The sequence below is a fragment of the Phaseolus vulgaris genome, chromosome 8 (assembly GCF_051622355.1).
Source record: "Phaseolus vulgaris cultivar YP4 chromosome 8, ASM5162235v1, whole genome shotgun sequence".
Lineage (NCBI taxonomy): Eukaryota > Viridiplantae > Streptophyta > Magnoliopsida > Fabales > Fabaceae > Phaseolus > Phaseolus vulgaris.
Genome location: NC_143505.1, coordinates 62422150 through 62562605, shown reverse-complemented (window position 1 = coordinate 62562605; position 140456 = coordinate 62422150). Strand labels below are relative to the sequence as shown.

At 36.2% G+C, this 140456-nt stretch overlaps 15 protein-coding genes across 23 annotated transcripts; 8 read left to right on the top strand and 7 right to left on the bottom strand.

The window, feature by feature from the left end:
* Nucleotides 1-21663: 21663 nt before the first annotated feature.
* LOC137825507 (calcium-dependent protein kinase 26) lies at nucleotides 21664-30252 on the bottom strand. 2 transcript variants are annotated; one of them, XM_068631189.2, is made up of 9 exons: nucleotides 30204-30252; nucleotides 29236-30085; nucleotides 28830-28973; nucleotides 28597-28749; nucleotides 28062-28177; nucleotides 27634-27801; nucleotides 26153-26377; nucleotides 24277-24424; nucleotides 21664-22075 (listed from the first exon to the last, which is right to left on the bottom strand). In XM_068631189.2, exons 2-8 carry the CDS (start codon nucleotides 29993-29995, stop codon nucleotides 24302-24304), a joined length of 1689 nt encoding a protein of 562 aa, XP_068487290.1. In that variant the 5' UTR covers nucleotides 29996-30085; nucleotides 30204-30252; the 3' UTR covers nucleotides 21664-22075; nucleotides 24277-24301. The 2 variants fall into 2 exon arrangements, with proteins under 2 accessions (XP_068487290.1, XP_068487291.1); XM_068631190.2 differs by having other exon boundaries at nucleotides 29236-30080.
* A 1012-nt stretch (nucleotides 30253-31264) lies between these two features.
* Nucleotides 31265-35554, top strand: LOC137825506 (monosaccharide-sensing protein 2). Its single transcript, XM_068631186.2, has 6 exons — nucleotides 31265-31634; nucleotides 31745-31883; nucleotides 31973-32539; nucleotides 32956-33869; nucleotides 34239-34426; nucleotides 35035-35554. The coding sequence occupies exons 2-6, from the start codon at nucleotides 31805-31807 to the stop codon at nucleotides 35483-35485; spliced, it is 2199 nt and encodes a 732-aa protein (XP_068487287.1). The 5' UTR covers nucleotides 31265-31634; nucleotides 31745-31804; the 3' UTR covers nucleotides 35486-35554.
* A 1408-nt stretch (nucleotides 35555-36962) lies between these two features.
* LOC137824188 (homoserine kinase) lies at nucleotides 36963-39495 on the bottom strand. Its single transcript, XM_068629673.1, has 2 exons — nucleotides 38094-39495; nucleotides 36963-37363 (listed from the first exon to the last, which is right to left on the bottom strand). The coding sequence occupies exon 1, from the start codon at nucleotides 39215-39217 to the stop codon at nucleotides 38123-38125; it is 1095 nt and encodes a 364-aa protein (XP_068485774.1). The 5' UTR covers nucleotides 39218-39495; the 3' UTR covers nucleotides 36963-37363; nucleotides 38094-38122.
* Nucleotides 39496-40709: 1214 nt separating this feature from the next.
* LOC137825738 (glutamate receptor 3.2-like) lies at nucleotides 40710-44834 on the bottom strand. 2 transcript variants are annotated; one of them, XM_090294516.1, is made up of 6 exons: nucleotides 44427-44834; nucleotides 42998-44343; nucleotides 42637-42914; nucleotides 42525-42556; nucleotides 42013-42426; nucleotides 40710-41210 (listed from the first exon to the last, which is right to left on the bottom strand). In XM_090294516.1, exons 2-6 carry the CDS (start codon nucleotides 44327-44329, stop codon nucleotides 41179-41181), a joined length of 2088 nt encoding a protein of 695 aa, XP_090150642.1. In that variant the 5' UTR covers nucleotides 44330-44343; nucleotides 44427-44834; the 3' UTR covers nucleotides 40710-41178. The 2 variants fall into 2 exon arrangements, with proteins under 2 accessions (XP_090150642.1, XP_068487595.2); XM_068631494.2 differs by having other exon boundaries at nucleotides 42032-42426.
* A 1748-nt stretch (nucleotides 44835-46582) lies between these two features.
* LOC137826988 (uncharacterized) lies at nucleotides 46583-56283 on the bottom strand. Its single transcript, XM_068633158.2, has 13 exons — nucleotides 55915-56283; nucleotides 54586-55735; nucleotides 54090-54299; nucleotides 53724-53950; nucleotides 52998-53072; nucleotides 51317-51388; nucleotides 51136-51234; nucleotides 50948-51019; nucleotides 50746-50860; nucleotides 49724-49792; nucleotides 48630-49032; nucleotides 47933-48062; nucleotides 46583-47366 (listed from the first exon to the last, which is right to left on the bottom strand). The coding sequence occupies exons 1-13, from the start codon at nucleotides 56053-56055 to the stop codon at nucleotides 46938-46940; spliced, it is 3192 nt and encodes a 1063-aa protein (XP_068489259.2). The 5' UTR covers nucleotides 56056-56283; the 3' UTR covers nucleotides 46583-46937.
* Nucleotides 56284-58539: 2256 nt separating this feature from the next.
* Nucleotides 58540-61747, top strand: LOC137823368 (putative serine/threonine-protein kinase PIX13). 2 transcript variants are annotated; one of them, XM_068628472.2, is made up of 6 exons: nucleotides 58540-59129; nucleotides 59212-59570; nucleotides 60043-60208; nucleotides 60299-60438; nucleotides 60811-60934; nucleotides 61102-61747. In XM_068628472.2, the coding sequence occupies exons 1-6, from the start codon at nucleotides 59060-59062 to the stop codon at nucleotides 61521-61523; spliced, it is 1281 nt and encodes a 426-aa protein (XP_068484573.2). In that variant the 5' UTR covers nucleotides 58540-59059; the 3' UTR covers nucleotides 61524-61747. The 2 variants fall into 2 exon arrangements, with proteins under 2 accessions (XP_068484573.2, XP_068484574.2); XM_068628473.2 differs by having other exon boundaries at nucleotides 58543-59129; nucleotides 60043-60178.
* A 3155-nt stretch (nucleotides 61748-64902) lies between these two features.
* On the top strand, nucleotides 64903-86223 carry LOC137823310 (Patched family protein). Its single transcript, XM_068628392.2, has 39 exons — nucleotides 64903-65217; nucleotides 65306-65361; nucleotides 65443-65542; nucleotides 65628-65739; nucleotides 66305-66417; nucleotides 67722-67872; nucleotides 68336-68580; nucleotides 68771-68962; nucleotides 69360-69436; nucleotides 69503-69620; nucleotides 70983-71066; nucleotides 72387-72482; nucleotides 72589-72690; nucleotides 72885-72953; nucleotides 73267-73362; nucleotides 73435-73542; nucleotides 74972-75085; nucleotides 75229-75315; nucleotides 75810-75938; nucleotides 77217-77415; nucleotides 77563-77700; nucleotides 79059-79102; nucleotides 79273-79356; nucleotides 79455-79523; nucleotides 79602-79678; nucleotides 79953-80022; nucleotides 81163-81312; nucleotides 81558-81623; nucleotides 81746-81890; nucleotides 81994-82058; nucleotides 82151-82216; nucleotides 83336-83429; nucleotides 83978-84014; nucleotides 84113-84170; nucleotides 84287-84397; nucleotides 84658-84725; nucleotides 85076-85142; nucleotides 85222-85290; nucleotides 85882-86223. The coding sequence occupies exons 1-39, from the start codon at nucleotides 65182-65184 to the stop codon at nucleotides 85984-85986; spliced, it is 3867 nt and encodes a 1288-aa protein (XP_068484493.2). The 5' UTR covers nucleotides 64903-65181; the 3' UTR covers nucleotides 85987-86223.
* A 1217-nt stretch (nucleotides 86224-87440) lies between these two features.
* On the bottom strand, nucleotides 87441-90260 carry LOC137826636 (protein NLP2). 2 transcript variants are annotated; one of them, XM_068632691.2, is made up of 4 exons: nucleotides 90040-90260; nucleotides 89328-89954; nucleotides 88274-89249; nucleotides 87441-88145 (listed from the first exon to the last, which is right to left on the bottom strand). In XM_068632691.2, exons 2-4 carry the CDS (start codon nucleotides 89946-89948, stop codon nucleotides 87568-87570), a joined length of 2175 nt encoding a protein of 724 aa, XP_068488792.2. In that variant the 5' UTR covers nucleotides 89949-89954; nucleotides 90040-90260; the 3' UTR covers nucleotides 87441-87567. The 2 variants fall into 2 exon arrangements, with proteins under 2 accessions (XP_068488792.2, XP_068488793.2); XM_068632692.2 differs by having other exon boundaries at nucleotides 89328-89951.
* A 5321-nt stretch (nucleotides 90261-95581) lies between these two features.
* LOC137825461 (zinc finger protein ZAT2) lies at nucleotides 95582-96178 on the top strand. Its single transcript, XM_068631125.2, has one exon. It carries the CDS (start codon nucleotides 95582-95584, stop codon nucleotides 96113-96115), a length of 534 nt encoding a protein of 177 aa, XP_068487226.2. The 3' UTR covers nucleotides 96116-96178.
* A 962-nt stretch (nucleotides 96179-97140) lies between these two features.
* Nucleotides 97141-99126, bottom strand: LOC137824451 (Phosphoglycerate mutase family protein). 3 transcript variants are annotated; one of them, XR_016514653.1, is made up of 6 exons: nucleotides 98994-99126; nucleotides 98841-98921; nucleotides 98597-98725; nucleotides 98325-98387; nucleotides 97629-98055; nucleotides 97141-97494 (listed from the first exon to the last, which is right to left on the bottom strand). XR_016514653.1 is itself a non-coding variant. In XM_068630100.2 (6 exons), exons 1-6 carry the CDS (start codon nucleotides 99075-99077, stop codon nucleotides 97302-97304), a joined length of 675 nt encoding a protein of 224 aa, XP_068486201.1. In that variant the 5' UTR covers nucleotides 99078-99126; the 3' UTR covers nucleotides 97141-97301. The 3 variants fall into 3 exon arrangements, 2 of the variants coding, with proteins under 2 accessions (XP_068486201.1, XP_090149740.1); XM_068630100.2 differs by having other exon boundaries at nucleotides 97931-98055; XM_090293614.1 differs by lacking the exon at nucleotides 97629-98055.
* A 112-nt stretch (nucleotides 99127-99238) lies between these two features.
* Nucleotides 99239-100796, top strand: LOC137824450 (isocitrate dehydrogenase [NAD] regulatory subunit 1, mitochondrial). The gene is made up of 4 exons (XM_068630099.2): nucleotides 99239-99745; nucleotides 99827-100066; nucleotides 100153-100231; nucleotides 100316-100796. The coding sequence occupies exons 1-4, from the start codon at nucleotides 99239-99241 to the stop codon at nucleotides 100588-100590; spliced, it is 1101 nt and encodes a 366-aa protein (XP_068486200.2). The 3' UTR covers nucleotides 100591-100796.
* Nucleotides 100797-101282: 486 nt separating this feature from the next.
* On the bottom strand, nucleotides 101283-107524 carry LOC137824449 (MATE efflux family protein). The gene is given in 16 exon segments (XM_090293613.1): nucleotides 101283-101544; nucleotides 102569-102584; nucleotides 102587-102626; nucleotides 103170-103291; nucleotides 103372-103467; nucleotides 103561-103677; nucleotides 103831-103902; nucleotides 104461-104624; nucleotides 104856-104956; nucleotides 105042-105138; nucleotides 106006-106141; nucleotides 106303-106478; nucleotides 106560-106706; nucleotides 106793-106932; nucleotides 107016-107304; nucleotides 107396-107524. Coding segments are annotated over 15 exon segments (1731 nt in total). The 5' UTR covers nucleotides 107264-107304; nucleotides 107396-107524; the 3' UTR covers nucleotides 101283-101485.
* Nucleotides 107525-111095: 3571 nt separating this feature from the next.
* Nucleotides 111096-116286, top strand: LOC137824448 (O-fucosyltransferase 6). 2 transcript variants are annotated; one of them, XM_068630096.2, is made up of 10 exons: nucleotides 111096-111806; nucleotides 111908-111985; nucleotides 112075-112165; nucleotides 112299-112375; nucleotides 112649-112737; nucleotides 112858-113041; nucleotides 114422-114603; nucleotides 114828-114930; nucleotides 115014-115345; nucleotides 115589-116286. In XM_068630096.2, the coding sequence occupies exons 1-10, from the start codon at nucleotides 111639-111641 to the stop codon at nucleotides 116037-116039; spliced, it is 1755 nt and encodes a 584-aa protein (XP_068486197.1). In that variant the 5' UTR covers nucleotides 111096-111638; the 3' UTR covers nucleotides 116040-116286. The 2 variants fall into 2 exon arrangements, with proteins under 2 accessions (XP_068486197.1, XP_090149738.1); XM_090293612.1 differs by lacking the exon at nucleotides 111096-111806 and having other exon boundaries at nucleotides 112884-113041.
* Nucleotides 116287-121684: 5398 nt separating this feature from the next.
* LOC137824447 (uncharacterized) lies at nucleotides 121685-127130 on the top strand. Of its 2 annotated transcripts, XM_068630095.2 has the most exons (4): nucleotides 121685-123052; nucleotides 123134-123324; nucleotides 123604-123827; nucleotides 125726-127130. In XM_068630095.2, the coding sequence occupies exons 1-4, from the start codon at nucleotides 121903-121905 to the stop codon at nucleotides 126465-126467; spliced, it is 2307 nt and encodes a 768-aa protein (XP_068486196.2). In that variant the 5' UTR covers nucleotides 121685-121902; the 3' UTR covers nucleotides 126468-127130. The 2 variants fall into 2 exon arrangements, with proteins under 2 accessions (XP_068486196.2, XP_090149737.1); XM_090293611.1 differs by lacking the exon at nucleotides 123604-123827 and having other exon boundaries at nucleotides 121704-123052.
* A 3203-nt stretch (nucleotides 127131-130333) lies between these two features.
* BSK1 (BR-signaling kinase 1) lies at nucleotides 130334-137525 on the top strand. The gene is made up of 8 exons (XM_068629546.2): nucleotides 130334-130554; nucleotides 130687-131789; nucleotides 131878-132117; nucleotides 132211-132296; nucleotides 132951-133139; nucleotides 136511-136729; nucleotides 136812-136925; nucleotides 137023-137525. The coding sequence occupies exons 2-8, from the start codon at nucleotides 131273-131275 to the stop codon at nucleotides 137272-137274; spliced, it is 1617 nt and encodes a 538-aa protein (XP_068485647.1). The 5' UTR covers nucleotides 130334-130554; nucleotides 130687-131272; the 3' UTR covers nucleotides 137275-137525.
* Nucleotides 137526-140456: the final 2931 nt, after the last annotated feature.

Here is a 140456-nt window from a genome sequence, read left to right as displayed (position 1 = left end):
GGTTTTCACAAAATTTCTGAAAAATTCTCCCGAAATGGTTTTCTCCTGAAATTCCGCGTAAGAATCTCCACTGAATTTGGGACAAAACGCGACAGATTTCAGGTCAAACGGATGGGTATTCACCCAGGAAAAAAATCAAACAGTTTCACACACGAACGAACCTTCCTTTAAGCCCGGGCAGTGACGAATAAAAAATTTATTGCGAATCTTGTGGGACGAGTCTGGGGCTCAAATCTCAGCCAAAACTCAACAGACACAGCGACGGATGTCTGGTAAAAATTTCAGACCAAAATACCCAAGGAGTAAGGCGCAGTAAGTCCCAGACCGAGAGTGAACAAAACCGGTTTTCCGAAAACAAAACGTCCTGGCTTTTCTTCCCCGTATCTCCTTTCTGTGATCCGTTTACGGACGTGCCTCCTTACCTGGGTGCAAACAACACACGAAAGCACTTGCGTGGATTTTTTCAGCGCAATACGGACCCGGAAAAAAATTGCAGAAAGCAGGGCGAAATTTCACAAGTTTTGCTAGAGGATAGCCTTCGTTTTCACAAAATTTCTGAAAAATTCTCCCGAAATGGTTTTCTCCTGAAATTCCGCGTAAGAATCTCCACTGAATTTGGGACAAAACGCGACAGATTTCAGGTCAAACGGATGGGTATTCACCCAGGAAAAAAATCAAACAGTTTCACACACGAACGAACCTTCCTTTAAGCCCGGGCAGTGACGAATAAAAAATTTATTGCGAATCTTGTGGGACGAGTCTGGGGCTCAAATCTCAGCCAAAACTCAACAGACACAGCGACGGATGTCTGGTAAAAATTTCAGACCAAAATACCCAAGGAGTAAGGCGCAGTAAGTCCCAGACCGAGAGTGAACAAAACCGGTTTTCCGAAAACAAAACGTCCTGGCTTTTCTTCCCCGTATCTCCTTTCTGTGATCCGTTTACGGACGTGCCTCCTTACCTGGGTGCAAACAACACACGAAAGCACTTGCGTGGATTTTTTCAGCGCAATACGGACCCGGAAAAAAATTGCAGAAAGCAGGGCGAAATTTCACAAGTTTTGCTAGAGGATAGCCTTGGTTTTCACAAAATTTCTGAAAAATTCTCCCGAAATGGTTTTCTCCTGAAATTCCGCGTAAGAATCTCCACTGAATTTGGGACAAAACGCGACAGATTTCAGGTCAAACGGATGGGTATTCACCCAGGAAAAAAATCAAACAGTTTCACACACGAACGAACCATCCTTTAAGCCCGGGCAGTGACGAATAAAAAATTTATTGTGAATCTTGTGGGACGAGTCTGGGGCTCAAATCTCAGCCAAAACTCAACAGACACAGCGACGGATGTCTGGTAAAAATTTCATACCAAAATACCCAAGGAGTAAGGCGCAGTAAGTCCCAGACCGAGAGAGTGAACAAAACCGGTTTTCCGAAAACAAAACGTCCTGGCTTTTCTTCCCCGTATCTCCTTTCTGTGATCCGTTTACGGACGTGCCTCCTTACCTGGGTGCAAACAACACACGAAAGCACTTGCGTGGATTTTTTCAGCGCAATACGGACCCGGAAAAAAATTGCAGAAAGCAGGGCGAAATTTCACAAGTTTTGCTAGAGGATAGCCTTGGTTTTCACAAAATTTCTGAAAAATTCTCCCGAAATGGTTTTCTCCTGAAATTCCGCGTAAGAATCTCCACTGAATTTGGGACAAAACGCGACAGATTTCAGGTCAAACGGATGAGTATTCACCCAGGAAAAAAATCAAACAGTTTCACACACGAACGAACCTTCCTTTAAGCCCGGGCAGTGACGAATAAAAAATTTATTGCGAATCTTGTGGGACGAGTCTGGGGCTCAAATCTCAGCCAAAACTCAACAGACACAGCGACGGATGTCTGGTAAAAATTTCAGACCAAAATACCCAAGGAGTAAGGCGCAGTAAGTCCCAGACCGAGAGTGAACAAAACCGGTTTTCCGAAAACAAAACGTCCTGGCTTTTCTTCCCCGTATCTCCTTTCTGTGATCCGTTTACGGACGTGCCTCCTTACCTGGGTGCAAACAACACACGAAAGCACTTGCGTGGATTTTTTCAGCGCAATACGGACCCGGAAAAAAATTGCAGAAAGCAGGGCGAAATTTAACAAGTTTTGCTAGAGGATAGCCTTGGTTTTCACAAAATTTCTGAAAAATTCTCCCGAAATGGTTTTCTCCTGAAATTCCGCGTAAGAATCTCCACTGAATTTGGGACAAAACGCGACAGATTTCAGGTCAAACGGATGGGTATTCACCCAGGAAAAAAATCAAACAGTTTCACACACGAACGAACCTTCCTTTCAGCCCGGGCAGTGACGAATAAAAAATTTATTGCGAATCTTGTGGGACGAGTCTGGGGCTCAAATCTCAGCCAAAACTCAACAGACACAGCGACGGATGTCTGGTAAAAATTTCAGACCAAAATACCCAAGGAGTAAGGCGCAGTAAGTCCCAGACCGAGAGTGAACAAAACCGGTTTTCCGAAAACAAAACGTCCTGGCTTTTCTTCCCCGTATCTCCTTTCTGTGATCCGTTTACGGACGTGCCTCCTTACCTGGGTCCAAACAACACACGAAAGCACTTGCGTGGATTTTTTCAGCGCAATACGGACCCGGAAAAAAATTGCAGAAAGCAGGGCGAAATTTCACAAGTTTTGCTAGAGGATAGCCTTGGTTTTCACAAAATTTCTGAAAAATTCTCCCGAAATGGTTTTCTCCTGAAATTCCGCGTAAGAATCTCCACTGAATTTGGGACAAAACGCGACAGATTTCAGGTCAAACGGATGGGTATTCACCCAGGAAAAAAATCAAACAGTTTCACACACGAACGAACCTTCCTTTAAGCCCGGGCAGTGACGAATAAAAAATTTATTGCGAATCTTGTGGGACGAGTCTGGGGCTCAAATCTCAGCCAAAACTCAACAGACACAGCGACGGATGTCTGGTAAAAATTTCAGACCAAAATACCCAAGGAGTAAGGCGCAGTAAGTCCCAGACCGAGAGTGAACAAAACCGGTTTTCCGAAAACAAAACGTCCTGGCTTTTCTTCCCCGTATCTCCTTTCTGTGATCCGTTTACGGACGTGCCTCCTTACCTGGGTGCAAACAACACACGAAAGCACTTGCGTGGATTTTTTCAGCGCAATACGGACCCGGAAAAAAATTGCAGAAAGCAGGGCGAAATTTCACAAGTTTTGCTAGAGGATAGCCTTCGTTTTCACAAAATTTCTGAAAAATTCTCCCGAAATGGTTTTCTCCTGAAATTCCGCGTAAGAATCTCCACTGAATTTGGGACAAAACGCGACAGATTTCAGGTCAAACGGATGGGTATTCACCCAGGAAAAAAATCAAACAGTTTCACACACGAACGAACCTTCCTTTCAGCCCGGGCAGTGACGAATAAAAAATTTATTGCGAATCTTGTGGGACGAGTCTGGGGCTCAAATCTCAGCCAAAACTCAACAGACACAGCGACGGATGTCTGGTAAAAATTTCAGACCAAAATACCCAAGGAGTAAGGCGCAGTAAGTCCCAGACCGAGAGTGAACAAAACCGGTTTTCCGAAAACAAAACGTCCTGGCTTTTCTTCCCCGTATCTCCTTTCTGTGATCCGTTTACGGACGTGCCTCCTTACCTGGGTGCAAACAACACACGAAAGCACTTGCGTGGATTTTTTCAGCGCAATACGGACCCGGAAAAAAATTGCAGAAAGCAGGGCGAAATTTCACAAGTTTTGCTAGAGGATAGCCTTGGTTTTCACAAAATTTCTGAAAAATTCTCCCGAAATGGTTTTCTCCTGAAATTCCGCGTAAGAATCTCCACTGAATTTGGGACAAAACGCGACAGATTTCAGGTCAAACGGATGGGTATTCACCCAGGAAAAAAATCAAACAGTTTCACACACGAACGAACCTTCCTTTCAGCCCGGGCAGTGACGAATAAAAAATTTATTGCGAATCTTGTGGGACGAGTCTGGGGCTCAAATCTCAGCCAAAACTCAACAGACACAGCGACGGATGTCTGGTAAAAATTTCAGACCAAAATACCCAAGGAGTAAGGCGCAGTAAGTCCCAGACCGAGAGTGAACAAAACCGGTTTTCCGAAAACAAAACGTCCTGGCTTTTCTTCCCCGTATCTCCTTTCTGTGATCCGTTTACGGACGTGCCTCCTTACCTGGGTGCAAACAACACACGAAAGCACTTGCGTGGATTTTTTCAGCGCAATACGGACCCGGAAAAAAATTGCAGAAAGCAGGGCGAAATTTAACAAGTTTTGCTAGAGGATAGCCTTGGTTTTCACAAAATTTCTGAAAAATTCTCCCGAAATGGTTTTCTCCTGAAATTCCGCGTAAGAATCTCCACTGAATTTGGGACAAAACGCGACAGATTTCAGGTCAAACGGATGGGTATTCACCCAGGAAAAAAATCAAACAGTTTCACACACGAACGAACCTTCCTTTCAGCCCGGGCAGTGACGAATAAAAAATTTATTGCGAATCTTGTGGGACGAGTCTGGGGCTCAAATCTCAGCCAAAACTCAACAGACACAGCGACGGATGTCTGGTAAAAATTTCAGACCAAAATACCCAAGGAGTAAGGCGCAGTAAGTCCCAGACCGAGAGTGAACAAAACCGGTTTTCCGAAAACAAAACGTCCTGGCTTTTCTTCCCCGTATCTCCTTTCTGTGATCCGTTTACGGACGTGCCTCCTTACCTGGGTGCAAACAACACACGAAAGCACTTGCGTGGATTTTTTCAGCGCAATACGGACCCGGAAAAAAATTGCAGAAAGCAGGGCGAAATTTAACAAGTTTTGCTAGAGGATAGCCTTGGTTTTCACAAAATTTCTGAAAAATTCTCCCGAAATGGTTTTCTCCTGAAATTCCGCGTAAGAATCTCCACTGAATTTGGGACAAAACGCGACAGATTTCAGGTCAAACGGATGGGTATTCACCCAGGAAAAAAATCAAACAGTTTCACACACGAACGAACCTTCCTTTCAGCCCGGGCAGTGACGAATAAAAAATTTATTGCGAATCTTGTGGGACGAGTCTGGGGCTCAAATCTCAGCCAAAACTCAACAGACACAGCGACGGATGTCTGGTAAAAATTTCAGACCAAAATACCCAAGGAGTAAGGCGCAGTAAGTCCCAGACCGAGAGTGAACAAAACCGGTTTTCCGAAAACAAAACGTCCTGGCTTTTCTTCCCCGTATCTCCTTTCTGTGATCCGTTTACGGACGTGCCTCCTTACCTGGGTGCAAACAACACACGAAAGCACTTGCGTGGATTTTTTCAGCGCAATACGGACCCGGAAAAAAATTGCAGAAAGCAGGGCGAAATTTAACAAGTTTTGCTAGAGGATAGCCTTGGTTTTCACAAAATTTCTGAAAAATTCTCCCGAAATGGTTTTCTCCTGAAATTCCGCGTAAGAATCTCCACTGAATTTGGGACAAAACGCGACAGATTTCAGGTCAAACGGATGGGTATTCACCCAGGAAAAAAATCAAACAGTTTCACACACGAACGAACCTTCCTTTCAGCCCGGGCAGTGACGAATAAAAAATTTATTGCGAATCTTGTGGGACGAGTCTGGGGCTCAAATCTCAGCCAAAACTCAACAGACACAGCGACGGATGTCTGGTAAAAATTTCAGACCAAAATACCCAAGGAGTAAGGCGCAGTAAGTCCCAGACCGAGAGTGAACAAAACCGGTTTTCCGAAAACAAAACGTCCTGGCTTTTCTTCCCCGTATCTCCTTTCTGTGATCCGTTTACGGACGTGCCTCCTTACCTGGGTGCAAACAACACACGAAAGCACTTGCGTGGATTTTTTCAGCGCAATACGGACCCGGAAAAAAATTGCAGAAAGCAGGGCGAAATTTCACAAGTTTTGCTAGAGGATAGCCTTCGTTTTCACAAAATTTCTGAAAAATTCTCCCGAAATGGTTTTCTCCTGAAATTCCGCGTAAGAATCTCCACTGAATTTGGGACAAAACGCGACAGATTTCAGGTCAAACGGATGGGTATTCACCCAGGAAAAAAATCAAACAGTTTCACACACGAACGAACCTTCCTTTCAGCCCGGGCAGTGACGAATAAAAAATTTATTGCGAATCTTGTGGGACGAGTCTGGGGCTCAAATCTCAGCCAAAACTCAACAGACACAGCGACGGATGTCTGGTAAAAATTTCAGACCAAAATACCCAAGGAGTAAGGCGCAGTAAGTCCCAGACCGAGAGTGAACAAAACCGGTTTTCCGAAAACAAAACGTCCTGGCTTTTCTTCCCCGTATCTCCTTTCTGTGATCCGTTTACGGACGTGCCTCCTTACCTGGGTGCAAACAACACACGAAAGCACTTGCGTGGATTTTTTCAGCGCAATACGGACCCGGAAAAAAATTGCAGAAAGCAGGGCGAAATTTCACAAGTTTTGCTAGAGGATAGCCTTGGTTTTCACAAAATTTCTGAAAAATTCTCCCGAAATGGTTTTCTCCTGAAATTCCGCGTAAGAATCTCCACTGAATTTGGGACAAAACGCGACAGATTTCAGGTCAAACGGATGGGTATTCACCCAGGAAAAAAATCAAACAGTTTCACACACGAACGAACCTTCCTTTCAGCCCGGGCAGTGACGAATAAAAAATTTATTGCGAATCTTGTGGGACGAGTCTGGGGCTCAAATCTCAGCCAAAACTCAACAGACACAGCGACGGATGTCTGGTAAAAATTTCAGACCAAAATACCCAAGGAGTAAGGCGCAGTAAGTCCCAGACCGAGAGTGAACAAAACCGGTTTTCCGAAAACAAAACGTCCTGGCTTTTCTTCCCCGTATCTCCTTTCTGTGATCCGTTTACGGACGTGCCTCCTTACCTGGGTGCAAACAACACACGAAAGCACTTGCGTGGATTTTTTCAGCGCAATACGGACCCGGAAAAAAATTGCAGAAAGCAGGGCGAAATTTAACAAGTTTTGCTAGAGGATAGCCTTGGTTTTCACAAAATTTCTGAAAAATTCTCCCGAAATGGTTTTCTCCTGAAATTCCGCGTAAGAATCTCCACTGAATTTGGGATAAAACGCGACAGATTTCAGGTCAAACGGATGAGTATTCACCCAGGAAAAAAATCAAACAGTTTCACACACGAACGAACCTTCCTTTCAGCCCGGGCAGTGACGAATAAAACATTTATTGCAAATTTTGTGGGACGAGTCTGGGGCTCAAATCTCAACCAAAACTCAATAGACGCAGCGACGGATGTCTGGTAAAAATTTCATACCAAAATACCCAAGGAGTAAGGCGCAGTAAGTCCCAGACCGAGAGTGAACAAAACCGGTTTTCCGAAAACAAAACGTCCTGGCTTTTCTTCCCCGAATCTCCTTTCTGTGATCTTTTTATGGACGTGCCTCCTTACCTGGGTGCAAACAACACACGAAAGCACTTGCGTGGATTTTTTCAGCGCAATACGGAGCCTGAAAAAAATTGCAGAAAGCAGGGCGAAATTTCACAAGTTTTGCTAGAGGATAGCCTTGGTTTTCACAAAATTTCTGAAAAATTCTCCCGAAATGGTTTTCTCCTGAAATTCCGCGTAAGAATCTCCACTGAATTTGGGACAAAACGCGACAGATTTCAGGTCAAACGGATGGGTATTCACCCAGGAAAAAAATCAAACAGTTTCACACACGAACGAACCTTCCTTTCAGCCCGGGCAGTGACGAATAAAAAATTTATTGCGAATCTTGTGGGACGAGTCTGGGGCTCAAATCTCAGCCAAAACTCAACAGACACAGCGACGGATGTCTGGTAAAAATTTCAGACCAAAATACCCAAGGAGTAAGGCGCAGTAAGTCCCAGACCGAGAGTGAACAAAACCGGTTTTCCGAAAACAAAACGTCCTGGCTTTTCTTCCCTGTATCTCCTTTCTGTGATCTGTTTACGGACGTGCCTCCTTACCTGGGTGCAAACAACACAAGAAAGCACTTGCGTGGATTTTTTCAGCGCAATACGGAGCCTGAAAAAAATTGCAGAAAGCAGGGCGAAATTTCACAAGTTTTGCTAGAGGATAGCCTTGGTTTTCACAAAATTTCTGAAAAATTCTCCCGAAATGGTTTTCTCCTGAAATTCCACGTAAGAATCTCCACTGAATTTGGGACAAAACGCGACAGATTTCAGGTCAAACGGATGAGTATTCACCCAGGAAAAAAATCAAACAGTTTCACACACGAACGAACCTTCCTTTCAGCCCGGGCAGTGACGAATAAAAAATTTATTGCGAATCTTGTGGGACGAGTCTGGGGCTCAAATCTCAGCCAAAACTCAACAGACACAGCGACGGATGTCTGGTAAAAATTTCAGACCAAAATACCCAAGAAGTAAGGCGCAGTAAGTCCCAGACCGAGAGTGAACAAAACCTGTTTTCCGAAAACAAAACGTCCTGGCTTTTCTTCCCCGTATCTCCTTTCTGTGATCTGTTTACGAACGTGCCTCCTTACCTGGGTGCAAACAACACACGAAAGCACTTGCGTGGATTTTTTCAGCGCAATACGGACCCGGAAAAAAATTGCAGAAAGCAGGGCGAAATTTCACAAGTTTTGCTAGAGGATAGCCTTCGTTTTCACAAAATTTCTGAAAAATTCTCCCGAAATGGTTTTCTCCTGAAATTCTGCGTAAGAATCTCCACTGAATTTGGGACAAAACGCGACAGATTTCAGGTCAAACGGATGAGTATTCACCCAGGAAAAAAATCAAACAGTTTCACACACGAACGAACCTTCCTTTCAGCCCGGGCAGTGACGAATAAAAAATTTATTGCGAATCTTGTGGGACGAGTCTGGGGCTCAAATCTCAGCCAAAACTCAACAGACACAGCGACGGATGTCTGGTAAAAATTTCAGACCAAAATACCCAAGGAGTAAGGCGCAGTAAGTCCCAGACCGAGAGTGAACAAAACCGGTTTTCCGAAAACAAAACGTCCTGGCTTTTCTTCCCCGAATCTCCTTTCTGTGATCTTTTTATGGACGTGCCTCCTTACCTGGGTGCAAACAACACACGAAAGCACTTGCGTGAATTTTTTCAGCGCAATACGGACCCGGAAAAAAATTGCAGAGAGCAGGGCGAAATTTCACAAGTTTTGCTAGAGGATAGCCTTGGTTTTCACAAAATTTCTGAAAAATTCTCCCGAAATGGTTTTCTCCTGAAATTCCGCGTAAGAATCTCCACTGAATTTGGGACAAAACGCGACAGATTTCAGGTCAAACGGATGAGTATTCACCCAGGAAAAAAATCAAACAGTTTCACACACGAACGAACCTTCCTTTCAGCCCGGGCAGTGACGAATAAAAAATTTATTGCGAATCTTGTGGGACGAATCTGGGGCTCAAATTTCAGCCAAAACTCAATAGACACAGCGACGGATGTCTGGTAAAAATTTCAGCAAAAATACCCAAGGAGTAAGGCGCAGTAAGTCCCAGACCGAGAGTGAACAAACCCGGTTTTCCGAAAACAAAACGTCCTGGCTTTTCTTCCCCGTATCTCCTTTCTGTGATCTGTTTACGGACGTGCCTCCTTACCTGGGTGCAAACAACACACGAAAGCACTTGCGTGGATTTTTTCAGCGCAATACCGACCCGGAAAAAAATTGCAGAAAGCAGGGCGAAATTTCACAAGTTTTGCTAGAGGATAGGCTTGGTTTTCACAAAATTTCTGAAAAATTCTCCCGAAATGGTTTTCTCCTGAAATTCCGCGTAAGAATCTCCACTGAAATTGGGACAAAACGCGACAGATTTCAAGTCAAACGGATGAGTATTCACCCAGGAAAAAAATCAAACAGTTTCACACACGAACGAACCTTCCTTTCAGCCCGGGCAATGACGAATAAAAAATTTATTGCGAATCTTGTGGGACGAGTCTGGGGCTCAAATCTCAGCCAAAACTCAACAGACACAGCGACGGATGTCTGGTAAAAATTTCAGACCAAAATACCCAAGGAGTAAGGCGCAGTAAGTCCCAGACCGAGAGTGAACAAAACCGGTTTTCCGAAAACAAAACGTCCTGGCTTTTCTTCCCCGTATCTCCTTTCTGTGATCTGTTTACGGACGTGCCTCCTTACCTGGGTGCAAACAACACACGAAAGCACTTGCGTGGATTTTTTCAGCGCAATACGGACCCGGAAAAAAATTGCAGAAAGCAGGGCGAAATTTCACAAGTTTTGCTAGAGGATAGCCTTGGTTTTCACAAAATTTCTGAAAAATTCTCCCGAAATGGTTTTCTCCTGAAATTCCGCGTAAGAATCTCCACTGAATTTGGGACAAAACGCGACAGATTTCAGGTCAAACGGATGGGTATTCACCCAGGAAAAAAATCAAACAGTTTCACACACGAACGAACCTTCCTTTCAGCCCGGGCAGTGACTAAAAAAAATTTATTGCGAATCTTGTGGGACGAGTCTGGGGCTCAAATCTCAGCCAAAACTCAACAGACACAGCGACGGATGTCTGGTAAAAATTTCAGACCAAAATACCCAAGGAGTAAGGCGCAGTAAGTCCCAGACCGAGAGTGAACAAAACCGGTTTTCCGAAAACAAAACGTCCTGGCTTTTCTTCCCCGTATCTCCTTTCTGTGATCTGTTTACGGACGTGCCTCCTTACCTGGGTGCAAACAACACACGAAAGCACTTGCGTGGATTTTTTCAGCGCAATACGGACCCGGAAAAAAATTGCAGAAAGCAGGGCGAAATTTCACAAGTTTTGCTAGAGGATAGCCTTGGTTTTCACAAAATTTCTGAAAAATTCTCCCGAAATGGTTTTCTCCTGAAATTCCGCGTAAGAATCTCCACTGAATTTGGGATAAAACGCGACAGATTTCAGGTCAAACGGATGAGTATTCACCCAGGAAAAAAATCAAACAGTTTCACACACGAACGAACCTTCCTTTCAGCCCGGGCAGTGACGAATAAAACATTTATTGCAAATTTTGTGGGACGAGTCTGGGGCTCAAATCTCAACCAAAACTCAATAGACGCAGCGACGGATGTCTGGTAAAAATTTCATACCAAAATACCCAAGGAGTAAGGCGCAGTAAGTCCCAGACCGAGAGTGAACAAAACCGGTTTTCCGAAAACAAAACGTCCTGGCTTTTCTTCCCCGAATCTCCTTTCTGTGATCTTTTTATGGACGTGCCTCCTTACCTGGGTGCAAACAACACACGAAAGCACTTGCGTGAATTTTTTCAGCGCAATACGGACCCGGAAAAAAATTGCAGAGAGCAGGGCGAAATTTCACAAGTTTTGCTAGAGGATAGCCTTGGTTTTCACAAAATTTCTGAAAAATTCTCCCGAAATGGTTTTCTCCTGAAATTCCGCGTAAGAATCTCCACTGAATTTGGGACAAAACGCGACAGATTTCAGGTCAAACGGATGAGTATTCACCCAGGAAAAAAATCAAACAGTTTAACACACGAACGAACCTTTCTTTCAGCCCGGGCAGTGACGAATAAAAAATTTATTGCGAATCTTGTGGGACGAGTCTGGGGCTTAAATCTCAGCCAAAACTCAATAGACGCAGCGACGGATGTCTGGTAGAAATTTCATACCAAAATACCCAAGGAGTAAGGCGCAGTAAGTCCCAGACCGAGAGTGAACAAAACCGGTTTTCCAAAAACAAAACGTCCTGGCTTTTCTTCCCCGTATCTCCTTTCTGTGATCTGTTTATGGACGTGCCTCCTTACCTGGGTGCAAACAACACACGAAAGCACTTGCGTGAACTTTTTCAGCGCAATACGTACCCGGAAAAAAATTGCAGAGAGCGGGGCGAAATTTCACAAGTTTAGCTAGAGGATAGCTTTGGTTTTCACAAAATTTCTGAAAAATTCTCCAAAAATGGTTTTCTCCTGAAATTCCGCGTAAGAATCTCCACTGAATTTGGGACAAAACGCGACAGATTTCAAGTCAAACGGATGAGTATTCACCCAGGAAAAAAATCAAACAGTTTCACACACGAACGAACCTTCCTTTCAGCCCGGGCAGTGATGAATAAAAAATTTATTGCGAATCTTGTGGGACGAGTCTGGGGCTCAAATCTCAGCCAAAACTCAACAGACGCAGCGACGGATGTCTGGTAAAAATTTCAGACCATAATACCCAAGGAGTAAGGCGCAGTAAGTCCCAGACCGAGAGTGAACAAAACCGGTTTTCCGAAAACAAAACGTCCTGGCTTTTCTTCCCCGTATCTCATTTCTGTGATCTGTTTATGGACGTGCCTCCTTATCTGGGTGCAAACAACACACGAATGCACTTGCGTGAACATTTTCAGCGCAATACGGACCCGGAAAAAAATTGCAGAGAGCAGGGCGAAATTTCACAAGTTTTGCTAGAGGATAGCCTTGGTTTTCACAAAATTTCTGAAAAATTCTCCCCAAATGGTTTTCTCCTGAAATTCCGCGTAAGAATCTCCACTGAATTTGGGACAAAACGGGACAGATTTCAGGTCAAACGGATGAGTATTCACCCAGGAAAAAAATCAAACAGTTTCACACACGAACGAACCTTCCTTTCAGCCCGGGCAGTGAAGAATAAAAAATTTATTGCGAATCTTGTGGGACGAGTCTGGGGCTCAAATCTCAGCCAAAACTCAATAGACGCAGCGACGGATGTCTGGTAAAAATTTCATACCAAAATACCCAAGGAGTAAGGCGCAGTAAGTCCCAGACCGAGAGTGAACAAAACCGGTTTTCCGAAAACAAAACGTCCTGGCTTTTCTTCCCCGTATCTCCTTTCTGTGATCTGTTTATGGACGTGCCTCCTTACCTGGGTGCAAACAACACACGAAAGCACTTGCGTGAACTTTTTCAGCGCAATACGGACCCGGAAAAAAATTGCAGAGAGCAGGGCGAAATTTCACAAGTTTTGCTAGAGGATAGCCTTGGTTTTCACAAAATTTCTGAAAAATTCTCCCGAAATGGTTTTCTCCTGAAATTCTGTGTAAGAATCTCCACTGAATTTGGGACAAAACGCGACAGATTTCAGGTCAAACGGATGAGTATTCACCCAGGAAAAAAATCAAACAGTTTCACACACGAACGAACCTTCCTTTCAGCCCGGGCAGTGACGAATAAAACATTTATTGCGAATTTTGTGGGACGAGTCAGGGGCTCAAATCTCAACCAAAACTCAATAGACGCAGCGACGGATGTCTGGTAAAAATTTTATACCAAAATACCCAAGGAGTAAGGCGCAGTAAGTCCCAGACCGAGAGTGAACAAAACAGGTTTTCCGAAAACAAAACGTCCTGGCTTTTCTTCCCCGTATCTCCTTTCTCTGATCTGTTTATGGACGTGCCTCCTTACCTGGGTGCAAACAACACACGAAAGCACTTGCGTGAATTTTTTCAGCGCAATACGGACCCGGAAAAAGATTGCCTAAACCAGGGCGAAATTTCACAAGTTTTGCTAGAGGATAGCCTTGGTTTTTACAACATTTCTGAAAAATTCTCCTGAAATTCCACGTAAGAATATCCACAAAATTTGGGACAAAACGCGACAGATTTCAGGTCAAACAGATGAGTATTCACCCAGGAAAAAAACCAAACAGTTTCACACACGAACAAACCTTCCTTTCAGCCCGGGCAGTAATGAATAAAAAATTTATTGCGAATCTTGTGGGACGAGTCTGGGGCTCAAATCTCAGCCAAAACTCAATAGACACAGCGACGGATGTCTGGTAAAAATTTCAGACTAAAATACCCAAGGAGTAAGGCGCACTAAGTCCCAGACTGAGAGTGAACAAAACCGGTTTTCCGAAAACAAAACGTCCTGGCTTTTCATCCCCGTATCTCCTTTCTGTGATCTGTTTATGGACGTGCCTCCTTACCTGGGTGCAAACAACACACTAAAGCACTTGCGTGAATTTTTTCAGCGCAATACGGACCCGGAAAAAGATTGCCGAAAGCAGGGCGAAATTTCACAAGTTTTGCTAGAGGATAGCCTTGGTTTTCACAAAATTTCTGAAAAATTCTCCCGAAATGGTTTTCTCCTGAAATTCTGCGTAAGAATCTCCACTGAATTTGGGAAAAAACGCGACAGATTTCAGGTCAAACGGATGAGTATTCACCCAGGAAAAAAATCAAACAGTTTCACACACGAACGAACCTTCCTTTCAGCCCGGGCAGTGATGAATAAAAAATTCATTGCGAATCTTGTGGGACGAGTCTGGGGCTCAAATCTCAGCCAAAACTCAATAGACGCAGCGACGGATGTCTGGTAAAAATTTCAGACCAAAATACCCAAGGAGTAAGGCGCAGTAAGTCCCAGACCGAGAGAACAAAACCGGTTTTCCGAAAACAAAAAGTCCTGGCTTTTCTTCCCCGTATCTCCTTTCTGTGATCTGTTTATGGACGTGCCTCCGTACCTGGGTGCAAACAACACACGAAAGCACTTGCGTGAACTTTTTCAGCGCAATACGGACCCGGAAAAAAATTGCAGAAAGCAGGGCGAAATTTCACAAGTTTTGCTAGAGGATAGCCTTGGTTTTCACAAAATTTCTGAAAAATTCTCCCGAAATGGTTTTCTCCTGAAATTCTGCGTAAGAATCTCCACTGAATTTGGGATAAAACGCGACAGATTTCAGGTCAAACGGATGAGTATTCACCCAGGAAAAAAATCAAACAGTTTCACACACGAACGAACCTTCCTTTCAGCCTGGGCAGTGATGAATAAAAAATTCATTGCGAATCTTGTGGGACGAGTCTGGGGCTCAAATCTCAGCCAAAACTCTATAGACACAGCGACGGATGTCTGGAAAAAATTTCAGACCAAAATACCCAAGGAGTAAGGCGCACTAAGTCCCAGACTGAGAGTGAACAAAACCGGTTTTCCGGAAACAAAACGTCCTGGCTTTTCATCCCCGTATCTCCTTTCTGTGATCTGTTTATGGACGTGCCTCCTTACCTGGGTGCAAACAACACACGAAAGCACTTGCGTGAATTTTTTCAGCGGAATACGGACCCGGAAAAAGATTGCCGAAAGTAGGGCGAAATTTCACAAGTTTTGCTAGAGGATAGCCTTGGTTTTCACAAAATTTCTGAAAAATTCTCCCGAAATGGTTTTCTCCTGAAATTCTGCGTAAGAATCTCCACTGAATTTGGGATAAAACGCGACAGATTTCAGGTCAAACGGATGAGTATTCACCCAGGAAAAAAATCAAACAGTTTCACACACGAACGAACCTTCCTTTCAGCCCGGGCAGTGACGAATAAAACATTTATTGCGAATTTTGTGGGACGAGTCTGGGGCTCAAATCTCAGCCAAAACTCAATAGACGCAGCGACGGATGTCTGGTAAAAATTTCATACCAAAATACCCAAGGAGTAAGGCGCAGTAAGTCCCAGACCGAGAGTGAACAAAACCGGTTTTCCGAAAACAAAACGTCCTGGCTTTTCTTCCCCGTATCTCCTTTCTCTGATCTGTTTATGGACGTGCCTCCTTACCTGGGTGCAAACAACACACGAAAGCACTTGCGTGAATTTTTTCAGCGCAATACGGACCCGGTAAAAAATTGCAGAGAGCAGGGCGAAATTTCACAAGTTTTGCTAGAGGATAGGCTTGGTTTTCACAAAATTTCTGAAAAATTCTCCCGAAATGGTTTTCTCCTGAAATTCCGCGTAAGAATCTCCACTGAATTTGGGACAAAACGGGACAGATTTCAGGTCAAACGGATGAGTATTCACCCAGGAAAAAAATCAAACAGTTTAACACACGAACGAACCTTTCTTTCAGCCCGGGCAGTGACGAATAAAAAATTTATTGCGAATCTTGTGGGACGAGTCTGGGGCTTAAATCTCAGCCAAAACTCAATAGACGCAGCGACGGATGTCTGGTAAAAATTTCATACCAAAATACCCAAGGAGTAAGGCGCAGTAAGTCCCAGACCGAGAGTGAACAAAACCGGTTTTCCGAAAACAAAACGTCCTGGCTTTTCTTCCCCGTATCTCCTTTCTGTGATCTGTTTATGGACGTGCCTCCTTACCTGGGTGCAAACAACACACGAAAGCACTTGCGTGAACTTTTTCAGCGCAATACGGACCCGGAAAAAAATTGCAGAAAGCAGGGCGAAATTTCACAAGTTTTGCTAGATGATAGCCTTGGTTTTCACAAAATTTCTGAAAAATTCTCCCGAAATGGTTTTCTCCTGAAATTCTGCGTAAGAATCTCCACTGAATTTGGGATAAAACGCGACAGATTTCAGGTCAAACGGATGAGTATTCACCCAGGAAAAAAATCAAACAGTTTCACACACGAACGAACCTTCCTTTCAGCACGGGCAGTGACGAATAAAACATTTATTGCGAATTTTGTGGGACGAGTCTGGGGCTCAAATCTCAACCAAAACTCAATAGACGCAGCGACGGATGTCTGGTAAAAATTTCATACCAAAATACCCAAGGAGTAAGGCGCAGTAAGTCCCAGACCGAGAGTGAACAAAACCGGTTTTCCGAAAACAAAACGTCCTCGCTTTTCTTCCCCGTATCTCCTTTCTCTGATCTGTTTATGGACGTGCCTCCTTACCTGGGTGCAAACAACACACGAAAGCACTTGCGTGAATTTTTTCAGCGCAATACGGACCCGGTAAAAAATTGCAGAGAGCAGGGCGAAATTTCACAAGTTTTGCTAGAGGATAGCCTTGGTTTTCACAAAATTTCTGAAAAATTCTCCCGAAATGGTTTTCTCCTGAAATTCTGCGTAAGAATCTCCACTGAATTTGGGACAAAACGGGACAGATTTCAGGTCAAACGGATGAGTATTCACCCAGGAAAAAAATCAAACAGTTTCACACACGAACGAACCTTCCTTTCAGCCCGGGCAGTGAGGAAGAAAAAATTTATTGCGAATCTTGTGGGACGAGTCTGGGGCTCAAACCTCAGCCAAAACTCAATAGACGCAGCGACGGATGTCTGGTAAAAATTTCAGACCAAAATACCCAAGGAGTAAGGCGCAGTAAGTCCCAGACCGAGAGTGAACAAAACCGGTTTTCCGAAAACAAAACGTCCTGGCTTTTCTTCCCCGTATCTCCTTTCTCTGATCTGTTTATGGACGTGCCTCCTTACCTGGGTGCAAACAACACACGAAAGCACTTGCGTGAATTTTTTCAGCGCAATACGGACCCGGAAAAAGATTGCAGAAAGCAGGGCGAAATTTCACAAGTTTTGCTAGAGGATAGCCTTGGTTTTCACAAAATTTCTGAAAAATTCTCCCGAAATGGTTTTCTCCTCAAATTCCGCGTAAGACTCTCCACTGAATTTGGGACAAAACGCGAAACATTTCAGGTCAAACGGATGAGTATTCACCCAGGAAAAAAATCAAACAGTTTCACACACGAACGAACCTTCCTTTCAGCCCGGGCACTGATGAATAAAAAATTTATTGCGAATCTTGTGGGACGAGTCTGGGGCTCAAATCTCAGCCAAAACTCAATAGACGCAGCGACGGATGTCTGGTAAAAATTTCAGACCAGAATACCCAAGGAGTAGGGCGCAGTAAGTCCCAGACCGAGAGTGAACAAAACCGGTTTTCCAAAAACAAAACGTTCTGGCTTTTCTTCCCCGTATCTCCTTTCTGTGATCTGTTTATGGACGTGCCTCCTTACCTGGGTGCAAACAACACACGAAAGCACTTGCGTGAATTTTTTCGGCGCAATACGGACCCAGAAAAAATTTGCAGAAGGTAGGGCGAAATTTCATAAGTTTTGCTAGAGGATAGCCTTGGTTTTCACAAAATTTCTGAAAAATTCTCCCGAAATGGTTTTCTCCTGAAATTCCGCGTAAGAATATCCACTGAATTTGGGACAAAACGCGACAGATTTCAGGTCAAACGTATGAGTATTCACCCAGGAAAAAAATCAAACAGTTTCATACACGAACGAACCTTCCTTTCAGCCCGGGCAGTGATGAATAAAAAATTTATTGCGAATCTTGTGGGACGAGTCTGGGGCTCAAATCTCAGCCAAAACTCAATAGACACAGCGACGGATGTCTGGTAAAAATTTCAGACCAAAATACCCAAGGAGTAAGGCGCAGTAAGTCCCAGACCGAGAGTGAACAAAACCGGTTTTCCAAAAACAAAACGTCCTGCTTTTCTTCCCCGTATCTCCTTTCTGTGATCTGTTTATGGACGTGCCTCCTTACCTGGGTGCAAACAACACACGAAAGTACTTGCGTGAATTTTTTTAGCGCAATACGGACCCGGAAAAAGATTGCAGAAAGCAGGGTGAAATTTCACAAGTTTTGCTAGAGGATAGCCTTGGTTTTCACAAAATTTCTGAAAAATTCTCCCGAAATGGTTTTCTCCTGAAATTCCGCGTAAGAATCTCCACTGAATTTGGGACAAAACGCGACAGATTTCAGGTCAAACGGATGAGTATTCACCCAGGAAAAAAATCAAGCAGTTTCACACACGAGCGAACCTTCCTTTCAGCCCGGGCAGTGATGAATAAAAAATTTATTGCGAATCTTGTGGGACGAGTCTGGGGCTCAAATCTCAGTCAAAACTCAATAGACACAGCGACGGATGTCTGGTAAAAATTCCAGACCAAAATACCCAAGGAGTAAGGCGCAGTAAGTCCCAGACCGAGAGTGAACATAACCGGTTTTCCGAAAACAAAACGTCCTGGCTTTTCTTCCCCGTAACTCCTTTCTGTGATCTGTTTATGGACGTGCCTCCTTACCTGGGTGCAAACAGCACACGAAAGTACTTGCGTGAATTTTTTCAGCGCAATACGGACCCGGAAAAAAAATTGCAGAAAGTAGGGCGAAATTTCACAAGTTTTGCTAGAGGATAGCCTTGGTTTTCACAAAATTTCTGAAAAATTCTCCCGAAATGGTTTTCTCCTGAAATTCCGCGTAAGAATCTCCACTGAATTTGGGACAAAACGCGACAGATTTCAGGTCAAACGGATGAGTATTCACCCAGGAAAAAAATCAAACAGTTTCACACACGAGCGAACCTTCCTTTCAGCCCGGGCAGTGATGAATAAAAAATTTATTGCGAATCTTGTTGGACGAGTCTGGGGCTCAAATCTCAGCCAAAACTCAATAGACACAGCGACGGATGTCTGGTAAAAATTTCAGACCAAAATACCCAAGGAGTAAGGCGTAGTAAGTCCCAGACCGAGAGTGAACAAAACTTGTTTTCCAAAAACAAAACTTCTTGGTTTTTCTTTCCCGTATCTTCTTTTTGTGATTTGTTTATGGACGTGCCTCCTTACCTGGGGTCAAACAACATATGAAAGTAGTTGTGTGTATTTTTTCAACGCAATACGGACCCAGAATAAAATTTCCGAAAGTAGGGCGAAATTTCACAAGTTTCGGTAGAGGATAGCCTTGGTTTTGAATAAAAATTTTTGAAAAATTCTTCCGAAATAGTTTTTTCCTGAAATTTCACGTAAGAATCTCCACTGAATTTGGGACAAAATGCGACAAATTTCAGGTAAACGGATGAGTATTAACCTAGGAAAAAAAATCAAACAGTTTCACACGCAAACGAACCTTCCTTTCGGCCCAGACAGTGATGAATAAAATATTTATTGCAAATCTTGTGGGACGAATTTTGATGTGATTCCAATAGCCACATAGAACAAGATTCTTGACACTTTGAGGAATCACCTTGAGCTGGAAAATAGAGGCACTTTCTTAGAAGTTGGATCATGGTTCTAAAATCAAGAACTCACCAATAACAAGTACCAAATCCCAAACTCATTTGGATGAACCAAATATTGTCAAATTGAATCAACAAAGGAAAAAAATAAAAAGAAGAGACCGAACAGAATTGAATCAACAACAAAAGTACCGAACAGAATTAAGAAACAAACAGAAAATAGGTGCTGGAAAATTAGAGGAACCGAAACAACAACAACTCAAAACTCAAGGCAACATGAACAAATTGAAGAAGAAGAAAGGAAGGAGAAGAGAATGCTCATGAAGATGGAAGATAGGTTGGATGATCACGCCACTAGAAGTATGGATGCTCCTAGATGAGTGTGCAAGCCGCCACTTGAGGAAACCATGGTCCTTCAAGATAAGACTAGAGTAGAAGCTCAAAAGCTCTCCAAATGCTCACTCCAATTTTGAGTATAGTTTCTTTAGATGAATTCAAATCTGAATTTTACAAGGAAGGCACCTCTATTTATAGCCTAAGGTGCTGAAAAAGAAAGCTAAAACAATTCAAAATTCCCTCCCAAAACCATCTAGAACCGGCGCTAAAAAGCAAAGCAAGGAAGGTGTGATCCTTTCCTTCACTTTGGCACCCCCTATTCTACTCCTACACCTATCTACTAATACACCCCCCTAAAGCTCCTAACTAAAACCTAAAAGATGCTATAACAAAAGAGGTTTCTAAGGTTTCCCTCTAAGCACCTTCAACTAAAGACACTACAAAAAGAGAAAATAAATGTCCTCTAGCTCCCAAGGCTTTGAACATGCTTCTTGTAATCCTTTGAGGTGGACTTTGACCTCCATGGGCGTCTTCCATTTGTGCCTCCACCTCTTCTTGAGCTTGATGAGTGGTCTCCATGTTCTCTTGGGCTTGATCTCCATCAAATTTGGTGCTCAAATTTCAGCCAAAACTCAATAGACACAATGATGAATGTCTGGTAAAAAATTTAGATCAAAATATCCAAGGATTAAGGCGTAGTAAGTCCCAGACCGAGAGTGAACAAAACTGGTTTTCCGAAAACAAAACGTGTTGGCTTTTCTCCCGTATCTTCTTTTTGTGATTTGTTTATGGACGTGTCTCCTTACCTAGATGCAAACAACATATGAAAGTACTTGTGTGAATTTTTTCAACGTAATACAGACCCAGAATAAAATTACAGAAAATATGACGAAATTTCACAAGTTTCGGATAATACCCCCAAAATGCTTCGTGATTGTTTATTTCGAAAGGTATTTCCATAACCCAATTTTCTGAAAGCACTGCCTTAGTTATTTCATCTCAACCCATCTTCAATTACTCATTCTTATCTCAATCACCTATCTCAGAAAGCACCTTGGCCATTTCATCTCAAACTCATTCAATCACTCATTCTTATCCGAATCACCTAACTCAAGCTTTTAATCACAATCACAACCTCCATTGCACCTTGCCTCCACCTCCATTGTAATCCACCCATCACACTTCTTCTTTTCAAATCCAAATTTTAAGAATAATTTTGACATTTTAAAAAATAGTATATATCGCAAATGATTTTGTTGAGGAAGCAGAAGCCTTCTAACGCAAATGATAATATCTATATTTAGTGATGCTAAAATTGCGAAATATGTTTATTTGACTAAATGTTATTTTGTGAAGTATTTTACATCACAATTAAAATAAATTATATCTTAAATAGTTGATCACCTTTTCTACCTGTTTTTACTTTAAAAAAGAAAAGTTGGATCAAACACATTTATTTTGGTTGTGATTTTATTTCTTCTTTTCACATTAGTTCATGAGAATGCGAAAGGGACTAAAATATACAACTAACCTTCAAAAACTAATGCAAATGACTCTTTCAAAAGATAGTTCCCTCTTCTTTTATACAAAAAAATCTCCTTGACTTTTTAAGAATTCTACTTCAACCTTTTTATTTGGCGGTTATTTGTTTAGGAAAAGGGAAGCCAGCTGGAAAATAATATACTTCCAATGTTACTTTAACATAAGACATGTTCTCTGACATAATCCACAAAGGCTTCTTAGTTTGCCCAATACATCATGTCACGCGTGTGAAACTTTACATTCGTGAAATCAAGAACCTGAAAGGTCAAAATCCTTCTACTTAAACTATAGACAGAATGCCCCTACATGAAAGCACAGAAAAATAGACGACCAACTTGAAAGAGCTGCAACACCCAACACTGAGGTTTACAAAGAGAAATAATTTGCATTCATACAGGCACATAAATGTAACACTTGATGGATGCTCATGTGAAGCAACCACAATCCTGATTGTTCTTCGTGGATTGACCAGCCAGCAGGATATGAACAACTTAAGATTTATCCATTGTTTTTCTCTTTCTGGCTTCGCTGCATACAACCTGCCAAATTTGTATACCCGATTACAAGAGTGACGTTAACATTTAGAGCAACACAAAGTGAACAGCTATACACCTAATACTTGTCTTAACAAACTGCCAAGTTATAAACTATCATGCAAGACACACCTTGTTGGAAATTATACAAGAGACAACTCTGGATGCATCATTCAACAGAAGAATCTAATTTAAGACCTTTAACAAGAAGCAAAACCAAGATTTATGATCGGAACGATATTTATTTACAAATATGTATTTACATGTTCACTCCCACCCAAAGTTTGGCCTTGGGGTTACATCTTTTTATATAACTACTAATATAATATACTACTGCCATATATAAAATTGCTAAGGTTCGTTAGCCAGTTGGCTCACGTACACCTCCAAATGTATGCCAATATGCTGCCTTCTTCAATTTATACTTTCATGACTCAAGCCAACCTAAAACCTCAAAATGATTTATTTTTTTCATCGGGAACTTATACAAATATATATTGCATGGTATATACCCTATAGACAAGGCAGCCCCAGACTGCTTGGACATTCTATTTCCCACACAGGCACATTGATTATGCATGCTTGCACCTGCATCTTAGTTCCACCCCATTCTTCGACAGAAACAATACTTCGTAAATTTTCAAATTCAAATATCAAACACGTGTAACCTCACACACAAAATGTTAGAAATAAAACACTGCAAGAATGTCTGTTTTGTTTCATCATCGTCTACTTCAGAGCCTTACCAATACAGAATTATGTTTAGTTTTTCATCTCTAATGGAAGCAACGAGTGATAACTCTTTTATTAATAGATACTAAGATGGTAAATTCTTACGATTTGACTTCTCTAATGTAAAAAGTGCATGAAAAGAGGGGGAAGGTGAAGCTATAACCATTGAAAGACTTTAACTTTATAACTGTTATTCATGTATAACCATTGAAAGACTTTAACTTTATAACTGTTATTCATGTATAGATATTTTATCACAATATCAACCATTGATTTTCCAATAATGGTTATAATTCCATACTTCAGTCTTGGTGCAGCTGTAACTTAAGAGAAGCCAAAACTAAATTTTTACTTCAGTTCCTTCCTCCCCCTCATGCTCTTACCATACACAGAATGTGAATTCGTTTCTTCCATCTATATTCGTAATAACATCATTAACCTTTCATTCTTGGTCCGTATCTCTAAACACCAGCAACATAAAAGGTGCTATTGTAAGCAGCAGGTGCACTAGCTGAAGATTAACTGAAATAAAGTATTAATTTTGAGCCAGAGAAATTAAAGTTGTGGGACCAACCTAGCCAGTTCAATTAGAACTTGGTGGGCCAAGTTGATGATCAAACCAGAAATATGTTTCACTTGGTCTGAGTTTATTCTTTTATCTATTTTTAATATATATAGTCTTTGGAACTTGTTTATAAAGTTGCATCACTCATTCTTTATTTATGGATTTAACTAGTTATTAATAACTTTATTTTGGGTATTGGTTACTTTACCATGACAATGTTTTGAAATATGAACTATGTGATCACATTGTCTTGAACTTTATTTGTTATTTCATATATTAATACTTTATTATGATAAAAAATTTAAATTTAGACTAAAGTTATCAAATTATGTTAGACATGTATAATATTTTTTTATTGTAGATCAGTCAACTAGTGACCCAAACCCAACCATCTGATCATTGACCTAAACTTAGACTAGGTCAATAACCAAACCGATTTTCACAACAATGGACAACAGAATCCGGCATTTCAACTTCCAAAACTTCAAACTCAATTCAACAGCCATCTAAGCAGGATGCTTTATTGTGGTTGATGTTAGAATGAGAGCAGATCACAAGAAAATATTATGTACATGTACAAATAAGACTCAAAAGTGGGCAATAAGGCTTGAAATGTCATGAACCGATTAGTGAAGGTCACTCGGGTCCTTAAGGTTCATGACTTCTTGTCTATCAAAGAGTCGAAAGTCTAACTTCAGAGCAAGAGACTAGCATCTATTGTCTATATGTATATTGCAACCACTAGAGATGGTCTACCACATAATATTAGAAGTATGCTGGTGGTTACAAGACGTACCATTTGTGAAGCCTTTGGACCTTTTAAAATCTTAAACATTCATAAGTGCATAAAATGGGCAAATAGAATTTTATAAAGGTGATGAAGCTCTATTTTACCCAAAGATACAAGTACCTGTACATAATGAGTACAATTGAAGCTATTGAGCACTTGATGCATCTCTCATGCTTAAATTCAGACTGTTGCGCATAGTCCTCCTACCAATTCCAACATTGCCTTTTTGCATCATGGCAGCAAATTCACCATAATCAATCCTTCCATCCTAAAACAAAAGATATAAACATAATAATGAAGCATAATTTCACAAGAGGATGCACGAACTTTAATTCAATTAATATTTATATGCAACAAAGAATCATACATGTCAAATAGTTAGAACTCAGGCATTTGATATTTAAAGAGTATTTAAGGTACTCCATTTTTCATAAATACAACATTTTCGATAAGAAAAACATTTAATGAATAGATCAAGCATAGGTTCTAACTGCCTAGTACATACTTCTGCATGGTGTGAAACCCTATTAGCCAAATAGGAACCTGAAGACATATTGAAGGAAAAGATCTAAAATTCCCTTTTCCACTGCCTATATCAAGATATCATAGCCCCAACAGAATACTCAACAATAAGCATATCCATAATGTTTAGAATATAAAATATTACTATAATTACTCCTATTTTTGTTTTGAAGTTATCTAGGACTCTGAAAACACAATTATGAAAACAGACATAGAAACTTCACTTACGTTGAAAAGGATTATTGACAAAAAGTATCAGAGGATTGTACCACTCTACTACCATATTAGAAGAGAGAAACTGAGAAAGAATATAATGAATTATTGTGTTGGGTACACACATGAGTATTCTATTTATAACAAAGAAGAGAAACGATAATAAGGAACAAAATCAATATTTAATAATGGGAAATATTTGGTAAGATATTTCCCTATCAGATCATATCATATCTCCCTATTTAATATAATTAAATCAAATCTCTAACACTGCCCCTCAAGCTAGACCATATGTACCATATGAGACAATTTTGATACAAAATGTCAACACAAGACCCCTTCCTTGAGAGACAGTAAACATGTTAGCTAGTTAATTGTCGAAGTTGCCAAGGTAAATAATGACAAAGCAAGTAATTTCCCGGACATGACTTTCTCTCTGTCAAAGTGACATTCAATCTTCAATATACTTTGTCCTTTCAAATAATATTTTTAACACTCCCTCTCAAGCTTAAACATATGTATCATGAGTCAAAACCTTCCACACCCCACGCGGGATTTACGGATTGTATCCTTCCAGTCAGTCCATAAGGATCAGACACCCATATTCCGGGACCATACAATCCTGTTACATGAAATGCGCCAAAACCAAAACAAGCTACTCCCGCAAGAAATAAATGAATTCCAAAAATTTTTGGCAAATCCAAAGAAGGTTTTCCAGTACGTTCATAACAAAAGATTTCTAGATCCCAATAAACCCAATGCCAAATAGCTGCTAAAAAGCACAAGCCTGAAAACACAATATGTGCTCCAGCCACACCTTCGTAACTCCAAATACCCGGATTCGTTATAGCCCCTCCTGTGATATTCCAACCGCCCCACGAATTAGTTATTCCTAAACGAGTCATGAAAGGAATAACGAACATACCCTGTCTCCACATTGGATCAAGAACAGGGTCAGAGGGATCAAAAACTGCTAATTCATATAGAGCCATCGAACCGGCCCAACCAGCAACTAGAGCTGTGTGCATTATATGAACAGAAAGCAAACGGCCCAGATCATTTAATACAACAGTATGAACACAGTGGTAGATGACATAGTGGCAGCCAGAATGCAAAAAATGCTCAGAGAACACAGTGGCTGCTTGAAAGCAAAAATGCTCAGAGGATGCAGCATTTGCCAAAAAAGAACTTGTGACAGTAACTTTTAACAGCCTACACTGATTTTCAATGTGGATATATAGCACGGGTCAAAACAACTTACATTATCTTGATCAACTTCTCTAATAATATCTTCAAGAAAAGCATCAGTCATGTTATGTTCTGCACAAGCTTGTTGAAGTTCATCAACTGTAATATAACCACTGCCATCCTTGTCAAAATATTGGAATGCTGCAATAAGATGTTCTTCACGTTCTAGTTTGTTGAGATGAACTGTGGCAGCAATAAACTCCCCATAATCTATGGTTCCACTTTTGTCCACATCAGCCTGAAAAAGCTCAAACATTTTAGCTGGATGGAACATGATCAAAGATTATTTATTTAACATGAATACAAGATGAGACTCAAGAAAAATGGCAGTAAAAATCTTTTCTCAGATCAATTGTATCTGTTTGTTATTTTATTTTTATTAAATAGGTGCGAAAAAATTCAGAAGGGGTAAGGATGAGGTCCCTCAAGAGTTGAGAAACACTAAACGAACAAAAAAAAAGTATAAAAAATATAACAAGGAAATTAAGAATGCATTAAAGAAGCCCAACCCTTTTGCATACCAGACACGGCTAAACACTTCAAAAAATCTTGGGCAGAGCACAACAGAGGTCAAGAACATTGCCCAGTCCAAAGAAAATTTTAAGGGCAAGGGGATGTCTATGTGCATTAAGCTCAAGGCAAATGCACCAATGAACAGAAAATCTCAGTACCATGGTATTTTAGCTTCCTGCCCTTACTTGCCTAAACTTTAAACCGTAAAAAAAATTCTCAAGCATAGTGGCATACACAGTGCTATTCAAAAATTCTAAAAATGATTTGCTGCAAAGAAAGGTTAATATATTGCAAAAAAAAATATCTAAAGCATTTTTTAACTTCAAATACAGATGAAACCTGTGTCAAGGGAATGAGTATGGGGTCTATGAACCTGTAGCAGATCAATCCTGTTAATAACTGCTGGCAAGACAAAGGAAATAGTCTTATGAGGGGATTGTGGATTTCCAGATGGGCTTTTTCAGGAACTTTTTAAGCAGAGGTAGGAACACACCAAGCAGCCATTGCGGGGTCTACAACTTAACCTTTCTTTGGCCTAGTGGCAACCTAGTCTATTTATCAAACAAGGCTTGCTTAGGCTTCTAATCCTACTCAAGGAACTAGGTAACACTTATATGCCTTCAAGAATGTCATTTGACAAAATTTGGTAGACTATTTATTTGTCATTTACACATACAATAATAATAATGTATTATATAGTTTACCAATAATATATTGATATGAATTATTTATTTATTTTATACACTATAAAATATTTTTTAAGGTAAGTATTTTTCCAACTTTCTAAACCCCTTTGCAAGCCATGGTCTGGTCCTTTAAGAATATTTACAACAGAGTGGACGACAAAGAATACAATACAAACATACAAAGTACAAGGAAATTTAAAATATTATATTTGAAAAAGAGTATCTAAATAAAAGTGGATGCACAATCACAAGATACAAAAGGGAACTTTTTTCACAAACCAAACCAACAACCTACCGCTTCCATCAGATCACGTATTTCTATATCTTTAAGGGTAGACCCGTATCTTCTTAGACCAGCTTTGAGTTCATCAAAAGTGATTGCACCACTGTTATCGGTATCCATAGCCTGAAACATTTCTCTCAAACCAGCAATCTCCTCTTCGGATAGACTTTCAGCAATCACCTACAAAAATATTATAATAAGCAACTATAACTATTAACTACAGTTACTTAGTTTCCAACATCAAAAAGATAATCGATGAAGAAGTGAAAACAGAGTAAGTGTGGAAGCCCAATAAGGTAAGGTTCATTTGGCATTCAAGAAGTGCATAATAGTAACTTGACTCCACATATCATCAATTGAATGAGTTATCTATTTCATAGTAGTGTATGAGCTACATCCATACATAATCTAATATCCATTCATCGATCAGCTTCACTTACCCGCAATGCCATCTTCTTTAGCTTATTCATTGCAGAAAACTGTTTAAGACGAGAAAGAACAGCAGGGTCTATTGCCCTGTCAGGTGCAACTCCATTTTCACATATCCAAGGATGACCTAAACAGGCACATGAAATAACATTTTCAGACAAACACATTGAAACACAACGTTTGAATATTTGTAAAGTTTAACACCTAAGGAAGTTAAGCTGGAATTTGCTTTAGGAAACATCAGCATCCCAGTAACTTGTTTAGATAGGATGACTCTTTCCTCTTGGGCGAATCTGCTATGGATGTTGCAAGCCCAGTGAAACTTTAATCACCTAATGCATCTTTATAATGAAGATAACTTAAGAAGTTTAAGTAGCACTGGAAAAGCAACTTTTTAATGCCCACCCCCCTCAATTTACAACTAAAATAGCTTCCACTGAGTAATCATAGCAAGTTAGCGACTCCAAAAAGAAAAAATGACAGTTCTTTTGATGTATGGACGGTCCTCGATTATAGTAGAAATAGTAGAAAAAAGGATGAACATACATAACACTTGATGAGCACTCAACCGTTCTGAAGGCTGAGAACACAGCATCTTTCTGATCAGATCTTTTCCACTGTCGGATATTAGAGGCCAAGGTTCTGAGTCAAAATCTATATGTCCCTTCAATACTGCATCAAATATACCCTGCTGGGTCTCTGAACTCCAAAAGGACAAGGCATTCAGTGATTATACAGATGATGGGCAGGAAATCAAGAGTGTTGGCATTGAGATATACCTGCCCAAAATGGTGGCACACCACTAAGCAATATGTACAGTATGACACCTGCTGTCCACACATCTGCTTCAGGCCCATAATGCTTGAGGAGAACCTCAGGAGCAACATAGTATGGGCTGCCGACTACATCAGTGAAAACTTGACCTGAGGCAGATAGGTTAAATGAACAAACACTGATTAGTATTAAAATGTGTCCCCTAGACAATAAATACTAAACATCCTGAATGGGAATGACAGTAAAAGTTAAGGAAATTCTAATTGGAAAACAGGGATTTTCCCAAATTCAGAAGCAATAAAGATAAAAAAAAATGGAAAAGGCCATACAAATATATTCAACGAAACAAAAGTAATGGTGTTCTAAAAAAAAGAAAGTAGAGGGATAAAGCAAGTAAGGAATATTTGTTACCGGGTTTGAAGAAAACGGAGAGGCCAAAGTCAATTGCTTTAAGAGAGAAATCATCATCTTTATTGACCAACAGAAAGTTTTCAGGCTTGAGATCTCTATGCATGACCCCAAGGGAATGGCAAGCCTCAACAACCCCAACAATAATTTTGGTCAACTCCGCAGCCTTCCTCTCGGTATAGTGGCCCCTCTGGATGATGCGATCAAACAACTCACCCCCAGAACAGAGTTCCATGACAATATGCACATAGAGAGGATCCTCGTAAGCCCCCTTAATGGTGACAATGTTCCTGTGACCAGCTAAATGATGCATTATCTGAATTTCCCTCCTAACGTCCTCAACATCCTCCTTGGAAATCAACTTCCGTTTGGAGATGGATTTGCAGGCATATTCATTGGAAGTAGAATTCTCGGTGCATAAATAAGTGGTGCCGAATTGCCCCTGTCCCAATTTGCGGCCAAGAGTGTATAGATCACGAATGTTGGGAGTCTTATGGCCCAAGACATAGTAAGCTTGGTTGTCAAGGCCGCGGCGCATGATGGAGTCTTTCTTGGAGGCAAAGGGTGGATTATTGTTGTTGTTGTTGTTGACAACGATGTTGTTGGTGTTGTTTTCTGAAGAATTGATATTATTTTGTCTGGCTGAGGAGGGGTGGTCGGAGTCGGGGCGATCAGAAAGGGTGGTGCGCTTGGAGTGGTCTTCGGGCTGGCTGAAGCCCTGAATATATTTCCCTTTCAAAGATCCGCGGCATGTGTTGCCCATCAAACAAACCAATTAAGATATATTCATCAAACGATCTCTCTCATAAGCTTTCCCCTCCCCGTTTTCCCCTGTTCTGTGCTGTGCTCTGCACTGCCAAGAACAAATCAAACGTCAAATCCCATTCCCTATTCATTTCACATAACATCACATCGCCAAAACATTTAACAGCAGAAAACCGAATAAATAAGAGATAAAGAATTGAGCGTACCAGAAAGAAGCAGAAGGTGAACGTCAACGAATGGAAAGAGGATAATCGCTTTCCTTTCGCTTCTTTCTTTCTGTTCCCACAGATCTCCACAAATTTAGTTTCTCAAAAATATTTCTATTTTTTCTTTTCTTGTTAATTTTAGGATGTGATTGTATTGGTTCTTGCCGAGAAACATCGGAGGTCAGTGCTGACCAGCTACACCCATTTCTCTCTCAACATTTTTCAATTAAATATCACGCGGCTTTCTTTTTCTTTTTCCTTTCCTTCTCCAATTCAATGCACCAAAGCCCATTTCACCACCTTCCTTTTGCATCCCTCTTCTTATTAACTACACCCTCCATTCTAAATTCTTTATAAAAAATAAAAACATTTCTAACTTCTAAACAATACTTTCTCCCTTCATCCTTTTCCGTTAACATCAACTTCCAAAACTAATGTATGGAATGTATAATTATATTGTGAAAAATAGATTATCAAATATAAAAATAATTAAGAATGATAGATAAATATATATGCATTATTTTTTTAATTCTTAAAACAATTATAGTTTAGTTGGTATTCTATTTTTTTTTTTTGCTATTTATACAATTAAAGTTGTATTTTTTATTTGCAATGAGACTCGGACACTCCTATTAGATGGTGTATCTGTCAAATACACTAATCGGATACCGACACTCGTACAACACTCGTAGAACACGTATCGGTGAAGTGTCTAATTCAAAAAATATTTGTTGAATTTCTAACCATTATAGCACGATTTTAATATAATTTTAAAAAGAATAAATACATTGATTTTCTAAAGAATCAAATTTATTGTATAAATTCTTATTATAATTATAAAAATAATGAATAAACCATTTTGAATCAGTCATAAAAAAAACATCTTTCTGCAACAAAAATAGTGAAACATACATATACTTGTACATAAATTTTTATTATTAATTTATATAATTCATAAATATATAATATATAAATATGTCTCTATGTATTTTAGATTACATTATAAAATATTATACTTATTTTCGTGTTTATATTCGTGTCTATGGTTCATATATTAAAAAATTTTGAAGAAAGAGGTGTGGCTAGAGGAAAGAAGTGTAAAATTGAATTCCGCCAATTTTGCTGGTTTAAAATTGGCATAGAAATAGTAAAATATTAAAAGCATTTGTAAGATGGAGCAGTGGTGATGATAGAAACGGGTAGAGCAACGTGAGCTTTAGAATTTGGTGAGTGAACAGTGAGTGTTTGAAAGGAAAGGAAATTCTGATAGGGAAGAGAAGAAGAGTGGAGGAGATTGATTTGATTGTGTTGCAAAGAAAGAGGTGTTCTTCATACTGTTTCAGTATCAAACGCTTCTCTTCATCATTATTTTATTTACAGAACAAGAATACTTCCAAAAGCAAACAAAGAAAGAAAACCCTCCTCCACCTGGTCTGGCACCAACCTTCCTTTTTAATTATTATTATACTTTTCATGTCCTTTTATGCATTCAAGATTCATTTTTATACTCCAAGCCTGCAACTTCATTTTCAATATCTCAGCACCATTAGGGATCCCATCTGCCCAATTGTTTCATCTTTCTCTGCTTCAATCCTCTGCAAATGAGTGGAGCCGTTCTTGTTGCCCTCGCTGCTGCAATCGGCAACTTCCTGCAGGGATGGGATAATGCCACCATTGCAGGTTTTTTTTCTTTTCTTCTTTGGTTATCAATGGCATAAGCTTCAATTTCATTTTTATTGAACTGGGTTGGGTTTTGCCTTGTCATGCAGGATCTATTTTGTACATAAAGAGGGAGTTTCAGTTGGAGAGTGAACCCACCATAGAAGGTCTGATTGTGGCTATGTCTCTTATTGGAGCCACTGTGGTTACCACTTGCTCTGGGCCCATCTCGGACTGGCTTGGTCGGCGACCTATGTTGATCATCTCCTCCATGCTTTATTTTCTTAGTTCTCTGGTCATGCTGTGGTCTCCAAATGTTTATATTCTCCTCTTTGCAAGGCTTTTAGATGGATTTGGCATTGGTTTGGCAGTTACTTTGGTTCCTCTTTACATATCCGAGACCGCTCCAACTGAGATTAGGGGATTGCTCAATACCCTTCCGCAGTTCACTGGCTCTGCTGGAATGTTCTTTTCCTACTGTATGGTGTTTGCTATGTCCCTCACCCCCGCCCCTAGCTGGAGACTCATGTTGGGTGTTCTTTCAATTCCCTCTCTCGTTTATTTTGCACTCACACTGTTCTTCTTGCCCGAATCACCAAGATGGCTTGTCAGTAAAGGCCGGATGGTGGAGGCCAAGAAGGTTTTGCAGCGACTTCGTGGCAGAGAAGATGTCACTAGTTAGTTTTCTTATGCCCTTTTTCTTTATCAATTACCTATTTCCCTGACTCACCCTATTGTTTGTTTTACTACCTTGGAGTTCATTTCAGATCTTAAGTAACTGCCTTCATTCTAAGCCTGTAGGATTGTTTTAAACTCACTTAATCTCTGAACACAACCCTGCTTATTGGGGATGTTCTGTTGTTCATTTTCAGAACTTTATTTAGTGATTGTATCCTGTGAGCCTATCCTGCCGCATTTGGCAAAAACTATGTGCTACATTCATTTGTGTTTATGCAAACAGAGAACCAGATTTACTTAATGAGAATATTACTGTAGGTGCAAGTTCTTGTTGACTTGCTTTTGATTCAACTATGGCAACTAATTTGTTATATGCATGATTTGGATGGTGATGTCTTTTGGTGGTACTGATCAGGTGAGATGGCTTTACTTGTCGAGGGTCTTGGAGTTGGGGGTGATACCGCTATAGAAGAGTACATAATTGGTCCAGCCAATGAATTCAGTAATGCAGAGGACCCCTCGGCCACAAAAGAGCAGATCAAATTGTATGGGACAGCAGAAGGTCTATCTTGGATTGCTAAACCTGTCACTGGTCAAAGTTCCATTGGCCTTGTATCTCGGAAGGGAAGTATGACAAATCCAAGTGGTCTGGTGGACCCTCTAGTTAAGCTCTTTGGTAGTGTCCACGAGAAGCTCACAGAAACAGGAAGCATGCGTGGAAGCACACTTTTTCCACACTTCGGAAGCATGTTTAGTGTGGGGGGAAACCAACTTAGGAATGAAGATTGGGATGAAGAAAGCGTTGCCAGGGAGGGTGATGATTATGACTCTGAAGCTGCTGCTGCCGATGATTCTGATGACAATTTGCAGAGTCCATTGATCTCACGGCAAGCAACAAGTGTGGATAGGGACGTGCCTGCTGCCACCCAGGGTAGCATGAGGCAAGGTAGTCTTGTGCAAGGAGAACCTGCTGGAAACACAGGGATTGGTGGTGGATGGCAGCTGGCATGGAAATGGTCTGAAGCAGATGGCGTTTTCAAGAGAATATATTTACACGAAGAAGGTGGTCCTGGATCTAGACGTGGGTCTCTCATTTCCCTTCCAGGTGGTGATCCACCAACACTAACGGATGGTGAGATTGTTCAGGCTGCCGCTCTGGTGAGTCAGTCAGCCCTTTATAACAAGGAGCTTATGCATCAGCACCCAGTTGGACCAGCTATGATCCATCCATCAGAAACAGCTGCAAAAGGGCCGAGTTGGAGTGATCTTTTTGAGCCTGGAGTGAAGCATGCACTGATTGTGGGGGTGGGGATTCAAATTCTTCAGCAGGTAATGAATCTTGTCAATATTTTTTATTTTATTATTTCTATGCGTTTACACTGTCCTTCTGTACTTTTACATTCATGCATTGCCTTGTTTCCAGATAAATTTGGAGTTAAGAAACTGAGTAGTAATGTCTCCAGATAAAATCTTTTTACTAAAAATGACAATTAAAATGTCATTTTTTGAAAGGATTATATACTTCCGTAAATCTAACTTCGATGAAATTGTCAGGAAACTATAGGCATAGGATATATTTTTATTTCTCAACTCATTGAGTAGGTGATTATTCATTAACCAATCACTGATCATCTTAACCAATTGTATCTGTTAAAAAGCTATACTGACTGTGATCTAACTACTCTATGAACATTGCAGTTCTCTGGTATAAATGGAGTGCTCTACTATACACCTCAAATTCTTGAGCAGGCAGGTGTTGGGTATCTTCTTTCAAACCTGGGCCTTGGTTCTACTTCTGCGTCTTTTCTTATTAGCTGTGTGACAACCTTGTTAATGTTACCTTGTATAGCTGTAGCCATGAGGCTCATGGATATATCTGGCAGAAGGTATGCATCTTTCTCTTTTCATTTTTTGTTGGTTACATAGGGCAGTAACTGTTGGATAATGATGTTTCAACGTCAGAAAAAGCGAAGTGTGTTAAAGATGAGAATGCTGGGGGTGAATGAACTGACATATATGAAAAGATAAGAATAGGAATCTTTTTATCCCGGAGAATGTTGAAGTTAGCATGCATAGATATGGAAACTCATACAAACTAGGTTGTTCGAAGTTCGATGAAGGAACTAGTGAGAAAAGTTAATCAAATCGAAGTGCTCTGATTAAAAGACAGTAAACTTAGGAAAACATAAGGAGTAGCCAATATATTTTTAAAAAAAAATTGCTCTAATTTTTTGTTTTAATTTTGGTTTTTGATTAAGCTCAGTGGTGTTCGAAGATCCATGTATATTGACTCAACCTAGTGAATAAGGCTTTGTTGTGGTGGAGGTGCTGTTTTGTTTTGTATTTTGCTTTTTGCATTTAAGTTCCTATATGAAAGTTCCTATAGAGATTGTTTCCTTTTATATTTGATATTTGCTGAGTTATTCTGCTTTGTTTTTTTAACGGATTCTGCATACTTCCCCATTACTTCTTTTTGGTTTTTTTCTTGATTCAGGACCTTGCTGCTGACTACAATCCCCGTCTTGGTAGCATCTCTTCTGATATTAGTAGTAGGGAGTCTTATAGATTTCAACAGTGGTGTGAATGCTTTCATCTCAACTTTGAGTGTCATTGTCTACTTCTGTTGTTTCGTCATGGGTTTTGGGCCAATTCCTAATATCCTTTGTTCAGAGATCTTCCCTACTCGAGTTCGTGGTCTATGCATAGCTATATGTGCTCTTACATTTTGGATATGTGACATCATCGTCACCTACACACTCCCAGTTATGCTTAATTCTGTGGGCCTTGGTGGTGTTTTTGGTATGTATGCGGTGGTATGCATCGTAGCTTGGGTGTTTGTCTTCTTAAAAGTTCCAGAAACCAAAGGCATGCCATTGGAAGTGATAACCGAGTTCTTCTCTGTCGGGGCAAAGGCAAAGCAAGCTGAAGCTGTCAGTAGTAGCTGAGTTAACATTATTGGAACTTTTCTTTTAATACAAAATTAATTTCAATCTATGGTTATCATGTTTTGCTCCTCTTTCGAAATTTATTTTATAACCCTTATTTCGTGATTTATAGAGTGTTATTTACTTTTTTTATTAAGCAAAATAATAATACTTAGTCTTTAGCAGTAGCGTGAAACATTGTGAAAATTTTAATTTTAGGAAGTGAAGCGAGTATTTATACATAGCAACGTCTTCATTTTTAAACACGGTGTTATGTGGAAGGGATGTTAGGGAAAGTAGGAATTTTGGGGATGATAAAAATAGGAATGGGATTTTTTGGGTAAGCAATTGCGTAGGTGTTATAAATGTTCCGAGAATGTTATTATTTTAAAGATGACGAAAATGCGGAATATAATTTATGATATATGGTCAATATTATTTTTTATAACATTATTGTCATAATAATAAACTTTATTTTTGACGACTAGTGAAATTTTCTAATTTGACTACAGACAACAATATATAAAAGGGTTTAGCTTTTCCTTAGTACAATTTTCTTTTTTAAATTATGATTTTCGATAAAAACAAATTTTTTTATAATAGTGGATAAGTTTTACATTATATGGATGACTTCAATGGGAAAGTCATACTTCATAAATATAATTTTAGATTGAAAATACCACATCAATATAACTTTGTCAAAACTGAAATTAACTTTAATTGAATCTAAAATTAGCTTTAACTGAAATCGCTTTAATGAAATTTGAAATTAACTTTAATCAACCTGAAATTAGTTTTAAATTAATTTTAGAAAAAACCACCTTTTAGTAATTATGGGTTGCAGAACGCAATAGCTTTCTTTTTGTTATCAAATTAATTTATAGTATCAGGAAAGAGTTACTTAAGTTCCTTCAGAACAACTCTCCCTTATAAATAATAAATTTAATTACATATCACAGTTAAATATAAAATAATGAGTTGTTTGAAATAGTTTAAAAAAAATCACTGGAACGAAATTGAATAAGTTACTGCCATATGATATCACACTATCGGATTCACGTTTCACACGTAAAACTCATGATGAGACCTTGCCCTTAGTTCTTTCATTTTTCAAACAATTTATTACTTAAAAAACAAAATAGTAACAAAATTTATTGTTATCATTTTACCCATTTGAAAAGAATGAATAAAGTTATATTTTAAATTTTTATGTAATTAATTTAATAACTGTGTTGGGATGCAATAATACTATAATTTTGTAAAGGTCTAATTTAACAGCAAAATATTTTAAATGATTAATGTGATTACTACTTATTTTTTAAAAGATGATCTAGAGGGTTTAACAATTTATTTTATAACAGAAGCAAGTTTGGATATTTATATTAAAAAATGTTAAACAAGCACGCTTCAGCTCATCATAAAACAATCATTCCAAGAGCAGCCATACACATCTAGCTTGCAAAACCCCTGATAAAAGTCTCCACACATTCTTCAAGGGTTAACCAAGAAAAAGTAAAATTGGCATTGAAATGACAAATAAAATTGCTAAAGAACAATTAATGAAAAACATTTTACATGTTATGAAAAGCAAGATTAACACAATGATACGGGGAAGGACTAGAAAGACATGTTGAACGTTCTCAAGTAGCAAATAGAAAAAGAAAACACAAGCAAAGAAAATCCAAAACCTGCCTTTTAGCTCACTATACCACTGACCTGATCTAGTTCTTTCATAATTATTCATCTACTTTAATTTTCGCCACCCAAATGCAGCTCCCAGCTTGGTTTACGTTACTCTTTTTATTCAGCCATCCACACTAGATTGCTGTTTTTCTTTTATCATATACACTTGATGAGCCGGCACTTGTAGTGTCACCAATTTTTGAAATCTTCAAGATTCTGGTAAGCATATTAAGTTAGAATTCATTCAGTGCTAGATCAACTCGCTGGTTACAAATAACAAAAGCCGAGCCATACTCTATGGAATTTCAGTCATGCAATGCATTTAAAAAGGATACGCAATTCAAAGCCTGAAAAAAAAAATTAACTCGAGAATATCACAGCAATTTCAAGAAGCTTGGAACATAAATGGTGGGGTTGGGAACAAAGTGTGTCTGGACTTGTCCTGACACAGTATGAAGGATGATATGAATATCTCCAAAGGGAAAATAGATCAGCAAAAATCTGATCTGAAAAAGTCTTCATTTTATACAATATCATCATGGTTTTGACATGAAGGAGAAAAGTGGGGAGTTGTAGATTAAGGATGAGGCCAATGAAAAACATCAAACCGGTTTTTTATTTGACAAAGAGAATCAGTAGAGTGATTCATCAGAACAATTTTAGAAATGAAAACTGTGCAAGAGAGTAGTCCAACAATGCAAAAGGATGTGAGAAGCATAATGCTAAAATGGTGGTGTTAGAGAGTAATAGAAGCAATGATGGAAAATGGATGTTAGATAAGAAATGTTATTGGGGTAATCAAACATAGTAAAGTGCTTTATTTTTTCTTTTATTTTTAATAATATTTTTTCTTGTTGAATCGATATATCAAGTAGTTGCACAGTGAAACATAAAAGCTTGGAAAAAAAATAGAGTTGAGTGGAGCATGGAAGAAGAGTTAAGGTACCATAGAAAAGGAACGCATTGAGATAGAACTCAATCTAGAATGCGTCTAGCACCAAGGCGATCAAGCTGCAACACTTTTGCAGAAGCCTTCAAATTGCCATGGTGGAGGAATGCGTGAATCATGTGTTCAGCAATGGCATTTCCGGCGAGCTCATCATCAATGACAGCAACGGCGGTGGGGCCAGCGCCGCTGATGGTGCAGCCAAAGGCCCCAGCCTGAAGGGCAGCCTTCTTAACAGCCTCCATGCCGGGAATCAAGGGGGCACGCCGGGGCTCAACGATCTTATCAGAGGACAAAGCCTTCCCCAACCCAACCACGTCACCCTGCAACACCGCCGCCACCAGAGCGCCAGCCTGGCTGCAATTCCAAACGTGGTGCGCCATCGCAATCTCGCCGGGGAGCGCCGCCCGCATCTTCTTCGTTGGGGCTTCGAACTCAGGACTCACCAGCACGAAATACAGCTCCTTCTCCGCAGGAAACTTCAGCTCTATCAACCGCAGCGGCTCGTAGCTCTGAATCAGCACGAAACCCCCCATGATCGCTGGGGCCACGTTGTCCGCGTGATACCCCGACACCTTCTCTTCCGATTTCAGCGACGCCACAACAAGATCCTCCACGCTCAATCTCTTCCCAAACATCTCATTCACCGCTACGGCCGCCGCGGCGGCGCTGGCGGCGCTCGATCCCAGACCGCTTCCCAGAGGCAACCCCTTCTGCAGGGAGAGCGAGAGGCCGACGGACCGAATGGCGAGCATTTTCATGACTTCGATGGCGGCGATGCCAGCGCAGTTCCAGAGAGGGTTTGTGCTGAGCTTGTTGGGGGCGTGGCCGGTGATGTCGGAGATGCGTATCTCGCCGGGGCGAACCTCTGGGTCGACCCTGACGGAGACAATGTCCCCGATTCCGTCGACGGCGCAGCCTAAGAAGTCGAAGCCGGGACCGAGATTGGCGACGGTGGCAGGAGCGAACGCTTTGACGAAGGTGGTTACGGGTTGGGGCTCAGTTCGAGTATTGAGCGAGACGCTGTTGGTGTTGCTACTGCAGCATCTGAATCTTGCTATCGGCATTTCAGTGCCTTTGAAAGTCGCCGGAGACGGACAGAGGAAGGACATTGCCGTCGCCATCTCCACTTCCACTTCTTCTTCCCTCTTCCCACTACAATTCACACTTACAAACCTAAATTTAATAATAAATAATTACTATATCTGTGTCTGGCTCGCAGATTGAAATTATATTATCATTATTGTTATTATTATAAATGTATTTCAATTAAATTTCATTTTCCTTTTTCTCGTCATTCATAGATCAAAACAAAATACTCCTCTATTTTGAGATGGTACAAAATAATGGTAATTTGATTGGGAGCTCTTGGTGAGCATCATTGGACAATGTTTTTCACGTCAACGTTGCAACCGTTAATTACCATTATATTAACCAAAATTCTCCATTCACCTCTATAGTAAGCCACAGAACCTAAAACTAAAAGAAAGAAAAAGCAGCAAGTACAAAAATAAGTATAAAATTCAACAAGAATTATCTTCAGCACTAAGAAACCTCTAATACTGAATATTGAATTGTTATTCATTGTGAGACTTAAATCAATACTTTATGCAATTATGGTTTCCACAGTTTCCAAAATTTTAAATTATCCTAGTAAATCTAGGGGTGGCAAAGCGGCCAGCCCGCCCCGCATTGGCCCGCAAAAATGTGGGGCGGGTTGGTCTGTCCCGCAAAGTTATTGTGGGTTAGACTTTCTGATCCGTCCCGCATAAGAGCTGGTCCACGGATTTGCGGGTCAGTCTGCGTTTTTTTTTTTAAATTAAATATTTTTTTTTTTTACATTATGTTCTTAAAAAATTGTAAACTTAAACCTATATATTTGTTACTATCAAATCTAATTTTTTCTTTTCTTTTCAAACATAGTCAAACATCAAAAAATTAAACATTAAGATAAATATTAAATATCATTATTCTTCCACTTCCAAAACATTAAACATACCTAATTCCAAAACATTAAACATAAACATTAATTAAAAAACATTAAACATAAACATTATTGACATTCTTTCGTTTCAATAACATTGAATGTCGCCTTAGAAGAACTTTCATTCATTTTTTCATAATTATAATCTTTTCCGTCATCTGCACACATTAAAATAATGACATTTTTTTTTCTTACGGGTTAGCGGGCCAGCCCGCCCCGCCCCGCTGCTGGCCCGCGCGAGCCGCAGAGTAATGCGGGCAGACTAATACGGGTTAGCGGGTTGAAAAGGTTAGCCCGCCCCGCATTTTTTACCTGTGGGCCGCGGGCCAGCCCGCATGGCCCGCCCCGCTTTGTCATCCCTAAGTAAATCCATAATAGATAATTGCGTTTGGAAATAAAATTTTCATAAAATCCCATTCTAAAAAAGCAATTAGATAAAAATATTCCGAAGATTCAAATCCAAAAATATTCTAAAGATACTTTTAACCCAAAACTTTTATTAAGGTATTTTTGTCATTTCAAGATGGAGCACATGATAAAGAAGTAATTTGCTTGTTGTATTTTTTTTTTTTCTTGTAATGCGATTTTAATTTTATAGTTCTGATTGTTAAGCAATGTGCAATTTTGATGAGTTAGGAGAAGCAAATTAAGAAAGTTTGTATTTGTAGAGAGAATGAATGACATAAGGAAGCAGCTTATTAGGAAATCTCCACTTTCTGACTCCTGCTCTTTGAAATGCTCCTCAAACGATTTGATGAAATATATTCAAGTTTTCTCTTTAATTTCCTCGGAGATACGTCTTCTTTCTCGTCCACAAAATCTAGAAATGTTTGAATGCGTGCAGAACGCGAACTGTAACGATTCGAAGGACCAACTTTTTCAGGGGACTTTTTGCTGAATTGGTGTATCATTGATAGAAAGTATATGAGAAGTGCCACGAAACATGTTATTCCACATATTAGAAACAAGCCTCGGAAGCTATTTAATTGAAGCTGTTCATCCTCAGTGCTGTGATGAGCACAGGCCTTTTCTGAAAGCCACTTTTCATGGATCCTCTGAAGTTCACCGTTCTCAGATAAAGTTAGAATCGCCGTTGACATATCAACTGCAAAAGGAGAGTCCCTCGGAAATGCCTGTCACCACACCAAACAAATTAACATTCAAATTCAATCCTTCAAATTTATTACCTGCATAAATTAATCAAGACAGCATAAAAATTTGTCTGTGCATGAATTGCAGTCGCGAATCGTCTAGTATTGAACTCGACCAAAAGTTGTGTTCAACTATTGTACCGCATGATCGAGTCCGAAACCCGATCCAGGCCGACCGACATAATTAATAACGAAACTAATCTATGATCTAACATCAGTTAATATGTTTTTATTAGAAACTAATCTATGATCTAACATCCGTTAATATGTTTTTATTAGGTCCAATAACAATAAATGATACAGAATAATTATATAAATAAGCACAGATCTCAAATGATCATGTACGTTATCACCCAATACTAAATACTGAGTATTAAGTGTCGAAGTTTGACTTGAGTGTCAGAGTACCTTTTGCAAGTACCATCCGAGTTCGGAGTTCACAGATAGGAGAACTGGAAGATCAAGAGTGCAGGAGTTCATCCCAGAAGAAGAAGTGAGGTGGAGACGAAAGAGTGATTTAATAGTTGTTTTGATTATAACCCGATTTGAGAATAACTATATCAACATAATTTTCTATATTTCACCAAAAAAAGCTAAAGGAAGCCAATTAAACTAGCATGGATGTTTTTGTTTTGAAATTCTCAATTTGTGATTTCTTACCTCCCCTTTTATGAATTTTCACACCTTTTACCATTGTTCTGGCTTTTGCATTGGTGGTTATTATTGCAACAAATTACATAAAATATTACACCCTGAGAAAAGTACCAGTAAATTCACTTTATACCAATGCAGAAGATACTCACAAATCCCCATCCACTTTTGGTGAACTCTTGGCCCCTGATTGAGAATTTGCAGTGGTTTGAAAGGAAGAGTTCTACATATGGCCGTTCATCCACCACAGCTGCAACTATCCCTCTTTCAAGGGCAATGACATATTCTTCTGGCGAGCCAAGAGGAACAAGTCTATGTTTGGGGATGTTGAGTTGCTCAGTTAGATAGTTTGCAGCAAACGACCCTACTTGGAACCCTATACGTTCACTGCTGGACATCAAGCTATCAATTCCTGTTATGGGTGAAGACAGCTGCTGCACTGTCAGAATTGATGTCAAGCTTGCAGTGTAGCTTGAATTGATTATCAGAACCACAAAAAGCCAGATTATCAGCACAATTCGACCAAGTGGACTAACTGTGTTTTCTCCTGAAATAACAAAGAACCTTATTTGTTTCTACCAACAAAGATAAACCAGAACATGTTTCACAAATACGACAAGAACCTGCCAAAAGGGGTGGACTTACTGTGCGCAAAGAACATGGTTGAGAGACTAAACCTGCAACAGCATACGAAGATGATGAGTTATGTCAAGATATGTACACAAGCTACAAGATATGTACAAAGTTCAGTACTTACCAAAGAACTGTAACTAACTGTTCCTTTGGCAGCCCCCGAAACTCATCGTTCGTTCTATGTTCAAGAATCCACACCACTGCTCCAACAAAAAGGAAGAAAAAAGCAGTAACACCCCACATCATTGGAGTAAATGGTCGCAAGAAAGCCCAAGCATGTGACTTCAATTTTTTTACCGGAGCAACCACAACTAGCCCAGATTCTATATATGGTTGAGTAAAATCCGCAATCTTTGTTCGGTCAGTGACAATAGCAATGTCACCCACAGCAGCATCGAAAACCTGTAGATGCAAGCGAAATAAAATCAATAAAAGCAAGACAATTAGCATATTTGTAGTAAAAGGATTGTAATTTTGTTGGTTACATCAGAAGTAATCATGTTGACAAGATCATAGTAGCTTGGGTTGTTTTTTCCATCTCCAAACAGAACGAACTCATACTGAACTGCATATGGAAGAAGTTTTATGGCAGCTAGGAATATATCTATGCAATATCCTTGAACTGCATTGGAGCCATTTATCTGTGAGACTATGGCTCTATAACTGATCCTGTTTGGAACTCCAATTCTCAGTTGTCTCCCATTGTTTGGGAAAACCCATCCACGAGGCTTTTCTAGAGTATTTCCAGGCCATATCACATGCTTCAGATTCTGGCTTGAAATTGAACGATTTGCAGGCTTCAACTGAAGTTTCTCAGGAGTTATCACTGACAGACCAGAGTAATTAGACCAGTAACCAATGCTGCGAAAACCTGAAGCAATTACATTAATAATGTCATATGATGGATGTGGAGGAGATCTATCTGAAGCAAAGTGAATAGGCCCAGTTAATCCAGTGATGTTAATGCGCAAAATGGTATCAAGAAGTTGCTTCCCTCCATCAAAAACACTCAAAGCACCCAGATCCAGAGTCTCTTCCCCAGTACTGCTTAAATTTGTGTTGTTAGAAAATGAAACCGTTCCCTTCTGAGCAAAAAACAAGTTCAGTGCCTCAGCAATCATCCACACAGAATCATACGCATAGAGTCCGTATGGATTTAACCCAACTGAGCCATTGCTTATGTGTTTCCACCTTGAGATAAAAGCCTGTTTTTTAATGGATTGGGGGGTGTGAGGGCGAAGGGTAAGAACTCCTAGAACTGAGGTAGAAATGTTTGAAGGTAGTGGAGCAGAAGCTGAATCCAAAACAGTGGATAACCAAGTTGTAGATATCCAGACATACCCTTTGGTCATCATTCCTAGTTTCTGAGCCATGTCAAAAACCAAGAGACCAGTTTTGGCGAAGGTGTGTAGAACGATTATTCGAGACTCCATGCTCTTGATCTTCACTAACTGAGTGGTGACAAAGCTTGGAGTGGCAGTTTGATCAGGAGGCAGTGCTGCTTTGTAGGACAACTTACAGCTTCTCTCTGCAAGTTTATCTCCCAAAATAGTTACCCCATTTCGACTAGGATCATCATCACTGAATATTGCTATCACCTCTCTCCAACCATAATAGCTAATCATGTCTGCAATTGCTGACATCTGGAACTGATCGTTGGGTGCTGTTTGGACAAAATAAGGATACTGGAGAGGTGTTAGGGTGGGATCCAGAGCAGTGAAGGAGAGCAGGGGAACATGGAGCTCATTTGCGAGATGCGAAAGCACATGAGCCATTCCTGAAGTTTGTGGACCGATTATGGCTACTGTGTCGGTCATCAAGAACTTCAGAGCTGTGATCAAGTGCACCAGTTAGCACCAAGCAACAAGAAAAATAAGAATATCAAAGAAGCAAGAGATAGAACTGATACCATACCCCCAATGAAGCCAAGAAAACCACTGAAGTTGGAATCATGGAAGTTTATGGACAATTTACGTCCCCCCAGGATGCGAGGATCGGAATTTACATCCTTTTCAGCAGCTTGGATGGCAATTTTGGATACTTGTCCGTTTGTAGTTTTCAATGTGAATATGGCACCGATTTTGACGACACTATCGTCATGTCTGGAAGCTTCTTCTCTTGCTCTTGATCCATGCAATAGGAGGATCAATGTTAATGCAATAGCAGATTCATCAAGAACCTATAGCAAGCTGCACAATTATGTATTTATGAACTAATCAAAGGAGAGAGACTACCACTGCTGTTACTGAATTTAGTCTGTGATAGTCAAAGAGAGACATCTATTATTATAACTATAGCGGGGGACAGTGAAAGCAGAAACCCGGAGGTGGAGGTGTACCACCTCTCTGATATAGATATATGTGATAGAAACACGAATGTATATATTATATGATTATAAATTATATAAATTGATAACAAAAATTTATGTGTAATGTTTCAAATTTTGTTGAAAAAACATTTCTTACTTTTGTACGTGTTAAGCGTAGTACAAGTAGCGATGTTTTATACATGTGTCTGAAATCAACACGATATTTAAGAGAAGTGTCGAATCTAACAACTGGACCACTATACCACCAGTGTGTGCTTAGTACCAAGTGGGAGTCAGAGCACAGCACCATTTAGACATGAATGAGTCCAAATGGCAAAATGTGCGGATCAGATTGTGACGTTTCATCAATGGCAATTTAAACGTTAAAATGTTGCTGTGAGGATGTGAGAGTGTTTTGTATGGCATTGTCTTTGTCTGTCTAATCCATGATGCAGTGCTCATAAACTAACGCACTACACATGTAAATTATACGCTTTCTTCTACAATAATATCTCTCTCCTTCCTCACAAATCGCATATTTGTATCACGCATGCCAATGCCTTGGACCATGGCTTGTAAAGTGGATAACTTCATCATGCCAAGACGAATTTAGCAGTGGTCACAACAGGTCATGTAGTTATAATGAACTGAAATTGCAAATATAGACTACATCCATGCACTCTACAATTACTGATTCACCATGCTTATATTCTACTTTATTTTTTTTATTACTGATTCATCCTTCGATAATACTTCCATAAAATTAAATAGATTAAGATAAGTCTAGAATTTACATCATAATCCTGAGTTGAGAGTCAGTCGAATTTGTTTTTCTTAATCAGTAATTTGAAATTGAAAAATGACTTCCATTAAATTGTTGTAAAATCAATTTTTTTTTATAAAAATTATCATGTTAAACATTATTATAAAATTATTTGACATCTCAATTAGTTTGACACTTCAAATATTAATAATTATAAATATTATTAAAAAAATATAAAAAAAATTATAGAATAGTGTATACCCAAAACTCTTAAAAAAACCTAAAAATACAATACTAATTTATACCTATTAATAAATATAAGAAATTCTAAATTTTCTCCAGATATTTACAACACAAAGGCAAAACCACATTATTTGTTTTTACTTAATTCTTTTATGCTGATAAAATAACTCAATATATTTTAATGCTGATAAAAAAACTTACTATTGTTTTTATGCTTTTGTGTTTACTATATAATAACTCTACGATGATTGCGTTATGATAATCAAGGAATGTCATGAGCTGAAAAGGGTTGATTTCAAATAACCCATAGTTCTCCCACAAGATTTCTAGAAAGTTTTTATGAATATTTTTCCGGATAAAGCGTACAGAAAAATTTTAAATTTGACGTTCTAGAAATAAATTTTAAATTAAAGGAGCACTATTTCATAATCAAAATTATAATAGAATATTTTAAAATGATAGATATAGAATAACTATGCAAACAAACAAATCAATTCGATTCCACTTCCTATTAATTTGAAATTCTCTACCCAACTTCAACATAATTGGATAATTAATAAATAAACACTTGCCGCAAAATCAGAACCATCTCGAGTATTGCTATGCAATTAGATTGAGGAGGAATGTTAACAAATTTCAGACAAATAATTACGTGAATTTACATAAATGTGAGTTAACAAAAAAATAAATTGTGAGAAAGTATACTGTGTTTACATTTCTCTAAATTTAATTGGACAAATTAGGTTCCAGTTATAGTTGAGAAATGAAAAAAGAATTATAATAAAATTCCGGTGAGTAAACATCACTCAAATGTGATAGTCATGAATACCAAAATCTCTTCTGGAGGAGTATGGAAAATTATGAACCAACAAACCAAAAATATAGACAGGCTTTGAGTTTGAATCAAGGGAAGTGAGATTGGTGGGAGTGGAGACGATGCCAAGCCCTTCCCCAACAAAAAAAGTGAGGAACAAGAACAAGAACAAGAACAAGGAATACACAGGATAAAATAAAGAAATACATTACAGATTATAACAGGTCCAAATAGTAAGACTGAGAGACAACCCACTCCACCAAAACTACAAATAATGCATTGGGTGAATTTGCTAAGCTAAAATGCACTCCAATTATCAGATCCTCTTTTTGGAGTTTGACTATCTGATGAAGTCCTAAACGGCCCAGAGCCGAAGGGATCCGAGTCATCAAATGCTGGAAATCCATGAACTTGATCAAAATCCACACTGTTGCGTACTGAATCAAATTGTTCTGTCGCATCCCGAGCAGGGAGAGGTACACTATCATGTGTTCTGAAAGAATCAAATCTTGAGAAGTCGAAAGCAGTTTCCAACCACTCTTTTGGCCTTTGTGGAGAGCTACTTGAGCTGAAAAGTGGCGTGCTTGGAACAGAATCATCAAAAGTGAATCTAGTGTTCCTCTGGAAGAGATCACCAACCCGTGGTGAACCTGTTTTGATGGGGTTTAAGCCCAGGTCTCCAGAATCAAAGAAATAATTGTCCCCACCTCCCTCAAAGTCTCTCTCCTGTAAACAATTTTCTAAAAGTAATTGGTAGATTGCTACATAAAAAATAACCATTGATCAAACACGCTAAAATCGTACATTAACAGAAGGTTGGGTTCAGAAGAATAGGGTGTAATTATGCTGTTTTTCATCATTCCTCGATTATATTCAATTTATGTACCTTAGGGCAGCATATCTAAGCTCATTAAGATTATATAATGCTTCCTCCTCTGATCCAATCAATCCTTTGCAAACTAGCTTCAATACTTTTTCAACGAACGACACGTTTATCCCTTTGATTTTATGACACAATCATAGAATTCGTACACCCGATCATCATATCATGGCTTCATATTCCCTCACAAGTAAAATGCAATGTAACTATTCACACCTCCTAACGTTAAGTGGGTTGACTGTTAACAAGATGAGGGCATACTCATCTTCAACTAGAGGGAGGTGTTACAGTATTAGGATGATCATTATTGTTACAGTATTACACAACACATATACAAAACTGGAAACGCATGTTTTGAAATAAAAAAATAATTTAGCCAAGATAATACTTTAAGGTAAGAGAATTGGCATACCTCCTTAGTGGTGTTATTGGCATTGAATGCCCAAACTGAATCAATATCATCATTAGTGTCAAATGTTCCCCAATTTGGTTCATCAAAACTTTTGTCTCCAGAAAACACAGACTTGACACCACCACGATCGCTACATATGCAAGAGTATATTTAAATTATGTTGCATTGCATCATCACAAATATATGCGTGAAAATTTCATGGAGCATATTTTGTGGTTGCATAATAAGAATGGGATATGAGAGGATTTCTGATTTCATGGCTTATTGTTTGTTTCTTAATTTAAAAACATTCTCACATGTTCTCTCTCAACCCTTGAATGGTATGGTGTATATCCCATTTTCATTATGTTTCCCTACCAGTTTTTGCAGACCTGCAATTAATTTCCCTTTATGATTACTTAAGTAAAAAAGAGTGATTTAACTAAAACCTTGATTTTCATGGTTGTTGAATCGATATCTAAATATTCAACTGTAGGATTAATAAAATTTAATATAAACCAAAAAAGTTATCAAAGAGAGTAACTTTACCAACTTGATCCCTTCAGAGATAAAAAAAATAATAAATTATAAGTACCATGACCTTTCAAAGGCACAGCGAATATTAATGAACAGCACAATAAGAGGACATCTAATCACGTGGCAAAATGGGCAATTGGCCAGCATTTGGGAAACTAATGTAAATATCTTAAAAACCAACCTTTGGGTTTCTTGAATGTTATGATCACGGGGTGAGCTATCTTCACCAGCAGTTTTTCTAAAGTCAGAATCAGCAAAGTCCCCATGTGGGCTTCCAATGGCACTGCCTGCAAATGGACTATTGGGAGCACTTTTTGCCGACCCATCTTCACTTTTATTATAAACAGATCCATTGCCAATTCCTTGTTCATTGGTGGTAGTCTGTGGCTTTTCTGACTTATCATCACTCTTAGGAGAAGCTGCAAATGCAGGACTGTCAGGGTTCACAGCTTCTGTGTTTACAGTTTCTGTGTTCGCAGCTTCTGTGTTCACAGCTTTTGTGTTCACAGCAGACGGCAACTTTTGCTTTGGAGGCGCTATAGTGTTTTGGACATCAAGAGTAAGTTCTTTGACAAATACAAATTCTGCAAGCATAGTGAATAACCAATTTATGTAGCCATTTCCAAAATATTATTTAAAAGTGAACAGGAGCAGTTAACCATTATTTTAATTAAAAAAATATCATAATATCTCTTAAATGTACACATAGTTTTTGGAATGTACTGTCTCCAGAACTACATAACTGTTCATAATCGACCCCTCACACTTAGATAAACAGCAGTGCTGACAAAATAATGGCACAACAAAATCAACTAATTACAGTTCATCCACTAACAAAGAACCAAGTGTAAGAGAAACATGGATACAAGGGAGGTGCAGGCAAGCAGAGAAAGTGACAGAAACTAAGTTCTCTGGGTACAAACAAGAGAGCATTTTACAAATAGATAAAGACTGGCATATTCCTACAGGTTCTTTCAATGATGCACCCAAATGTAAAGCTAAACTGAGTACCCCCTTTCTTTATCCCTAGTCCATTAATTATTTAGTTGCTACAAGGTGTGTAAGACCTGACTTGGATCAGTTTGCTTGGTCTTCGAATATTATCATTTTATTACTGCTAATAAAAATGCCAGTGTTATGTAGGCATTCAGCTCTTACCTAAATGTCGTGATTTCTTCTCTAATCTGAACAGATGTCTGCATTTATTTCTTTAATTATCATCTATATATTCTTTCCTTATTTCTATTTGTGAAATCATCAAACAGGTTGAAATACCTTTATCTTCAAGCTTATCCCAATCTTCATCCCAGTCAGCAGCTCCTTCTTGGATTCCGGGTTGCCAGCCTTACAGGATAAAATTAAGTGAGGCCACAGAATAAAGAACAAACTCAATATGAATATAATTACTACATTATTCAATATTTATAAATATATATTAGACAGAAGCACCAGGGGTTTATTGGCAGGGCACCACAAAACCACAAAGCAAAGAGAAATAACAGAAGACACAAGCAAGAAAACTAGATAATTGTATCAAGAAGCCAAAAATGCAGTTAGCTAGAAAGTGAAAAAAACGAAGCAATTTAAGTTAAGAAAAATGAAGAGCCAACTTGTTGGCTATAAACAGTTTATTGAGCTACATTAAAATAATGGTAGACAAATGCAATCATACAGATACCAAAAACCAACAACTAAAGTTTTCTGTCAGAACAATCTAAAATATAAGCACTAATTTATAGAATGCTATCAACAGCAATAAAATAAATGTACTGAAACTGAATAGCATATCTTGCATACTGTTGTAAGAAACATCAGAGTTAAGGTTTCCCTCTTCATAAAATCAACATTAACCCAACATACGATAGCAAGTACAGTAGCAGCTATTACAAAGAACCATATAAATATAAGCATCATGATACTGTATTGTAAATTGATCTCCAAAAAAATTGCATATGAGAAAAGATGCATAATAAGAGACATGAGTTTTATAAATTATTGTATAGAGTCTGTCCAAACAGAGTTGTGCAACCAAATCAGTTATAAAGGTCACAAAAGCTGAATAAACTGAATATATTGATCAGGCAACCTGTATCAAGTTGCACTGGCTCAAATAATTTATTGCTGATTCAAAACCAGTAGTTCAGCAGCCGAAGGCCACTTCCTCAAACTAAAAAGCAAAGTTGATATCTAAACAAATGCACTAAATACCATATAAAGAAGTAATAGATTATAGACATGAAAAAGATTTGAGAACAACTGAAAGGATATCACAGAATCAAATACAAATTTGAATTTACCAAAGGGTAGTTCCAGTAATGTTGTGGGCTTAGCATGTAATCCATACTTCTTGCACCGCTCATTCAGAGATTTCACCAGCTCATCAAGGTCCGATTGGATATGATCAACATGAGCCTTAAAAATTAAGATGATAAATGAGATACAGAAGTTGATCACAATTTGTCAAGATGGATGCACCAACCTGGTAATATTAAAATATACCTGCAGAGTTGCATCACCTTTTCCATCCTGTTGAATCTTTACAATTGCTTGATACAATTCAATTTTTTTCTCCTACACACAAATAAACCATTTGACAGCAATGAAGCAAAACAGGCAAAAGAAAACAAACCATTTAGTATATATGCTAATAACCGATCAACTGAAGAAAAAGTCATATTTCATTGCACCTGTATGTCACGAAATGTGGCTTCCTCAGTAGTTAACTTGGATGACAAATCTCCTACTTGCTTATATTTAGCTTCATATTTCTTTGCTAGAATCTCAACCTGAAATTAATATATTGAGCAAATAATAAAGATTATGATTATTGAGGTAATAAAGAACACATTCAATTTTAAAGAAAGATACCTCATGTTTATCAGCTGATATTCTTTCTATGACCTCATTAAGCCGATTGTCACATCTGCTTTTGTACAGAACCTTTTATGGCAAAAGAACAAGAAATTTGTTGAAAAAGGGTAAAAGAAATAAAATAAAATTAACATGACACTATTAACCATAAGAAGAACATTAAAGCCGGCTTTTATAAGCTTTACTCTTTTCTACCTATTAAATATACAAAAGGTGAAAATAAAAAGAAAAAAATTCATAAAAAATTCTCATATTTGCCTTCATAAAACCCATTTATGCACAAAAAACAACAAATTTGTTAAGAAAGTTGAAAGTAAAAAGAAAAAGAAAATTCTAACATGATACTCATAGTTAACATTCCTGGGTAGCAAATGTGGAGCAGCCAGTTACAAAAACCGCTATAGCAAGATGGCGGATATTGAGATGACCTCTAATTTGAATTTATCATATGCCTTATTTAGTTTTTTGGTATCATTCACTATAGTTTGGTCTGTATATTATATGCTATGGTTTATTTTATTTATTATATTAAATTAAATTAAACAATATTTTGTTATGCTTTAAGTAAAAAATATAAAAACAGAAACTAAGCTGGACTCAAATTCAAGCCCAACAAACCAAAACAAATGAAACACTAACTCTGTAGCACCCATCATGTGAAACCCTAACTCCTTGAGCAGCTAGCTAAATGCTGCACATGCTAAAAATTAAAAGGCAGCTTTGCATTTGGCAAAGAACGTGCATATGTAGTGGGTGGTCAGTGGCAATAAGAGGGAGGTGTGGCTGTCCAGCAATGGCGAATGCAGGAAACACCTTATGCTGCTATGTCTCCATGATTTAGCCAAAAAGGGGGTCATTTCTCCCATGACTGTATACCCATAAGGCACCAGTCTTTTGTGTTCCCTTCTTCCAATTCCACAACATTAACCAGTGAATCTCCGTTATAACTACATATATGAAGCTATTAACCATAACAACAAGAAAGGTAGCTTTTATATGCTTTACTCTTCTACACAATTAGTACAAAAGGCATTACAATAGAACATGTCTGTTTCAGATGTTTTTTAGAACCTTTTTCCCAGTAGTTTCTAGGTATCAGAAGAAGCAGAGAAAAGCTGAAAAGAGGCGTTGTAACATCTACTAATAAGTAACAATTAAATAAAAGACCTTTCCAGGTCCAAGAGCCTCTTTTTCACTTCCTTAAAATGAATAGGAGAGGAAACCCAACAGGTAGACATGTGATCATGCAATTATGTTTAGCAGACCTATAGTAAGAAATTATTAGTTTTGTTAAGTCAGTACTTCTGTATGGTGTATAGCTAAGCCTGCAAATCAACAAACAGTATGTAGACAAATCCAATATCAAACCAGAAAGGAGAGTTAAAACGGAGCAAAAATGAAATCCAATTAAACAGACTAGAGTTTTAAAGTTCTTTTATTTAAGCCTTGTTTATTGAAGAAAATTTGTTTTTTTATTCAAATGGCATGTTAAAAGAATTTATAATGATTATATAAGATTTTGGAAAAGGGAAAACTTTAAACATACTGCTCTAGTTGTTTTCTTAGAAGCAGAAAACAGTAAATCTGAAACAAAGCTCTAAAAAAATCCATCACATAACTACTTTCTATAAACAGACCTTAATAAGATAAAAAGGAAAAGAGCAAGGAAAACACTAACGAGTTCTTGCATTTTTGCGCGATAGAATTCTATTTTCTCTTTGGACTCCCCAATTTCTTTCTCAAGTTCTTCCACCTTCATTTAACAAAACAAATGAAAAGATGAGAATTGACTGTGTTCGTTGAAACAAGAATTTTATCAAGTATACATGGACTGCAGTAATGATGTGATTCACCCAAATGGCAATCTAGACCATGATATTTCCATGAATTTTCAAATATACCAGTAACAGCTAATAATTTTTGTATCGATAAGTTCCAATCATCAGCCAAAAACAGTGTGCATACTTCAGGGTTTAAACCAAAAATAGCTTACAATGTCATCTCAACAATTCTCAAATTAATTGAGCTTGAAAGATTACCATAGATGACACATTCCCTATAAATAGTTGCTTAATATGAAACTAAAAATCCAATGAAAATAAGCCATTGCAATTGATAAATATACAAGAAAATACAGCAGCATATACAAACGACAGGTAAACATATGCAAACATTTCAATCAAAATAAAAACAATAATCTGCAGCTATGGTGTATTCTTTATAAGGACATATTAATGCAATACCTATCAAGGATAAAATTATACAAAATTTTGTTAAGGTGTTTTAGACAAGTATAAAAAATTGCTGAAGGAACCAGAGAAAAGAGTAGATCGCATTTCTTTTAGCCCTATAGTACGTGTAACAATAGAAATGATGCAAAAAAATAAACAAAATAAAGAGGTGCCTTCTTATCAGCTTCTGATGCTTCTTGAAACTTTGAATTAATTGAATTTTGCTCATCTGAACTCAGCTGATTTATGAGGTGCTTCTCCAATACTGGAATTTTAGATTTCTGTGGTTTGTTCTGAGGTCCTTCATCAGACTGAGAGACAGCAGCTGGCCTTGGCGGCCGACCTGCAGCAGGATTCACTTGTCGAGCCCCGGAACCAGTCACCCCTTGTTGTTGAAAACCTTCAAAAGACAAAATAGCAAAAAGACACAAAAACATAATTTTAATTTATATGAATGGTTATACTAGAAATGTCTGATAATAGTAGTACTGGGGTATTGGTAGCAGTAAAATAAAAGCTGCTAATTATTGGACACACACCTGATGGATTTCCCCAAGGTACGGCACTGTAGGGAGCAGCCGGTTGACCACTAGTTGGTAAATCAACCATGATATTACTAGGAAGTACTGCTGGAAGAGCACGTCCTTCTCTGTGTCGCTCCATTAGGTACAATGCAATACAAAACTCCCTGAGAGAAAGCATGCTATCATTATCTTGATCGGATAAGTCCCAGACCTTCTGTAAAACCTCTGAAAAAATATAAAACATGGCATACAGATAATGTTCAGGAAATTAGCTAGGCATTGACAAATAACACTCATGTAGGGTGTTAAAACTAAACAGACACCCCTCCCCTTCCAATAAACACGCATAAAAGCAAATGTCATCAAAAACAAAATAGTCCTTCAATTTGTGTAATTAATCATATTTAAGTTGATTTCCTATTGTATGTAGAGCTAGAGAACTAGAAAAATAAAGATAGCCTTTTAAGCAAGCTGTCCAAGAAAAAAGGGAGTGAAGTAAGAAGCAATATACCTCTTGGCAACCTCCAACTAAGAAACAAGTTCCGTGCTTGTTCCCCAGTGATTTTGCCGTCTCTATCTGTGTCTACTTCCATGAATACTCTCATATATTTCTGAACATCGGTTTGTGCCATCTTTGGCCATGGAGACTGGGGCTGACTGGAAGAAGAATCGTGCAATCTCCCAGGAAGTCCAGATGAATTCGGCATGTTATGTTTTTGAACTGGGACATACTGGTCCTGTTTTACCACAGGTTGAGCACCAACAGGCTGGGCTTGCTGAAGCTGAGCACTCACGGGCTGGGCTTGCTGAAGCTGAGCACCAACAGGCTGGCTTACAAGTGACCCCTGCAAAGAATCAGGGGCAGTAGTCCTAATAGAAGGCTGGTTTCCTCCGGGCACAGGTACAATAGCTGAAGAAAGCGTTGAACTGCCAGAAGAATATCCTTGTGGAGCAGAAACTTGCTTGGGCTGAAATGAACTAGCTGAAAACAAATCACCTCCAAAAAATGAATCGGGATTACCATTAACAGAAGGGCTGACTGGTTTAGAATCCTTAACCATTTGATCTGACGGCTTTATGCTGGAGGCAGGATATTGACCAGGGGGCCGTGCCACATTTGATCCAGAGGTTGCAAGCCCAAACCCCTCCTGCGTTGCTTGGGGACTACTTCCTCTGACTGCTATCTGAGAGGAAGCTGCTCCTGGAGATTCACCCATCTTACCAGCAGACCCGTAACCTGACATATTGAGGATTTCAGGTCGTGCTCCACCAACTGCCATTCCTTGAGTTGCAACACCAGGTGGTAGATTAGAAGCTGGAGGCCTCCCTAACTGACTTCCCAGAGAAGGAAGGTTTTGTTGGTTAACGCTCGGATTTGGAACTGCCCCCCTTGGTCCAAGATTTTGGTGGGATAAAAGATTAACAGGACCAGCCTGTGGTGCAGGTGCAGGTGCAGGTACAGATACAGGGGCTGCAGCTGTGGCACTGAAATTAATTTGAGGTGCAGGAATCTTAGATGCAGCAGGGCCATACAATGCTGCTTTTACCATTTCAGGAGTTAGTTCCCGCCTACTTTGTGCCACGGTAACAAGCTTGAGGGCATTGTAAAACTCTGCTCGGCCAAGGAAACCACTTTGGCTTTGGTTTGCAAATGCCCAAATCTGCAGCACAAGAAGACGGGTGAGTGTGATCTCTCATGTATTTAGCATTAGACTAACGAAATCATGAAGCAGCACCCAATTAACTCAAATGCTTAATCACACTTATAATGGCAGGATAACGAGTAAATGAAATCATGAGCAGAAATTGAGAATCAAGAGTGTGTGAGAGAGATAGTGACCTGCGCAAGGACCTGCTTGGGCAAACCGGAGCCTTGGAAGAAGGAGACGGCCTCGGCGCCGCTGATACGGCCGTCGCGATCCAAATCGGCGCGGCGAAAATAAGCATCGAAGAGATCGACGTTAGGTGCTGCAGATGCCATTGCAGAATTCAACAGCACCGCCTGATTTGAATTGATTGCACAGTTTTATAGATCACACCATCTAAACAATTAACCTCTGATTCACTCACCAAACCATCTCCACAACAGAAATTGATTAATCGCTTCTCTTCTCTCCGCCTCCACTCACCCAACAACAATATTACAGATCATCCCTCTTTCCTCATTTCTCTTTAATCCTCTCCACTTACCAAATTTCAAATATACCCCTCCCCTCAACATTTCATTTATATAATTCATTCATATTAAAATAATAATCCACACTTAATAATCACAATTATAATATAGTAACTAAAATTCTAACAATAAGCTAGTGAATAAATCATTCATATTTTAATTACATATTTTAATTCTTATAAATCATTCATATTGTGGAGTTTGACACTTGGTTATGATATTTCGGTCTGATGGCAAAAACCTCTTGTATGTCTTTGTTTGAGGGTGTGACATTTTTAGTGGGTTGATGTAACTGTATTTGTTGGGTTCTTATATTTTGTACTTATTGTTGGATCATTAGTTGGTATGGTACTAGAATATTTGTATTTGGGGTTTTGTATAAGGGTTGGGACACCTCTGAACTGTCTTTTTTTATTTTTTTTATTATTTGCTTATAAAAAAAAGTTCTTATAATTCTATTAATTTTATTTTTTATTCACTAAATTTAAAGATCGTCATTTTGATTATCATCCATGCTATTTTAATTTCTTTTTAGTTTTTATACTTATAATATTTAATATATCTAGTCTTTGGTGTTTAAATTTATGAAGAGTAAAAAAATTAAAATTGATACTTATAAGAATTGAAATAAATAAATTTGAAATATAAAAACTAAAAGTTAAAGTGGATCCAAATACTTAATTAAACCTCTGATAAAGTTTATGTCATGTGTAAAGGAGCGGAATGAATGATGAGCCCGAAGAACAGCTTCAACCCGTTTCCACCAAAATCTCTGTGAACTACTTTTTAACCATGGCACTTCAAAAAAGAAACATTGTTGATAGTTTTTAGATAAGAACTTTCACAGACCATATCACCCATTAAAACCTCCTCACACACCTTGTTTCTGTCAACAATAATGGCGGAATCCATTTCCCACGCATCAGAAAAAAACAAAAAATTTCCTTCGGGACCAAATCAAATTGCTTTTGGTATCTAGATTCATGTGTCTCTCCCACTGCATACAAGTTATCTCAAATGATACGATGCATACATAACGCACAAGTTTTAAGGTTTAAAAGGTTTAGCTGGTGCCACGTGCATAAATGGTAATTTAAGGTGAATATTTATAAAGCGATTTCTCCGTCCACCATATCATTAGCCAATTTCTCCGTCCCCCATATCATTTAGACATCTACTCAATACAAAATTTAAAACACAATATTGTTATTAGTTTGTCGTAAAAGATTGTTATATGCTCCAGATTTTGATATTTGAAAGTTTATTTTCTTAATTCATTTAAGTTTTTGGATCACTATATCTAAAAGTGAGTTATGAGTTATGAATTTTCATATCTGAAATGGTGTGTTGTAGATGGTGTGAGGATCGAGATCCAGAACTCATTTATGTTTGCTTACAAATTTTGACATCTAAAAGATCATTTATACTTTCAAAGTAAGCTTCTGGATGGCAAAATCTAGAAGTGACATATTAGTTCTGAATTTGTATATCGAGAACTTTGTGATTTGACTTACGGATGTGAATTATGGAAGACAAATTTTTTAAAATCATTAAGGGGAAAACGAACATTTCACGTTAGTGTGTTGGATGCGTATTTGCATTGTTATGGTATGGGTAGAATCAACCTTTTATAAACATGTAAGAGAGAAACATTAACTTATGGGCTAGTTCTCCCTTTACCATATCATTTCAGATTGACACTCAATATCTCCATGTGAAATTATTATAATACTCTTAACGAAGTAGAAAGTAGGTTAAATTTAAGTGCACCCAACAACCAAGAATAGTGAGTTTTCATTCTTCTAGATGTAGCAATCCGTAACTCTAAAAATCATTTCGAATATTCATATTGGTTAACTTTAAACTTGTTGGAGATCCCACATCGACTAGAGATTAGAGCCTTTCATTGTATATAAGTGGGTGCAAACCTCAACCTCATGAGTTGGTTTTATGGAATTAAATTAAACTTAAAGTCCACTTCGTAATAAAACTGGAAATCAAATTACCTTCCGAATTCATGCATCTGTAAGTTTATATCCAGACAGACTTTTGAATATCGTCATTCGGAACAGCAGCTGACTAAAAAAACACCAAACTCCTATGCAGCTTTTTTTCAAAATAAAGAAAACAATGACAAAATTGGATTTAAAAAATAGTGTAGGGAGAAATTGCCTAATTTATGTTACTTGTCTCATAATTACATTTTTCAAAGTAAAAAACAGATAATTAACGTGGTCAATAATAATATCAACAACACAGTTATATATCTGCAATCGCAAGTGTATATATGTCCACGGTGATATTCAAAGGCGCCACTGTGGTGGAAATTGGTGAAACCATTTCACACCGCAACACAACAAAGCAAGCGCGGAAGCGAATGGCGTGTGTTTCTAGAGTCAAACATTTGTTTGGTGGATGAAATGCGAGAAAAGATTGAATTTATAAGTTGGTTGTTTGAAATTGAAACGGGAGAATAGAGGCGTGTGCGTGTGCGATTTGTTTGAACAGAGGGTGTTTGTTGATTTGACTCAATATAATAAAAACTTTCCCTGTCACGATAGTTGACTTGAAGACTAAGGATGGAGCAGAGTTAGATAGAAATAGAGAGAGAGAAAGAGAGAGAGACTAAGTCTATGTGACTTAACTTGTCAATACCATAACAGTTAACAATTCATTACTTTTGCTTTTTTCATCGCACCCCATAGGCTCTGCCAAAGCTATTTTCAATTATTGGACCCAAAAGAAGTAACAACAACACCATCATCGATCGGAGAAGGAGCCTCTGAATTCTTCTTTCTGCGCCGTTCTAATGGGAAACTGCTGGCCTTCTCAGCCTCACGGCGGCGTAACCCCAACAACCACCGGTAACCTTAGCACAGGTTTGCTCTTTACCTTTTCCTTTCGATTCCTGTCATTTTCCACATGTTTTCGTTTCATTTATGCTTCCCTCCTTTCGTTTAGCCACGGCGGATACATCTCAGACCATCAGCAGCAGCACCACCAGCTTTACCACTAGCACAACCACAACTACTACTTCTGGAAGTGTGAACAGCTCCATGAATAGCAAGTTCTCGGTGGCAAGTGGTGACCAACCTTATCCAACTGGGCAGATCTTACCCGCCTCCAATTTGAGGATTTTCTCCTTTGCTGACTTGAAGGCTGCAACTAGGAATTTCAGGGCTGATACAGTTCTTGGAGAGGGAGGTTTTGGAAAAGTCTTCAAGGGTTGGCTTGAAGAGAAGGGCAATTCCAAGAGTGGAACAGTCATTGCCGTCAAAAAACTCAACTCTGAAAGCTCACAAGGAATGGAGGAGTGGCGGGTAATAATCCTTCATGCCATGTGGATAACAATCAAACCCCCTTTACCCTCTCTAACATATCTTTTATCTTTTATGTAATTTCTGCCCCAGAAGATGAAATTTTATGCATCTGCTGCTTGCTCCTAAAGTTTTTTGCTAGCTAGTGTCAGTGTCACCTTCTCCAGCCCAGATCCATGAAAACACATGCTCTATTTGGAACTATAATTAAAATAATGTTAAGTTTAACTAAACGATAACTGTATCATTCATGCAATTTTCCTTCCCTTTTAGGATAAAGTCTAAGTGTGGCAGAATCAGCATACTGTTTCTTACCTACTTGACAGTTAACTTCTTTACGAAACAAAACAAAAAGTCTAAGATCTCAAATTCGTATGGGTGCATTAAACTCTTGTTTTGCTACTTGTTTCATCAAACTGTTTAATCCTAGACTTGTAAATTGCTATTAAACTAATGGTTCATTCATTTGGTGCAGTCCGAAATAAACTTTCTAGGACGCCTTTCCCATCCTAATCTTGTTAAGCTATTGGGCTACTGTTTGGAGGAAACAGAGCTTCTTCTTGTCTATGAATTTATGCAAAAAGGAAGTTTGGAAAACCATCTATTTGGAAGTGAGTGCTTAAATAAATACCACTTTCTTGGCAAGTATATTATCGGCTCAAACATGAAATGAAATGGCAAAACAAATGTATATTTATTTACAACTAAAAGCTACGTTATTTTGATTGTAGGGGGTTCTGCCGTTCAACCACTTCCCTGGGATATCAGGCTTAAGATAGCAATTGGCGCAGCTCGTGGGCTTGCTTTCCTTCATACATCCCAGAAAGTAATTTACAGAGACTTCAAGGCCTCAAATATATTGCTTGATGGGGTGAGCTTCGCAACACTCTGACAAGTCTTAGCAAAATAAGTTTATATATATAGTAAAAATAAGATTGAAATTTCCATACGTTAAAATTAGCATATGCATAAATCAAATTTAGAAGCTCTCTTCTAGCTTCTTTAAATTTTTATTTTTTAACTTGTACATAAACTAATTTTAGCTTATGTAAGTATTTACCAGAGAAGTATGCTTAGGAAAGCATTTACCAGAGAAGTTTGTCTGAACACACGTATATATTTACTGCTGCCATGTTATCACATATTGACACAGTGAATGTTTCACTCATTTTTCTTCAGAAATCGTTTTAGTTTGGTATGTACCATTGGGTGCACAACTTAATTAGTTTCTGTAATGCTACAGTCCTATAACGCAAAGATATCAGATTTTGGCTTGGCAAAGTTGGGTCCTTCAGCTAGTCAATCTCATGTCACAACAAGGGTGATGGGCACATTCGGTTATGCAGCTCCTGAATATGTGGCCACAGGTAATGTAACTCTATTCTAATATTAGAGCATATTAGGTAAAACTTTTTTTTTTCTCTTTTCAAAACTCTTTGGGTAATGTGATGTTATTTTGTGCAACTGTATTGGGCTGAAAATGTAAATTGATCATTAAAGTACTGCACCTTGAAATCGTTTGTTTATGATACAGGGCATCTATATGTGAAGAGTGATGTATATGGGTTTGGAGTTGTTTTGGTGGAAATACTAACAGGGCTACGAGCACTTGATCGCAACCGTCCAAGTGGGCAACATAATCTAACAGACTGGGTGAAACCATACCTGCATGACAGAAGAAAGTTGAAGGGCGTTATGGATTCTCGATTGGAAGGAAAGTTTCCATCAAAAGCTGCATTTCGTATAGCTCAGCTTGCTTTGAAATGTCTTGCAACTGAGCCCAAACAGCGACCATCAATGAAGGAGGTATTGGAGAGTATGGAGCGAATTCAAGCTGCCAATGAGAAACCTGTGGAGCCTAAATCACGATCTACTAATACTCGTCAAGCCCACCAAGCTGTGCACCATCGTTCTCCGCTTAAAGACAGTAGTTACTTCACCAAGCTGCTGAAGTAACTAATCATTGTTTGTTTCCCCTTTGGTTGTGTTGTTTTGTTTCCATTCAAGAGTTTGCCACTTGTTCATTTATAATGTAATTCTTCAACTCAGAAATTTGTACGTGTAAAACAAACATATGTTAGTACTGTAAGTTGTAAATTATGGTTTGTGTTCTGCTTAAACAGATGTTGAGGTCCAGTATCGGAAAAGTGACTGCATTAAAATTTATGAGTTTCTTGATACCAATGTCTATCATTGTTTACACACAAATTATATATATATATATATATATATATATATATATATATATATATATGTGTGTGTGTGTGTGTGAACTGGGGAAACAAACAATGATTAGTTACTTCAGCAGCTTATACACAAGTAATTGTTGATGGAGAATCGGTAATAATTGAAAGTTATGTTACAATAATTATCTTTAAGTCATTCTTGCAGTAGTTGATAGTTGAAAGGGAAAATGATGTTTTGATAATCCTAAGAGTTATATATAATTTTTTATGTGACAAATTTGGAGTTTAAATATAAATATATATAATAAAAAGTAAATTTATAATTAAATAATATGATAAAATATTAAAATAATAGTATTAAGGATTGTCACTTAATATAAATTGTCAATTATCATGATCGAGTTGAAAAATGTAATTTTTAAAAGGTTATTAAGACTTCACGTTTTATACATTATTAAACTGTTAACTAATTAAAATGTATTATGAATAGAACTATTGGAGCAATTATTGTAAAACAAATTTTTATTCACATTGATTTATATAATATTTTTAATTACATGAACGATACACAAAAAATTTTAAGAAAAATCAACAGGGTTTAGTATGATTTACTTAATTACATAATAGATATTAATTTGCAAAATTTATGACGGAAGGAAACCACGCGTTAGTACACCAATATAAATCTTCATATTTATTTTTAATTCTTTATTTTCTTGTGTCAAATTTGTGGTTTCAATTGTTGCAAAATCAATACAATTAATTGGCAATTTAAGATGTGAAAGACTTTTTCTACGGCAAAGAATGAGTTACTTGTTAAGAGAGAGAAATATCATTTAAATTAAAGATAAAGTATGTCCTTAAATAAATTTTGACTAAACATTAAATAAAAATATTATTTAACAAAAATATTTTTTGAATAAGAGAAATTAGTGTAGGTGTTCACACAAAATTTATAACGTGTACCCTGTTACTTGTGACTATATAGAAAGAAATAATATTTTAACTATCTTTTAACACGCACACGTATCACATGATTGTAAGAATTAAACAACACTAATTCTAGTATATGAAAAATGAAGCTATTTAATTTAAATAGTTCAAATTTACTTTTTTGAAAATAAATGCATTGATGCATTAGCACATTGATGTTAAACTTTTTTTTGTATACATTTATCAATCAAAGTTGTGGTGTGTTTGGTACTGATGGTGGATGGTAGGACTGGGTTGGCGGTTGGTCATTGCTGGTGTATTTTAGTGAGTAACTATTTTTGCATTTTAAATTTCAATATCTGATTTTGCAATTTAAAGACATTTGAATTATAGAATTTGTAACTATAAGTATTTAAAACTCCCTAATATTGTATATATAATTATTATTTAAGTACAAATTAGGATTTTTTTTTTTTGAAAAAAAAGAAAAAAACCTGGGATTGGTTGAATTTCAAATATTCCAATTTACTAACAGAATAGACTTGATTAAAAGAGAATAATAATCATAACATAACCTTACATATCAATATTTTACATATTTATAATAATTATTATTAGAATATTAATAACTATATAAGTTTTGCACAATAATAAAAGTCTTTACATCGGAATATAAAACTACCTATATATTTAAAATATTCTAAATTTTTCATGAGTCATCATTATAGAAGATCTCTCAAAATCTTACTGAACAGTTTTTATTAAGCGGGTATGTCTCTATTTATACAACAGGTGCATATTAAAGAAAAACACAATAATGGATGAGGTCTTTGTAACCTTAAACATCAATCTTAATAAACTTAATATAAAAGGCAAACAAAGATGTCTAACCTATGACTTGATTAACAACCATAAGGCTTAATCTCACTTTATGACATATATTCCACTTTTTGTTGATACACTATGAACATCAAAAGTTACTTAAAAAGTGATTAGACACTCGAGCAGTTCTCATAAAAAATAATGGTATAATCATAATTATTTTTTTCTCAATAATTTTAGTCATCTGCCAATAAAATAAGATATGCACTAACTACCAAATATTGACGATGTTAAGTAGGTATCAACAATCCTAAATTTGCACCACTACATGTATCCAGCTGTACAAATATATGCATTATTCATATAGTAATATAAAAATAAAACAACCTCAACAAATTATGTACAATATTTTCCTGTAAAATCCTAACATAACTAATCAACTGCTTTTTTTGACAAAGCAAAATCTCCTAACTAGTCATACTATGTGTTAATGTAGCAGCTTCCCGCACATGCAAACTATTAAACTATTGCAAGCACAACAGACTAATTGATGTCGTACTTTTGTCAACAAATATTGTGCATCTCATAAGATGAAACATGTAAGTCCTCACAAAAGATTTCCATATTTGGTAGACACAACACTTCTCATATACCTCTTAGAGCAAGCTAAACCTCACATGTGGACCACGATAATGCCTCATATTTATTGTGACATCACCTAAATCCACCCTTAGCAACTCAACTAACATTGTTAAAACTATTGTAAGATCTAACATTACATACATACAAAATTATCCTTTATAATATGCATCATCCAAAGTGATTGTCATCTCACTAACATGATATGGAGATAGTCTCATTAACAAATTTAACATAATTAACAAAAATAATTTTGCGTAATCAAAATTTTATGAATTAACTAAATATATTTTAGAACTCATTTTTTCTAGTACTCTTAGCTCTCGGTCTCTTGAAGCTATTTTATAGTATTTTAGATTATCCAATTGAGATGTAAGAGCCAAATTCCTATAAATAGAATTGATATTGGGTTAGAGATAACACTTAAACTCATTGACTAAAATTTACTCTAATCAAAATATTACCTAATTAATTAAAGAAGGAAAGAGAAGCAAAGAATGTAAAGAGAGAAGAAGATATTAATACACTGTGTTTAGTTACGTTACACATTTAAACATTGATTTTGGATTTTAGGAAAATTTGATATATTTTTGTTAAAAAAAAATTCGGGATGTTTTTGTTTCTCACAACATAGAAAAAGTGCTTTTGGATTTATAATTAATTATAAAATAAAATGAAACAATTTAAACTTTTTATATATTGAGTTCAGTGCTAATTTACTTTTAAATAATATTTAAATATATGATTTGTAATTCATTTCATAATTTTGTCACACACAACAGATCCCACACACGATACCACGAGGCGGAAAAAAAAAAGAAAACCAGAGAAAAATATTGGTGGAAAAACAGGGCCCACATAGAATAACTGGCCTTGTAGGTTCCGTTTGGAGGAAGAGGCAAGAAAGAAGGCACTAAGGAATGAAGTCACACAATTCTCGTGTACCGTGAGCGAGTACTCAGTAGCAGCAGGATCCTCGTGTGATATTCATCTGCGTGCGTTGCGTTTCTCTGCAATCTCCACTCAACCAGAATATGGATTTCATCTTTTCCGTTGCTTTTCTGTTACAGGCAAGTATTCATTCCTCTCTCTCTCTTTATCTCTCTCTTCGATCGCTTCGTTGACTTGAGCTTGGACTACGCTGCCATAACTACGTAGGTGTTCCTGCTCTCTTCGCCTTCGCTCTCAGCTGCTTCACAGCATGAAACGTACAGGTACGGCTAAATCTACCATTGGAGATGATCATTCACGCTTTCCGAGCTACTGATTTGTAATAATAATTTCATTTCTGTTAGGGCTAAGCATTCTGAAGAATACTGCGCAATGTATGGTATATGCGCGCAACGCAGTGATGGGAAGGCTCTTAATTGTCCCTATGGTTCCCCTTCGGTTAAGGTAAGTCATTCATCTCTTATTTACTACTTAATGCCGCACCAGCTCCACCATAACCGCTTTCTGCTGCTTTGGTTTCTAACTTCAGCCTGACGAGCTATTATCTGCCAAAATTCAAAGTCTGTGTCCCTCCATTACTGGAAATGTTTGCTGTACGGCGGATCAGTTTGACACGCTACGAGTGCAGGTTCAGCAGGCAAGTTCTCTTTCTCTATTATTGAAGTCTCTGGTTCTATGTGGTTGTCTTGATTAAATGTGAAATACAAGAGATGCATGTGCTTAGTGATTTTTAATGTGGACAGTTGCATTAGCTTGCTCTTGGTTAAATATGAGGTTGTGGTATAACCTGTTTATGTTGGAAACTGCTCTTTCCATTTTGTCTTGATTAAATGTGAAATACAAGAGATGCATGGGCTTAGTGATTTTGAATGTGGCCGGTTGCATTAGCTTGCTCTTGGTTAAATATGAGGTTGTGATATAACCTGTTTATGTTGGAAACTGCTCTTTCCATATATGATAAAGTACTTCATTTATTTATTCTTTGTCCGGGGTATCCCAAATACTTATTTAATATGCAGGGGTAATAAAGAGGAGACAAGGGAGGATATGTACAGCTTATGCTAATTATTTTGTGAATATTCTCTTACTACTCTCATTAATCATCTCACTGACATGACATATTCACCAAGCAACCTTTCCTTATATGTATTTTGTTTATTTGTGTGCGTTATGAAGTAACAGAAATGTATTCTATCTTGCAGGCAGTGCCAATTCTAGTGGGCTGTCCATCATGCTTGAGGAATTTTCTAAATCTTTTTTGTGAACTTTCTTGCTCTCCCAATCAGAGTTTATTCATCAATGTGACTTCTATTTCTGAGGTCAGGCATTTCCTTTCCAAACTTGTTTTTCCGTAACACTGTTTTCTTGACATTTAATGTTTTTGGATGGCACTTTTATGGTTACGAGAATGTTTTATAAATGACTAGTATGTTGACTTGTGCACTTTCATGGTTGTGTTGGTCTTTAAGTGTGTACAAGGTGTATGACTTGTGAATATAGTAATAATTTGCCATTGTATTGCTAGTGTGAATTTCCTTCTTTTTACTTAGCCAAAGTAATTTTCTTGTTTGCATAAGGTACAACATTTTTGTCTTTTAGTGCGAAACAAAGGGTTTAGGCATTATGAAGAAGACCATTGGAAATATTAGAGGAGAGTGGATTGCATGGTTTTTAGCCTATTATAAGGAGGAGAGGGGAGGCTAAAGACATTGGAGGAAGTCATTAAGAAGAAGGGATCTAATGGTTAATAATATCTGTGAAGATTTGGACTTTAATCAAACTGACCAGCATTGTGTGATCCATTTAGCAGACCTCACCGAATGGGTTAAGACTTTTGTTATCTATATTTTTAGAACAGAGAAACAAAATTTTTATGAACATGCTTTATTAATAATTCCATCCAACCAAATTAATTTGTTCACATACAACAGTCTAGAACCCAAGAGTCCTTACATGAAGTTTTAGAAACATTAAAAGAGGAATTGGGGTTCTTACTAGTCATGGTTAGAGAGCAAGTACTAGAAGATGGTTTACTAATAATAGACTCCATGAGAGCCTTTAGACGTTCAACTTCAACACGTAGAGCAAACATTCCTTCTTCAATTGAAGAGGATGAAGGAGTCTGCCAAAATTTTCAGGATCGGAAGTTACCTGATAAATCTTCCTGTACAATTGGCCTTTTAGTTCTGCCAGATGAATGAGAGTCTTCTCCTTTCCATGTAACATGAAGCAAGTCTCCTTGGTGTGACCAAATTTCTTACAATGAGAGCAACAACGATCCTCCTTCCCTTTTGAGTTGAGTTTTATATTCCCAGGGTTTGAGATCCCAGTTTGGAAGCCTTTCCAAAGAACGTGGCAGCTCCTTTAGTGGAATGATTTATCATGATCATTCGATGAGTGTCCTCACCTCGGATAATATAGAAGACTTACAAAAGGGAGGGAAGTCTTTCCTTGCTATGGATTTGTGCTCTAACAGCGTCATATTCAGAATTCAGGATTACTATATCTTCTTGTATATATTATAAAGTATTAGAAAAATCACTTTTTTTTTTCATGTGGTTTAGTCTTATAATTACACTCTAAACTATATAAACTGATATCAATCATCTTGTGTTCATTTCAGGTTAATGGTAATATGACTGTGGATGGCATTGATTTTTATGTAACTGAAACTTTTGGAGAAGGTCTATATGAGTCGTGCAAGGATGTAAAGTTTGGGACAATGAATACAAGGGCCATAGATTTTGTTGGGGCTGGAGCTAGCAATTTTAAAGGTGATCCATTATAATATGGGGGAATTTATTGTATGAAATTTATGAACTCTGTTATGTACCATCTTAATTAGAACAATTCCCCCATCTTGTATTCATAAGTTCACTGTGCACGGGTCTTTATTTGGGAGTGGATATTTAGTTTTGCACATCAATAAATGGGAAAATTGGGAGATTAAGTTAATGTTAGCAAATAATCCTCCTATATAGTGGACTTACTTTTGTCATGTCTGTAGTACTGAGGTAGACCGCAGTTGTACAGGTTTAGCCATGAAAAAATACACAAAAGATCCTCCTATGTAGATATGGACATATTTTCTTATTCATATTTTGGTACTTAGTTGCTGCTTCTGATACATTGTTTTGCTTATCATTGAATATTTCCCTTTCCCTTTATCTCAATTCTGAATGTATTATATTTTCTCTTTTTCTGCTAATGTGTTTTGTGTCTGATTATCATTGCCAGAGTGGTTTGAATTTCTTGGTCAGAAAGTTCCTCCTGGACTTCCTGGTTCTCCTTATTCTATACTTTTTAAGACAGCCACTCTTGATCCATCTCCAATGAAACTTATGAATGCATCTGTATATTCGTGTAATGATACTTCACTTGGTTGCTCTTGTGGTGATTGTCCTTCATCATCTGTTTGCTCGGCTCCTGAACCTTCTCCACCGAGCAAAGATCCCTGCGCCATTAGAATTTGGTCTTTAAAGGTTGAAACAGTAGAGACATATCCTTTTTTATGATTAACTTTCATTTGCTTTATGACTGAATAAATTCTGCCTTTTATTCTAAAAATTAATGTGTCACTGATCTAGTGCAACATTTAGTTGTCTACTGAAAAAGCTGTCATTCCTCTTTGATGCGTGTCATGAAACTGGTTTTTGTATAATGATACTACAGGTTAGGTGTGTGGATTTTTCATTGGCCATCTTGTACATTGTATTGGTCTTCGTGTTGTTTGGGTGGGCATTGCAGCAGGGGAGTAGAGGAAGGAGGAGACCTGAATCTAGTGTGGAACCACTGTTGAATGATATGGTTGGTGAAGGGAGTAGTCTTGCTGACCTCCAAAAGGATGGAAATCATCCTGTAGAGGTATGTGCAAAAGCTTGTTTGGTATCAGCCCATCTGTTTTGGAATTCAGAATGAATATTTCAATTGTTGTTGTTATTATTATTGTGGAAACCAACTGTCCAAAAACTAGTTGTTAGTTGAAGTGAAATGAATGATTTTTATACCTTAACAATCTACATATCTATTCATGCAAGACCTTATTGGGTTTAAATTGAAACATAGATAACGAGCGAAGTTTTTTTTTTCTTGGTTTACCTGTGAGACCTAATTTAATTTTTTAAATATTGTTTCTCAGTTTACCTCTTCCAGTTCTACTTCATAATGTGTGAAGAGTTAAAAGATTTATTGCACATCTATAATGAGCAGTTTTACTCATTACTCATTGGGATATTGTTGATTTTGTCTTTACAAATAAAAGGTGCAACAGCTAGATCCTCAAGGGCAGAATGTGGTGCAATTTTCTTTTGTTCAAGGATGGCTATCTAGCTTTTACAGGTCAGTGGTTCTAGTTGTTATTGTTAGGTTTATAATCCCATAAACTTTCTTTTGTTTTGCATCCAGGACATATGGAAGATGGGCTGCTAGAAATCCCACAATTGTGCTTTGTTCCTCATTGGCAATTGTTGTTTTGCTTTGTTTGGGTCTGCTTCGTTTTGAGGTGGAGACCCGGCCTGAGAAGGTACCATATTTTCAGCTGTAGCATCTGCACAGTTTGCTATTTTGGATTTGCTTCTGTAACTTTTATATGCAAAAATTCTTTATCTATTCCCTGCCTGAAAAATAATATTTGGGTTTGATCTTTTCTAATCTCCCCTTAAACATGTTTGGATGAACTGTTGGAAAAAATGTTAAGCCTGAATCCATTTTTTGGGTTGTATTGGGCAGATAGTCCAGCAATTTGCATAGGCCTAAAATTTGGAGAGTCTACACTAGGAGGAATAGAAGGGAAATTGGAGGGGATGGATAGGTGGCAGAGAGAGAAATGAAAGATGGGTAGGTAGTTACCAAATAGGTAAAGAGAATGAGAGTGGGATAATTTTGGAGGAAATTAGTTATGATTGGAATGAATATAGAGAAGAAGTAGTTCTCTGTAGGAGCACTGTTCGGAAGCAATAGAATCATCTTTCTGCTGTAATCCTTCTATATCAGAAATAATGCTCGTCTTTTCTTCTAATGGTTGAGTTCTGGTTTCTGGTTTGTTTCATTAAGTACATTTTCATAACAGCTAAGTAAATTAAAATTGTTTTACACTGCACATAGTATTTTTTGTTTAAAACTCATGTTAGGCATCATAATGAAACCTGTTATCTTAGCTAGACTGACACATGAGGTTCCAACTATCATATGCCATCACATGAAAGATAACATAAAACATAGGGGGACTAGGCCAAAACCTATGCTGAAAAACAAGAAACTCCCAAAAACTATACAAAGCGAAACATGGGGGGAGTGTAAACCTGTTATGAAAGAAGTCTAAAGAAATGCTGGGAGGCAAACTAATATACCAAACAAACACCACCCTATCATCAAGTAAACCTAAAGAGACAAGTTTATTAGCACAATGAATCTTTACTGATAAATAATGTGATGGAAAATATTTTCATGAGGGATTGTAGTACAACCAAAAAGTGCTCTAAACAAAAAAAAAAACCATCCAGGGGTTGATGTGATGTAAACAACCTTTCTTTCTGCTTGCACTTTTTGGAATATCTGGGCTTTAATTCTTGAACTTTTAAGAATTTGTGATTTTTTATTGAAATTTTGTGCTTGTTTTTCTTGTTCTTTTACTTGATGAAGGACATTTATTCTCTCAATGAGTTACTTGCCCTCACTGCCACTTTGAGAATAGGTTTTCTTTAATCCTCCCTCATCATAATTTAAAATATTTTCTAGTACTTAATCTAGAGTCACTAAATAATGGTAGTAGGTTTCAAAAGAGGTCATACTAATAATGAGTTTCAAATGAGTATATATACTCGTAATACTTATTTTCTTCTTGAACTTGAAGAGTATTGGCTTTGCTTTCTTCTTTGTGTTGCAGTTATGGGTTGGTCCTGGGAGTAAGGCAGCTGAAGAGAAAGATTTTTTTGATAATCAACTTGCTCCATTCTACAGAATTGAACAGGTTTCAGTTTTCTTATAGTTTGTTTTACTTTTTCTATTTGGTCTTGTAATTCAGTGCATGTTATCTATATTAGTACTTTTGTACTAGCATATTAAGAAGGGGTATCATAGTCAGCTAGATTCTATCCTAGCGAGATTTTGTTGGACTTATTAGACCACCTGCTATCAGGTTGCTATTGGACCACCCATAAATATGTAGTTCAATGCACGGGTTGGTAGGTCTCGGCGTGAGAGGGGTGTGTTGGAGATCTCATATCGACTAGAGATAAGGATATTTTATAGTATATAAGTGGGTGCAAACCTCATCTTATAAACTAGTTTTATAAATTGAATTAGGCTTAAAGTTCACTTCTTAATAGTAACATTAGCTGAGATTTCATATCGATGAAGGGAAGGTGAGAAACACTTATACCCTTTTGAGAGTAAGAGAAACATAAAAAGACACATTTGTGAGACTGAGCAAACAAGTTATCAAGCCAAGGAGCAAGAATATGGATAGAACATGTAAACTTGAAGACTTGACAGGGTAATGGGTGGAGAGGTTGAAGAGGAAATAAAATAGAATGAGGGACTTGGTTATCTAAAATCGAGGATGGCGATTGATGAGATAGCACGCGGTGAGAATAACATTACCCCAAAATTGTTGAGGAACTTGGCCATGAAGTGAAAAGGCTCAATTTATTTCATTAAGATGTCTATTCTTGCACTTAACAACCCCATTGTGTTGAGGCGCATATGTGCGGGAGGTCTGATGAAGAACATTGTGTGAAGAGATAAAAGTCTGACAAGAATGAGAAAGATACTCACAAACATTGTCATTATGAAATGTTTGAATAAAAACACCAAATTGATTTTTAATTTCTGTGTAAAAAGATTGAAAATAGAAAACAATTTAGAGTGATTTTTCATTAAGAACAAGCAAGTACATCAAGAATAATCAATAAAAGTTACAAAATATTGAAATCTTAAAAGTAGACTTAATATGACTTGGTTCCCAAATATGAGAGTAAGGCAAATTAAAAAGAGACAAAGCTACGTTGGAGATACTCTTTAGAAAAGGACTACGATTATGTTTGCCTAATTGACACCATTCACAAGATAAGGTGGACAACCTAGACAAATGCACGACATTTTGGGTTCTCATTCTGTTCAGTGTGTTTCAATTTCAAAGAAAGTTTTCCCTGTCTATCCAAACATACTACTTGGCAGAGAATATGAAGTCAACCATAGTTTCCTCTTAAATTTATTGTTATGTTTCCTTCTTATTTCCTACTATTATTCAGTTTGAAGTAAATGATATTTTATAATGTGTACATTTCAGCTCATAATAGCAACAATTCCAGAATCTAAGCATGGCAAGCCTCCAAGTATTATAACAGAAGAAAATATTCAATTGCTTTTCGAAATACAGGAAAAGGTGTAGTTTCAGTTCTTTTCACTTGCTAGAATTGAAATTTAGCCACTGTATGCTCAGTGGAACATTTTTATTAAAAAAATACTTTTATGTTTCAATATTCCAACAGGTTGATGGAATTCGTGCAAATTATTCTGGTTTGTTAGTATCTCTGAGTGACATTTGCTTGAAGCCTTTAGGCGAAGATTGTGCCACTCAAAGCATTTTGCAGGTCTAACCCACTACTTTCCAAACTATTTTTGTTGTACTTTTGAATTGTGTATTGCAAATAATAATTAATTGGCTTCTATTGTCTGTAAGTTGTACAACCAACTGGCTTTTTCTATTCAGTTCTATTTCAATTTACTATTCTTTTCTTAATCCTTAATTTGATTTGCCTTTTTGTCATTATTTTTATTCTATTAGTATTTTCAAATGGACCCTGACAATTATGACAACTATGGAGGTGTTGAACATGCTGAGTACTGTTTTGAGGTAAACTTCTAGAATCTGATTATGAGTTACCCTTGTTTTTCAGAAGAGTTTAATTTAAAGCAGTTTACTTATTTAGCAGACAAGAATTTTAAAGCAAAAGGATTAATGTTTTAAAAAGCAGTAAATTCCAATAGATATACTAATTCAAGCTAAAGTGCTTGTGTTTGTATGGATGGATTGCCTGCCATCTCAATTTATTTTCATAGGTTGTACGAAACATATCCTCCTCGCATGTGTATAATTAGACTTGAAAGGGTTGTTTGTCTCTATGTGATATATGTGGGCTCTAATTATATGATTTTGTCGTTTTCAGCATTACACTTCTACAGAAACATGCTTTAGTGCATTTAAGGCTCCTCTTGAGCCAACTACTGCCTTGGGAGGGTTTTCTGGAAACAATTATTCTGAAGTGAGAATCTTGGATTTTGCATAGATGCCTTTTTATGCATTACTTTCTGCTATGCTGATTATCCTATTCTAGGCTTCTGCATTTGTTATCACGTACCCTGTCAATAATGCAATTATGAAAGTTGGAGATGAGAATGGGAAGGCAATAGCTTGGGAAAAAGCTTTCATCCAATTAGCCAAGGTATGACTACTAAAATATATACATTGCAGTTATTAATTCTTGTGTATAGCTTATATGCACAGAATCTTTATTTTACATATAATTCTTGTGTATGCCTTATGTTGCAGTTGTGCTTTTGATTATTGAAAGAAATTTGGTTGTCTTTGGTGGTATATTTCACTTAAAAAGACAGTCCTTATAATTAACTGAGGAAAAATGGACATTTTGTTGAGGAGATTTTTGGCCACTTATTTTAAGCTAAGGATCAAATTACCAAAAATAATCTCTTAACAATTTTGATAGGTAAACTGTTCCCGGCAAACGAGGTACCGGATTAGTGTGACTCTCCCAAGAAGTAACCTTAGGATGATAAAGATCCTGGAGTTTTGTGCTGTTGTGACTAATATCTACTGTGCTTAATCAAAGGCTGATAAAATGCTTGAGAGCATGTGTAATTAGTTTATTAGGAAATAGAAATAACTGAATATTTTTGAAGAATTGTCCCTCATCAGCATGACTATCTATCATCCCAGAAAAATGACCCTATTTATCTCTTCATTCTTCCCACAGAAAACCTTGAGAAATGTTTTTCAGCTTTGGCTCCAAGAGTTTAGATCTTTCTCCACACACCAAACTTCTGTCAACACATGTTTGCTGGGATATTTATAGAGAATTTTTTTTGGACCCTACTCTATATCTCTCCCTGAATCGAGTCTTTTGGATAATAAGATGTTGCCTCTTTTGACTTTCTAGTTTAAGCAAGTAATTTGTATAACTTAAGTGAGCTAATAGCATAAGCAAGCAATTGGCCTAGCTTAAGAGTTGCTAGAATAAATGAGTAGTTGGCCTAGCTTAAGCAGCCTTCTTTTAGCAAATCTATGTTTTCCCTTGTCTAAAGGAGTAGTAAGCCTTGCTTAGGCAAAATTCTTTAATTTATTTACCTGACTCTAAGGAAACACTCACAAAACATATTAGAATGCTCAATTATTTATTTTCCTAAATAAATTCTTTGAAAACTCAATTTATTTAGCTTTTTAGGAGAATAGGTCCAAAAGCATAGGCTACGTGTTCGATTGTCATTGTTTATAACTTGATTGTCAACTTTCACCTTGCTAGTTAGCATTAATACAAGTTGTATATTATAATCCCAACAATCCCAATAAATATTGCTCTAAGGAAGTTTTTCAAAACCTAAATAAGATTTTACCAGAGATCAATATTGTCTTAAAAGTGAATAAATAGATTGAGCTTACTTTGGATTGTAGGCAATATATTGCTATGAAGATAATGTTGATCCATCCATTGTCAACTTTTGAAATAAGGAAAGTGCATGAGTGGTTTTGCATATTTTGAGCGAATGTGCTTTTCCATGTTGCGTAATATAGCACATTTATCTTTTCTTCTTTTTACTGATCCATACACATTTTTTGATCCAATTTACATCTGGAAGGAGGAATTGCTGCCAATGGTGCAAACTAGTAATCTTACCTTGTCATTTTCAACGGAAAGTTCAATTGAGGAAGAACTAAAGAGAGAAAGTACTGCAGATGTCATAACAATACTAGTAAGAAATTTTTGTTTCTCTCCTGAATGTAAAAACATGATTGTGTCATGTGTAAGCTAATGATTTTCTTAGTTTGATTGTGGCTTTATAAAGACATGCTTTATTGGAACATTCAATAAATTTCTTCTCCAACATATTGTTAGGTGAGCTATATTGTGATGTTTGCTTATATATCGGTGACCTTGGGAGATACACCTCGTCATCCATCTTCTTTCTTCCTCTCATCTAAGGTATATTTTTCTTGAAGCTTGCAATTGTCTTTTTTGCATGACTGCATCAAGTATATGTTCTGATATTGAATTGTTTGTGCATATTAATAAGTGCCAATATGTGCTAAATTGTACTTCTTGATATAAATATTCTCGGCTAATTCTCATTGGGATTCCCAGCATCTAAACTACACACTGGAGATGAAGTGTAGTCTATTAAGTGTGACGTGAGAGCTGAAGTGTTAAAATGACAAATATTATTAGTTTGTTTTGTAAGGTTGAGGTAGTCATAAATCTACATTCCATAAGGGACTAACGAATGAAGTTTAGGTATAGAGATTCATAGGTAAAATTTGCAGAATTATAGGGACTATAAAAGTAATTAACCCTTTTTATACTCTTTTTTTCTCATGTTGAAACGTGCTAGATATTCATTTTAACTTTTTCAAATGTTAGCAGCGTCTTCAAACTCTGATTATTTTATACTTCCCATTCTTCAACTTTATGTTTTTCAGGTATTGCTTGGTCTTTTGGGGGTTTTGCTTGTTATGCTTTCTGTCCTTGGATCAGTTGGATTCTTCAGTGCTATTGGAGTAAAATCAACACTAATCATAATGGAAGTTATACCTTTTCTGGTTTTAGCAGTAAGTCTTTATGTTTTTATCATTATCAAGTTTATTTTTTGTAGTATTATGCACATTCAATGATTAAGTGCAGGAGACATGAAGTGCCTGTTTGGTTGCCTCCAAACTCACATGAAGTTGGGGGTACCAAAATCAATTTGATAGTACCCATGCTTGTAAGAGAATATATGCAGATGCCAATTTCTTTATTTTTCATTTTGTTAGTTGACTGTTATTCTCGGTTAGGAAGTTATAGCTGTCATCATGACATTTATAAATGAAACATCTGTCACCTCATGGCTATAGTGTTTGGTTAGGATGTTTATAATTCTCTTTGTACACAGAAAGTTTAGCATCTTTTGCAATCTTTGAGTATTCAGTAGTACAATAATACAATATGACAATTTCTTCTTCTCATCTTTTTTGTCAGTATATTCAATATCGTATCAAGAATGTATAAGATCTTGGCTTTTTTTTTTGTCTTGGCAGACTCTTCGCCTTCCATTCTTAACAATGCCAAACTCTTGGTCGATACATGTACCTAAGTTACATGCATTGGAGTATACATTACCTGCCTACTGTTTTTCTTTCAGTTAGGAACTTTGTAACTAACTAGGAACTGCGTAGCCAACTCTCAATTAGTTACAATTTGTTAGGTTTTCCTTAGTTAGCTTTACTAATTGTAGTTATGTTATGTTATGTTACGGTAGTTAGATAGACCTATGTAAGGCTATATATTGCAGATTGAGGATTTCAAGTGAGGTGGCTTTTGTAATCTCTCTCATCCAATGAAATAATCTGTTGTCTAGATATCATAAATCTAATAACATGACATAATTATTCCTGTTTTAGTGAGCTACTTTTAACATTTTCACCAACATTCTTTGAGGTCCTTGAATTAGTTATGTATGGAAACAGCTTGTTGCATGACTCCTATGCAACAACTTTAGAGAGAGTAGGTAATGTTACTGTAATTATAATTATAAGTATTAGAGTGTTACAAAGTAAACATTAAGTTGTTATATTTGGTTCATGCATCCTTCAAGCAATAGTGTCATAGGAAATAGCTTGAATTCATTGTTATTGTCTTGAAAAATAGTTGTATTTACTATTTATGCTTTGAATGTATACAAATATCATATATGCTGACTACTATTTTCTTAAGCTAATTCAGAATCCTTCCTCTAAATTTGGGTCATTAACTAAATGAATGTTTTATTAACTTTTGTCACCTTCTTGCTTTCTTTTCTGCAAGTTTTGTGAGATTTTACTTCTTTTGGATTTTCATTTTTTGTTCAGGTTGGTGTTGATAACATGTGTATAATCGTAGATGCTGTGAAGAGACAACCCTCAAATTTATCAGTTGAAGAAAAAATAAGCAATGCAATGGGTGAAGTTGGACCTTCAATAACGCTAGCCAGCGTATCAGAGATTTTGGCATTTGCTGTAGGATCATTTGTTTCTATGCCAGCATGCCGTGTTTTCTCCATGATTGCAGGTTAAAGAATTTTCTCTTCTCACCTTTTATTTTGGACTAACAGAAAACTGAACTGGAAATTTTCACCCATACATAAGTAAAGCAGTTGAAAAAATACTTTAGGTTTTGGTAATGTTAGTGATTTCTGCTGACTTTTCTTTTCTATAGCTTTGGCGGTTCTACTGGACTTCCTTCTACAGATTACTGCTTTTGTAGCTTTGGTTACATTAGACTTTGTGAGAGCTAAGGACAACAGAATTGACTGTTTTCCATGCATAAAGTTGAATCGGTCCTCCGAGAATGAAGGTACATGCATAAAGTTAAGGCAGAAATACTTTGGTTTACTGCTAAGCTTGCATCTTACAATTTAGGCTCTTGGGTATGGTTGGTTTTCAAAATGGTATAGCCTTTATGATCATGTTGTCAATACTTTGATCATTTACGTTACTATCTTTTTTGTTATAATTATAAAAGAAAGGAGGAGATCTGATGTAGTTAAAATTATATAAATAAATGTAGATCCTATATAATCAGAAATATTGTTATAATTATAGAAATAAAGAGCTGATTCTATATAATCATAAATATCTAAATTATATATGTATAAATTATTTGGAACTTTTTTATTTATTCCTGTATCATATGCTTGTTATTAGAGAATACCAAATCTCCTTTATTTATTGTATTGGTTCCTTTCTCTTGATATAAATAAAACATTTGTGCTGACTTAGAAACTCATGGTTTCAACTCAATGTTTCTCTCTTCCTTAGAGTTTAACACTTTTTATGCATCTATGATGGGTCCTTTTTCTTTGTCTGCTCTTTAAGCTCAAAGCTATTTTGCATGAGGGTTTTATTTAGACCTGTTGGAGATCCTACATCGACTAGAGATTAGAGCTTTTCATTGTATATAAGTGGGTGCAAACCTCAACCCTATGAGCCGGTTTTATGGGTTTGAGTTAGGCTTAAAGTCCACTTCTTAACATGGTATAAGAGCCATTTCGAGCCTATCCTAGCGAGTGTTTGTGTTGGGTCTATCGTGCCACCCGCTATCGGGCCGCTATCGGACCACCCAAAATATATAGTCCCACGCACGAGTTGGCAGTCTCGGCGTGAGGGGGGTGTGTAGGAGATCCCACATCGACTAGAGATTAGAGTCTTTCATTGTATATAAGTGGGTGCAAACCTCAACCCTATGAGCCGGTTTTATGGGGTTGAGTTAGGCTTAAAGTCCACTTCTTAACAACCTATAAATCACACTTGCTAATGTATAAAATACTAATAGGTTAAGCCATAAACTTATAGGATCAAGTGGTCTTTGACATGATATCAAAGGCTTCCTGTAGTGCTTACAAATTTGATCCTTTGTTGTTTGTTTAGTCTAGGTGAGATTTAATTTTGGAACAAGGCATGATTGTTATGTCCTTTGTCAATGCTTCAATTTGAAAGACCCTCATAATGAAACATCAAACATGTCAAGGATATAAGCTTTTACCTTGTGGATTAAAATTTTACCTTTAAATTGATCTCGATAATTGTTTATATATCTTATAGTTCTATTTGAGAATAATCATGAGTTATTTTCAGCTTCTGTTGGTAGTTTGCATGTTAGACTTTTTTTTCTTTCCTTGCTTATATGGTTCTAATCTATCTAATCAAGTGTAGGCAACAGGCAGGAAAAAGATGGATTACTGACGCAGTATATGAAGGTAAACTTATATTTAGTTCATGGGCTGATTATGTGTAAACTTAAATAAAATTCATCTTATTTCCCTTGTTTTAGAATTCAATTTTGTTGTTTCCTAGGTATTTTGATACTTATCACCTACCTGTCACTTTACTGATTAAAATTAAATCTTCTATCATTGTGTGAATGTAGGAGGTTCATGCACCATTTCTTGGACTACGGGTAGTTAAAATCTTGGTCATCGCCATCTTTGTTGGATTTACCTTAGCAAGCATTGTAAGTTTCCAGGGAAATGAGAAAATATTAACTTTCAGTAAGACCCTTTTGAGAACTGTCATTCTATTTGTGTTTTTTTTTTCATTTTATTTTGACAGGCATTATGCACTAGGATTGAACCTGGTCTTGAGCAACAGATTGCTCTTCCACGAGATTCCTATCTTCAGGTTTAATTTTCTATTTGTTTCTTTCTCATGTTCCATTCTGTACTGTCCAGTCTCACGTTCTTTCTTTTGTCTTTTCAGGGTTATTTCAGTAACATATCTGAGTACCTTAGAGTTGGACCACCATTATATTTTGTTGTAAAGGATTACAACTACAGGTTTATTAATTTTATTGTTCTAAGTGTACTTGTCTCTTTATTATCTAATTGTCTTTTAATAAGACAACTAAGTTTGTATTATTTACAAACTGAAATGATGTATTAAGCATGCAAGATGCAGTTGAATAAAATAGGACATAGAATTAGTGGGAAGAAAATTATGTATATTATTATTTTCCTCCACTGTACTGGCACGTCAAAAATCTCATACAGATGTACGATTGAGTGTATTATTTGAACTTTTGAACTGATTTCCTGTGAGTCTCTTGTGCAGTTTGGAATCCAAACACACAAACCAGTTATGTTCCATTAGCCACTGTGATTCAAATTCTCTTTTAAACGAGGTAATTCAATGGTCATGTTCATAAGTATTGCAGTATGATTTTACTCCTTGTTATTGTACCTTCTTGTCGAGTAGATTAGCTTATTCATATTTAACCAACTGACAATTAGTCAGATACTTGTTACTCAGATCTATATAACTGATAGTTAGTCAATTACTTAGATCTGGAAATATAAGAATGTGATGCAATTCAGTTGTACTTGGGTTGAATTCATTTTGCAAAACAAAATTTCCTATTCTACCCTAATATTTGAGATGGTATCAAAGTCTTTCAGAGCACATCATAGTCAAGTTCTTTGGATGCTATTATGCCACCATTATCGGGATCTTGTTAGACTACTCATAAATATCTAATCTCATGCTTGAGATATTTATTTCTCGAGGGTGTGTTGAAGATCTCACATCAACTAGGAATAAGGCCGAATTATAATATATGAATGATGTGTAATTTTCACCTTGCAAATCAGTTTTATGAGGTTAAGTTAAGCATAAACTCACATATTAAGAAGTAGACTTTAAGCCTAACTCAATCTCATAAAACCGGCTTACAGGTGAGGTTTGCAACACTATTTTTGGGGTTGTCATGAGACTGAAGAGAAATGGTTTTTTCTCAAACATGGTGGGGAAAAAATTGAAACAGATCTGCATTTGTAATAGCTGTAAAAGAGGAAGTTTAGGACAAATCAACCCCCAGAGACATAACAAAAAGTGTCCAGGGACCTGTTCTGTGGTGGCAGCAGTATGTGGTGTGCACACAATTGAAATGTGTAGCCACTGGTTGTACATGAGGTGGAATGGCAGATTTGACAGCTGGAACTTTGGTTTCCGGGGCATCAGCATTGCCTGGTTTTCTGAGGGGATATTTGCTGTAAAAATCCACTGGAAACATATTTCAGCAACAGCACTGTTGTCTGATGGCAGTAGTTTCTGGGCCCCTTTGGATCAAGAGTCTAATACCTAGTTGATAAATGTAAAAGATTTGAAAGGAAGTGGTTACATTCAGCTTATAACAAAGGAGGATTACTACTCCTATATATAGACTTTTAGTTTGTAATTGTAGAATTTGTACGTAACTACCCTTGTAATGTATTCTACATTTTTATGTTTGCATATATGAACATTTGGTTCTATAACATTGCAGATATCTAGAGCTTCATTAGTGCCAAAATCAAGCTACATAGCCAAACCAGCTGCGTCATGGCTTGATGATTTCCTTGTATGGATGTCACCTGAAGCTTTTAGCTGCTGTCGAAAATTCACAAATGGCTCTTATTGTCCACCTGATGATCAGGTATGTGGTTCTTTGTATGTTGTTGGATAAAATTGCATGCAGCGTGCTCAACTTCTCTTTTCTCCTACATGTTTTGAACTTATATTCATGCAACATGTATATGTTGTGATATTCTGGTTTCATTTTTTCTTCGGCCTTGTTTTTGTTTCTAAATCAATTGTTTATATGATTAATCTAATTAAATATTCCTTGATGTATCTTTGTGTATCTTTTCATTTGTAATAGTAAGTATCTGTATTTTTCAGCCACCTTGCTGTTTACCAGATGAAGGACCATGTGGGTTCGGTGGAGTGTGCCAAGACTGTACAACAGTAATATACTTTTCTCCCTAAGTTTTTTGTTTATTACATAGGATACTACTTGCCCAAAAATTGCAAATATAAACAAAAAGGTTGAATTGGTAAAACAACTGACCGCTGTGGTTGATTCCTAGTGTTTCCTCCACTCGGATTTGGTTAATGATCGTCCATCTACGGCACAGTTCAGAGAGAAGCTTCCCTGGTTTCTTGATGCACTTCCATCAGCTGATTGTGCAAAGGGTGGTCATGGAGCTTACACGAACAGTGTAGATCTGAATGGTTTAAAAAAATACTCACTCCCCACCTTTTATTCTGTTCCCTTTGTATTTGCTAATATTCTTAAAATCTGATGTACAGATTTTGCTTATAACTGAGCTTGCAGGTTATGAGAGTGGTGTCATCCAAGCTTCTGAGTTCCGAACTTATCACACCCCACTTAATTCACAAGTAAGCAGAGTGATAAGTGATGATCTTATTTTCCAGGCTTTGGCAAAAATTTTCACACATTTCTCTGTTTGATCTAATCAAAATCTTGTTAGGGTGACTATGTTAATGCAATACAAGCTGCAAGGGATTTTTCGTCAAGAATTTCTACTTCTTTAAAGGTTTGAGATTCAATGGCATTGTGCATTTTTACCTGAGCTGTTTTTGCATTCAGGATCTAAGAATTGTTTGTAATATGGTCTTCACATACTTTATTCTCCTTGTAATTTTTATTTTTTTTAGAACTGCATTTATGAGCCTTTTGCTATGATTGACTCTATAACTATTATGACTTAATTCTTTCTCTTTTTGTTTGATTTGATCCCTCTTTCTTTTTTATTTTTTGCTTTTGGTTTCTGAAGTTAAATTCCTTGGTTAAACCTGACGGGGATGACATCATCATGAAGTCATGATGATGTCATCACCTGTCACATCAACAAAATGACCAAATTAGTGATGCTGACGTTAGTCAACAAAAGTGTCACATAAACATATGATGTCAAAATAAAATAAAAATGTGATGTATCTGTGGAGAATAAAATAAAAAATTAACATATTTGTATCAACTAAAATAAAAAATTACATATTTGTAAGGACTAAAAACAATATTTAATCATATTCTTATTGTTAGATATTTCTATCTATGTAATGGGCTTAGCCCATATTTTTTGTATGTTTCTTTTTCTATATAAACATAACCCTACGTGTTCAATATACGCAAGGATTTATCCTATTTTTCTTTTCCTTTATTTTAATACTCGTAAGAATATTCAACTAAAAATTGACACTAATGACCAATAATTTAATGATGATAAAGGCTAACAATCATAGATAATTTTGTAATAGAAGACTTGACTATTTTGAGTTTTCAATAATAATGAACATTATTATAGTTGAATGGGATGAGAAGGGTAAATTATATTAATGCTAAAAGGGACTGATTTAGTGTTATTATTGTTATTGTTTTTGTTGTTGTTATTATTATTATTATTTCTGTCTTTTACCAATCTAATATTTTACATGGAAATGTTGTCCTTTTTTCTCTTGACCTTTAAGTACCATGTTTGTTGGTATTGTTAACTCATCACTTTTTCTTAGTATGTATTTTTGGTTATATTAAGTTTATAACAAAATAGAAGTTCATATGATTATAGATATAATTTCCATTTGCTCATCTTTATGGACCGTTTTGTGGATTCTTTTAACGATCTCCACTTGTTGACTAAGTTTATCTCATGCAGATGGATATTTTTCCGTACTCAGTGTTTTATATCTTCTTTGAACAATACCTGGATATATGGAAGTTATCTTTGATCAACATTACCATAGCACTAGGTTGGTATTCCAAAACCAATTAAATAATGCATATGCACGCAGAATGACATACTCATGTGTCAACCTTGTGTAAGCTGGACGGTCTGTTTTGATCCTTCATTTTTCCTTCATATGTACTTTTCACTTTATATGTTGAAATTTTAGCCTTTATTGAGAAGGCTTATACTCGTGTTCTTGGCTTCAAACTTCTAAGTTCTATGTATATCGTTTTTTGTGAAGTAGTTTTTGTCATCTTAACAATGTCAAACCACTTTATTTCTGTCTCTTGAAAGGATATAGAGCATCGTCTGTTGCTGTTTATGTTTAGTATTGGGATTTAAACTACATATCCATGGGTAATACATATTTTCTGTCCTCTTAGCATTTCTGATTGGACCAAAATTGGAAAGTAAAAATCTTATTCACGTCTACCTACCCATTTTGTCCACGTTTCGTTTGCCCTTTGTCCTTGACATAGATTCTTCAATTATTACTTGTGTGAAAATGTATCATATCAAGTCTATCTTTCCTTAATCAAATTCATTGAATAACTTAAGGTGATATCGCAGGTGCTATTTTTGTTGTTTGTCTGGTCATCACATCCAGGTATACTTAAGTCTTGCATATTTACAGTTAAAACTATAAATATATTCTCTCCATTACAGCTATAGGTATTTCTTTTCTGTGTTTTCTATTCAATGCAGCTTGTGGAGTTCAGCAATCGTATTACTTGTTCTTGTCATGATAATTTTGGACCTCATGGTATCATTTATCTTACAGCTGCAAATTTTGTTTCATCTTTCATTTGCTTTCCTTTTCATATCCTTTTTAATTCCTTAGTTACAGAGTGAAACAAACGACCTTTGTGACTCCTGCAGGGTGTAATGGCAATTTTGGGTATCCAACTCAATGCGGTGTCTGTTGTAAACCTTGTTATGTCACTAGGGATTGCTGTGGAATTTTGTGTGCATATAGTCCATGCCTTTACGGTTAGTATGATCCTCTGTTCTATAAATTGACAGGTCTTCCCTGTAGGGTATGATTGCCTTTTCAAGGAAACAATGATATCTGTCTACTTCCTGTTCGTTACGGACAAGATGTTATGGGGAATACTAAAGCATGTGAAATTCAACCTGCTTTGGCACTAGGGGAACATTGATCGTTTGATTAATTCAGAGACTTTATGCAATTGAACCAACTCTATTGGTGATTATGCACATTCTCTGATCTTGTATACATGTTTTCACAGGTAAGCTTGGGGGATAGGAGCCAACGAGCAAAGACAGCATTGTGTACCGTGGGGGCTTCTGTATTCAGGTTGACTAAATATTGTTGCATTTGGAAATGCCATGGATTGTAATATTTGTAGCCTTGTACCGAGTGTAGCTCTCTGCGTATATAGCAAAAATAACTAGTAAGAACTGCTGTTGTTTGGTACTTTGAGAACAACAAATTACTACAAATCATATATGGATCTATTAACCATTCATGTATGACTGTATGGTAAAAATTTGTTGGGATGATAACAATTGACGACAAATCTGAGCTGATATGCCCTCATTACTGAATTACAAAAATTATTTGGATGATGGTTGAATTATTAACGTGTCTGCACTATTATTTTGTTTGACACTTTTCTTTCTATATTATTTATCTTTGTTTGGCAGTGGAATCACACTTACAAAATTAGTCGGAGTTATAGTCCTTTGCTTCTCTACATCTGAACTTTTTGTGGTATGTGCATATTGCCCTTGGCTCCAATACTTGATTGTCTGATCAATAAATGTTAAAAGTAGTTTTTGGGCCTTTGCAGGTGTATTACTTCCAGATGTACCTGGCCTTGGTTATCATTGGCTTCTTGCATGGTCTTGTGTTTCTACCAGTAAGTCTGTGGTGTTTGGTGTTACTCTACAAATGACTAGCTTTTCTTGACGTCATGAAATAGATTTTACTCCGTTTCCATTTTTGAGTTTTATTGGTCACACTTGACTTTCAAGTGGCTTAATCATTAATCCATACAATCACCACTTGGATTAGTGATGCACTTTACCTTTACGGCTTTGGTTCAATTCCTACTTGCTAGCACTCACCACCACTGTAAGCCCTTGCTGAGGCTTGTGGTATGTTTTGACCTTAGGATAGCCTAACTTCCCCCTAAACCTTTCTGTACCCAAAAAATATATATGCACAAAGATTAATCATACATTCTGTTCTTATAATTATATACATTCTTCTTTTAGATCTTTATACTTAAAAATATTCATTTTAATCCTTACACGTATAATTTTAATTTTTCTAGTCTCTGTATGTACATACCTTTTTAATATCTTTTAGTTCCTACTGTCTAAATTTATAAAGATTAAAAATAGTATATATAAAAATTAAGACAATTTTTAAGTATAAGATTAAATGAGTAACTTATGCACAGTAACTAATTAGGACACATCTCACGTTTCCTGGCCTTTCTTTTCAGGTGTTATTGAGCTTGTTTGGTCCTCCGTTGAGATATACAGTCATTAAGGAGCAGTTAGAAGACGACGTGCCTTATGAGCTTCATCAGAACAGAGCCTCTAATTAGATTTTAACTACGCTTATCACATATTGAATGAACAGTAAAATTATCCTGATAAGGATTAATAGCATCTTTTCTTTTGACTTAGATTGAAAAAGCTCATTGCTTATATATCTGAACATGTTCACGGAGAAACATCTGCTAATTTCTGATGATTGGTAGGTTTGATCATCACAGTTACTATAGTGTGTATATAATTCCGAGAACATTTGCTGATATTTGAAGCAAACATCCGTTTATAAATTGAGAAAAAGTGCTATGCAACGATAATGTTAGGGTATCTAACTTACCATAATACCCACAACGATTCTGATAATAACCCTAACATCAATTTTCAATGAAAGATTTTCATTATTAGAAATTCTAGAGAATCACGTTTAAAAGTATAAAGGGAGTTACTGCTGATAAAAAAAAGAGTATAAAAGGGAGTTAAATATAAATTTTAAATATAAAATTAAATAAATTAAATACAAAATTAAACAAGATATATTGATATATTTTTTAAATATTTAAAATAAATTATAAGTTTGGTCTCTCTAACTTTTAAAATTTGATTTTAGTCTCAAAAAAATTGTTCATCCTAATGTTTCACTTGACCAATACATATATTAAATTATTTTTCATCCAAATATTAAAAAAATACAGGACATGGAGTTTTAATTATTATTATTATTAAAACATTTGAAATTGCAAACTTGTTATCATTGGTTAAAATATATTGAAAATACACTCCCTAACATTTTCTTAAATTATGTAATCTTGCAAACTTGCACAAGTACGTTAAGTACTAATTGCTATCTTTTTTTAACTCTTTAACTATTTAATTAATTTTGAGTTAATTATAGGAAACTAAGCTTATAAATTAAATAGGAAAGACATATGTAGGCTCTCCCAACTTTACAATCTATGTATTTTTTTTTCATCAATTACTTGATTCTCCCAATCAAAGCTATTCTTCACACTTGCAAGTCTACAAGTTGACTTCTGTTGAAACAAAAGTGTTACCTTATTAAGCTATCCTTTTTTTTTCTTACAAACATATATATACCTTTGATTATAGTACTTCGAACGAATTTGAGTATAATAATATGTTAATTTTTCTACCAATCACTTCATTTTTAATAATGCTTTTTTGGTATATTTCTACGAAATTACAGACTATTATATTTGGCAGGTCAAATAAAGATTACCATTTAAGGGAATCTAACTCAATTAGTTGAGCACTACTTGTCGTAAATCTATGACATGCTGTATTCTAAAAGAAAAGATCCACCTTTTATCAGTAGTTAAAATTTATTGAAAAGTAAACAATGGTGTTTGATATTCACAAAATTTTGTAATTTTCAATAAATAACATCAAATAGTAACATATATTAAACCTGATGGATGCATAATGGTGACATGTTATTAGCTATGTTAGCAGTAAGTAGCTGAGAAAATTTTGGAGATAGCAGAAAATGTTGGAGAGAACTTAAAATTTATTCAGAAGGAAGAGATTGTTGATCCAAATGTTAGCATTTGAAGGAAGAAAGGAGATGTAAACAATAAATAAAATGGTTGTATGGTAAGAAGAAGGTAGAAAGAAGGTTAAGGAGAAGAAGAAGGTTGAAATAGGGCAAGTCTAATGGTGCGGCTCTCATAGGTTGTGTGCAAGTCTTTGCATTCCTCCAGATCACCATCGCAGGCTAAAACAACCCACTCTCCTTCATCATCCAAATACTTCACCACCACCTTCCCCAAATCCTTCACATTGAAACGCCTTCCAATCTCAACCTCCAATTCTCTGAACCCCCACTTGGGTTGCAGGCTGAAACGGATCTTTTCATCCCCAAAACTAGCCTTCACCCTCAGAGGTGCAGCCGTGCAACTTGTTTGGGAGAAGTGTTGGTGTTGAGGAGGGGCGGTGGAAGGAGAGGAGGAGGAGGGTGGAGAATGGCCGTAGAAGGAGGAGGAGTTGTTGGGAATGGATGAGTGAGAGGTGGCAGAGCTCAACTCTGGAAAACTGTTGTAGAAGGAACCGATCTTAATGGCACCCTCGGCACCCTGCACTGAATCGATCACAAGCTGAAGCTTCTTCAAAGAGTGCCCTACCTTCTTTATCTTCCTCGAAGGCCACCTCGTGATCCCGTGCTGTCTGCATATCCTTTTCAGAGTTGTGGGACACACTGCATGTAGATTGTGCATGCATGCATGCATTCAGTAATAATTCAAGAGAAGAAGAAGAAAGTAATTGATTCATGATGATAGAAGTGGATTTTAAGCCATACTATGAAATATCTATATAATATCTCACCTCCGATGCTCTTTGCCGCATCTTTCAGGCTTCCGGCGAAGTACTGTCTCAGAACTGGCAGACTGATCGTCTTCTCCGCCTTCGTACGCCTCTTCTCCCCGGACTTTCTGCCACGCCGCCCACCAAAACTCTGAGTTTGAGTCTGAGATTCATCGCCAAACACCTGCTGCTCGTGTAAATCTGCTGCCTCGTAAGCACCACCGCCGCCACTCTCCCACCTGCACTTGCCTGTCACTTTGAACTCCTCTTTCGCCTCTTCCAGGTATTCCAACGACACGCACACTCCTTTCCCCTTCTGTTCCTGAGCCTGGGCCTCCATCATGTGCGCAATCCACGACCCGCACGCTTCTGCCTGCCACTGGGATTCCAATTTCTCACTCACAACCATTTCCTCTTTATTACTAAGATATTGCTGCGGCGGTGGCGGCGGCGGCGGCGGCAACGTGAACTCATCCCCCATGACAACATGCAAGTTCCGACAAGACTGCTGAAGGAGCAGGGATATGGAGTTGAGGAAATGGTTTTGGTGTTCCCTGTCATGGCAGTCCTTGGGAAGGAAGAACTCGACGACGAAGTCGGCGTAGAGGGTCCTTAGAGGAATGGCGACGGCTGCATGGAGGCCAAAGATGTTGGCGTGGTGCGCCAGAGGATATTGGGCTCTGCTGAAGGCGGCTATGTCGACGGCGAAGCAGGGCTTGGAGGTTGTGAAGGCTGTGCCTACGATTCCCTGTCCACGCAAGAGGTGATGCTGAGAGCATGCTTCCTTGAAGGGAAGTGCTTGGGCTTCCCCCACAAAACACGCTCTCTCCACCGTTGAGAAGTGAGTCTCGGTGGAATGGCCATAGCCACACTTCCCTCCCTGTTGGATGCAACAAGGAGCCCATGTGAGAGCCAATGCCACATTCTGCGCCCTGCACACACACTTCATCACCTCCGCCATCTCATTCACTGCTGCTTCGTACACCTCCTCGAACACCTGTTCCAATAATTCTCACTAAACATGCTATGGTATGCCAGAAAAATATTGTTAAGATTATTGTTAAGAAGTAGGTACCTGGAAAGAAGAATTGCAGAGAAGACTATTGTTAAGAACTTGGGGGCAATAGTTGATGGTGTCACAGGGAGGCATTAGAATGAGGATGACACCAAGGCATGTGTGGGTGCCTCTTTCCAACACAGGGAGGGCTAAAGAACCAGGTACGTCCACATAATAAGGAACACGAGGGTACTCATGGCTTCTGTAGAACCGAAGGCTTACGTCCCTTGCGCTGTTCATGTTCATGTTCATGTTCATGTTCATGTTCATCTCAACTGAAACCCACTCATCTGGATGATTTCTTCTGAGGTTATTCCCAGGCCCACCCACAAGCCCACTCCGTAAGGGAACCCACACCTGAATCACCACGTTGGAGTTCTTCGTGCATTCCCTGATATAGCCCACAGCCACCACCAGTCTCTCTTTCACGGAGGAATTAGCCTCGGGTCCAATCCACCATCTCTTCCTCATGACCTCCATCTCCATCTCCGCTTCTGAACTTCCCATGTACTCACCCTCGCAACTCCCAACTCCACTCGCCTCCACCCAGCAACCTTCCACCAGCACCTCCTCGATCGAATCTTCTTCCCACGCTGAACCACACTCCCACAAGCTCCCAAACCCACCACCATATTCCATGCTCTTCTATATGATTTCACATTACATATAACAAGTAAGCAATTAAAGCAGCGAGAGAGAGAAAAATAAGCATGGGCACTGACTCACTTACCCAGATAAAGCTTTCTCCGGATCCAAGATTATAGAGAGTAAGATGAAGAAATTGAATGAAATTGCTTCACAAAATGAGTACCTGATTCAACTCAACACAACTCAACATGCATATATATATAGAGAGAGAGAATGAACAGAAAAGGAAAAATTATAGTTTTGGAGTGGGACCCAGGAGGAGCAGAATAAGCAAATGCGGAAAGTGAGGTTACTCTCTCTGGTGCCTCTCACGGTGGCCGCCGGTGTTTATTTATTGGAAAACTTTAGTAAAAAAATTATTAATTAATTATGTAGGAGCAATAAATAATAATATTTATACATATTATTTTGAGATAATAAATAAGAATATAAATATGCAGAAGAAGAAGCGGCTGCATAATAGTGGGAGATCATAACCCTCACTTCCTCGCTCTGCGCCACGTGGCAATTCCATAGCAAACTATAATACATGGCACCATGTTTCATATATACTATACACTCTTTTTTTTAAAAAAACAAAAACATTCTTCTCTGTTTCATTGCTTAATTAACATCACAAATATAACATATTCATTTTATAATTCTCATAAGTTTTAAATACTTATTCATGATTATTACCTTTTCAGAAATTTTTACTCCTATAGGTTAATGGATTTCGCATTTCCACATCACAAGTCAACATTAATCATTAATTACTTTTGTTTATAACATTAATCACCCTTTACACACATCATTTATTCATACATTTCTTCCAAAATAATACATAAATTGGTATACGAAGAAGCATTTTTATTCTCACATCTGTCATGAAATGGACTGCATTATACTTTTTTTATTCTTTTAATTTCTCACTAATCATAAATTATCATTTTCATTATCGATGCCTTCTTTCCCCTAATTATTCCCATTGTATGAATACAAGAAACAAGGTAATTGTTGATGGATAGCACTTGGTCCACTTTAAATTTCAGAATTCGAAAAAAAAAATAAAAAAAAAATAAAAGGAGTATGTTGTGTGTTTGAAGATTGGATTTTATATTAGAAAGAAAGTGAATTGTGGTCTCTGACAATAAAATAAAATAAAATAAAGTGATTTGATTTGATTTTTTAAAATAATAAGAGTGGTAATGAATTATTAAAATAATTAATTCCTTAACGAAGTGTACTTTGTGTTGAGGTGGATGATGGTTAATGGGCTTACGCATGCACAGTAATTAGTAATTAGTGATTGAACGAAACAAATCCCTTTTAACAAATAGGTCGGCGAAGGAATCTTCTTTCAATTTCTAACCAATTAAATAAATAATATCAAAATAGTGACATAGATAAAGAGAATAAAAAAATATTAAACAAAATTAAATTATGGAACACTCTAGAAGAGTGAGCCTACCCTACATTACAGTAAATTTTTATTTTTATTTTAATTATATTTAAAACAAATTCAGCCGCCTCTTCATTTTGGATAATAAAATACACAACACTATGGATTCCTTTTTATCTAATTAACATTTTTTTCTGACTAAACATAAAGAAAAATAATTAATTTATATGTTAATTAAAAAATTGAAGTGTATCATAATTTAGGAGAAAAGTGAGGTTGAAGTGATTTTACTTTTAAAAGGGAACAGAAAGCCTAACCTTATATTAGTCGAAGTTGATTAGAGTATTTAATAATAATCATAATGATTGATGTTTGATATTGATGGAGGAAAAAGTGTGAATAGTAGTGTTGAGTGATAGATAGTAAATTCAGAAAGGAAAATAAGAAAATATTTCAAAGTGGAAAATCGTCATCCAATATAATATTGACACGTCATTCAATCCCTAAAGTTTCTGTCTTTCCCTGCTCCACTCACAACTCCCAATTAACTAATTAAATACACCAATTAAACCATTTTTTTCCATAATCAATCATTTTTTTAAACGTCTCTCGTTAAAAAATATTTAATTATTAATAAATGAAAAATAAGAGTGTTTATCAGTAATTATTAAATTTGGATTAAAGTTGTCTTTTCCACAGTTGAAAGTTAACATCAAATGTCTTCACTTCGCCACAGCTTCTCACCTCTCACGTCGCGGCTACTAGTCGGACTGCACGGTGGCGCTACTTCATGTCACTCCTTTCAACGAGCACGTTTCTCAAATGAAATATTCATGTTGAAAACACCTTTTAAATATTGATACTCGTATAATAGTTAAGATTGAAATATATTAAATTTTTAAAAATTTAAATTTATAGTATAAAATTTTATTGTGACTATAAAAATAAATAATATTATTTGAATTAATCATGAGAAACATCTTTTTATTATAAAAAAATTGAAACATACTTGTAAATATAAATTTTTATTATTAATTTATATGATTCATAATTATATAATATATAAATTCATGTACTCGTATTTTAATTTTAGAAATTGTTACAGTTAGGGGGATGGGACCTAGAGAACTATTGAAGTCTTTTTCTCCTTCCTTCAATCGGGCAGGTGACTGGGTGATGAGCTGGGATTCTTCTCGTCCTTCTGCTTCTCCTTCAGCACTCGGTCGTCAGGCGAACACCGAATGGTGGGGTACCTGCGAAGACACTCCAACGATCAAGTCAGTAAAGCGGGTGATGGTGCTGTGGTAGGTAAACAGTAATAAATTACGTACCTTACTCCTTAGATGCATGTTATTTATATTATTCTAATGGGTCTACCTTGTTGGATCCGTTTATCGAGGTGGATACCTCTTAGGGTTGCATTACCTAATTCTTAACGATTGATTAGTTTCGTTGACCTTGGTTTGAGCGTTAAGGATAATCGGGACTGGTCGTCGGCTGTCGGCCTTACGTACGAGTCGGCCATCGGCCAGATTTGCTCACTCTTGGTCGTCTCGGCCGAGTCTTCGAAGGTCTCGGTCAGTTGGGTCGTCGGCCAAGTCTCTCAGATTTTGGGCAGGATCTTGGTCAGGTAGACCCGGTCTCGGACAGGAAGACCAAGGATCGATCTCGCCTATACCGATACAGAAATTATATGTATATCTTTATTCATATTTGTATATGTGTTTATGTCATATTAGTGTGTCTATATGCGACATAGCAAATAACAATGATATTTGACTTCAATGACTTTAGCAGAATCAAGATCCAATGACGTTAGGGTTTCAAAGGAGAAGGAAAAAATGGAAATGGGAGCTAACTCAGCACAGGAAGAAATCGGAAAAAGAAGAAAGAAAACAGTAAACAAAAGTAAAAAATCTTGAATTCTAATAAACAATAATAAGCAAAAGATTTGTTAAGGTCTTTCTTTCATCATGCAACTTGTCATGTGTTTATATAATAATTGATTTTAACGTGTTAACAGTTTTCAATGGCCACTACAGTGAATGAATAAATAAAAAGGTTTAAAAAGGAAATCTAAAGAGAAAAGCAGAATGGGATTCAGCTTGCCCTAATTTTATATTTGTATCCATATCCAAGTTTTGTTGAAGTTATTGTATTTTTAAACCTAATTCTAGTTTATTATATTATTATTAATGATAAGATGGGTATTTATGTATTAATGATGGAGCATTATTAACGATGATATCTTTTTGAGATTGAGTTTTCCATTTGCATGTTGCAGTGATTTGACATCTAACCTATCGTTTATCTTCACTGACGTTAGAACCCTAATTTCTGCATTATTTTATTACCTACACATCTTCACCCATATTCCCATGCTTTAACTTTGAATACTTGATTCATTAATTAATAAATGGTGTGTTTCCTTGGGATCTTCCCCTTCACTTGTTTCTCCTCCTCGAGTTCCAAATTCCCTCGTAGACCAACGGAGATTAGGCTCTGCAATCTATAGATTTGACATTAACACATAATCTTAGTTTAGTATTTAAACAGTGATGAAGATGAAGATGAGTTTTGATGGCAAAGCAACATGTCTCATAAACAGGAAACCAAATTGTACCGGTAGGGTCCACATTACCAAAACTTGACAACTGATCCAGATCAACTATGATCGATAGCAAAACTGATTAATGATCCAACATTTATTAATTTACTATTTATTAGGTTAGATATGTAATCATCTAATACTAAATACTGAATGTCGAGTTCGAAGTTTGACTTGAGCATATGAGTGTTGTTTGTTTTTACCATCCAAGTCTGAAGTTAATATAGAGTAGGAGTGCGAGAGTAATAAGAATTCGTCCTAGATGAATGAGTGAGGCTATTGGAGATCCCACATCGACTAGAGATTAGAGTCTTTCATTGTATATAAGTGGGTGCAAACCTCAACCCTACGAGCTGGTTTTATGGGGTTGAGTTAGGCTTAAAGCTCACTTCTTAACAGAGGCGCTAACCGATCGAATAGTAGATTAATCGTTTTCTTGGTTCTAATATCTTTCTTCAATAACAGAAATTAAATAAAAATTGAGCATGGCATTGCCGGCAATGAATGTGAAGAGGATCCTAAATAGTAATAATATAAACAAGAATTGTGCATGGTTTGGAGATAGGCAATCGTAATGGTTTAGATTCTCGATTGCATTGAATCATTGATACAGTTATGCTATGTTTTGGATTTCCATATCTCAACAATTCTCTTTTATTCAATCTTCTCTTTCATTACCAGTAACAATACAAAAATAACTATTATCTTCATTCAAACCAATCATTATTTAATGCATGTTGCCTTCATACCCTCCACTGCAATTCTCATCTCTACAATTTCTATAATTCAACTCAAAACTATGACCTTTTTTCTGTTGAGAATTTTGTGAGTCAAACTATGTAGAGAAAGAGTTTTTAAAATTTGAAGTGTGAATTTTGGCATATAGTAGAATAAAATTTGAAAGGGTCCCTGGATAGATCTGAACGAATCTGCATTGCATCTGCATTAGATATTGAGTCTACGTGATTGATTTCATTCATATTTTATCCTTAATTAAAAACTCCACAATGCATGAGATTAACAAGAATTTAATAGATTTGAATTTGAAGGATATTAATTATGGAATAAAATGGTGAATTTGAAGCATATAGATTCGAAATGAGTGTATTCATAATCGTATCCTTCATTGCTTCAGTTTTTTTTATGATATGATCTTTTTTTTTTATGTTAAAGAAAGAGAGAGAGTGACGATGGTTGGTAGTATGAAGGGAACAGAAGTTGGTGATATTTGGGCTTCAAATGGGCCCATTCAGTGTGGTTTGAAAAAACAACCCATTGGACCCTTCAGTTGATAAGATGGACATTTGGGCTTCAAATGGGCCCCTTCAGTTGATAAGATGTTAGATGTGTGAGTTGTTTTTGGTGGTGTCATTAGCACGAAGAGATGAAGCAGAGAGTGGGCAAAGACGCATGCATGCATGCACGAAGCAACGTGACGTCACAAGTAACTGATTTTTTTTGTTTTTAAATAAAAAAATATTTATTTTGTAAAAAAAAAAAAAGGTAGATGCATGAGAAACTGCTAGAGGAGAAGTTACAAAAACTGTGGAGGTGGAAAGATAGGGCATCATCATGAGGGAGGATTCTGAGTGCGGTGAAGAAGCGGAGAAGAAGCGGAGAAGGTCAACGGTGTCAATGGAAGAGGAGCGTTGGAAGGGGAAGAGACCCTCGGAGCCACGTCCCTGCACGGAGTGCGGCAAGAAGTTCTGGTCTTGGAAGGCACTCTTCGGCCACATGCGCTGCCACCCTGAGCGGCACTGGAGAGGGATCAACCCTCCCCCCAACGCAAGAACACATCAGCGGCAGCAGCAGCGGCAGCAGCAAGAGATGAAGATGATAATGACCCAGGAAGACCACGAGGTGGCTGCATGTTTGCTTCTGTTTGCCAATTCCAACAAAGAGAGAGAGAAAGGAAAGGAGAAAGAGAAAGAGGAAGACGTTGATGAGTGGCAGAAGAAGGTGAAGGGGTGTTTTGCGAAGATGAGTGGTGATGGGCACAAGTGCAGCATATGCATGAGGGTGTTCTCCACAGGGCAAGCACTTGGTGGGCACAAGAGGTGTCACTGGGAGAATCAGAAAGGGGAGAATCTTCTCCTTCTTCACTCACCTGACTCCTCCATCGACTTGAACTCTCCTCCTCTCACTCTCGATTTGAGGTTGGGACTCTAGTTCATCTTCCTTCTTCCCAATAAATCATATTTCTATTATAGGAATACCATCTGCTCCAATTATATATCATATTATTAACAAAGATGTGCACTTTCTTCAGTTATATTTTGTATATATATCTCTCTCCCTTCTGTCTTTATGCACTTACAGTTCATAATAACAGTATTCTGATCAATGTAATATTATTCATTGAAGATATCATGAAACCTCCCTCTTAGTATCAAATTTATGGTTTGTATGAAATTGTGACATGATTAATGGATACCTAAGAAATTGGTATGCTTATCTTCCAAGCAGGCTTTAGGCTAGAGGTGAAGTGGGTTGGAAAGCTTCTCTGTATATTCTAAAAGATAAAGAATGTGTCCATAAACCAAAACCAAGACCATTATAAATGGTTTAAGTTAAACTTGCAACAGAATTCTCAAATGGTTCAACGCAATCACCTGATATCCCAAGACCATTTTAAACTTTCAACAGACTTCTCAAACGGATCAATGCAAACACCTGATATCGTCTATTTTATCAAGTTTGTTAGAATTTATAAAGTTTTAGTAGTTTTATTTCTCATTTATTAATCTTTAGTAAGTTTTACTTAATCGTAACATGTTTCAGAAAAAATACATTAAAATGTTCTTTTAATATTCTTCTTATTTTAGGTATTATATTTAAAGTATTTAATTTAAAAATTATAATGAATTCTAGACTTAATTTTATGGATATAATATTTATATGAATAATAAGTCCAAAAATGGTATTACTCGCTTCAATTTGACTAAATCTCGTACATTTGTTTAAAGCCCTATTAATATTCTACCACGATTGGTGAGTTGGAGGGAAGAGCGTGGTGATCAAAAGAGACCTACCAGATTAGAGGGACTTCGATGGTTGGCAAAGAAAAACGAAAAATGCGTACTTTCACCTCACAGTGGGTGAAAAATGCTGGATTTTGTTATCAACATTTACTGGGAAGAATGTGCTAAATGTTAGGGAAGCATGGACTTAGTGACATGTTCAGTCGTGAGATCTTGTTTGCAATTCACATCAGATGCCATGTTTATTTCTGATTGAAATTATTTGCTGAATAATCAATAAAGTAATAAACGATATGGGCGCTGTTTGTATTTTAAAATGAAATCATAAATGGATCTCACATGACTCTTTTTGTAACCATCAGAGACCTCAAAACTCAAATGATTGCCCTGAGCTCCCCAGTTTGCAGCGCATATTTGCGGTGCTGGGACAAGATGGGTGCCACCTGAACTTCCTTTACTATTGATGCTAGGTCATTATAGGTGGGTTCCTTATGTTGATTAGCTGCATGCACAACTGCTTGCAGTATTTGCAAGGGATCTCCATGGCTGACAACCAAAATTGCACATCTGCAAGATGTAGACAGAATTATATTAGCAATGAATAAAAATACCAAAATATACTCAAGGAAGTAAGAATGTCTCCCTATGTTTAGGACAAGAATAATATTTTGTATAGCACAGATGAAAGAACTACCTTTTACCTGTTTGTTTTGACATTAGAATATCAGTTTACACACTGTCCAATGTCTTGTACACGTTTCTATATAAAGATTCAAAATTAAATCTACAAAATCAATTTACTTAACTTCAAAACAAAAGGGCACTGTCTCAGATCAAATGTCATAACAGAAATTAAGTTTTCTAAATTCTGAATGCATTAAAGTGGTCTTTTTGGCAGCTTGAAAAACTGCAGATCTTCAATAGATTTGTTGCACACATTCATGCTGGAAAAAAAAGGAATACCAAAAGACTTTCTAGAGGCATCTAAGACAGAAATCACCACCCTTCAAATTCTGATTCAATACTGGCCATTGCTCTTGCGAGTCGACCCGCAACATCCTTGACACTTTCCCCTCCTTCGGGCCCAACAAGTGGATCTTTTTCATCTATATCCCAAATCTCTCCGTACTGTTGATGAATGGAAAGAAGAAACCAATGAGTTGGAAACTAAAGGGTTTGAGAATACTTATATGCGCCAGAACCTTTAAATGGAGGCAACGATAAGCTTAATTAGAACCTGACAAATGTTCCAAAGATAGAAGATTTCTATAACCAAAAACGATGCAGAGAATAGATTAAAGGCCCTTCGTATATAAATTTCATTTTAATGTTCTATACAAATTAAGGCGAATTGCAAAAAAAGGCAGCTGAAGAAACTGGCGTTGAGCATGGCTTACTTTATCATGCGACAAAAGTTCAAATGAGGGACCAAAATAGCGTTCACGAAGATCTTCAATCACCTGCTTAGTAAAAGAGACTCAATTGATGAGGCAAAATAATAGATGAATAGGAAAACAGATACAGATACACAATAGTGACAGATGAATAAATGAAATTTGAAGGATAAACAGTGAAGGGAAATTAGTGGATGAATGAAAAGGGAAGTGCAGAATGTGGATTGACAAAAAGAGGTTGTTGCAGTTGTGGTGGCTGAGTTGTTCTGGCTTACCTTACACTGGGGACCATCCAGAGGAAGATTGAGGAAGGAAGCAACAACATTTGCGGTGTGTCTTGTTCTTGAAAATGGAGAATAGCAAATGCGTAGTTGATCAAGCGGTATATTTTTGGCCTCCAGTTCCTGCGAAGAGTCCGATAATAGAGTGAAGTTGAGGTTAGAGTATACAGAGAAAACGGCGGCGCAATGAATTGACATTGGCGAGGTTTTGGAGACGATTTGGGTTTAGGGTTTATACCTTTTGGAATGATTGTGCTGCTAGTTGTGCCTGGTGAACACCTTCGGGGGCCAATTGGAATTCGGAGCGAGTCCCATTTTCCTGAAATTGAATGAAAGATGAACAACTAGGAAAGCGATGGAAAGGAAAGGATTTAAAAGGAATGGAGAAAACCATGGAGGAAACGATGAGGCCTCGCTCGTTGGGAATGCTCTTTCCATGCCTCAGAATCCAGTACCTGTTCTTCGCAATTGACATTTGATATTCTTCCCCTAATTCCAATCCTCTTTTACTTTCACAATGAATAACCTTTTATTTATTTACCTCGGGGGGCATGAATGGAAATTGCAAAGAGGGCCTTTGGTTTTGATTGTTGTTAATTTGCTTTGGTGGAGAGAGAGAGAGAGAGAGTGAGAGAGATGGGGGTGAGAGGTAAGGTGAGAATGTCAGTGTCAGTGGTGAAGGCGGCGATGAAGGAAATGAGACGGAGCGTGACGTACATGCCTCGACCGGGGGACGGAACGCCGCGGGGGGTGACGCTGATACCGGGGGACGGAATTGGGCCTCTGGTGACGAACGCGGTGGAGCAGGTGATGGAGGCCATGCACGCGCCGGTTTACTTCGAGAAGTACGAGGTGCACGGGGACATGAGGCGTGTGCCGGAGGAGGTTCTGGATTCGATTCGGAAGAACAAGGTGTGCCTGAAGGGTGGTTTGAGGACTCCGGTGGGTGGGGGAGTAAGCTCCCTCAACGTTCAGCTCAGAAATGACCTCGATCTCTACGCTTCCCTCGTCAATTGCTTCAACCTCCCCGGCTTGCCCACCCGTCACGATAACGTCGACATCGTTGTCATTCGTGAGAACACCGAGGGAGAGTACGCAGGTCTCGAGCACGAGGTTGTTCCCGGCGTTGTCGAGAGCCTCAAGGTCAAATCAAACTTCTCTCTCCACTCTTTGAATTTACCATTATCATCCACATTCTGATTCTGATTCTGATTCTAAGCTTAGGTTATGTCCAAGTTCTGTTCCGAACGTATTGCAAAATATGCCTTCGAGTATGCATACCTAAACAACAGGAAGAATGTCACCGCCGTCCATAAAGCCAACATCATGAAACTCGCTGATGGTCTCTTCCTAGAATCTTGCCGACAAGTTGCAACAAAATATCCTGGTATCAAGTACAGCGAGATCATTGTGGATAACTGCTGTATGCAACTTGTCTCCAAACCCGAGCAGTTCGATGTTATGGTTAGTTCCAAGTGAATAATACTACTATAGAGCAGTACTTTCTAAGCCATTCTAAATCTTGAAATCTTGATCCCATTTTATCTTAGGTGACTCCTAATCTGTATGGAAATCTAGTGGCAAATACGGCAGCTGGAATTGCTGGAGGCACTGGTGTAATGCCTGGAGGTAATTGAATGCTTTCAATGAGTATTAATGTTTATATGGTTAGAAGAGAAAGAAGAAGAAAGAAGTGAGTGTTTGAGTGTGTAGGAAACGTTGGGGCTGATCATGCTGTGTTTGAGCAAGGAGCTTCAGCTGGAAATGTTGGAAAGGAAAAGATCTTGGAGCAGAAAAAGGCAAATCCTGTTGCGCTGCTTCTCTCCTCTGCCATGATGCTGAGGCATCTTCAGTTTCCTTCATTTGCTGACCGACTCGAGACTGCTGTAAAGCGCGTGATTTCGGAGGGGAAGCACATGACTAAAGATCTTGGTGGAGTCAGCACCACGCAGCAGGTTGTTGACGCTGTCATCGCCAACCTCAACTAGACCACACCCATCCTTCATCTTCCTCTCTTCAGCCGGTTTCTGTAATACAAGTTAAATTTCTTTTTCTGTTTTTCACCATGGTTGAGGGTTAACTTACTTCCCCCACCCTCTGTTACTCGAAGAATAATTTGAAGCCCACCTTATATGGATACTTGTCATGTCACGTTGTTTGCTCAATCAACCAAATATGTGCATTTTTTGTAACACATTCACTGTTCCCCGTCTATTGCTTCCGACCAATTTGTGAGCCAACTGAAAGAATATTGGATTAACATTCGGTGAATAATCAAAGAGTACACTCAAGAATCGCATTTGACTGCAATGCGACAAGTCTCAAGTTTCATGACTTTGATTCCACCTAATGAAATTCGTCCTTTGTCATCCTCTCAAATGTCAAGTGAAGAGAATAAAACTGGGTATTTAATACAGATGATCTTAGTCCGGACAACTATGCTTACAACGAAATAAGAACAAATGCGATTAGATAGTGAAAATTATGCAGTTTCGTTTGACACACTCCATGGCTGATCGCAGATGAAGCATACCTTAGATTGATGTAGAACGTGGCTTTCAACTGAAAACAAGTACGGAAAAGTCGTGTCTATAACCGGGACATCTGCTTATCTATATAACATTTGACAAAAATAAAGATGTACCTTGCATGCGTTTTTGGGTTTGGCAGTGGAAAATACTGAACTGAACCATTTTCCTTTACACGGTAAACAATGACTGCGAAAACTGTACTCAACAGAGAGTTCTCGTATCTATATATGACTAATTTCATTGCGATAACATACATAGTGCTTCTTAAACTACCTATTCTCTACACGGGTACAGCGGAAAATCCCTTTATATGTTAACATCTCAATATAATAACCTACGGAGAAATTCGTCTTCAAAATGTCACATCCAGTGTGTCATCCATATCCTCCATGTTAAGACTTATGAGACCACCTGCAAACATGAGTTACAATATTAAGATAAAGTAGAATGAATATCCATCCAGAATGTTAAGATAAAAATATCACAAAATATTAATCTAAAAAGATCAAATTATAAATTACAATCTGTTTTCCTCAATATCTGAGTAAAGCTATGAAGAAAGTCGTAGTTCACCAATAAACTCACTAAGAAGCAAAATTTAATTCTTCATAAATGGGCTTACTGCCATGATCATGCTGTCTAATATTATCTTTTGCTCTTTCCGGTGACATTATGAAACGGAACAATAGGCTATATCGACATCCTCGTACACTTTGCAATTTACTGTCAAAATCATTTTCAATCAGATCAAAAGTCATCTTGAAACATTTAAAATGAAGATTAACTAAAGCTCTCTATTTGATAGAGACAAAAGAAATAAATGGAGTAGAAAATAAATATGAAATGAGTGAAAAGAGAAGGTATGTAATTAAAAAAGAGTGAAAAGAGAAGGTATGTAATTAAAAAAAAGTGAAAAGGGAGATTTTTTTCAATTAACTATTGATAATATTATTTTCTTGAGTATTCATTAGTATTGCAATAAAGAGCACCATTGGTCTTAAAATCCCCAACTTCCACCACCAAAATATTTTCTGGTCACATTGTAATCGCAAATCAAGCCTATTGCCTAAAACACTTCTATTTCATGCGACCATCTTAAACCCTGTGTGTATACCCTTCAACCTCTGCAACTTCTCATAACTTTGTAAGCTAGATCCAATAATCTTGAACCGCACAACTTGTGGTACGATGTAGTCCCCAACTTAGATCCCGAAAACAATACTAGCTTGCTCACACCTTGTTGCACTAACATTTAATACACTCCATCAAGGAAAAAAAATTCAAGAGATAAACAAAACCAAGGCCGAAAAGGTACAAATAAAAACAATATTATTTTCATAATTACAGAAAAAATAAACCCCTGCAATGATTTTAACTATATTTCACTCGATCAAAAAGAAAATACATGTTGGGAATTGTAGAAATAGACACTAACCTCTACAATTTGTAAATCCCTGTGTAGAAACCACCAAGGACCATTCTTTGAGAGACATCTGAAAATGTACAAAAAAGCACAAACGATTCAACCAAAAAGGAAAAAAAATTGAAAGCACAACCAGACAATTCAATAGAAGAGCCACACTACATAGCATCAGTAAATCGACTGAAAGGACAGGTTGATACACTCAATTACTCTATTTCATACTGTCAGCAAACACTTCAGAATTTCACCTGAAGATATAATAAGCCATGTAAAAATGTGAACTTTAGACACTGATTTTCAAACAGCAATTTAACTAATGATATTAAAGCCACGTCACTTATACGCTATTCCACAATGAAACTATAATAGTATAGTATGCTCAATCATGCATACTTCTTTCATATATATATCATTAGATCCATGGGTTATTATCGTTAGCCCAAGATTTATTGGAAAATATTATAATCAAAGAAGGATACATAGTACTGTGAAAATTAAAGTAGCCATCTAGACATCTACAAAGAGTGAGCAAACTATTTTTATTTTAACAAGATAGAAACATTATGCAACATTTTTTCCCAACATACACATACAGATTAATGTGCCATTTTACCTGACAGCGCCAGCTACTGCACGAAGAGCCATGAAGAGAACTAAGCCCAGCCATACGCCCTGGAGGCCAAAAAGTGGAGGTGCAAACAACAAAAATGCAGAAGAGACTGCTCCCACAAACATCTACGAAGCAATTACCAAAAAGGTTAACCACAAGAAGCATATGTACCACAAAAGATACATCATAACAAATTCAGACTTACCATGGAGAAAGCAGCATATCGGAAATCAGAAACACCATAATGGAGACCGTCAAAAATATATGCCAGTGCATTAAATGGTTGAGAAACACTGACAAACTAGCAACAATCATAGATAACAGTGGAATTACTAGGCAGACACAGACAAATGCAAACAAATACTGACAAATCAATCAGCAGCAACATACTTACCAACACTAATGATCTGACCACCTGCAAGACTTCAGAGTCCTGAGTAAAAATGATAGCTAGAGAACCAAACGATGCACCCAGAATTGCAGTCAAGCAAATACCCATTACCAGTCCAATCTGGAAAGTCATAACAGGTTCTCAGATAATTCATAAAACCTCCTTGTATGACATAGTTAAAAAACTATAGCTCAACAAAAATCTGAAAACAACTAATGAATGAAAGCCATTAACGGCTCAAAACTCAATGGGTAAAAAATAATTAACGCTTACCCTTAATACAAAACTCGTAATCTCCTTCACAACTTTGTATTCATGTTTGGATACAGAACTTGCAATAAGGGCCTATAAATAATAATACAAAACATAAAAGTATAAGAAAAAAGGGCATATACAACAAGAAGACAGTATTGAATTTAACATAATTGAAGACTTTAAAATGTAAAAAGGTGTCAAAGTCAAACAAACTGAAAATTTTCCCAAGAAGTTCAGCAAAAGCTGTCTAATTAACACCCCATTTGGTAGAGAGGATGAAAATAACATTGGGTGCTTGGCCGGAGAGGAAAAGAAAATAAATCATTTTAAAAAATGTTAAGACCCACTGTACTATTTCTTACCTATTTCTACTCTCTCTATCTCTTCTCATCAATCAAACACCTTAAATTTTTCATCTATTTCCACTCTAGAAACTTATTTTCATCCAGAATATTATTTCCTCTCTCTACAAACAAAGGGCAAGAGTTATGACTACAGCAGAATTATGTTGGCTTAATTTGTTTCATTATAGTCTAGCTCTGTTGGCTTAACTTGATTCATTGCAAGACAGCATAGTATTATTACTGGATCAAAAGAAATTTAAGAAGTCGTACTACAAGGAAAAAAATGTTAAAATGATTCATTTACCTGACCAGATGTAGCCAACGCATCTGTAAGAAGGGAAACGGCCAACCACACTTGCATACATATCTGATGTGCAGCCATAGCTACTGGACCATGTCGAGCAGCCATTGATGTCCCCAATGTGATGGTTGAAAGAACAGCAAGTGTTCTTCCAAGAAGGAAACCACCTGTGGCAGCCCACAGATCAAAACTAAAACAACTAAATTAACCTAACAGAAAGCTAAATAATATACAGAGTAAAACACAAACAAGAAATGTGCCCCTGCCATTATAGTTAAACCACCGTTTGAGGAATATAAAATCATTTTAAGAAGAAGGTGAAACACGTTCTTTCATCTCAGGGTTTAGTAACACATAATAATGAAACAGAGACAAGCAAGAAATAGACAAATCCTCACCAGATTTAATATAACTGCCAAATTGCAGGTTTCCCAACTTTGGAGGTAGTAACTCAGCTCGTTCATTCAGAAACCAGATCATCAACACGGTCCCAATATATCTGCGGTATTAAAATTCCATCATAATTAGGATTAAACCCAATCAAGAAATAGAAGGAAAAAATAATGTTTTTGAAAAGGAATTACTGAGAGATAACTGTGGAAATGGCTGCACCAGTTACACCCAACCGAAAGTAATACATGAGTAAGGGACATAAGAAGACAGATGAAAAGTTGCCAATGCCTGCAATTTCATAGAGAAATTAGCACAAACTTACAACAGTATAATGAAAAATATTTTAAATTTTGAAAGAACATAAAACAAAGAAGAACACTTAAGGTATCAAAATCTAAACTTAATTTTCAAGATTAAATTACAGTGATAATTTTGTTTACTAATTACAGTTGCATGTACCCTGATAAATGTTGGGGGAATTATCCTTAACAAAACAGCAAGGGCAATATCCAGTTTAAAAGCTGTAAGCATAACTTCTGTTAGCATCACTAGGTGAACTTAATGCATTAATTTAGATGGAGTTCTGTGATCTAAACAAACATGCTGTAATTCAATCGAACATAGTGTTGACATCTTGTCAAATCATGGTTCCAATCATTTACAAACAATTCACTATTAGCGGCCAACTTTCCCAATAGATTGTCATTAACCTCTCATTTGATAGAAAATATCTTTTTCTTGTCACTCCTTAAAACCACACGCAAGGCATTTGCAATAGAAAACAGCAGATAGTAAGGCCACAATACTGACCGTAAGCACGGAGCTCATGAGAAAATTCAAATTAATCAATTTCTCAGGAATCATGACCATGAGAAAGGCCATCAAAAGGCTAAGACAATGTCAAATATTGAAGGAGATTATTGGCGAAGCAAGAGATGGACGCAGTGATGGGAAATTTAATTTTCAGTAATTTATTTGAGCAAGTTAAAATAATGTTCATAATAATGTATTCATGAATTTGCAAGTATAATATCATCCTTCAAAAGGTATCAGAGTACATGCAGAAAAGTACAATAGACAGCAAAAAAAATATAAAACAGTATTGAAAAGGTGAAATTAACAAAGAAACACAAACTTGAGGTGTCAATCACTTGCCTAGACATATAACAGGAGTTTTTGTATCCTTAAAACCACGGAAAATGCCTTGAAGAGCCAAAGAAAGTACAACTGCGGGAGCACCAACAGCTCTTAAAGAGAGAAATTGTCGTGCAGGAGCAAAAGTTGGATTTTGCTGTTGAAAAAAAATTATTCAAAAAGGAGATTATAACTCACATGCTTTGACAATAGTAATAAGCACTACAAAATGTATCCCAAGTTTAACTGCGTACAATAAATAAATGCATAAACTGGAGTCAATGATACGGTGGAGTGTGTGTTGAGCTGAAAACATACCGTTGGCAGACCGATTAAATGTAGAAACGCTCCAGCTCCCAGGTACAGAGCCAGAGCCTCAAAAATGCCAAGCCCGAGTGCTAATAGCAAAGCAGTGGAGACAGAGGATAGCTGTTTTCTCTGGGGAACTGTTTTCAAAGGTTTACCGTTGCCAGTATTTTCTGGAGCACCCTGATCTGTTGTGAAATTAACGCATTAGACAATGATGTGAGTGAATGAATACACTGATAAAGTTGGAGAGGTAAAATAGAATCAACCTGAATCAGAATGTTGAGTAGAGGCAGCCTTGGCCATGTCCTCGGCAACAAAGGAGGTGGCGACGCTTAGAAGGGGAATGTTAAAAAGCTTAGAAATGATGTTGAAGATGGATACGGAAACGCCGGCAGAAGCCAATTCGACGGTGCCTGAGAAAGCAATAATAGATAACATAACACAGAAGGGGGGTGATGAAAAAGTAGTGGAATAGGAATTGGGAGGGAAAGGTGCAAACCGAGTCGACCAATGTAGGCGGTTTCCATCAGCTGAGACAAGGGGTCAATTGCCTGACCGGCAAGCGCAGGCACAGCCAGCAACAGAAGCTCTCGTTTGACATCCACATAGGGTTTTTCATTTTGAACGAGTGGCAACTCACTGCGAAGGAATTGAAGATGCAATTATGGCGTTTGTTGTTGAAGAAGGAGCATGCATGGAGAGGAAAAGAAGAGCGAACTTACACGGAGGAGGGATTGGGGTGAAGCTGATGATCCTCGTCGGCGTGTTGGTGTTCGGAGGTGAAGTGAGGGAGGGAAGAGGATTTGGCGCGAAGCGTTATGAGCGGCGATGAGAGGCTTTGCGATTGGCGCAGAAAGCGAGGGCAATAACCGTAACAGATATGGTTGCGCTTGAATAGGAAGGGTCTTCTTCTGGAAAAGCCCTGGTGTTGAGAGACTGAAGAAGAGGAAGTGAAATGGATTGCTTCCATGACCGTCACCGTCACCGCCACCGTACCGCCACCACCACCACCTGCACCTAATTCAAATCCAGAAAATTCAGTTCAACGCATCTCAATTAATTAATAAATAATGATTATAAAATTATAAAACTCCATGAAAACCTGCAATGCGACCCACAGAATGTATAGGTAACGCCGCCAGAAAACCTCTCTGTCGCTCTCTCTCACCGCTGTGTATGGCCTTTTGCACTACACAAACACTCACATTATCTCTCTCTGCACATCTTTCTAGATCCCTCGAACGTTTTAAACATTTTCAGGGCTACACGCCAATCCCATCAATGCATTTTCTTCTTCTTTTATAAATTCAATCAATTTTTAATCATAGATTTATTTTTTCTCAGTTTTCTAAAATTATAGTTTACTATTAATATATTATGATTTTTTTAATTGTTTACGGAAAATATTATAGGTTTATAAGTGGTGAAAATATCAATAATTTATTTATCTAATATATGAACATGAAGTTATTAAAGTTATCTATACAAACACGGATACTAATATGATGGAAATCGGATCTATCCTTATTTTTTAATCATAGGATAAGTTTATACAATAAATTTAAATTTTTAAAAAATTAATGTGACGTTCAAGTTTCACAGATAATTTTAAATACATATTGTTCTAGAAAATATTGTAACACTTTTTATCATTATTTATATAAATTTTATTTATTTTTATTTTTGTTATTTGCTTTTAATCAATAATAATATTTTGTGTTGATAACTATAAATCATCAAATTTAATAGTTGACAATGTAGGTTAATTAAAATAAATTCTGTAATTAGGATGGATTTGAAATAATTTATTTGTATTTATTTTATGACATAAAAATTCACATAGTAGAAGAGAGAATTTGTAAAATTAACTTTTACTCTTTATTAGTGGAAACACTCTTCAAAAAAACAACTTTGTCTACTGCATGCAAATTCAGGTCTGGAGGAAGTGGTGGGTATAAGTTGAACCAAAATTCTGTTAGCTCAATAACTGACCTATCAAGAAAAAAAATCATTACAGCACATAGTTTATAGTGCAAATCTCACTTCATTGTTAGTTTTTTCGTGTGTATCAGCATTTTCTTTACTTTTATTATTATTATTAATATATGTATATTATGTATGTATTAGTATCTTATAAATATTAAATGTGGCTAAAAGTAAAAATAAGATAGAAACAATTTTTTCTCATCATCTATTAGTTTCAACATAAAATTTTAATAATTAAGTTAGAAGGTAAAATACTAATTTTGACTTGATATAAAACTAAAAAAAAAGAATATAATAATAATAAAAAAAAGAATAAGATGAGAAACTCCATTAGCAAATTCTAAAAAAAATATTTTCTAATTATTTTCCTAACGCGTATGTCCTCCTCGTCGACATCCAAATCAACAATCAACAATGACATCAAGATAACATGTGTAAAAATCTGAATGTTATGTATTTAAGTAACAATTTGGGATATTATGATTCTCTATTTTCTTCCTCTTATGTCTTCATTGTACGAAAATGAAAAGCAGATTTAAAGAAATAAAAACGAGAAACATTAACAATTAAGCAAAAGACTAACTTGGGGTGTGTGCTCTTATTCTGGATATTGTCCTGAAGAATGAATATTTTTTTATCGGATATCTCTTTTTATCGGATGGAAGTGATATGGAGAGAGAGAGAGAGAGAAATAAGAAAGTGGATTATGAGGAGTGTGTGTTGTGCTTAGAAATGTACATTGGGACAAAAAAGAAATGTGTGAAATGAAAAACTATGTTAAGAGTATGTACATGAGACACATAGAGATCATGAGAGTTATCTTATTGGTTCTAAGATATTTGAGAAAGAATAAGAGAGATAAAATCATAAATAGCAAAGAGAGAAAAAAGGTAATCAAAATCCTAAAATTTCAAATTAAGAAAAAACCGTGAAAACTGAGAAAATAGATATATTTTCAAAAAATTAAATTCAAAACTGTTACTTCAAAGTCTCCATATAACTGTTTTAATATTTACAAAATTACAAAATAAATAAAATAAAACATTAATATAAAAATAAAATTAATATATTTCAAAAAGAGTAGGTATTGATAAATTTTTTTCATCTTATTTCAATAATATCTTCAAAATAGCTTATGAAACTAGTTTTCAATTTATATATAAAATCAATTTAATTATGCTTTCTCTTTAGTTTAGAGTTTACAAATAAGTGTCTATATGATAAACACTTATTTAATGTGTTTGTTATGATAAAATTTGATTTATAATCTTTAATTGTTTGGTTCTTCAACTCTGAAATGACAATAAAAAATCAAAGTAAAGATGTTTTTCTTTTAAATAAAGATATTATAAAAAAAATTGTTCAAAAGCATTAAATTGATATTATAAATATTTAAAAAAAATTACCACTTTTAAAAAAGGTCTATACTAAGCCCAGGTTTGGTATAACCTGTTTTTTAGTAAATAACGGTTTATTTATCAAAATATCTTCCTAAGAGATGGGAAAAAATTAAACGTATGACTTGCGGTTAGGTTGACTAATTTTTTTTTACCATATTTTAGTGTATTTCATGAATTAGTTATAAACATTACTATTTCTATTAATCATGTATTTTTTTTAGAATCGTGTATTTTAAAATAGAAATGAAGCTATTACTTTTGTTCGTTGCTTTCAAAACGTATAATATAACATTAAATTTTTAAAAAAATAAGAAAAGCCATCGTATCTTTCGATTTGTTTTATAGTATACAACTAAAAGATTATTGTTCTACTATTATTAAAAATGAATTCAAATATTTAAAGCTTTAGAGAGGGGGAAAATTTGTGAGAAATTGTTTATACGACATAAATAAATATGAAACATGTATTTTACTAATAGTTAAAATTAAATTTAAATATGCTTTTAGTTGTTGTAAAAAGAAATATCTAATTATAAATACAATTTACACAATACACAGTATCCACTAAAAAATTAGAAATATAATAATATTTTCATCTTTCTCCTTTTGTTATCACTTTTCACTCGTTCCATTTTATTTTCCATAGATATGATAGCTTCTTCTTCAACTCCTTTTTTGTTAAAGATTTTGTCTCCAATTTTTGTTTGGTAAAGAAAAATGAAACGCATATGAAGAGCGACCAAATTTTTTTATGGGATTTCAAAAATAAGTAGTAACTAATAAAGTTAGGGTTCAGAAAGAATAATATGTGCCTTAAATGTTCATCAATCAATATAAGTGGTTGTTACGTGTTGGCAATGGCCACGTATACGTTAAGAAACCAGTTTCTTTTCGGTGGTCATATTACAGAAGAAAATAAGTGTTAGCATAAATATATGTATCCGAGACTAATATTTATATGACATTTGTAGTATACGTATCGGTAAAGTGTATAATTTAAAAAAAATTGTTGAATTTTTGACAATTTCAGTCTGTTTTAACGTAATTTTAAAAATGAAAAATACATTAATTTTCTAAAAACTCAAATACATTGTATAAATTTTAGTTATGATTATAAAAATAAGGAACGAAAATTTTTAAATCAGTGATGAAAAACATCTTTTTGCTAAAATAAAATGGAACATACTTGTGCAGATAAATCTTTATTATCAATTTATATAATATATAGATTCGTATATTTGTATCTTACATTGTTATTTGTATCTTCTTGTCGTGTTTGTGTCTGTAGTATCTGTGTTCGGGAAGCAACATACATCAGAAAAAATACTACTCAATCTTTATTATTAATTTATATGATTCGTAAATATATAATTACATATAGTATCTTACATTATTATGTGTATTTTTTTTGTGTATGTGTCCGTGGGAATTTTCTGTTCGTGTGAGTGTGCTACGTAAATTAGAAGTAGTAGTCTCTAACAATGGTGAGGTAGAAAGGTATGGGTAGAGAAAAGGAAGAAAGTGTTGAAGAAAGGCATAAGAGAGTTGAGAGTTGTAACAAACAATGAAACAGTTTTAATCTAACAGACTCTGAATTCTTAATTTAGGTGGGTTGATTGGGTAGAGTGAGTGAGGCATCCAACAAACTTGATACGCACGAAATAAGAATCGAAATGGAGATTGAAATTGCGATTTGGTGATAGAAATTGTGATTTGGTGTGAGAGAGTGAAATTTGATTTGTTGGGAGGTAGAAGAGAGAGAAAGTAGGCGTTGTTTTTTTGTTCAAAGGTCCTCTTCTCCTCTCTAACTTCTTCCTTCTATTCTTCAGAGCAAACACAAGAAAAGGTCACAAAATGGAAAACGGGAGAAACGGCGTCGTTCCTGCAAACGCGCTTCTTCTTCCTCCTCCTCCGGCCAACAAATAGCACCGCCGCATTGAGTTCGAAAATTCTGGTGTGATGGAAAGAAAAAAGCATCTCACAACGCGCGCAGACAAATCCAGAATCATTGGACTCCTCATTGCCAGCGTCCTCCGAAGTCGCTTCCCCCACCGCACTCTCATTTCCGCCATCTCCGCTTCCCTTCTCCTGCTCTTCGCCCTATTCTCTGTGTTCGTTCCCTCGCCGGTAAATGCAGAACCGCACTCTGTTTCACTGCTCTCTTCTTTTCTTCTTCCACTAAATTCAATCCTCCTTTCTTCCTTGCGCTCCATGCTGCTCTGTGTTAGACTCCGCCTCACGCTCACAATAACGTCCAAGTCCGATCACTACTGGATGCTCATCAGGATTCCGTGTTCGGTGTTCCGGTAAGCTATATATGAAACCGAACTCCATTTTTGCATTTTCATTTTACTCTGTTTTTTTTTTTAATTTCTGTGCTGTTTGGACTTGGAAGGCGAGTGGAGGAAGTTGCAGTCATGATTTATGGAGTTCAACGCAGTCACGCCTTTTCTCTGGTTGCAGTAACTCCGGTGACAATTTCGCAAGTAAAGCCAATCCCTATCACCGCAACCAATTTATGCATTTGCTTTTGTAGTTCAAGTTAAACAAAACTTGTTCATTCGTGTTTCGATGGACGTGCAATTTGACTGCGAAAATACGTATTTCTTGCACTTGCAGAGGCTAATGTGAAAACTGATCCAGATCGGTACCTGTTAATTGCCACTAGTGGAGGTTTAAATCAACAGAGAACAGGGGTAGGCAAGCTCCTTCACCAACTAACAACTAGAGTGCAATATTATGTTTAGGGTTGTCTTAATATCACTTCATATGCACTCCTTTTAATCAAATAAAAATTCAAAGAGGAAAACGCATTCGATTCACTCCTTTCTGCATGCAACCATCACTATTGCATGACCATGAATGGTTTGATAAACGGGTTTTGTCTGGGCTGCCCAGTTTCACGAGTGGTTTGAGGATATACTGAATCGAGCCACTTGGTGGTGTTCAAATGCTGCTTGTGGCTGCAGATAATCGATGCTGTCGTGGCTGCATATCTTATGAATGCTACACTTGTCGTTCCAGAGTTGGATCATGCATCTTTCTGGAAAGACACCAGGTCTGTCTTTGCGTTGCACTTGCACTTCTATCACTCATCTCTTCATCGTGTGTGATAGTGAGCAAAATTAATCGTCTTTTCACCTCTTAATTTGCAATGGACTAAGTGCTATTTTTGCAGCAACTTTTCTGAACTATTTGATACAGACTGGTTTATAACATTTCTGCGGAATGACGTGAGCGTTGTAAAATACCTTCCGAATTTGGACGGGAAGTTCGTGGCTCCATATACGCTTCGTGTTCCAAGGAAATGCACCCCCAAGTGCTACGAGGATCGTGTTTTACCCATGCTGGTCAGGAAGCGAGTAAGTCTTGTTTTAAAATCTTCAGTTAACAGCTGTATATCTTCATCAAAATTATTTGCACGCCTTTCTCCAATTAAAATCTGGCATTTAAGTTTTACTCTTATGATGTAAACCAGTCTGTATCAAATATTTTTTTCCCTAAATTGTGTCAAAAGTATAATTTGCCATTATTGTATTTGTGATTCAAACATCTCTCATCCATCATTAATGTACTGTCATCGTTTTTCCTCCCCTGTTTTGAGCCTAACTAGCTAGTCATCTGATGTTGTATGCTCTTTTGTTTTTGCTCTTTATGTTATTTATACGCTTCTTTTATGGAACATAGTCTGTTAAATTTATAACTTCATATACACATTCAATAGTATAAATTTTTCAAGTTGCTAGTTTTGGGAACTTTTTCTCTTAAAAACTGAAATCTTGGTTTCTTTTCGTCAATAAAATTTCCGGGGACAAAGTAGTTTTCTATTTTGATGTTGTATGATTTGCCTCAATTATTATTATTTTTTATTATCAACTAGTGCATGTTTGGTTGATTATATATATATATATATATATAATATTGGAAACTAATTGCCTTTTTTGAAAAATAATCAGAGAGATGTAAATAAATATATTTAAAAATAATTTCATTTAAACATGCGGACTGCTGTACTGAATGTTGCGTGACTTTTACCGTGGAACAAAAATAGTAAATTATCCTGAAAAGGGACATTGGACAGATTCTTTTTAAATTCATATACAAACATACAAATTCAAAAATATTCAAGAGGAAAATATTTTATTTACAAATATAAAAATGATATTAGTTTTGATTAAAGAAAAAATAATATTATAAAAGCATGCATAATTTATTAAAAAATTATAGTAGAACTTTAAAAGAATAAGTGTTGAGAATGATGTTACTTTTGAAGATAGGGTGTACTGAAAGGTTTTTAAGTGAGTTTTTTTTTATCGACTATATAGATGCAAATTAATTGAAAATACATATGGCATTTGACATACTTACGTATAATTGCAACAAAAAAAATTATTAAACATACAGGAATAAGAAAATAAATGAAGAATTGATACATTTGATACATTTATTTCCTAAAAATTTATATAAAAAAAAAAAAACAAAAAGCAACTGATTGTGTTACTCTGAAAAGATTATGTATTGTTCATTATTTTCAATGAAATAACATAAATAAAATCATCGTAGTTAGTGAGCAGTGTTTATTTAGTGAAAATTAGTGAAAAGTGTATGGGAAATATTCCTTTTTTTAATTCTTTTTTCAAAGCTACCACTATGACAATTGCTAATTTTCAATTAATGTAATACGTAAGTTACGGTGTTGTCCTTGATTCCATGAATGACATTTACATGGTGGATACACGCAGGCTGTTCGGCTAACTAAGTTTGACTATAGACTTGCTAATACGTTGGATGAAGATCTACAAAAGCTTAGATGCAGGGTTAATTATCATGCTCTCAAATTTACGGATTCCATTCAGGGGATGGGTCGTTTGTTGGTTGAGCGGATGAGAATGAAAAACAAGCATTTCATTGCTCTACATTTGAGGTAAAATTTATTAATTTTAGCCGAGCTTTATTCCCCGGTTTCTCTCCTTTGCATTTAGTCCCTGAAATGCAATTTGCCGCGTGGAACAGATATGGCGGTCAGAATTTGTGATCATATATTCTTGTAAAAATTAACTCACATTTTGTACTTGAGACGTCCGATCTTTTAATTTTTCTTATCAAAGTTCAATGTCAACTTTGATTTAAACTTATGTTTTATCACAGATTTGAACCAGATATGCTTGCATTCTCTGGTTGCTATTATGGCGGGGGAGAAAAGGAACAAAAAGAACTTGGTGAAATTAGGAAACGGTGGAAAAATCTACATGTAAGGTTTTAGTAGCATCTGAGAAATCAGCTCCACATCTTTTAGCATATATGAAAACTGATATATTTGGAAATGAACAATAGGCAAGCAATCCTGACAAAGTTCGAAGACATGGAAGATGTCCACTCACCCCAGAGGAAGTTGGTCTTATGCTAAGAGCACTTGGTTTTGGAAGTGACATTGACTTGTACGTGGCATCTGGCGAAATATATGGAGGTGAGAAAACGTTAGCTCCCCTCAAAGCTCTTTTTCCAAACTTCCATTCAAAGGAGACCTTAGCTACCAAGGAGGAGTTGGCACAATTTGTGCCATTTTCTTCTCGCATGGCTGCACTAGATTTCATAGTTTGTGACGACAGTGACGTTTTTGTTACAAACAACAACGGCAACATGGCCAAAATTTTAGCTGGAAGAAGGTAAGCTACATCTTTAGTGCCGTGATTAATTTTTTCTGTAACACTAGCTGTACCTGGAAGTAGAAAAGTTGCTTAGTTGGTACAGAAGCATTTTAAATTTAAAAGATTTGAACTACAAACTTAATACATAGCTACTATCTTCCAAAGTAATTGACCATCCAAAGCAATTATGATATTTCGATATTTCTTGATGCTGATAAAGTAAGTTTTTTTACCTAAGCATACTCATTTTCTCTGTTGCAGGAGATACTTTGGTCATAAACCCACCATCCGCCCAAATGCAAAGAAGTTGAACCAGTTATTCATGAAGAAAAATAGTATGACATGGGAGGAATTTGCCTCTCGAGTTCGAACTTTCCAGGTAGGCTTTATTGGAGAACCAAATGAGTTGAGACCTGGCAGTGGTGAGTTTCACGAGAATCCATCATCTTGCATATGTCAAAACTCATCATCGGAGTCAGGGGTAGAAACTGGGGGAATTTCCTATCCCCAGAATCAAACACCTGATAACTACGAAAGCAATAAGACAAAAAACTGGGCTGAAGAGCAGTTTACAGAGGAAGAGGTGGAGTGGTCCGAGGGAGAATGTTTGCACAGTAAGAAACAGAGTAGGCTGAAAGAAACTAAACTTGATTCATTTCCTCTTCTAATTAGTGCGGATCAAGCTGAATTGCAAGAATTCTTCTCTGATTAGATAAAGATTAAATTCCATATCTAACTCTGTTATCAACAACTTTTCCCTGCTTTTCCAGTGATTGTTGTCTGCTTCCACAGATAACTTGAGACATTTTTACATGGAAGGTATTGGAAAATTAATGTTTAGTACATATTCAGGTTTCGTTCAAAAATGTAAACTGTAGCAGTTGTATAGACTATTTTTAGAGTTTGAAGCTTCTATAACTGAAACTTACGGGAGAACTTCACAAGCCATTCTTTTGTTTTCATGTACATTTTGTCCCTTCTTTCTGTTAGTGATCAAACAACTAAATCATACAAGTATATATACACTTCTCTTCAAAATAATGTTAGTGATATAAATGTAAAACAAATCACAAAAGTAATATGTGAAATACAAAAATGGTAAGAATATCTAGTAGGAAATACAAAAAACATCGATTTAAGTATTACATTTGTTTTTTGTCTTCTTCGTGAAATCAAATAGGAGAAATATCTTATTTTTTCGCTGAATGATGTAAAAAGATGAAAATTAAATAAATGGAGAGAAGGTAAATAAAGAATGTTTGAACCATTAAAGACAAAATGACAAACAATAATAGAATTAAATATTAACTCAAAATAATAAAATTATTTGGTTTGTTAAAAAAATCATTTTGGTAAAAGAATATATAAAATAAATTTAATAATTTGGTTTAAATAATTAAAGATCATTGCATGTGCTTTGCACGTGATTCCTGGAAAGTTAACCTCTCTTCTCTCTTTTCCAACCGACCAACCAAAAAGTGAAAAGGCAAGGGAATGAAGAAAAACAATGGTGATAATAATAGGGTTTCCTTAAGTCATAATTGTAAGCATAATCGAAAACCTATTTAAAAGATTTAAAGAGAATGGTATGAAGTGAAAGAATGAGTAGTGAGATGCAATAAAAACTCCAAATTTTTTTTATACAAGTACATTATAATTCTTATATTAAGAATTATATACAAGTATATTTTCCATAAATAAATAGGATTGGAAGAAAAAGGTGAAAAAAGGGAAATAAGAAAAGTGGGTGTGTGATGGTGATTGAGAGCATAATGTGTGTATATTGATTTGCAATTAATTTGGAAGGGTCCAACTCCTAGTGGAACCCTTTCTCTCTCTCTCTCTCTCTGTTATAACTTTTCCACATTCCTATAACAACATTATGATGAGTTGAGGTGAGTGGCTCTCTCATTTCTCATTTCTGATTCTAAAAAGGTTGGTAGGCCTACTCCATTGCATATTCCCCCTCTTCTTCCATCCTCTCTTTACCCCCCTTTTCTCTTATGCTGGCCTTATAATTCACTATGAAAAATGTTGGACTCACTTTGCTTTACTATTGACATTTTTGCCCATACATAATTTGTATTATATAACAATTTTATTTTTAAAGTAAATTTGCAGATAATCACAACAAAACATATTCTACCGGTCGACACCGGACGACCGAAAGGTTTACGTTAAATGACTTAATTAAATAAAGAGCATGGTTACACGTGAAACGAGCAGTTATAACTTTCGCTGAATAAGTCAAGCACGTCCTCTGGAACACTCTCTGGATTTTAGGAAACCATCAAGCACGACCCAGAGACCACTAAGCATGTCTCTAGTCATCAGTTGTTTGGCCCACATGGTCAAGGCCTAAGTCAACCTACTAAAGGGACTTCTGAAATGGGGAAAATGTACGTTTTTCATAATATCAGAGAATTCTCATTGAACACCATCGTTGACTTGAGCGTCGGAGTGCAATCACATGTACCTCCACCGGCCGGGGCACGCGAAGAGAAAATAAAACTTGAAAAATAGGACAGCCAAGAGTGAGGTAAACATCGTGTATCGACGTGGATCAACATTACTCAGTCCCAATATCCATACAGGTACACATACATCTTGAAATTGATTTATAGATTTTTTATATCTAAAAGTTATAGAACAATCAAACGTCTATTAATAAAAGCATATATCGAAAGATCGCCGATATATATGATTTTTGTGTTTATAATTAGTTTGTACGTGTTTCATACTTAATTACGTGATTATCTTGCATAGTAAAAACAATATTTCTAGAATTTAAGATTTAGTATTATTTATGTATTGGTTAGGCATAAAGAAGGGATAATTTGGACATAAATTATAAGTGTAATTTTTTCTTTATTCTTATCGTACCAAAAAAAGAGGTAGCAATTAATGCGGTGAGTTTATTGGTGAATAATGGAAAATAGAGAAAACAAAAGTGGAACTGTAGCAATAATTAGGTAAACAGGGATTTGGGTATGATTGGTAAATGCAAGAAAAAGAAAGGTCTCCAATGAAAAAGTGAATAATGATAAAAATAAATGATTGGATTATTAGAGGTACCATATTGCAAAAATACTTTATAAGCATAATCATTCCTTTCTTTGGACCACCCACTTTCAAATCAAATCAATAGCCTCATTATTTAATTTCACATTCTCAAAAAAATCAAAATAACAACTACAAAATTATATTATTATTTACAAAATGTCTTCCAAATATCAAATACTCTGATTATAACTAAGGATAAATAATAGTTTTCCTTAAATATTGTTCAAAATAAAATATAAAAGACTAGTCAAACTAAAATGAACATTAAAACTGTTACAACAATCTTTTAACGTACTAAATGAAAAAAACATTACACATTTTTTTGTGTATTAAATATATTATAGATACGAAATAATAATCATAAAAGTTAATAAATTTATTGTATATAATAATTTGTAACTAAATGAGTATAAAACTCGTATAATTTTTCTTAAGGGTATTACTAGTGTTATTGTTATACGTTAATATACATACATGTATATATACACACGTGTGTGTATTATTTTATCTTGGAGAAGGTTATGATTCTCTTGTCCCTACAATGGGTTACTCTTTGGTCACGAGGAGAATTAAGCTTAAAGTTTCTTTTGATTTGAAGATGGAATTGATTTAATGAATTTGAAGTGAAAATAATGGAGAAATAAACTTATTTAAATTAGAAAAGAGATTGTGAAAATTAAAGAAAAAAAGTTATAAAAATTATGATAGGTATAATTGATAAAATAATTTTTTTAAGTAGATGAAAGTTTAAGATTATAAATTTAAAACTGTTGTTAAAATTAAATTAAAATCAAAGACGATTAATTTTTTTTTGTATAGACAAATTATAATTTATTGAAAAATATTTTACATGGCACATATATTTCACATAAATAAAATTGTTAAATTATTTAATATTTTATTTAAATATAAATATAAATTTTACTCTTTTAATATTTAATTTAAATCTATGTTGTTGTTTTTACACTTCACTCCCTTATTACCTATGATATCTACCAAGTCGCAATCCATCACCAACACCAAACCACCATCTTGATCTTCACTTCAAATGCAGATAACCATTTAGTAAAAATAAGAACATTTAAGTGATTTCACTATGACCGACATGATTTTTCACTCATTTTCTCTTCACAACAATGAGGAACTTCCACCAACATTTCAAGACATTTCATCATAACAAAGGAGTTGGACAGAGGATGTGCGTGCGATGGAGGAGGCGAAGATCGGGATCGATGGAGGGTTGCGTCGACGGTGCGGGGGCACATGATTGTTATAAGGTAATGAAGAGGGGGAAAAACTTATGGTTCTTAGGTGGATAACACATGGACTTAACACGTGAACTCCACCTATGCACAACTATCCCACATTGTGTGCCACATCATTAGAAGTTAACGTAGTTGGTGAAAATTTAACAAAAGGGACCAAATTGCATATTGTTTTAAAAACTTTGGGACAAAATTGATATTTTTTAAAACTACTGTAGTAAATTGAATATTGACCATAAGTATAGGGATCAAAATGATAATTATACCAAATTTAATTTATTAATCTCAAGGACAATTGCAAAAAGAAGGCCAATAGCAATAATAGATAGAACAAGAATGATAATATCACGAACAATAATGGGCAAAAAATAACAGCACCACAATGCTAAACAATAATGACAAAGACATAATATTACAAAAACAACCTTCGAAAAATAAAAAAGACAATACAAATAAAACAATTTTGAGTTTAAAATAAAATCATTTTTAATCTAATTGTCATCATTTATTTTTAATGACAATAATTTTAAGATTAATCATCATCAATTTTATTTTTCGATAACAATTTTAAAATTAATCATTGTTAATTTATAATTTTAATTATAATTTTTAATTAACTATTCTCTCACACTTAATTATAAAAATGTCAATATATTTCTTACCATAATGATTAAAAAAGTCACTAAAATATTGTAAACAACTAAAATTACACCTATATAAAATATACGTGGCAATACAAAGTTGTTTTTAAAAAACACCAATTTTTAATTTAAAAATATTGATATAACAAATAAATGAAATAAAAAAGCTTAAAAAACTACAAATTTATTTCATTAAAGATACCTTTTAACATAATTTTATCTTGTATTCAAAATAACTTGACCATAAATGGATTCTTAAGCAATGGTTAAAAAACTTGCACAACTATCAAAACATAGAAGTCTTTGCTTTGGGTTAACACACTTAATTAAGCATTAAGATGACAATCTACATTTGAGAGGGTGACCTCACTTATACAAAACCCAACCACACCAAAACAAACAAATTCTTAAATACCCTTTAATACAAATTAATTGCAATGGAAATAGGTTCCTTTTTTCAAGTAACTTACGAATTCAGCAACAAATGATTCAGACGAGAAGATGAAGAGTTTTTTTTCTTGGAAAATGTTGATTTGACGATCTTAAACTTGTATAAAAATTTTATGTAATGAATTTAGAAATAAATATATATAATAAAAAATAAATTTGTAATTAAATAATATAAAAAATATTAAAATAATAAATTGTTGTTAATGTTTTTTTTTTCTGTTTAAGGAATTAGTTTTGGGAGTTGAGTGTGGTTTGGTGCAATATTAATTATCTGCTAATACCTTTCTCGGATGCTTCACCAAGTACGAACCCTAATTAAAAACTCTATTTCAAACAAACATTGGTCTTTTTTTCCCCTTTTAAAATTAACCCTATTATTGGTTAGATCGTGTGCTATATTTGTTTTCTTTTTAATTTCAACAAATCAACAATACCACTCAATAATTAATAATTATCCTTTCAAGTACACAATTTGATCTTTTGCTGTTCATTTTCTTATGTATATTTTTCAATAAACCTGCAAATTTGACTAGACCTCACAAAAACATTTAATACTTTTAAACCACTGTCTTTTTATATTTTATTTCGGTCCTATCATTAATTAATTTAGATTAGTTTAACATTAAAAACGAAAAATATTAATTATATTACATAAACAAGATAACTATATATTAATTTTGTTGACCAACCGTTTATTTTATTTCTATTAAAAGTCTTTATATTTTGCGTAGACGAAATAGCAAGTAATTAGAAAGAGAATGGTCTTTGGTGTGCGTGTGGATTTTATATAATAATGAAGGAATAAACAAATTATTTAAAATGTTTTATATTTGGAGTAATTGAAATTATGATTTTGAAGGTTTGTTGCAGTATTTGTGTAAAATAGTTAATAAATAAATAAAAAGAGTTATTAAATAAATAATAAATAAAAAAAAAGAGAAAGAGAGAGGAAAAAGCATGGTTTGAGTGGGTGAAGAAGAGAGAAACTGAAAAATGGTAGAAACGGACGAGGAAGTCCTTGCTGGCAAAAGATTCCCTTATTCATGAACTCGTTGTTTTTGTTTTGGTGGGGGCACTCACTCTGTTACCACTTCTTCTTCTTCTTCTTCTTCTTCTTCCTATCTCCATTTTTCTCTGCAATTCCTAAACCCTAATTATGGGTTGTGCCAGCTCCAAGCTCGACGATCTACCTGCAGTGGCTCTGTGCAGAGATCGCTGTGTTTTTCTCGACGAAGCAATCCACCAGCGCTACGCTCTCGCCGCCGCTCACATAGCCTACATCAACTCCCTCAAGGCAATTGGTAACTCCCTTCACTCCTTCATCCACCACGACGCCATGAGACCTGCTCCTTCTTCTCCCTCTCCGTCTCCCTCTCCGCCTCACAAAACCCACCAACTCTCCAAGCACCCTTCTCCCTCCCACTCCGATTCCGGCGGCTCCCACCTCCACTTCCACTCCGAATCCGATGATCTCGACTCGCTCCACCATTCCCCCCAATCCTCCCCCATTCGTCTCCCCGCTTTCTACGACAATTCCCACCCGCCGGATCACCACCACCTTCACATCAATTACATGAAGAACAAAGCCGCGCCTTCAATTCACTACGAGCAGAGGCCACTCAGTCCCCAAACGGCCTACGTTGGAGAGTCTTCTTCCTCGTTCTATCCTTATCCCTCTTCCTATCCCTACGCCTACGATCCCTATTCAGCTCCTCCCTACCTCGGATCTTCCCAACCGCCACCGCAACCCCAGCGAAATCCCGTCTCCAAGCCCCCTCCACCGCCGCCCTCCCCTCCCCGGGCCTCCACCTGGGACTTCCTCAACTTCTTCGATAACTCCGACGAGAAGTACTATCCTCAAGCTCACTACACTCCCAGCCGCGACTCCAGGGAGCTGCGGGAGGAGGAGGGGATCCCCGATTTGGAAGACGAGGAATACCACCACGAAGTCGTGAAGAAAGTTCACGGGGATCAGAAGCTTGTCGACGCTAAGCCCGAACCAACACCCCCCCACCACAACCACCTCCACGATGAGGAGGAAGAGGACGAGGAGGAGGATGAAGGTGAGGTGGAGTATGAAGTGCACGTCGTCGATAAGAAAGTGGTTGATGCTGATAATGATGGCAGCAACAAGCCCAAGGACCACGCCGCATTCCGCAGCCGCCGACCTGGTTCCCGGAATCCCCTTGAGGTTGCTAAAGAGATTCAGGATCTCTTTCAGAGGGCTTCTGATTCCGGTGCCCTAATCTCCAAGATCCTTGAGGTGGGCAAGCTTCCCCACAATCGAAAGCACGCCGCGTATCAAGGTGAGTTCGGGTAACTTTTGCTCTGCCCATTTCTCTTTATTCTCTCACATCGTTCACATTTCGCAACTCTTGTTGTTCCAGCTTCTTCCAAGATGTTACAAGTTGTTTCTCCCTCGCTGTCTCTTATTTCCTCCCTACCTTCTACTTCTAAAGATGCCGAATCCGCCTCAAACACGGGTCTTGATGTTGATCTAACTAGTGGAGCACGCAATCTTTCCTCAACACTGCATAAGCTCCTACTTTGGGAGAAGAAACTCTATAATGAAGTTAAGGTATGCCAGTCACTCAGTCTTGTATCGCAAAGTCGCTAATCTCGTTCCCTTGGTTTTTGTTTCACTTTTAAACCATTTAATTCTTTGCCCGTTTAGAAAAATTTCAATGTTAAGGCGGTTTAATCCTGCTGCATTCGCTTCGCTTCTTGTGTGTCCTAGTACAATCCGTGCTAATAATTTGAGAAAAATAAACTTCGGACTAATTCTAGATTCCACAAGTGAAAAAACACTGTTAACCCGTGTTTGCATAGAGGTTTTCCAACGTTCATTTGTTTGCAGGCTGAGGAAAAGATGCGGGTCATCCATGATAGGAAGTGTCGCAAGCTGAAGCGTATGGATGACAGGGGTGCTGATTTTCATAAAGTTGATGCGACTCGAACTCTGATTAGGAGCCTGTCCACAAAAATAAGAATGGCAATTCAGGTTGTTGATAAGATTTCTGTGACTATAAATAAGATAAGGGATGAAGAACTGTGGCCACTGCTGAAGGAATTGATTCAAGGGTATGTGATGCTAAAAACTTACCGTTCTGGTTATTTGTTCAAGTTCTAAATATCATTCTGTTCATGATGGTGGGCTACATATGCGTGGATGGCAAAACAAGCCCATATCTATAATCCAATCCAAGCCTTCCATCTCCCCGTGTTCTGCAATACATTGGATTATTAAGTTATTGAAATTGGAACAAGTGTTTCTTCCTATTAGGTTTGAAAGCCAATGTCTTCTCTACTCTACTGCCTATTTACCACTAGGTGATCCACCCATAACAATCTTGCAAGTTTCAATTATTAACCATACCTTTTTTTTTAAATATAGCACCCTTTTAAATGGATGGGTTGAATTTGTTTTAATTAAACGGGTCATGGATGGATTGGACTTCTACAATACATTTCCATGGATCATAGATAGATCATGAATTGTTTTTTACACATCAATTATAATCCAACTCAATTATCCAAACTAGGGGTGTTGATTGGTTTAGACCAGTCCAATTATTTCAAGAATCCAAACCAATTGAATTTGGTTCATGTTTTTAGCTTGATCGGGTTCAACCCGATCGAAACCACTCTATAGTAGTGATTGATTCTGGTAATAGATTTCTAATCTACAAATCTGATGAACCTTTATGGTACGGTACACTCATGTTTTATTTTGCAACTTTTGCTAATCTTTAGTTACTATAAGTCAATTACAATAAAAGACTTGTTTACCCCTTTAAAAATAAGACAATTTGTTTTTACAAAATACAATTTTGCTCATTTGCATAACACTGTATATGATTAATGAACTAAATGAACCCATGTTGATTTTTTGAAAATATTTGAAAAAAGTTTAGGGTCAAGTTATGTGTTCTCTGTACAAAATTTGATCCGTTTATTATCGCGTGGAAACCTGAAGACCTGTCAGCTGGTAGTGTCAGTATTCTGTAGTCAAAGTAAAACAATGCAGGCAAGGCAACCATGTCTAAAGGGGTAAAAGTTAAGAATTTGTTCTCATTGTATAATGAATAATCTTGAATTTTCAGGCTTGTTCAGTGGTACTTTCAACTTTTAGCTTTATGTATATGTTTCCAATAACTGAACTAAATATGTCCCGTAAAACATTCACTAAGTATTTAATGAAAGGGATATTGATTATTGAGGTTCCATTCCATCGGCTTCATACCCTCTATATTTTAACCCATATGAAATGTTGATGCATGGTTCCTCATAATTCTTTGATAGCCACGGTGAAATGAATATCCCGAGGAAATTCAACCAAGCCACCTGCAATCTGCTGATAGCCCAAATACTGTTCATCTTCTAAGACCTTTTCTGATAATTTTGACAAATCTTGCCATTTATTCTTATGCATGCTTATATTTTCCAACCATAATGTATATAATTTGGTGGCTCATCTGACCTATTATTAGATCATTTTGTGCTTGAGCTGTCATCTAGAGGAATAACCCCCCCTTTACAAGGAAATGATGCAACCTCCCAAGAGTTTTTCTTAAAAATTATTACTCCACAATCTGCAATAGGAACCTGTAAACCTTAAAATATACATACCCTGTCTGTCCTTGTTCTAGAGGATTGATCACTTGAATTCAGTATTAGGTGTTTCTACATCCAGTTTTTGGTTGCACACAAGTTGTGATGTTGTCGCCCATGCCTCTTTTTTCTCTTTTCAAGTTTGTGTCTTGAATTAATTCTCTCTTTTTTTCTTTTGAAGTAGCTGACATTTTATACATGTTCTTTTCAATAAGACATGCATGTGAGATATCCATTCATACATAGTATGTATGGGATACACATTTTGCCTTTTCTCAGAGTGATGTAATTATCATCCGAGGATTTATAGGATGCCTGTGCATAACATTCCGTGTTTGTACGATGCAATATGACATTCTTATTTTCAGGTTGACCAGAATGTGGAAATCCATGCTTGAATGCCATCATAATCAGTGTGAAGCTATTAGAGAAGCCAGAATACTGGGTTCCGTTGGATCCAGGATAAAGAGTGGTGACAGTCATCTTCAAGCAACCAAGCAACTTGAACAAGAGCTCATCAATTGGACCTTCCAGTTTTCTGGCTGGATAAGTGCCCAGAAAGGTTATGTTAGAGCATTGAACAATTGGCTGCTGAAATGTCTCCTATATGAACCTGAAGAAACACCTGATGGCATAGTCCCCTTTTCACCTGGTAGGATTGGGGCTCCGCAAATATTTGTAATATGCAATCAGTGGTCCCAGGCTTTGGATAGAATATCTGAGAAGGAAGTAGTTGAGTCCATGCATGTATTTACGATGAGTGTGCTTCAGATATGGGAACAAGATAAGCTAGAAATGCATAGGCAGGTGAATCAGAACAAGGATCTTGAGAGAAAAGTGAGAAATATAGATAGAGATGACCAGAAGCTGCAGAAGCAAATTCAAGCGTTAGAGCGAAAGGTGGTTCTGCTATCTGGGGAAGGTAAAGGTCTCTCAGTTTCTGAGAATATCATTTATCAGAGTGACAAAAGCAGTAGCCTACAGGCTAGTTTGCAGCGCATTTTCGAGGCCATGGAGAGATTTACTGACGAATCTGTGAGAGCTTATGATGAGTTACTGCAACGGAGTGAGGAAGAAAGTGCCGCCCGAAATCGTGAGAGAGTTTCATAGGGTGTAGTTGGAATCATATCTTTGCCATTTGCCGAGAATAGAGACATGCTGCTCTCCTTCTACTAACTCTTCTTTACAGCAGAGCCTTGGGAAGAGGAATTGGGTTTGACTTCTCATTATCATGCTGAGAGATGCGTTGGTGCTTTAGATGCTGGGATGGGACAGGTGAATTTGTAGTCAGACAACAGAAAGAGAAATTTGAGGTGTGTGGCGCAGAGTTGCTTTTTTGTGGGTACTCAGTGCTGTAAGGCTACAGGTGAAGTTGCGCTTACTAGCCATAGAGGTTTGAGCAACCAAAAATCAGGAGAGCCCACAAGTTTTAACATCTAAAGTTGAATTGTCTTCTTCCTTTCTACATTAGAAAATAGCAGAAATATATGGTTTGATGAAGGAGGAAGTTTCAGGTATATAGAAAGCTGTGTTCAAAGTGAAGCTGTGCAATGGGGAATTTTACTGATGCGCAATTGGAACAGGCCTCGTTCGCGCGATGAACGTAGCTAGCTCTCTCTGCCCACTGGAGTGACGCATGTCACTGAATGCATGGGTGTTTATTGGTTCCTGTATAAAATTATGCTCATTTCGTAAAAAAATATTCGTTTTCAAGTTAAATTATTGTATATATTATCTATTAGAAGGCTTAATAAAAAAGCATTCACCATAAAATATTTTTGATAGCCCATTTGAGATTTATGTTCCTCAACTGAAATAAGTCGGTGAGATTTGTTCAAACTTGAAAGAATGAAAAGAGAACACCGTTACGCAATTGCCATCAGTGTTCATGACCAAATTTGCTTGTGATAAACCATTCAGCAAAGAAGAGAGATACTTATTTATCATGGTTCTGTTACAAAGTGGGTCCAGAACTCAGAATTTAGTTTACGAAAGTGGCAATTTGTTGAATTTTTTACTTCTAAATATATATTTTATTTACAATTTAATATCTGCGGAGCTGAATCTATCAATTTGTTGAAAATATTTTTCCATTTCTTTTACTGAAAAACATTATCTTTTGTTATTTTAGGTACACCTTACCTAAACAAAGTATATTTATTTAGGTATAAAAGTTAAGAAAGATGAAAGAAATGTGGAAGACAAGTTTAGTAATTTTTGCATGGGGCGTGTTTGGTGTTGTAAATTATTGTGTACGTGTTTTAACCATTTCTCAAGACACGGGTCCTATTTATAGACTCTCTCGGTCCTAATGGGTGGTCAAAATTTCCTATAAAGACATTTCAACCACATATCTTTATTCCATTTCTCTCTATTTACACTTTAAAATAGTTGGTAATTACATTTGTGAGGTCATGGGTCAATCTTGGAAGACTTTAAAAGTTTATTAGTCTCACCGACTTATATAGGAGGTTGAAAATCTAGGAAGTCATGGATCAATCCCGTAATCATAGCAAAAGGACGAAATTAATGAAGATATCGTCTTTATCATTAGGAAGGAGAATTATGGTGATTGACAGGTATGCGGGATAAAGCCGTCATAATGCACAATAAATACTAGGAAACGAAATGAAAGAAGACTCAATATAAGAGGAAAAGTCGACCGATCAAGAAAGACACACAATTAGATTGGAAACCACGGTTTATAGTTATACTTGATGCTCTAATTAGGAGTCATCTCTCTTTGCTAAAACAACATTCTTCATAAACACAATACCTAGGAATGAATAATTATGATTGAGTAAACCTAAAAAACCATCAATAAATACAATAATGATAGTTTATAATTTAGTTACTTACACATCTTTCTTTTCTTTATTCAAAGTATTTTTCTTTGTTTTCTTTTTGTAACATTATTTGTAGAATTTATACTTTATTCAATGTTGTGAGATTTTAATTAGTTTCAATTGGAGTATTATAATCTTATTTGTAGTTATTATACCGAGTCATTTGTGGACTTTATCACCTCCAATATTATAAATCATAAAATGTAAAAATTGAAGAATTACATTGTAATTTTTTCTGAAACATTTCTAAGTATAAATAACACATTCAATAATGGCTTAAACTATTCAACTTAAAATATAAGGATATCAGGAGATATGTTAGGATGAATTCAATTTAAAAATGGATCATAGTCGAATAATTCAAATGAGTTTTGATTAAAGAAAAAAAAACTATTACAAATGAAGAAGACCAATCAAATAGTTAACTTTCCTTTTTAATTAAGTAACATGTCTTACTATGAAGTATTCTTCACCACTCTATACTTAGCAAGTCTTAAAGCTTAACTTTGATATACTTTATTTTCTTTGTGCCTTAGTTTCTTTATTATAATAGAAATTCATGTTTCAAAAATTAGAAATAATTAAGTTTCCAAAATACAATGATCATGGTAAAAAATTGTAAAAAAATTGTCGGGTGTCTAATAATTATTCTATGGAAAAGTCCAACTATTAGAATTATTTTTATTCTATAAAAAATTCTAACAACTAGAGTCGTTTAAATAAATAAGTTCAAAACTAACTAAATTGAAAGGACTTCTCAAATAGATATGGTCCAAATATAATAATATTTATTTTTAATTATATTAATTATTTTTCGTCTAAATTGGATGAAAATCAATCAATATTAAAATCTTATAAAACATGCAATTAAATATTTTAGTAAATAGTTTCAATTAACACTCATGATTGCTATAAATACAAGATCAACATGTTCTAAAAATCATAAATGCTAAGAAAATTTAAGAAAACTATTGTTACATTTGTATGTTATTTTTCAAGATGCTTTTAAGTTAATGGTAAAATTATTTAAAAATTTAAATACACTCATGCTTTTAGTCATGATATATCATATTGATTGAACATAATTTAAACATGTAGTTTTCATTAAAATAACATTCATTGGCCTAAAATATCTTCAATCTCAAAAAGGGTAAGAATGGATGCTACATTCCTTTTATAAGTGTTTAGCCTTTTTTTTCTTCTAACAAAACAAACCTTCCCTCAAACATGCTAGATTCATACTTTAATCAAAGTGAAACTTTTTTTTTTGTTTTTAAGAATTTCGATCCTTTTTAATAGTTTTTCACACTTTTTTTTTTCTCATTTCTCTCAATTTTTTTTATATGGGAGTCTTATCTATGTAACAGAGACACACTGATATGTATATTTTATAAAATTAAGACACAGATTTATATATTATACAATTACAAATTATTTTAAATTGATAATAAAAATTAATGTGCATAAATATGTTTTAATTTTTTTTACTAGAAAAATATTTCTAATGACAAATTTAAAAAGATTTATTCTTTATTTTTGTAATCATAATAAAATTTATAAAATAAATTTAAATTTTAAAAAAATTAATGTAAATTTTTTAAATTATGTTAAAATCAAACTAAAATTATAAAAAATTTAATCAATATTAATCAATATTTTTTAAATTACACAATAGGTATCATATATGAATATCGATCTCTAATATTTTTATATACATGCCATTCATATTTTTGGGAGAGTTTTGATTCGGAAATAAATGTAAAGAAAGAGAGCATTAATGAAGATTGCATTTTGTAGGCCCATAATGAGAAGGTGCAGAAGTGTTTTCAACAAATAGGACTGTGACTGTTGCAATCTACGTCCCACCCTACACAACTCAATTATTTTTACATCATCTTTCTCTTTTTTCCCTTTTCCAACCATTATTCACACACACAACCTAATAATAAATATTATTATTATTATTATTATTCATTTTCACAGGGTGGGGTGCTTATTGCTTACCCCAAACATTACTACTTTTCCTTCTCCTTTTTACCCTTTCTAAACAAATTTCAACTCTCTTTTACCAAAACCTACAACATCACAAACTCAGATTTTGCTCTAATCATATCTACAATAATTGATCGCAACATGTGTATAATCATTTATACAATGCATATTTTATGACTCTGTCTTGTTTTATTTTATGATTATAGCAATGTAAATTGTGAGTAATATTTATGGGACGTGTTGTACGCTGCACTCCAATTCAAGGTACAAAAGTTGGTGTAAAGCGTACGATAAATTGGTGATGGAGTCGTAGGATTCCATGTTGTCTAATAAACGTAAGAGACAGGACAAAACACAACGTGAGTAATTTGGTTATGTTTTTTTTTACCCAAGGAGTTAGAACAGTTTTTGTTGTGGAGTTAAAGACAAATTTCGTGGAAAACAAAGTTATGTGTTTTTGATTTTTGATTTTTTTTTTCCTTATGTTGTAGGAAGAGTGATTGTAGTAACAGGAAGGCAATAAAAAGAAGTGAAGAAAAGGAAAAAGCTTGACTTGGGTAGAAGATGCATCTGAGTGTTTCCCTAAAAAGGGGCTGTGAAAGGAAGCACGTGATCCATGGGGTGGCAGAATTATGGAGAAGTGTTTGAATGCAAGCTAAGTAATGGAATTTGCGAAGAAGGTTCTTCACGTTGACCCCTCCTCCTATGAGCATGAAAGTTGGAGCAATGAGAAAATAGGGGAATTAGGGTTTTTGGATGTGTTATTATAAATATAAGAAAAAAAAAGGCATTGATTGGGTTGGTGCGAAGGAGAAAGAGTAGATAAAGAGAGAAAGAAAGGTGAAAGGTGAAAAGGGTAATGTTTGGGATAGAATAGAATAAGTGGAGGGAGATGCAGTGTAAGAAGTAAACAGTGACTAGTAATTAAGCAACAGTGGTGGAAGAAGGGATGCGTTGGATAGAATAGAATACAAAACAAAGGAAGAAGAAGAAGAAGAAGAAGAAGAAGAACCAGAGAGATACGAGATCTGATGATCGGTGATATTTGGTGAAGAGAAAGAGAGAGAAAGCGTGAAGATGGGTTGCTGCCAATCGTCGATGCTGCTGAGAGTGGGAGAGAGAGAGACGCACCCTGAAAAGGAAAAGGAAAGGGAAAAGGAAAAGGAGAAGGAAAAGGAGAAGGAGAAAGACCAGGGCTACGGAACCCATCACAGGGCTTCTGCTGGAGGAGACTCTGCCGGTGACCCAGACAAAGAGGGGGTCGATTTCACCTTCGCCGAGTTCTCGCTGCCGGAGCTCAAGGCGGCCACCAACAATTTCAGTTCAGAGTATATCGTCTCCGGGAGTGGCGAGAAGGCGCCCAACCTCGTCTACAAGGGTCGCCTCCACAACCAGAGCCGTTGGATTGCCGTCAAGAAGTTCAGCAAGGCTGCGTGGCCGGATCCCAAGCAGTTCGTCGAAGAGGCTTCCGGCGTTGGCAAGTTGCGCCACCCTAGGCTCGCCAATTTAATCGGTTACTGCTGCGACGGCGACGAGAGGCTCCTCGTTGCCGAGTACATGCCCAATGACACTCTCGCCAAGCATCTTTTCCACTGTACTTTCTTCTTCTTCTTCCTCTCCTCATCTTCCATTATTTGTATTCCTTTTTAAGTTTTCTCTTATCTCTTACTTCCTTCTTGCAGGGGAAACTCAGACTATTGAGTGGGCCATGCGGTTGCGGGTGGCTCTGTACATCGCACAGGCTTTGCATTATTGCAGTACAGAGGGGCGCCCCCTGTACCACGACTTGAATGCTTACCGTGTTCTGTTCGACCAGGAAGGTGATCCTCGTCTCTCTTGTTTCGGTTTCATGAAGAACAGCAGGGATGGCAAGAGTTATAGCACCAATCTTGCTTATACGCCTCCTGAATATTTAAGAAACGGTAACTAACCACCTTCTCCCTGTTTATTAACTCTCACCAATTACGTTTCTCTCTATTCAAATTATTCATTCTTTCTGTATTCTGTTATTGCAGGAAGGGTCACCCCTGAAAGTGTCATTTACAGCTTTGGAACTGTCCTTCTAGACCTCCTCAGTGGCAAGCACATCCCTCCCAGTCATGTAAAACTGCCTTCTATCCTTTTACCTTTCTCTTCACCTTCTGCATAAATAACTGTCAACTGCTAATTCTCTTGGGACTATTTCTTACCCTATCAAAATAGCTTCCCTAGTAGGATTCACTGTAACCAATTAATGGCTCTATACATAGGCAAATTGTTGAATTTGAGTATATCTTTCATTAAGCCTGCTTAACTACCAAACTTAGGATGGACAAATCATTAAAAACTGCAAATGAAACCTCCCTTCCCTGAATCAAGTTGCCCTTTTCATCACCTGCTGATGTATAAATTGTCTAATATTCCCACATATCACTAAAAGCTTTAAATGCTTCTATGTTTTTGATTGTGGCATTTTAATCTTAACATGTAATTCGTAGTTTCAGTGTTTTCCCTACAGATCTTGGCTGTTATTGTGTTTGCAAGTGCTTATTATATTACCTTATAAATGATATTATAATATTGTACAATAAATAAACCATGAACATTTACTAATGACAACTCAAGGTATGCAAATCTTTTTCTTTGATTGATAGCTAAAAATGGAACTTGCGGATGCTATTATAGGTACCTAAGTTTAACATCAATTATGGTTGCTGACTTGTTCAATTAGCTTTTTTGGTTGGTACCATATGGAGTTATCTTATTTTGTTTGCAGGCACTTGATATGATACAGGGGAAGAACAATATGCTCTTAATGGATTCACATTTGGAGGGAAAGTTTTCAACAGAAGAAGCGACAGTAGTTGTTAATCTTGCCTCCAAATGCTTGCAATATGAACCGAGGGAGCGGCCTGATACGAACGATTTGGTCACAACACTTGCCCCATTGCATACAAAACCCGATGTACACATTCCTTCTTTAACATAATAATGAAGCATATTATTTACTGAATAATGAGATTGAAACTTTGTTGCTTCAACAACCCTTCCAAATATTCCATCATCCACATGAATTAGGCTTTATGTTGGATGTTAAAGTTCCTAAATGTCTAATATTCAAATTTTATCATTCTTGATATTTAATATTTCTTTCTTTGATTACTCATTGCATAATGAAATCTACTTGGTTGGTGTCACTTAGCTCACCATCCTCAAATTACATTAAACATGGCAATCCAAATATTAGGCTGTTACAAATGTTCATTTTGACTCTGATTAGGATTTCTTTATGCACTAAACTTCTCCTCTTGCTTGAGATGATATAAGATGGTAAGCGTTTTGTGTATAAGATAGTTTATAGATGTTTGACATGTCAAGTTCTCAAACTGCCAAAGTAATTGGTTTATTGTTCTAGCTGATTGAGAAGTTCAGTTAGTAAAGAATTAGTCATCTTTGTTGGTTTGGTCCTTGTTTAAGAGTTATTTATATCTATTTCATGCTAGTGTTATTGTTGTTCAGTATCCACCGGCTTCACTAATGACTAATTGCCGCTCAAGAACCTAATTGGCCACCTTTAGTGGGTTTTCCTCCCAAAAAACAAAGCTTTAATGTATTACTATTAGTTTGTTAGTTTTAAAGGATAAACGAATTTTTGGTAATTTTTCTGATGTGATGTTATGTACAAGTATACACCATATGACCTTAAAGAAACCTGATCTTTGCATACATCTGTCTCATAGAGAGCTTAGTCAGAACGTTTAATCTATATCTAGTTCTTGTAATTTGGGCTTAGGGCTTAATATAACTGCGTTAAAAAATTGGTTTTTAAGTATAGGACTGTTAAATCCTTATATGTATGGACTACATTGACTATATTTCGAGTTGATAGGCCTTCTGAGGATAGATCCATAGCTTCCTCAAGTAATCATCTACTATCGTCACGTAGTATCTAGTACTAGAGTGTGATAGAGTTGAAGACGGTCTCCCAAGTCCACATGAATGTATAGTCTAGAGATCCCTTTGTTCTTTGTTGTCCTACATTAAACTGTACTTTGCAAGCTTTACCTTGGATGCAGTGTCCTACATTAGTCTAGAATTCCCTTTCCAGACCTTTAAGAAGGCCTTGTTAAACCAAAAGAGGACACATCTTAGACTGCCACAATCCAAAAATCATTCAAACCAGTGGATTTCTCAACCTCATACTTTGTGGAAGTTATGATGATTGAATTTCACATTCATCACACGAGTTTGTTGTGGAATAGCCCAAACAACTTCACTGCTGAAGCATCTACCAACACAAACACTAATTTTATAACAAAGATGAGACTGCAAAGGTAAAGGTAGAAATTAAATGAAGGAAGAACAAGACAGAATCAAACACAAAAATAACGTGGTTTGGTTGAGGTATTAATGAACTTCATTCTACCTTCACAACAAAATTTACTATACTCAAAGACTACAGCACGAACTTTCTCTCTTAGTGAACTCTTGGCTCAACTCTCACAGTTTTCTATTTTTACAGTTGAACTCACAACTTACTTTTTTATCAATTAGGTTATTGTCTATAGTATATAACTACCGTAACAAAACACATTGCTCAATACTGCAATTAGGGCAATCCCCAAAGAAGCTGCAATTAAGGTGGGTTTCGAGTGAGTGATTTCAATTAAGGTGGCTTTCTAACACTCTCTTCATGCCCAAGGCTATGTAGGTGATGCAAAAATGAATATAGGATAAAATATCCAAGCCTTACTAACATTACTTTGGCCATATTTATGTGGAATCTTAACACCACATGGCTCATCATCGAATAACAAAATCCCTTCACATCTAAGAATATACATTTAGACTATGGACAAGTACTGTTGGCCCACCAATGAATTTATGATAGACTCAAGGTTGCAATAAAGGTAACTCATAAATCCTCACACTCAAGGCTTTGGCTTAAGAGCATTACAAGGTAGGTGGCCTAACGATGAGTCAAAATACCATCTTAGAAAAAAACCTCCTTCATACCTAGAAATAAATATCTAGATTATGTAGAAATACAGGTGACTAAGTAACAAATTTAGGATAGATTGATACATCTTAGAATTCAGGTCTAGGGCATAATGGAATCCCCGAAGACACCTTGTAAGGTGAGGATTGCTCAAGCTTTAGAAATTTTAATCTCTATTTAAACTATACCTCTACGTGACTTGAGACTAAATACACCCCCTTCAAGGCTAAAATTAAGATAACCCCAAATAGTTCAAAAGACAAGCCAAGGGTAATCACAATTAAGGTGGCTTTCCAATGCTAACAAACAAATTTTAATTCATTATTCAATCATTTTATGTATAGGACAATCTAGTACACAAGAGTCCTACCTAATGGAGTCTTGGGAGGATAGATGTGTCATGCAAACTTACCCCCGCAAGTGGAGAGAGGCTATTTCTTGAATTTGAATATTTGACTTTAAGTCATAACGCACAATCTTACTGTTGTGTTAATACTTGCCCTTTCTCACTATAAGAAAATCATTAAATAGAAACTAATTTTAGAGAAAAAAAATAATTAGTTGTTATAGTGACTAAATTAGAGACCATTTTAAAAACTAAAAAAATTATTGTTTTCTAAATTAGTTTTTATTATTGATAAATAGTTTCTAAATTGGTATCTAATTAGCTACCAAGGTTTTTGCTACCAAATTTAGAATCTAAATAATTGGTAGTTAAAACCTTTGTAGCTAATTAGATACCAATTTAGAAACTATTTATGAATAATAGAAACTAATTTAGAAACCAATAATTTTTGTAGTCTTTAAAATTGTCTTTAATTTAGTCACTATAGCAACTAATTCTTTTTGGTTTCTAAAAGTGGTTTCTATTCAATGATTTTCTTGTAGTGATTGTAGTTTATAAATATGAAAAGGATGACCTAGGTGTTAGACTTGCATGATTTGGAGGTTTGAACTTATGTCATACACCTGGTTGAATGACATTATGACTGGGCCAGTACAATGATGCATATCTTACAAGAATGTGTTCAAGAATGAATAGTGCTAAAGCCAAGCTAATTATATGCAATGCTGAACGTGACTAAATAAAGTTCTTCCACGCATAGTATTTATAATTTGTCATGCATGAAATGAAAGTGTTTTATTGTCTTTCCCGGTTATCATGTATTTCTCAGTGTACTAAAGTAGAAAAGGATTTGAAGGTGCATGTTGAGCTGTAGCAATGCCAACATCATCTCTCACTTGATATGCAAATATATCCTTGTTAAATGGAAATTTAGTTACATGAATGGGATAAAACAGCAATAATTCTAGTTGATTATTAATATGTGTTTCAGGTTCGTTCTCACATCATGCTTGGAATTCCAAAGCACGAGGAACCTCCATCAACCCCACAACGTCCTCTTTCAGCAATGGGAGAGGCCTGTTCAAGGATGGACCTAACCCCACAACGTCCTCTTTCAGCAATGGGAGAGGCCTGTTCAAGAATGGACCTAACTGCAATACATCAGATCTTGTTTGCGACACACTACAAAGATGATGAAGGAACTAATGAGGTAACTGATGGGTTCAGTGGTTTTAAATTACTTATTTTGTTTAAGCAATAAGCAATACGGTTTTGAATATGGATTGGTTCAGCTGTCGTTCCAAGAGTGGACTCAACAAATGAGAGATATGCTGGAGGCAAGGAAGCGTGGAGACTATGCATTCCGTGACAAAGACTTCAAGATAGCCATTGATAACTATTCCCAGGTGCAATTTAGCACTTGTTCCACATTTGCAAATGATTGTAGCTTAGCTATGTGCATGCTAATCATTGAGTTGCTTCTGCATTGTTCTACTTGTGCAGTTTATTGACGTGGGAACGATGGTCTCCCCAACTGTTTTTGCAAGACGCAGTCTATGCTATCTGCTATGTGATCAGCCAGATCCGGCGCTACGCGACGCCATGCAAGCACAGTGTGTTTATCCAGACTGGCCCACGGCTTTCTACATGCAATCAGTTGCTCTTGCAAAGCTGGACATGCACAAGGATGCGGCTGATATGTTAAATGAGGCAGCTGCATTGGAAGAGAAGAGACAAAAAGCGAAATTATTATAATTTTATGCAGTTAGCTAATTTGAGGGTGCTAAGTTCTGTATAAAGGTTGAGCTGGGAAGCAAAACTAACGTTTGAATCTGAGTTTAAGATGTGTCAGAGAAATACAACACTGGTGGAGTAGATGGCACATGCACTTTATTTCACCATCTTATAGGAATCGGTCACAACTTGAAAACTGTGCTTAAGCACTCTGAATTGGGAAGGAATACCGGTAATTTTTCCATTGTTAATGAAATTGATTGTTTGATGCCTATTGGGTTACTGTCAACCAAGTGTTTATTGAGGTTATTCTAACTCTTCACTTCTCAAGGCCTCGGTGTTCATAATAAAATCTCATGTCTGCATAATCTGCATAATATGCAATCTCTCTATTACGTCTTCTATTCGTAATATCAGTTGTTGGAAGTAACACACTCTATTTTAATTTCCATAATTGATAGATTCGAGTGAGAACATCGTTTCGTTTCACTCACTATATTTAAGGTGGTATTGTCCGTTTTAAAGATCGATATTATGTTACGATATTATTTTTAAAACTCTTCGATGCTTCCTTACCCGATCTTGATGCCGAATAAGGGACAATATTCAAGTTATGGACATACTATTATCAGTCACTATATTTAAAGTGGTATTTTTTGTTACTATATTTAAAGTCACTATATTTAAGGTGGTATTGTTCGTTTTGAAGATCGATATTCTGTCACGATTTTATTTTTAAAACTCTTCGATGCTTCCTTACCCGATTTTGATACCGAATAAGGGACAATATTCAAGTTATGAACATAATATTATCAGTCACTATATTTAAGGTGGTTTTGTTTGTTACTATATTTAAAGTCACTATATTTAAGGTGGTATTGTTCGTTTTGAAGATCGATATTCTGTTACGATTTTATTTTTAAAACTCTTTGTTGCTTCCTTACCCGATCTTGATACCGAATAAGGGACAATATTCAAGTTATGGACATACCATTATCTGTCTACCCTGGTTCAGCCTTAACTATGATCATTAGATGCTGTCTTAATTCAGTTAGTATATTCTTTGTCATAAATCAGATCCCATTTTTTCAATATTCCATTAAGGTTGAGCAATTCAAAAGGAAAGTGTTTTTCATTACTTAAAAAGAATAAAAAAAAATATTTGGATTAAAAGAAGCTAAGAGAGAAGTTGGTATAAGATTTGATGAATGTGATATAATAAATTTAATTACATAGTATTTTATGAAATAGTTTTAAAAGATAATTTAATATAGTCTCATGAATGGTCTGCAATCATATTTAATTGGTGTGCAATTAATGGAAAAAGATGATGGAATGATTGTTGAAGTGAAGAGTGAGTGGATGTTGCAATTGATTAATTGCACGAGAAACACGTGCATTGTGATTTTCCAAATGCGAAATACGAAATGGTATGTATTGTGAAAGTGAGTACCAAAATTCCACTAGGAAGGTACAACACCAATTGCTCCATCATATCATATAATAAATATATAAATAAATAAATAATTTGAGAGTGTTAAAGCTTCTTCTTTTTCTTTTTCCTCTCTGTCTTATTCCAACTTTTCCTATGTCTATACATAGCACAGTGTTTTGAGTTCTCACCTACATTTCAACGTCATGCTCTTTTCTTCATCACCTTTCAACTCACATTTCATTATCTTAATCATCTTTAATTTATTCCTTAATGCCACTCTACTACTCTTTCTAAGCACTTTTTTTCTTCTTCTAAAAACATCAACAAATACTTACCCTACCACACATAATCATATGCATTAAAAAAAATTATCAAATAAAGACAAAAAATAATTAGTTGCTATATTAACTAAATTAGAGACCATTTTAAAAATTAAAAAACATTTGGTTTCTAAATTAGTTTATATTATTGTTAAATAGTTTCTAAATTGGTATCTATTAGCTACCAAGATTTTAAGTAACAGTTATTTAGATTCTAAATTTGGTAGCAAAAACCTTGATTGTTAATTAGATACCAATTTATAAACTATTTAACAATAGTAGAAACTAATTTAGCAACTATTTTTTTAGCTTCTAAAATGGTCTCTAATTTAGTCAATATATTAACTAATTATTTTTTGTTTCTGAAATTGGTTTCTATTCAATAATTGTCTTGTACTAAAATAAAAATCCAGACAATAATTTTAATTAGTTATTTATTTTAATTGATGTTGTTTTCATTATTTTATAGTTGATGGAACATAATTAATTCACAGAAATAATAAATAGCACAAGATATGTCACACAATCACAATACATTCATTTACATGAAAAAAGATAAAACAATATGAATTGAAACCTCTATTTTTTTAATTAATTATTTCCTTGCATCATAAAATTAAACAAGGTTATCACGTTTGTTTATTCTCAACTAAAAACTCGAATGTATACATTTTTTTTATAGATTTACATAATTTTAAAAGTTTATAAATAAAAAAATCACTAATGTTTTAATGCCTTAAGTTGGTTTTTTTTTTCATTTTAGGTAAAAAAACTATAATAGATTAAGTTTAGGTAGAAAACAATTTTATCAATTTTTTTGAATAAAAACAACATTTTGAGTGTTTTATGTAAAAAACTAACAAGAAACTAAGTTTATAATTAAAAAAAATAAAAAATATTTTAAAAACAAAATTAATTATGCACAATGAAGGTTTGATTGAATTGAATTCAACTTATTTGATTGAATTGGGTATTGTCATTTATTTTACTATCAAAACACAGATCAATTGTATTAATACCTGAAAAGCTATATTTGTAGTGTTTTAAAAAACTATTGTTATTTTGAAAATATTTTCTTAGCTGAAAATTTTTAATTTTCAAATAGGAGAACCACTCATTATTACACGATGCTTTTAGAATGAAACCCTAAATATTATAATAGGTAACGTAATAATATAGTAAAGGGAGAAAAAAATATTAAAAGTTAGTGTTATATATATAATAGTGCATAATGTACTTTTTATTATTATTTATTTTCCAGTTTAATAGAGGCTAATATTTCGCCACGGAAGTGAGAACTTAGAATAATTTCTTTTGTAGAGTTGTTACAATTTCATTATTGTAGTCACAATCTTTACAAATATTGTGTTACTCTTTATAATAATTAATACATGTCACATGTAAAATAAAATAAATAATTTTACTTTTTCATATAATATTTAATATAA

Coding starts and splice junctions, on each gene's coding strand:
- LOC137824451 (XM_068630100.2), bottom strand. CDS start 99,077: ATGTCAATTGCGAAGAACAGGTACTGGATTCTGAGGCATGGAAAGAGC. Junction 98,726..98,840: donor CAGCACAATCATTCCAAAAG/GTATAAACCCTA, acceptor GACTCTTCGCAG/GAACTGGAGGCCAAAAATAT. Junction 98,388..98,596: donor TGGATGGTCCCCAGTGTAAG/GTAAGCCAGAAC, acceptor TTTACTAAGCAG/GTGATTGAAGATCTTCGTGA.
- LOC137824448 (XM_068630096.2), top strand. CDS start 111,639: ATGGAAAGAAAAAAGCATCTCACAACGCGCGCAGACAAATCCAGAATC. Junction 114,931..115,013: donor AACGGTGGAAAAATCTACAT/GTAAGGTTTTAG, acceptor AATGAACAATAG/GCAAGCAATCCTGACAAAGT. Junction 115,346..115,588: donor AAAATTTTAGCTGGAAGAAG/GTAAGCTACATC, acceptor TCTCTGTTGCAG/GAGATACTTTGGTCATAAAC.
- LOC137826988 (XM_068633158.2), bottom strand. CDS start 56,055: ATGGCATCTGCAGCACCTAACGTCGATCTCTTCGATGCTTATTTTCGC. Junction 55,736..55,914: donor CCAAGCAGGTCCTTGCGCAG/GTCACTATCTCT, acceptor CTTGTGCTGCAG/ATTTGGGCATTTGCAAACCA. Junction 53,073..53,723: donor CATCAGAAGCTGATAAGAAG/GCACCTCTTTAT, acceptor TGTTAAATGAAG/GTGGAAGAACTTGAGAAAGA.
- LOC137824447 (XM_068630095.2), top strand. CDS start 121,903: ATGGGTTGTGCCAGCTCCAAGCTCGACGATCTACCTGCAGTGGCTCTG. Junction 123,325..123,603: donor AACTCTATAATGAAGTTAAG/GTATGCCAGTCA, acceptor ATTTGTTTGCAG/GCTGAGGAAAAGATGCGGGT. Junction 123,828..125,725: donor CTGAAGGAATTGATTCAAGG/GTATGTGATGCT, acceptor TCTTATTTTCAG/GTTGACCAGAATGTGGAAAT.
- LOC137823368 (XM_068628472.2), top strand. CDS start 59,060: ATGGGAAACTGCTGGCCTTCTCAGCCTCACGGCGGCGTAACCCCAACA. Junction 60,439..60,810: donor CAAATATATTGCTTGATGGG/GTGAGCTTCGCA, acceptor GTAATGCTACAG/TCCTATAACGCAAAGATATC. Junction 60,935..61,101: donor TCCTGAATATGTGGCCACAG/GTAATGTAACTC, acceptor TTTATGATACAG/GGCATCTATATGTGAAGAGT.
- LOC137826636 (XM_068632691.2), bottom strand. CDS start 89,948: ATGGAATATGGTGGTGGGTTTGGGAGCTTGTGGGAGTGTGGTTCAGCG. Junction 89,250..89,327: donor TCTGCAATTCTTCTTTCCAG/GTACCTACTTCT, acceptor TTATTGGAACAG/GTGTTCGAGGAGGTGTACGA. Junction 88,146..88,273: donor TGCGGCAAAGAGCATCGGAG/GTGAGATATTAT, acceptor ATCTACATGCAG/TGTGTCCCACAACTCTGAAA.
- LOC137824188 (XM_068629673.1), bottom strand. CDS start 39,217: ATGGCGACGGCAATGTCCTTCCTCTGTCCGTCTCCGGCGACTTTCAAA.
- LOC137825506 (XM_068631186.2), top strand. CDS start 31,805: ATGAGTGGAGCCGTTCTTGTTGCCCTCGCTGCTGCAATCGGCAACTTC. Junction 31,884..31,972: donor GGATAATGCCACCATTGCAG/GTTTTTTTTCTT, acceptor CTTGTCATGCAG/GATCTATTTTGTACATAAAG. Junction 34,427..35,034: donor ATGGATATATCTGGCAGAAG/GTATGCATCTTT, acceptor TTCTTGATTCAG/GACCTTGCTGCTGACTACAA.
- BSK1 (XM_068629546.2), top strand. CDS start 131,273: ATGGGTTGCTGCCAATCGTCGATGCTGCTGAGAGTGGGAGAGAGAGAG. Junction 136,730..136,811: donor ATGATGAAGGAACTAATGAG/GTAACTGATGGG, acceptor GGATTGGTTCAG/CTGTCGTTCCAAGAGTGGAC. Junction 136,926..137,022: donor CCATTGATAACTATTCCCAG/GTGCAATTTAGC, acceptor CTACTTGTGCAG/TTTATTGACGTGGGAACGAT.
- LOC137825461 (XM_068631125.2), top strand. CDS start 95,582: ATGGAAGAGGAGCGTTGGAAGGGGAAGAGACCCTCGGAGCCACGTCCC.
- LOC137825507 (XM_068631189.2), bottom strand. CDS start 29,995: ATGGGCAACACATGCCGCGGATCTTTGAAAGGGAAATATATTCAGGGC. Junction 28,750..28,829: donor TGTGCCACCATTTTGGGCAG/GTATATCTCAAT, acceptor TTTGGAGTTCAG/AGACCCAGCAGGGTATATTT. Junction 27,802..28,061: donor TAAAGAAGATGGCATTGCGG/GTAAGTGAAGCT, acceptor ATATTTTTGTAG/GTGATTGCTGAAAGTCTATC.
- LOC137824450 (XM_068630099.2), top strand. CDS start 99,239: ATGGGGGTGAGAGGTAAGGTGAGAATGTCAGTGTCAGTGGTGAAGGCG. Junction 99,746..99,826: donor GCGTTGTCGAGAGCCTCAAG/GTCAAATCAAAC, acceptor TTCTAAGCTTAG/GTTATGTCCAAGTTCTGTTC. Junction 100,232..100,315: donor CACTGGTGTAATGCCTGGAG/GTAATTGAATGC, acceptor TTGAGTGTGTAG/GAAACGTTGGGGCTGATCAT.
- LOC137823310 (XM_068628392.2), top strand. CDS start 65,182: ATGGATTTCATCTTTTCCGTTGCTTTTCTGTTACAG. Junction 71,067..72,386: donor CATTCTACAGAATTGAACAG/GTTTCAGTTTTC, acceptor TGTACATTTCAG/CTCATAATAGCAACAATTCC. Junction 79,679..79,952: donor GTAAAGGATTACAACTACAG/GTTTATTAATTT, acceptor TCTCTTGTGCAG/TTTGGAATCCAAACACACAA.
- LOC137825738 (XM_068631494.2), bottom strand. CDS start 44,329: ATGACCGACACAGTAGCCATAATCGGTCCACAAACTTCAGGAATGGCT. Junction 42,557..42,636: donor CAGTTAGTTACAGTTCTTTG/GTAAGTACTGAA, acceptor ATGCTGTTGCAG/GTTTAGTCTCTCAACCATGT. Junction 42,427..42,524: donor AACCATGTTCTTTGCGCACA/GTAAGTCCACCC, acceptor TTGTTATTTCAG/GAGAAAACACAGTTAGTCCA.